The sequence below is a fragment of the Meriones unguiculatus genome, chromosome 1, assembly GCF_030254825.1.
Source record: "Meriones unguiculatus strain TT.TT164.6M chromosome 1, Bangor_MerUng_6.1, whole genome shotgun sequence".
NCBI classification, from domain to species: Eukaryota; Metazoa; Chordata; class Mammalia; order Rodentia; family Muridae; genus Meriones; species Meriones unguiculatus.
This window is the reverse complement of record NC_083349.1, coordinates 29,927,315-30,070,796: the sequence shown is the minus strand read 5'-3', so window position 1 is coordinate 30,070,796 and position 143,482 is coordinate 29,927,315. Positions and strand designations below refer to the sequence as shown.

The 143,482-nt window shown below is 42.9% G+C and overlaps 3 protein-coding genes, 2 long non-coding RNA genes, 8 other non-coding genes and 1 pseudogene across 15 annotated transcripts; 7 read left to right on the top strand and 7 right to left on the bottom strand.

The window, feature by feature from the left end:
* Positions 1-8,402: 8,402 nt before the first annotated feature.
* On the top strand, positions 8,403-9,335 carry LOC110565436 (olfactory receptor 4D11). The gene has a single exon (XM_021663126.2). The coding sequence runs from the start codon at positions 8,403-8,405 to the stop codon at positions 9,333-9,335; it is 933 nt and encodes a 310-aa protein (XP_021518801.2).
* Positions 9,336-28,618: 19,283 nt separating this feature from the next.
* On the top strand, positions 28,619-29,542 carry LOC110565437 (olfactory receptor 4D9-like; annotated as a pseudogene).
* A 5,916-nt stretch (positions 29,543-35,458) lies between these two features.
* Trnav-uac (transfer RNA valine (anticodon UAC)) lies at positions 35,459-35,531 on the bottom strand. The gene has a single exon. It is a non-coding gene; the product is annotated as a tRNA-Val (tRNA).
* Positions 35,532-35,793: 262 nt separating this feature from the next.
* Positions 35,794-35,866, bottom strand: Trnav-uac (transfer RNA valine (anticodon UAC)). Its single transcript has one exon. It is a non-coding gene; the product is annotated as a tRNA-Val (tRNA).
* A 271-nt stretch (positions 35,867-36,137) lies between these two features.
* Trnar-ucu (transfer RNA arginine (anticodon UCU)) lies at positions 36,138-36,223 on the top strand. Its single transcript is given in 2 exon segments — positions 36,138-36,174; positions 36,188-36,223. It is a non-coding gene; the product is annotated as a tRNA-Arg (tRNA).
* Positions 36,224-36,586: 363 nt separating this feature from the next.
* Trnal-uaa (transfer RNA leucine (anticodon UAA)) lies at positions 36,587-36,669 on the top strand. Its single transcript has one exon. It is a non-coding gene; the product is annotated as a tRNA-Leu (tRNA).
* Positions 36,670-36,872: 203 nt separating this feature from the next.
* Positions 36,873-36,945, top strand: Trnak-uuu (transfer RNA lysine (anticodon UUU)). Its single transcript has one exon. It is a non-coding gene; the product is annotated as a tRNA-Lys (tRNA).
* An 881-nt stretch (positions 36,946-37,826) lies between these two features.
* Trnaf-gaa (transfer RNA phenylalanine (anticodon GAA)) lies at positions 37,827-37,899 on the bottom strand. Its single transcript has one exon. It is a non-coding gene; the product is annotated as a tRNA-Phe (tRNA).
* A 1,336-nt stretch (positions 37,900-39,235) lies between these two features.
* On the bottom strand, positions 39,236-39,308 carry Trnak-uuu (transfer RNA lysine (anticodon UUU)). The gene has a single exon. It is a non-coding gene; the product is annotated as a tRNA-Lys (tRNA).
* A 4,145-nt stretch (positions 39,309-43,453) lies between these two features.
* Positions 43,454-43,526, bottom strand: Trnaf-gaa (transfer RNA phenylalanine (anticodon GAA)). Its single transcript has one exon. It is a non-coding gene; the product is annotated as a tRNA-Phe (tRNA).
* Positions 43,527-44,393: 867 nt separating this feature from the next.
* On the top strand, positions 44,394-48,465 carry LOC132657035 (uncharacterized). The gene is made up of 2 exons (XR_009594891.1): positions 44,394-44,493; positions 46,068-48,465. It is a non-coding gene; the product is annotated as an uncharacterized LOC132657035 (long non-coding RNA).
* Positions 48,466-50,664: 2,199 nt separating this feature from the next.
* On the bottom strand, positions 50,665-83,444 carry Osbp (oxysterol binding protein). The gene is made up of 14 exons (XM_021663122.2): positions 82,935-83,444; positions 78,269-78,477; positions 74,752-75,002; positions 69,876-70,074; positions 69,533-69,635; positions 69,193-69,247; positions 68,876-69,007; positions 63,247-63,492; positions 62,882-63,002; positions 57,331-57,434; positions 56,168-56,263; positions 54,807-54,985; positions 53,052-53,272; positions 50,665-52,967 (listed from the first exon to the last, which is right to left on the bottom strand). Exons 1-14 carry the CDS (start codon positions 83,291-83,293, stop codon positions 52,825-52,827), a joined length of 2,418 nt encoding a protein of 805 aa, XP_021518797.1. The 5' UTR covers positions 83,294-83,444; the 3' UTR covers positions 50,665-52,824.
* Positions 83,445-83,595: 151 nt separating this feature from the next.
* Positions 83,596-98,709, top strand: LOC110565433 (uncharacterized). The gene is made up of 4 exons (XR_002477399.2): positions 83,596-83,842; positions 96,680-96,798; positions 97,328-97,404; positions 97,879-98,709. It is a non-coding gene; the product is annotated as an uncharacterized LOC110565433 (long non-coding RNA).
* A 6,450-nt stretch (positions 98,710-105,159) lies between these two features.
* Patl1 (PAT1 homolog 1, processing body mRNA decay factor) lies at positions 105,160-136,008 on the bottom strand. Of its 3 annotated transcripts, XM_021663123.2 has the most exons (19): positions 135,771-136,007; positions 133,421-133,532; positions 128,470-128,687; positions 127,813-127,893; positions 127,125-127,319; positions 126,132-126,233; positions 125,283-125,372; positions 124,728-124,945; positions 123,498-123,587; positions 119,380-119,560; positions 117,033-117,156; positions 116,412-116,509; positions 115,566-115,625; positions 113,403-113,551; positions 111,810-111,969; positions 109,786-109,941; positions 107,313-107,404; positions 107,057-107,206; positions 105,160-106,765 (listed from the first exon to the last, which is right to left on the bottom strand). In XM_021663123.2, exons 1-19 carry the CDS (start codon positions 135,783-135,785, stop codon positions 106,744-106,746), a joined length of 2,313 nt encoding a protein of 770 aa, XP_021518798.1. In that variant the 5' UTR covers positions 135,786-136,007; the 3' UTR covers positions 105,160-106,743. The 3 variants fall into 3 exon arrangements, with proteins under 3 accessions (XP_021518798.1, XP_021518799.1, XP_060242868.1); XM_021663124.2 differs by lacking the exon at positions 125,283-125,372 and having other exon boundaries at positions 135,771-136,008; XM_060386885.1 differs by lacking the exon at positions 128,470-128,687 and having other exon boundaries at positions 135,771-136,005.
* Positions 136,009-143,482: the final 7,474 nt, after the last annotated feature.

Below are 143,482 nucleotides of genomic sequence, written 5' to 3'. Positions count from 1 at the left end.
GAAATGCAGTCCCAACCTCGCTGTGAACATCATAAGCTATGCAGCAAAAGACTGAAGAACCTGTAGAATGTATGCATTCCCGCTTCCTAATAAACATGGCGTTAGGAATGTAACTGAACCTGACTTCAGGGAACATCAGCTTCTTCTGGAGTGTTCCTGGGGGACTACCAGCGAGTGAGAAAATGGGATGGTCTTGTGCTGCTTCTGAATTTATCTGGAACACTGTGGCTTTTTAAACAAATAGTACATCTTGGACTGTTTTCTGCCGGCTCTTACTGTAAACTTGGGAAGTAGATCTCCAGCTGGCTCCTAGCTTTAGACAGAAGCTAAAACTGGGACACCCGCATTAAGACCCAGGAAGCTGCACCTTCCTGCCCTACTACTCCCTTATGAGCGCCTCCTACCCTACACAGCTCTCTCCTACTCCTTGATTGATATCTTCAGGATCACAGTCAGTGAGAGCCTCCATCATTCTAAGAGTTGAGGGCAGAATAGAGAAGAATTAAAAAAAAAAAAAACAACTGTGCTCCAATGTTTCCTACAGAGGTCTGCGCATAAACTTAGAATTGTGTGCAGACTTAGATTTCTCCCTTTAATGAAAATAAATCATCTTCCAGAGAAGCTGCAGAATCTCCAATGTGTTCTTTTCCAAGTGCCTTCCTGAACAATGCAGAAAGCAACTGAAAATAACTATAACAAATAAAGGACGGTTAGCCTGAAGAGGGTCCTTTCCCTTCAAGCTGTTAAAGAAGCCAGAACTTTGACCCTGAAAATAGTGTAACCGAGAGCTTAAAAAGACATGGCTACTAAATGCAATCTGGCATCCTGGATGTGATCCCGAGGTAGAAAGGACTAAGGAACCTAAAGAAAGTATGGACTTTACTTAATGGTAATGTTTCAGAATCTGGCCCGTGGGTCCTGACAAAGGTAGTGTGGTGACACTAATGGTGAGGTTTTGTGTGAGACGTACAAGAACGTTCTGTAACTTTCTTGCATCCGTGATGAAGCTACTCTAAAATTCAGAAGTTTATTCTCTTAGAAGAACTTGGCACACTAGGAATCTCAATGAAGACTGCTCTTATTTCTGTATCTCGATGTTTCTCAAAACATCCCATTTCTATACCTAAGGCTTTTAACCGTGGGAAGAAGGTGATGTCAGAGGCCATAATGATGCTGAAAATCAACGTTCTGCCAACTGACATTAGGAGTGCCGCCTCTATGTGTTCCGTTTAAGTTGGCTGGAGAGTTTGTCATCTAGGAAGAGACACCTTTAATGAGTTATAGGTAAAAAGTTAATCCTTGTGTTATTTCAGGCGTGGTAATCCTGAATCAGAACTCTTCTCCAACAAGTAGTCCTGCAAAGGTGAACTGCTGCATCTACTGAAGTTAGTTCTAGTTGTAACTGGGAAGGGAGAGCTGGATCTGGACTCTGACTTAAATTCAGGGAGATTTCCAGCCTAGAAGGAAATTGAGCCATGCTGCCTGGAGGCTGGCTGGGGCCAAAAGAAGAAAAAGTGTGTGTTTGTTTGCTTATTTGTTTGTTTTATTAAGTTTATTTATTCACTTTATAACCCAACTGCATCACCCCCTTCTCTTCTACTGGACCCACCCTCCAGCCCTTTTTCCCCTTTCACCCTCCTCTTTTCAGAAAAGGGGCATTCCCTGTGATTCTACTCCAGAAAATCAAGTCTCCTCAGGACTGAGCAAATCCTCTTCCACTGAGGTCAGGCAAGGCAATCCAGCTAAGAGGAAGTGATCCAATAGCAGGCGACAGAGACTATGTAAGAAACAGCCTCCTCTCCACTTTCTGGGGAACCCCCATGAAAACCAAGCTGCCCATCGGTTACATATATGTAGGGGGCCTAGGTCCAAATCATGCATGTTCCTTGGTTGGTGCTTTGGTCTCTGTAGGCCTTCATAGGCCTAGGCTAATTGACTCTGTTGATCTTGTGGAGTTTTTGTCCTTTCCATGTCCTTCTGTCCTTCCCAAACACTTACATAAGGCTCCTTGAACTCTGACCCATGTTTGGCTTCGAGTCTCAGCATATTTCAATCTGCTGTTAGGGGGAGACTCTCAGAGGAGAGCTATCCTAGGCTCCTATCTGCCAGCATAGGAGAGTATGTTTAATAGTGTCAGGGGCTGGCTCTCTACCTTGGGGTAGGTCTCAGGTTGGACCAGTCATTGGTTAGACATTCCCTCAATCTCTATTTCCTCTTTATCCCTGCACTTCTTGTAGACAAGGTAAATTTTGGGTTGAAGGCTTTTTGGGTGAGTTGGTGTAGCCCTCCCTCCACTAGAACTGCCTGGCTAGAAGGTGGGCACTTCAGTCTCCAAGTCTCCTGCTGTTAGGAGTCTCAGCTAGAGTCAAGCCCATATCCTCCCAGGAGCTTACCCTGTCAGAGGTCTCCAGCTTTTCACAGAGATGGCCCTCCTTACTTCTCAGTGTCCCTTCTCTCTCCCAGCCCTCTCACCTTCCTCCCTCCCCACATCTGATTCCCACCTTTGTTTTCCTCTCCACACCTTCTCCTATCCAGTTCCCTCTCTTCATCCACTTCCTCTTTCTATTCAATTTTCCCTTCTGAGTGAGATTCAAGCAACCTCCTTTAGGCCAGGAAGGAGGTCTTCGCCAGAAAGTAGTTCTGTACTTTCAATTGGACTATTATTGTAAATTAGGGTAAAGGGCCTTAAAACTACAAATCCTGCTGAGCATGGAGGTGCACAACTTAAATTCCAGCACTCAAGAGGAAGAGGCAGGCAGATCTCCACGAGTACCAGGATACCCTGGTCTAATCAGTGAGTTCTAGGACATATTCAGGGCCACTATCTAAAACCTTTAGATCCTAAAGCCTACCAAACAACCAAGATAGCTGTCAAATGGAAGCATGCCTGTCATTGGGCTACCATGCTTTATTAATTTTTTTAAATGGTTGAAGCTTCAGCCTGCTTCAACCTCTCCCTCACATGGAGGATGCCTTGTGAACAAAAACTGCTGAGATATGAAGTGGAAAGGGCCTTCTTCCAAACTTTATGTCCCAAACCAAACCTCCTTTTTTATGTAGTTGGGACACAGGGAATTGACACTTTTAGATGGTGCACAAAATGTGTATTCCATACTATCCATTGCTGAATAACATCTTAATTACTCCCACTGAAACAACCTCACCATCAACAGAACTTTTCCACAGCCACATCCACCATAATCCCTCTGATACTTCTCACATTTGTTCTGGGACTTAGAAGTCAGTAAATACAATGGAACACGGTAAATAAGTGTGGAAGAGCCAAGAAAATGTCATTTGAGTCTGCCCTTTGTCACATCAATTAAATGAGAGGCCACTGAAGTCAGTGGCCTTCAGAAGGTTGCTAAGAGAATCTTCTTAAGCCGACAGTCTCAAGGCCCATGTGACCATCGTTTAAGATACTGGAGTTCTTGAAAAAAGATTGAAGATCTTAAGTAAGACTTCTACAACTTTGTGAGCCTGTGGTAGCCTGTATGTGCAAACATGTGTGAGAAGGTAAGAGTGACTTACATTAAAATCTGAATGTAATCATCCAAGTGATTTATGTAGACAGATCCTATATTTCATAGAATGCTCTGTAGTAAATAACACAGATTAGAAATATTTACAGAGAGGACACTTTGAAATGAGACATATGGAAAAGAGATCAGTTTGTCTCTTGGGAGGAAGTATTCTTGGTTACAAGAAACTACTTGAGCCACAATTGAGACTTTTCTCAGACATTCTTGTTTATGTTGGTGGATCTCCTCTGACTGAAATCTACACAAGTGATTCTTATACTAAATTTTAGCCTAAAAAGAAAAATAATATATTCCAAACCTTCAGGAAGTTTGAAAGACTAATACAAGGAGCCGGAGAGATGACTCAGCAGATAAAGATGCTACCCATGCAAGCCTGATGACCTGAGCTCAATGCCCAGAACCCAAAAAAAGTGGAAAGAGAGAACTGACTCTACAAAGTTGTCCCCTGACACTCACACACACATACTCACACATAACAATAATAATAAGTAAATAAATAGTTAAAAATAAAAATAAATCTTAAAAGACTAATAAAAATAATATCTACAACCCTTTTTTAGATCTACAAAAAGAAATTGTTATAGCAATGATTTCCTTCCCTATATCTCCCAATACCTTTGTGTTCAAACCATTTCTTCCCTGATGAAACTCCAGTTCACAAGCAACTCTGAGTGACCCCTTGCCCAACTTCTTCCCATCCCCATCACCCCAGTACAGTCCTCATCTCCTCTGTGCAGCTTTTCTGAGCCTATTAGTAAAAAAAAAAAAAAAAAAAAAAAAAATCCTCCTTTTCTTACACTTAGCACATCTATTTTTTATCATCCCTTCATTCCCAAATAGCTGTTAGATTTTAATGAATTCCCACTGTGTATAGATTATATTCCTTTTCTCAAATAAATTAGAACTCTGTCAAGACTCAGTCAATATATGCCAAATTATTAAGTGGATTAAAAATCACAGGATCAAGCAGAAGTAGGGAGACATTTTAAAAAAAATGGTTTTGAACATAAAACTAACTCCTTAATCTGAATGATGGCCTGCCTTCTTTCCCCCCACAGAGCTTGGTGTGCTGTGTACATGAGGGCCAGAATGGAAGGTTCTGGTGGCTAAGTCATCTCCTTAGCATCTCTGGTAACTAGAGAAAGTTGGTGTGTGTGTGACCATCTAGTGCCCATTTCTCTGAAGCCAAGCATTTATAGCTCAGTGACCATTTAGCTGATCTAAATTAATCAACATAGTTTTTATTATATAACTATCCTGTATGTTAAGACCTTTACATATTAATCTAAACCCTACAACTTCCCTTCACCATTACCTCCATTCCACAGAAATGGAGACTCAGTGAGGCCACATTGACTCTTGAAAAGACAAAATCAAGTCTTTTTTTTTTCCTCTTTTTAAAAATTTTTTCTTCACAATTTATTCATTATACACGCCAATTGAAGTCCCCTCCCTCAACTCCCCTAGTCCTACCCTCCCTCCCTCTTTCCCTCATCCATTCCCCTAGTCCACTGAAATAGAGGAGTTCTCCACCTATGCCATCTGCCCATAGCTTGTTAAGTCTCATCAGGACTGCTTGCATCCTCTTCCCCTGTGGCCTGGCAAGGCTGCATCGTCAAGGGCAAGTGATCAGAAACCTGTCAACTGAGTTCATGATAGAGGCAGCCCCTGTTCCCCTTACTCAGAGATCCACATGGAGACTGAGCTGCTAATCGGCCACATCTGAGCAGGGGGTCTAGGTCCTCTTCATGCATCATCCTCCCACCACTCAATAAGGACATTTGCTCAACCATGTTCACAGCAGCTTTATTTGTAATAGCCAGAATCTTGAAACAATCTAGATGTCCCTCAACAGAGGAATGGATAGAGAAATTGTGGTACATCTACACAATGGAATACTACTCAGTTATTAAAAACAAGGAAATCATGAAATTTGTAGGCAAATGGATAGAACTAGAAGAGATCATCCTGAGTGAAGTAACCCAGAAACAGAAATACAGGCATGGTATACATTCATTAATAAGCAGATATTAGCCATATAATGTAGGACTGCCATCTACAGACCTAAAGAAGCTAAACGCTAAGGAGGACCCTAGGGAGGATGCTTAAATCTCATTAGAATATCAAACAGGATAGACAGCAGAAGCAGTGGAAGAGAGGAAACAGGATGGGAGTCTACTATAGAGGGTCCTCTGAAAGGATTCACCCAAGAGGGGAACAAAGCAGATGCTGAGACTCAGGGTCAAACTTTGGGCAGAGCGCAAGGAGTCTTATGAATGAGAGAGGGGTGGGATTAGAGGGACATGGAGGGGACAGGAGCCCCACAAGGAGACCAACAAAACTAAAAGATCTGAGCCCAGGGGGTCCTGCAGAGACTGATGCACCAACAAAATGAAGTCTTAAACCATAGTGGCTCTCTCTCCAGAGGCTGAACAACTTCCAGTCTCCTTAGGTGATGCCAAACAAGCCAAACTAAGCATGTGTTCTTTTGACACACAACGCCCACCACGTTCTGCAACGTTCATTGTCTTAACTTCCCTAGGAGTGTATTTTCTGAAGTTGTTTCAGGATGCATATCCTGAGACATACACAGTTCCTCTCAGATGTTGATGTGTTTGAAGAAGCTGTGTGCGTGATTAAGGCAGTTTTTCTTTAACATGCACATAATCGCATTTTCTATTAATTAAGGATGCTTTAAATACCGATGTCTTATGTGAATTGATTCCTTCAATCCTCAGGAGAATGATACAAAGAGGGTGTCATTGTCAGTATGTGGCACTCACAGAGACTGGGGTTAGGTGGTTAAAGTAACTTTGTTGTGTTAGGACAGTGAGTGGCCCATTTTGGCCAGTCAGTGTGCCTTGGTGGGGGAGGGTACCATCTCTCAGTTAGGAAGCTTTGAGGAATTTGGTTTTAGTCTTCCAAATTAAAGTGGCCTTACAGAAGTCTGCATAAAGAAGAAAAAACTTGAAAGGAAAGTGAGTTACATGGAAACAAAAATTGTCATTGGAACTGAAAAACATACTCCAAAAATGGAAGGAAAGGGGTGATATTTATTTATTTATTTTCTTTCTTCCTTTTTTCTCTTTTAATACTAGAAAAGTGGAGATAAACTCAGAGGAAAGAAATTAAGAACCATAACAAGATTTCTTCAAATAAAAAAGTAACTAAAAAAATAACACAGTTCTATGGTAGGCACATATTTCATATCTCAACTGCTTTCAAACGTAGCTTTACCACTCCAGCCTGTTCTTGATACGTCAGTCTTTTCTACAATAGCTACTCTACTGGATGTGTACTGACTGCATTTTACTTGTACGGTAACTTCAGTCACACTGTGGTTTTAACTGGCTTTTTATTTTAGACAGTATCTCACTCTGTATTCCTAGGTAACCTGGACATCCTATGTAGACCAAACTGGCTCCTACTCACTGAGATCTTCCTGCCTTTGCCTCTGCCACAGTTTCCCAAGCACTGGAATTAAAGGCACGTACCAGCACACTCACCTCATTTGTCCGACGGTTTTAATTGGGTTGGCTGTTTTGCTACTCGTGAAATTTAAGAGCTACAGCCATTCCATTCCTAGCTACCTCCCTGAGAGAACTGGAAGCATATTTTCCTAAGGCCACGCAGCTCATAGCAGCTGTATGTGTAACAGTCAAAAAACTAGACCAGAAATGTTCATCAAGTAAATGCTTAAATATACTGTGGTCTCTCCATACCATAAAATGAAAAAAAAAAAAAAAAAGCCAGCAGTGTGTACAAATCATAGCTGAGTCTCATGAGTAAAAGAAGCCAGAAAATAAATGGATATAAATTTGAAGACTCAATTTGAAGAAAATTCTAGACAATGCAGACAACTGCAGAACAACAGAACACAGTTGTTGCTTGAAACAGAAGAAATAAAGCCCTGTTACAGAAAGGTCATATGCTAGATAGGCCACTATCCTAACTGTAGTGATCATGACACGGCCATATGCAGAGTCAAAACTTACCAAGATGTACACTTTAAATATGTGTGGGCCACTGTGCAGCAACTGACAGATCAAAAATAGATAGATAGATAGATAGATAGATAGATAGATAGATAGATAGATAGATAGAACGGATTGTAAGAAAGAAGCTAAGACAATGAACAAAAGATTAACTGAGGGGCCACTCTCCCACCTACTGTAATTGAAAGCAAAGGTGTATAATGATTTGCTCCTAAGGATAAGAGTATTAAAGGAGAATGATGATCTCAAATTTTTCTAATTCTTCATGGAATGAAATCCTTGATTAATTCCTGTAGAAGTCAACTCAAGGTGCATTGTTTAGTAAATAGAGCTTCTTAGAACTATTGAATTGGAGTATCCAATCTAGAAAAAACTAATCCTCCCAAAATATAAAATGTTTTTCTAAATACAAAAAACTAAATAAATGTAATAAAATGTTCTACCTGTACAAAACAGTTATTGCTTTACTAAACACACACACACACACACAAACACACACACACTCACAAATCGACTCTGTATCTGTAACACTACCAATATTTGAATACTTGTCTTTCATCTGTTTGCCTTGAATATTTACAGCTTATATAATTAGAATATTGCTTCTACACATCCTAAAAATGTTTGTGATTTACAGATGCAAATAATTAAACACATGCTTGCATAATAAAATGTCAGTCAGGACATATTGCCATGACAGTTACAATAATCTTGAAGTAGCAATCCATGTGGTAACAGTACCTTGTTATATTTCAATTCTGATACTTGCCTCTAAGAACCTGAGTTTAATAAGAAAAAGTTAACACTTGCTAAAATAATATTGTTAATTTTTCCGAGATGTACAAGAAAGAAAAATCGTGATTCCATGGAGTTGAAAAACTACACCAGAGTAAAAGAATTTATATTTCTGGGTCTTACTCAGTCTCAACCCTTGAGCCTGGTCTTATTTCTTCTCTTATGTTTTGTGTACATGACAACTCTGCTGGGTAATCTCCTCATCATGGTCACTGTGACCTGGGAGTCCCGTCTGCACACCCCCATGTACTTCCTGCTTCGCAACCTCGCCATCCTGGACATCTGCTTCTCCTCCATCACAGCCCCTAAGGTCTTGGTGGACCTTCTGGCGAAGAAAAAGACCATTTCTTACACAAAGTGCATGTCACAGATATTTTTCTTTCATCTGCTTGGGGGGGCAGACATTTTTTCCCTCTCCGTGATGGCATTTGATCGGTACATGGCCATTTCGAAGCCCCTGCACTATGTGACGATCATGAGCAGTAGGCGATGCACGGCTCTCATCGTGGCCTCCTGGGTGGGGGGCTTCATCCACTCCATTGTGCAGATCTCTCTCATGCTCCCACTCCCCTTCTGTGGACCCAACATTCTTGATACTTTCTACTGCGATGTCCCACAGGTCCTCAAGCTCGCCTGCACTGACACATTTGTCCTTGAGCTCCTGATGATCTCAAACAATGGCCTGGTCACTACCCTGTGGTTTATCTTCCTGCTGGTGTCCTACATGGTCATCTTGACAATGCTGAGGTCACAGGCAGGAGAGGACAGGCGGAAAGCCATCTCCACCTGCACCTCCCACATCACTGTGGTCACCCTGCACTTTGTGCCCTGCATCTATGTCTATGCCCGGCCCTTCACTGCCCTCCCCACAGATAAAGCCATTGGTGTCACCTTCACAGTCATCTCCCCTCTGCTCAACCCCTTGATCTACACCCTGAGGAACCAGGAGATGAAGTCAGCCATGAAGAGACTAAAGAGAAAACTCACACCTCTTGAAAAGTAATAGAAAAAGAAACCCCAATTCTTGTCACTAAGAACACTTCTCATTATATTTTCTGCGCATTTATATATACAAGCTCACATAATTGTCAATTAACCAACTACAGGAAACCATTTGCTTTTCTACTTATATTAGTAGCAATTAGTAGCCCAAATTTCTATATGGCACAAAGTAAATAGTCTTACAGGGTCGAGCTGATTACTTTATTTGTTGTTTAGTTGATTAGTTTTGAAACAAGGTCTCTCTGTGTAGCCCTGGCTGACCTTGCACTCATTGAGATTCACATGTTTCTGCCTCCCAAGTCCTGGAATTAGAGGCATGAACCAAGCTTGGCCTATGTCCTCTTCCTTCCTTCCTTCCTTCCTTCCTTCCTTCCTTTCTTCCTTCCTTTCTTTCTTTCTTTCTTCCTTCCTTTTTCTCCTTTTTCTTCTTCTTCTTTGAATAATTTGTTTTATTGTTATATGTATAGATGATTTGTCAGAATGTGTGTGTGCGCACCGTGTGCATGCCTGACACCTGTGGAGACTAGAAGATGGCATTTGGATACCCTGGAAATAGAGTTACAGGTAGTTGTAAGCTGTTGTATGAGTGCTAGAAACCAAACCTGAAAAGGCAAGTAGGTACTCTTACCACTGAGCCATCTCTCCAGCCCCTGATTAATATGCTTTCAATCAAAAGCCAAGGTTATGATATGTCAATCAAAAAAAAAAAAAAAAAAAAACTATGTCATTAGCCTGGACTCCTTTTTCAAAAGGCAAAGAGCTAAAGCTGGTAGTTTTGCTGGTAATGCAATACTTGGAAGGTGGTAACAGGGGATCAGGAACTCAAGGCCCCAACCTAAGCTACATGGGAACCTATCTCAAAATACCAATCAATAAAAGAAGGAAGAGGAGACAATCCAGAGATGAAGTTATTTGCTCAAGGTCTTTAGCCAAGCTAGGCACAGAAATGTCTTTGATAGCCAACTTGTTGGTTTTTTGTCACATGATTTAAGTTCTTACATTGTTGGCTCTGCTACACAACGCCGTATTCCTGTTCTAGAAGGCTTGTGTGCTTGGTGCCTCTGAAGTCCACATTTATGGGTGTGACTGTCTTAGCAGAGGTTGGGAAATTTGATTGTATTTATTTAAACTCTTAGTGAACTTGAGCTTGTGAGGTCGTTCCCAGATCATAATGCTCACCCTCCTGGATTCCTGCCATGAACCAAGTGTGGTAAGTGCTTCATTTTCACCATGAACTAAAGGCATTGATGAGCATACAGAATAGGACTCATTCTAGTGATGAGTTTAGAGAGGAGCAGAACCTTGAGGATCCCATACAGGGACCAATCCATCCCCAGCATCCAAGGAACTTTTTGGTTGCGGACTTACTAGGTCAATCTCAGGTTGGTTTCACTATTCACATTGCTGCTCCTTCAGGGGTGAGGGGCAGAAGGAGGGAGAGAAAATAAAAAGATAAAACTCTTAGCTTCCTAATTTTTAAAAAGATTTTATTTATTTATTATTTATACATTACTCTGCCTGCATGCCAGAAGAGGCCACAGGATCGCATTATAGACGGTTGTGAGCCATCATGTGGTTGCTGGAAATTGAACTCAGAGCCTTTGGAAGAACAGCCAGTACTCTTAACCTCTGAGCCATCTCTTCAGCCCCCTCTATTTTTTAATCTGTTAGTATTTGTGGAAAGGCCATATAGACTAGTGTTACTGTCTCAGAATGCTATTGTCTGGGAAGGCATTAAAGCCAGGCAGCTGAAAGTGTTACCTTCAAAGTCACATGGACATAGATACCAGGTCATTCATCTGCCACCTGAGCATATTTTTTCTCCAAACGTCATTCACTGCTCATTTACATGAAACTAATTATAATACCTATCTCACAGAGGGTTTTGGGGTTTTTTTTAATTTTTTATTGGTTCTTTGTGAATTTCACATCATGCACCCCAATCCTACTCATCTCCCCATTCCCTCATGCCAGCCCTCCACCTTTACAGCCTCCCCGCCAAAGGGGGAAAAAGTCTCATTGTGGAAGCTATAGTATGCCACAGTGTATCCCATAGTATACCCTTTTGTCCACAATTCTTCGAGTGCAAATGTTCATTGTAATGAGTCATTGGTTTGATTTGAGGCCTCTGGCTCTGCCATGCTATCAGTACTGGATACTCTGGGACTCCTCTCGGATATCCTGTTGTTGCCCTGTGTCATGGAGATCCTGTAGCTTTGGACCTGTAGGACTGGCACCTTCACGTGCTCCAGCAATTCATCAATGAGGTAGATGTTGGGGTGAGCCAACTCAAAGCCCTGGACCAGGTCTGAGAGGTATCTGAGGTGGTCAGCCTACCAGCTCTCCCTCACCCACGCAACCTGAGTGAACTCTTCAGCCCTGTTCCTGCTGTATCGTTCAATGCCACAGCCACAGCAAGGGGCTGGCTTCTCCTCTTCTCATGCCCTCGGGACTGGCTCATGCATGTCCATGCCATCAGGGCCAGCTCTACTGTGCTTCCCAGGTAAGGCATAGGAGTGCCTCTGGAGTGCTGCAGCCAGTAAGGGACACGGCCTATTTTCCCACTCTCGTAACCCTGAGGCCAGTTCTCCTGCCTGTCATAAGTAGTGAGGGACAGGCTGGGGAGGAGGGCATCTCTCCTTCCTTGTCTGTTGCAGGGTTTTTAAGGGTTTTTGGTGGTGGTGGTCATGGCAGTCATGGTGGTCATGCTGGTTGTGGGATTTTATTTGAGACAAGTTTCTCTAGCTGTCCTGAAACTCACTCTGTAGACCAGGCTGGACACCTACACATGGAAATCTGCCTACCTCTACCTTCTAAGTGCTGGGATTAAAGGTCTGCACCACCGCCCTATTCAGAGTCTTAAGGTTCAAATGAGATTGTATTTATGAAACATAACAACTCTCACATAGGTAATCCTTATTAATAAGCAAATGTCACTATTGTATCATCTCTATTTCTCTACCTAACAAGCTTTCTGCTCCTGCCCACATGCACACACTAATTTGTAACTCTTTTATATGTAATTCTTTCACATTACTAAAGACAGACAGAATAGAAGAAATTCAGAAGCATACTGAATTCAAAACGTCTAGAGCATCTTAAAATCACCAGCTGTCTCTCATGAGAACATGACAATAGACTTGCTTGTCATTAATAAAGCTCAAGAGGCATTGTCTTGGGCTATAGAAATGGCTTAGTGATTAAGATCCCTTGTTGCTCTTGCAGAAAACCAAGTTCAGTTCCCAACAGCCATGTGATGCTCACAAGCATCTGTAATTCTGAATCCATTACAGACGGATTCTTCTCCATTAGAAGGCATTAGCAACATGAGCACCATGAGCACCAAACATTTATGTGGTACATATGCATATATGCAAACAAGTGAAAGGTAAATTAAGTATATGTTTATATCCTTTTGTATACATGAAAAGTAAAATAAATATATCTTTAAATAGAGGTACCCTAAAGTTGATGAAAGATACATCACAGAAGAATTTTATCTTTAAAAAAAAAACAACTATGAATTATGAATTACAAATAAACCCTCAGGGATGGTAGGGCCTTCAATAAATAAACTGCTTACCTTGCAAGAGCAAGGATTCTTTTTTTTTAATTACTTTATTTTTTTTTATTTTTTTTATCAGTTACATTTTATTAACTCTGTATCCCAGCCGTGTTCCGATCCCTCATTCCCTCCCAGTCTCTCCCTCCCTCCCTCATCTCCACCGTGCCCCTTTCCAAGTCCACTGATGGGGGGGACCTCCTCCCCATTCATCTGATCCTGTTTTATCAGGTATCTTCAGGACTGGCTGCAAAGCCCTCCTCTGTGGCCTAACAGGACTGCTCCTCCCTTGGGGGGTGGGGAGGCCAAAGAGCCAGTCATTGAGTTCCTGTTAGAAATAGTCCTTGTTCCCCTCACTTTGGGAAACCAATTGGTTACTGAGCTACCACAGGCTACATCTGAGTGGAGGTTCTAGGTTATATCCATACATGGTCCTTGGTTGAATGTCAGTCTCAGAAAAGACCCTGTGCCCAGATATATTTGGTCCTTGTGGAGCTCCTATCCTTTCCCCATCAGACTAACTCCCCTTCTTTCTTATGATTCCCTGTACTCTGCCAAAGGTTTGGTCATGAGTCTTTGCTTTGAAAACACTGCTAGTTAGAGTCTTTCAGATACGCTCAGTAGACTCCTGTCATACGTTCAATGCACATCCCATCTGTCTTTCTAAACGAGGATTGATCATCTCACCCCATGTCCACTCAATTGATTATCGTTTTTAGGTGTATAGATTTCATTATGTTTATCATATCTTATAGGTCTATATAAGTGAGTATATCCCATGTTTGTCTTTCTCCTTCTGGGATATTTCACTCAGAATGATCTTTTCTAGATCCCACCATTTGCCTGCAAATTTCATGATTTCTTCCTTTTTGATTGCTGAGTAGTATTCCATTGTATAAAAATACCACAATTTCTGTACCCATTCCACCGTTGATGGACATCTGGGTTGTTTCCAGGTTCTGGCTATTACAAATAGAGCTGCTATAAACATGGTTGAGCAAGTGTCCTTTTTGTGTACTTGAACAAACTTTGGGTATATACCTAGCAGTGGTATAGCTGGGTCTGGAGGAAGCACTATTCCTATTTGTCTTAGAAAGCGCCAGATAGCTTTCCAGAGTGGTTGTACCAGTTTACATTCCCACCAGCAGTGGAGGAGGGTTCCCCTTTCTCCACAACCTCTCCAGCATGTGTTGTCACTTGAGTTTTTCATCTTGGCCATTCTGATGGGTGTAAGGTGATATCTCAGGGTCGTTTTGATTTGCATTTCCCTGATGGCTAATGAGGATGAGCATTTCTTTAAGTGTTTTTCTGCCATTCGATATTCCTCTGTCGAGAATTCTCTGTTTAGCTCTGTTCCCCATTTTTTAATTGGATTACTTGGATTGCTGCTTTTCAGCTTCTTTAGTTCTTTGTATATACTGGATATTAGTCCTCTGTCAGATAAAGGGTTAGTGAAGATTCTTTCCCAATCTGTAGAAGAGCAAGGATTCTTAATCCCAGAACTGGGGAGACAGAAACAGGAACGTGTCTAGAGATCACTGGATGGCCAATCTGGCCTAATTGGTGAGCTACAGCCCAGTGAGAAACCTGTGTTAAAGGAGAGGATGGAGTCCCTGAGGGTGTCACCTGAGAACGCATGGGAGAGAGCCAAACCCAAGGAAGGCTCTCCAAAGCATGGAGAGTGTGGAAGGCAAACTTGATGTGTCTCCCTTCTGACTTTCTCTTGGTCCCATAAATATTTAAGATGTTTGGGAATGAGTCTCAAATGTCTGCTGGTCCCCATCACCTGATTGACACCATCTAAATTTTTCCACTATTATATTTCTTCCTTAAGCATAGAAATTCTAGGAACAATTCACTCTTCCCAAATCACTGATCTTAGGATCCTGCTGCTATTGCCCTGGTATCTTTGGTCTCTAGAGCAGCCCTACCTGGACTGGAACTCGTAGACTAGGCTGGCTTTGAACTCATAGACCTCCACCTGCCTCTGCCTCCTGAGTGCTAGTATTCAACACGTGTGCTGCCATGTCTGGCCCTGGGACTTTTCTTTAGGAAATTGCCTAAGAAGAGTGCACACCCTACAAGCCTGAGGGCCCACACCACACCAGTGTACGTATGAAGTTGTCACACACACACTCTGGCTCTTGCAATCCACTCAAATCGTGCCTTCATCTCTATTTTAGAATCTGACAGCACAAAAATCTGAACATCTGAGTCATTCTATCTCAGACGATAGTCCCAACAGGTCAGGAATCCTGAAACCTCGCCATAAGTTCATCTCTGGCGACTCCCAGGAACCATGTCAAAGCACACAACATGGCCTGAGTGAGTGCCCTAGGAAACAGTGATTCCGTCTGACAGTACAAACATTTATTTGGATAATGTAAATCTCAAGTCGAACTGCATTTTTTTCATGTAAAAAAAAAAAAAAAAGTGTGTGTGTTTACCTGTTCCATTGAGCTATATCCATCAAACAAAATTATTCACATTTTCAGTGCACAATGTTGAGTGTGTCGCAGTATGTTTTGATGGGTTTTATGCTCTGTCAAGTGAAGTGGTGCAAACCTCACGTTTAAAATCTACTTTGGTCACTTCGTTCTCTCGCTCAAACGTTGTAATGATCAGCACCTCTGAGGACCCACAAAAAAAAAGAAAAATTATTTATTTATACAGTAAGTAACTTGATGAACATCAAACCCTGTCACCCTGCTGCCCCCCTAGATTCTTCGTGAATTTTGAATCTCAGCTATGTCAGCTAAAATAGCTGCACAGGGACTGTGCACATATTACTTTAAAAAAAATAAATTGGGTGTATGAATCTACATAATCCAGCCCAGGCAACTGCAGCCAGAGAGCTCTCATGGTTTCCATCAATGCGCTTCCTGCTTATTCCATTCCCCAGCTGATTTCAGGCACAGTAACTTTTGACCAAGAGGAAGATCTCAGCGTTTCCTTCCTGAAGCAAAGAGAACTGTCTCCCTGGCTTCCTGGGAAGGAAAGGCCACTTCCCAAAGGAGCGCTGACAGGCCTGGGTGAAGCGGAGGAGCCGCTGGCATTTTAAAGACTCCCATGGGAGTGTCACTATGTTGGTCACAATGCATCCACATTGATCCCCCAGAACATTCACTTTGCTGCTTCCTACAAAGGGCTTGTGGTTGGGGGAGCAGTATGAGCAACCCAAACCTGCAGAGCAGAACAGGAGGACCAGAGCATTGTTATTCCTGAGTTTGCTCACCGACCCCATGCCATTCCCCAGCCCCCTCTACCCCTACACCCCACATCCGCATTGCCTCCTACCCCCAAGCCCCACAACCATGTCTCTCCAGTCTAAAAGAAGATAAGATCAGTAGCCTTGAGGCAGGCAGGCTCTGTGTTACATGTAGAATTTCTAGCAAGCATGCTTCCAAGATTCTAAAACATTGTTGGCCCTTCCTGAAACAATAAGGTGCAGTTAAACCAACAATGAACTTCCGAAACTATTGTCTACTGATTGACTCTTCAGAAATGCCACGAGTGTACAGAATGCTCCAAACAAAGCCAGGGTCCAAACGAAACAAGGGTGTGTGGTAGTTTCCCCCCGGAGGAGGAAGCGGAAGCATAACTTAGCCCTCAGGAGGACAGCTAGGACAGCAGGCTGTCTCCACAGCTCACTCGGCAAGACTTTGAGGCGGTGGCTCCTGGGCTTCATATGTGGAGTCTCAGCAGTGTTACTCCTTGGTCAGGAATGAAATTCAGAAGCTTTGCGTGAGAAGGTTTTATTGTACTGGGGATGAAACCAGTTGCACGAGCTGGACAAGAACTTCACCACCGAGCCAGATCCTTAGTCCCAGTAACGGGTTTTAGTGATTCATTTTTCTGTATGATCATGTGCTACCGATGATGAGTTATGCTCCTAAACTTTAGGGTTCGATGAAGAGGAAGGTGCTTGTTGGGACAGTGAAGTAGCGCAGTAGGTAAAGGCGCTTGACACCAAACCTGCCAACCTGAGTTCAGTCCCGAGACCCACATGATGGAACGTGCAACTGACTTCTGCAAGCTGTCCTCTGACCTCCACATGTGAGCTGAGGCACATGGACACGAATAAATACACACAATAAGCAAATAAATAGATAGATAGATAGATAGATAGATAGATAGATAGATAGATAGATGTAAATTTTTAAAAAGTAAAATCCTTTCAAAATTAAGAACTAGAAGAACCTCGGCATAAAGGACATTTCAGAACATGAGCTCACCGCAGAGAGCAAGGTGCCCTTTGCTCAGTGGGACGCTGGGGTAGAGGGGGGTGCTTAGCTTCAGATTCATATCTAGGGTATGTGCTGGATTGTTTCCAACAGATGCTCTGCCATGGGCCACGGGGTGGTTTTTGTTTTTGTGTTTGTGTTTGTTTTTGTGACAGGCTTTCTCAGTATAGCTCTAGCTGTCCTAGAACTCTCTGTAGATGAGGCTTGCCTCGAACTCACAGAGATCCACCAGCCTCTGCCGCCAAACAGCCCGGCTCCACTGGGTGGTATTTAATATAGTTTCAAGAGCCCAGTTTTAGAAGAATCAGGAAATTATAGTCTTTATCCATTCTTGTCCTAGTTAGGTTTACTATTACTATGATAAAACACCATGACCAAAAGCAACTTAGAAAGGAAAGGGTTTATTCAGCTTACACTTCCACAGCATGGTTCATTGTTGAAGATAGTCAGGGACAGAAACTCAGCAGGGCAGGGACCAGGAGGCAGGAGCTGATGCAGAGACCATGGAGGAGTGCTGCCTGCTGGCTTGCTCTTCATGGCTTGTTCAGTCCGCTTTCTTAAAAACTCCAGGACCACCAGTCCAGGGATAGCACCACCCACCATGGTCTGCAGCCTTCCATCAATCGCCAATTTTTAAAATGCCTTACAGGCTTGTGGCGAGATGATCCTATCAAGGCACTTTCTCAATGGAGGACCCCTTCTCTCTCATGACTGTAGCTTGTGTCAAGTTGACATAAAACTAGCCAGCACAGTTCCCTTGTTCCCTTTCTGGTTTGCTTGTTTTTCATTGCAATGTGTAAAATCCTATGCTTTGAAGGTATCTTTCCCAGGCTGTAAAACACCATATTTTAACAGCCCTAGCTAGATCAATTATTTGCAAAAGGAGCTCAGGATTGAAGCAGAGTCTCTCAGAACCCATTTCTGTGTTTTGCCTTTGGAAAGGCATGTGGCTGCTGCCGGTTCGTTGTGAAAAAAGTGTGTATAGACTCCAGAGTCTGATTTTTTGACACTGCTCACCCACCCCCAATGCCATCACTTCTGACTTCCTCTCCTGCTAAATCACTGGCAGCCTTGCCTCTCACCACACGCAGGCTTCCAGCACCATGTTCTTACATAGCATACTACTTTGATTTTGATGCACAAATAATCTTCCTGAACCTTTCTTTCACAGCAGTTCTGGTGTGGGGGGGAGGAGCAAACAGTGAGAAGAGTTCTGGTTGCAGTTAAGTAGCATTTGGTTTTGAAATTAGACAGATCTTTTTTTAATTTTCTTCTATTTGCTTTACATCCTGATTGTTGCCCCATCCCTCCTCCCCTCCCAGCCCTATCCCCTCTCCCTCCTTTCCTCCTTCCACTGCCTCCTAGCACATTCCTCAGAAAAGGGGAGCTCCCTTTCTCATCCATCCTAGCTCATCAAGCTGCATAAGGACTGAACTCGTCCTCTTCCCCTGTGGCCTGGCAAGGCAGTCCCGCCAGGCGGAAGCCATCAAAAAGCTGGCAAGTGAGTCCGTGTCTGATGTAGTCTCCACCTCCCTTAGTAGAGGACCCACAGGAAGCGTAGTTGCCATCTGCTACATCTTTGTAGGAGGCTTAGGTCCAGTTCATGCATGGTCCTTGGTTGAATTTGCACAGATCTTGACTGGAGACAAGCTCTTTGGGGCTTTGAGACATTGGTCAACTGGTTAATCTTTTCATGATTGCTTTCTCTGTACATATTATGTATGTAATAAACCCGGGGTAGAAATATCAGGGTGTGCTCACACGAACAGTGCAGGTTTGGGGAGAGATAAAGCGGCGCAGCGTTGGAGAGAAGAATCGGCAGCTTAGAGCGCTTGTTGCTCATGCGGAGGATCCAGGTTCCATTGCAGCACCCGTGGGGTGCTCACAACCATCTCTAAGTGCAGTTCCTGGAGATCTGAAGCCCTCTTCTGACCTCCTTAGACAAGCTTCTAGTGTGGTACACATGCATGTGTACGCACAATCAAGACACTCACGCCTGTAAATAAATAAACCTAAACCATTTTTTCACATCCTAAATGTTTGCTAAAAGAAAGAAAAAAATTCAGGAGAGCAAGATTCCTCCCACCATTTTGTCACACTGAAACCTTGCTAAGTGCACTTAGAGCTTATTTCTTATTAAGTAAGAAATAAGATGGCAAAATGTCTTATTAAAAAGGACAGTTTGATCTTTTTCTGCAAAAGCTTACAAGTACCTCTATTTACAGAAATTACCTCCTTACAAAAAAGAACCTAAGTTTGCTTATAGCAAGTGTGCATGTACTCTGATATTTTGGGGTATTTACCTTTGCTTGATCTTTGAGGGGGGGAAAACGCTGAGGGAAGAAACGGCCATTTCCATTATATCCTTAGCTCCCCTGGCGGAGTGCTTGACAGGCATGCACGACCTTGAGTGTGATCTGTGGCATCACAGAGACCAGACGTAATGGTGCACGTCTATAACCCCAGCACCTGGGAGGTTGAAACAGCAGGAGCAAGTCAAGGTCACCCTCATCATCTCACTTACACAGCCAGCCTGAGGCCAGCCAGGGCTAGGAGTCCTGCCTTCAAAACTTGAATTAAGTGAGTTAAGAGATGGCATTTCCTTACTCTCTTCTAGCCTCCAAGGGCACTGCACGCCTGTGGTACACATATATACAAGCAAAGCAATGACCCACATACACGAAGGATAAATAAACGTTTAATGTATAAATTAATGAATTAATACAGCTCACAAAATAAAACTTATGTCTACATTCCAGATTAACCAGGGATGACTTAGAGTATTTTATTCACTTCCCAGCCGTGCTAAAGACAACGTAAAGAATTCCGATTTTGCTGGGATTACTGTGACCGTCCCATCTGACATTCATTCTCGAATCATGTTAAGGATGCAAACATCCAAACGGGATGGACAAGATGGATGCAGTGATGCACACCTTTAACCTCAGCACTCAGGAGGCAGAAGCTGGCGGATCTCTGAGTTCGAGGCCAGCCTGGTCTACAGAGCAAGTTCTAGGACAGCCAGGGCTACATAGAGAATCTGTCTGCTGGTGTGGGAGGGTGAGAGTTAGAAGAATAAAGATGTCCTGAACTAAGACCAGTGGAGAGAGGCACGGAGATCTTTGTTTTCCATGCGAGTGGATGAATAAGAGGGTGCTTCGTGGAAAAGTATCATCTTTTAATGGTTCTTCCCCAAAGACTAGAAGAACAAAATGAAATTAAATCAGAGAAATTAAAACTAGATTCAGGAGGAAAAAAAAATCTATGTGTGTATAGTGAGGTTAGCCAAATAATAAAAGGGCCTGAGAAGACCTGAAATCCATCTGGAATCTAAAACTGCAGCTGGTGAAGACTGTCGTTGACACATCAGGAAAATCAACCTGTAAGAGTGGATGGTCCATTACATCTGTGTACAGGTACTGCAAACGCACCTGAACTTTGGTCTCTGAGGCAAGATCTCTGATCCCAGAGTGTTCTAATTAGACCGGTATAGCTAACCATCTTGGCCCAGGGATTCCCCCAGTCTCTGCTTCCTGGTGGCTGGGATTACCGGAAGTCTACCATACCAGCTCTTCCTGGGTTCTAGGACACCAAGCTCTGAGCCTTTCTTACTCTTACATGACAAATCCTGAGTCATCTCTCCAGACCCCCCAAAGTCATTCTTTAGACATGCCACTAGGTGTTACAGAGGAAATAGTTATAGATTTACTAATTTTTTTTTGAGACAGGGTCTCACTGAGTGGTCCTGGTTGATCCAGAACTTGCCCAGAAAGTACACGTCTCTGCTTCCTCGCGGCTGCGTCACCGGAAGGCCACCGTACCTTCCCAGCTCTTGCTGGGTTCTAGCACTTCAAGCTTTCTTACTCTTGCGTGACAAACCCTGTATCCACTGAGTCAGCCATCCAGACCCCCAAAAATCACTCTTGAGACATGCCATTAGGTGTTACAGAGGAAATAGTTACACATTTGTTTTGTTTTTTTGTTTTTTGTTTTTTTTTTGTTTTTTTTTTTTTTTGAGACAGAGTCTCAATATGTAGTCTTCTTTGATCTGGAATTCGAAGAGATCCTACTACCTCTGCCTCCTAAGTGTCACATGTTTCTTAATTTAACTTTTTCCTTACGTATAGAATCCACTTACATATACAAAAATGCACGTGCATCTACAGCTCAATAAATTTTTAAACAAATTAAAAATGCCTTTGTGACAAGCACCAGGTAAAGACACATTATCAGCTCCTTAGGATCCTCCTTCAAGGTGCCTTCAATTGCATCGACATTAAAAAGAAAAGAAAAAAAACAACAAAAGAATCTTTACTCTTTGGTACATAGGTTATTTAGGAAAATAGTGTCTGGGAAAGTCACTCTTACAGTTAGAAATAACGTTCATCAGTCTTGTTGCTGTAGTGTATTGTGTAAGCTTAGCAATCTTATTCTCAGTGGGGGGTTATGTGTCCTTTGCTGGTTTCAGGAGATTTTGAAGGGTGCTGATGTGAACACTCTTGCAGATCTCTTTTGGCAAATGTAAGTGTATATTTCCTGGGAGTATAAATATATATCCTTGGAGGAAATACATGGTCACAGATCCCTAGGGAACATAAAACGTAAATATGCACACATATATGTGCAGACTTATAAATGGCTACACCAATCTCACATGCCACATGCCTTGTATAAGGGTTCCAGTGGTCCCAAACTTTCATCCTCACTTGGTATTTTTATTTGCTTTATTATTGTTACATTTTCTAATAATTTTTTTATCTTTTTTATTCTAGACTTTGTGTGTGTGTGATCATTTGTTGTTGTAATTTTCATCTATAACTTCACACTAATAAAGTTGAACTGATATTTAGATAGCCTCTCTTGTGCAGAGGTAGTCCCTAGCTGCTCCACTGCTTTGAGTTAGCAGCAGAATCGACCTGCTTAATGACTTACGTATACAAAAATGCACTCGCACATGTCAGTTCAATAGATACAGGTCAAAATTCTGGGTAATCTTTCAAGTAATAGCTGCATCCTAAATTGCAATCACAGAACCTGCATTTTATAGGTAGGTAGGTAGGTAGATAGATAGATAGATAGATAGATAGATAGATAGATAGATAGATATTGGCCAGGCAGAATGGCATACACCTATCAGCTCAGCACTCAGGAGACTGAGACATGAGGGTGTCTGAGTTGAAGGCCAGCCTGCCAAGTCTACAAAACAAGTTCCAGGACAGCCAGAGCTATACAGAGGAATCCAGTATGGAGAGAGAGAGAATTTTCCCTCCGTAAGTCCAAACCACGTTCCACTAAATAGACAACACTAGAATTTAGACCATGTAATACTGTTATTCATCCAGAAATGCACTTGAAAAGGGATATATGACCTGAAGGATCAGGGAAATTATACCACAGTGAAAGAATGTGTGTATGTTCCTGGAGGTTACTCAGTCCCAGGAGCTGAGCTGCATCTTATCTAAGTGACAGCTCTGACAGGAAACCTCAACACAGTCACCATGAATCTCTCACATCCCCAAGAGCTTCCTGCTCCACAGTCTGTTTGTGACATCTGCCTTCCTTCCAGCACACTTCATGATCAGTCTGTCAGGGAGAGAGCCATCTCCTGAAAAGGCTGTCACCAGATGCTTTTCCATTTTCTTTCAGCTTCCTCAAAAGAACTCCTTAGCTGGAGATCTAGAGCTGGTCACCTAGCCCACCTCTATTAAATTGTCCCTTTGTTTATTTGGTTACATATTATGTAATCACCCTTCCTGATACCAAAAGAACTCACAAGTTCTAGAAGAAGAATGTTACAAATTATTGCAAAGTATGAAAGAAATCTGAAAGCAATTTAATAGGGAAGATTTACAAAGAAAAAAGAAGTGGAAGTGATGGAGAGTGTCAGCAACACATGGGAAAGTGTTTACTTGTTGGCCATAAAGATCATATCAACTCAAGAGTCTTAGGTTGGACATGAGCAATCTGTCAGGTGAGAGATACTATCTCAAAAAGTAAGATGGAGAGCAATCTAGGAGGACACCCAGTTGCAACCTCTGGCCTCCACACCCATTAGCATGTGCACATGCACATACATGCACATACATGCACATGCATATATCTACACAGGAACACTCTCTCTCTCTCTCTCTCTCTCTCACAGGAAATATAAAAACAAATAAATAATAGTTTACATGGTAACCTTAAGAACAAAGAAAAAAGTGTTTTTCAGTCTCTATGATACTTCTGAATAAGAAAAAATATATATGATAAAATGCCCAATATAAGGAATTGTATTCTCTTTTTCTAAGTTCCTATCTCTTTTTTTTTTGGGGGGGGGAGGAGGGGAGATTGCATTTTTATTTATTTACTTTTTATAATTTTTATTTTTTATATTAATCACAGGTTATTTACTTTAGTTCCTGTCTCTTATGCCCATGGACTTGTTAGCTCCCTCTGAGCCTATTAAGCAAAGATACCTGGGCTCTGGGTACAAGATCTATGAGGATTCATCCCCTCCCCTGCCTACAGCAGGAGACTATCAAAGCCAAACTGTTTGTTTGCCTACATCTTCTGATGTTCCTCTTGTAATAACTCCCAACAGAATTTTCTCCCAAGAGGAAAAGTCTGGCCACTGAACTTCAATAATTATGCCCAACAACATTGTCTTTGGTGATTCTTTTGTGGCTGAAGTGGAGGGAGCAGCACTCAGAGCAGGCTTGCCATGGAGAAGCGTGTTACAGTCAGGCAGAAGAGACATTAAGAGAGAAGACACTGAGCTGCCAACCCTCAGGTGTGTGTGTTCCTTAAGGAGAGGTAATCCTTGACAAATCACCTATCTCCAAGGTCAGTTCACACCACCAAATAGCCACCTCTGCTTCTTGGGTAGGAATTAGAGGTTGGGGTTTTTTAATGAGGCGTCTGTACTAAGCTAAGGCTTTGCAGTGAAGTTTATATGTCTGCGTATGTGTGTCCATGCACAACCAACTCTGAAATATTACTATGGTTTAACAAGAAATGGCTGGTATGTCAGTGACACTTTCAGTGGGTATGGAGAATGTTGCAGAGAAGAATAACTTAACGTTCAAGACAAAAAAGCCTATTTCCTTAGTGTGTGTTTTCTCAAACATATTGGTAATAAAGTACCAATAGGGATTTTGACTTGTTCTCTCTAAAAACAAACAAAGGAAAACTTCTCATAACTAGTTTCTTTATTCTGCTCCAATGTGGTCATACATCCTCAGAAGTTCTCATTAATTACTCTGGTTTCTATTTGTTGTATCTACCATTGAACTTTGAAGGCTATCGGTTGAATTGGTGATTTGATCACTTTCAAGACTGATTCCTTTACAGAGCCTCAGGCTACTGTCCCTGTGCAGTTCTTAAGATAAAAAGCAAATGGCATGCTTTTAAAATCATCCCCTCATTCTCTTTCATGTGCAGTTATTCAACTACACACATCCCACCAAACAAGTTTTCACTACTTCCCAGGTCACTGATCTTCCACAGATAGGGCTCAAGGCTCAGCAAAGGCTTCTCATTTGCAATTCCTTCTAGTGCAATTCAACCACCTGAACTGCCCCAAACGCACAGCAAATATATTGCAAGGAAGCATCTATTCTGAAGACTCCTTACCAAACCCAACTGGAACTCTGAGTAATCCAAATCCACAGGATGCATAGCTTGGAGTGGGGGATAGGGGTGGAGGACAAAAGTCCTCCTAACCTCCATTTCTTCATCTGCAAAACAGTATCTAGGCTTACTTCCCGTGCTTCCTCCTTTGCCTTTGGATGGCCCTGGCTGTTAATGGTAACCTACCCCTCCCTCAGCCCTGTAAGATGCTCTCACTATGACATAATGTTAGCCTTAGAATTGCCTTTCCTAAGACCTTATATCTCTGTATTCCTATTATGTCTGTATTGATCTCTTCAGTAACAGCTTACAAGCAAGAATAAGAGGCATAATAGAAATCATAAAAATAAGCTAGTTTCTTTTTTAAGTATAACTCTGTGGTAGTTTAGATACTGCATAATAAATAGATATAGAAAGCTAGACAGGGGCTGGGAACTTAGCTCAATGGTACAGCATTTGCCTAGCATGCTGAAGTCCTGGTACAGGGGTAAGAGTCTCTTGATAACTACATTCCTGTGTTTTACTTAATCCTTAAGCAACAACCATCAGTTGAAAGGGCAAAAACAATGGACAATAGCTTTTAATTTTTTATTATTTTTTCTGATCATGTTTCTATATATGAATATATTCAAACAACATTGTTACATATATAATTGTTAGATAAGCAAACAACAGATATATACACAATATGGAAATGTTCTTAAATACTGATTCATTTCTAAGAGATTCATTTCTTGTCAGCCTTGAGAATTTTTATAAACAATTAATTCATCCAAGTACTGGGATTGAAGGTGTCACCATGTGCCACTATGCCCTGCCACTGATTTTTTTTTAAGAGGAAGTAGTGTGAAGAAACAGTTATAAATACATGTGATCCCTTCACTTCTCTTTATACTTAATAATGGAACATGGGGGACCTCTTAGGGGTGGAGGTTCACTATCTGTTGTGGTATTAGTTTCACAATTTTATTAGTTCTCGTTGTCTCTGCACACCAAGAAATAGAATGTATAAGGCCAGAAGCAGGAACTTAGCTCCCATGACAAGAAATCCATGGGATTTATTGTTAGTATTTATTTTTAAATGATGCACACAATAGATATTATATGAAAGAGTTTATTTGGGGGAAGGGAAGCAGAAGAGAGTTAGGATCTCATGAGGGCAGATAGACAGAGAGACAGAGATGGGGGTAGGGGACACCCCGACAGAGAAAGGGGAGAGAGCAAGAGAGGAGAAAGAGAGAGAGAAGAGGTAAAAGACAGGGGTCCTTTTATCCCAGGCTCCTGGCATTGGCGACCACTGATGAAATTGTTATGCCCAGTTGGTGAGACCCCCAAAAACCACCAGGAATTGACTCTGCTGAAAAACATATGAGGATCTTTTTATTACAAGCTCAAGCCTGGGTCACAAAACTTCCTGTAGAAGTAGGAGAGGAATGCAGTGGGATGGCCTAAAGGAACAAGGTTTTTAAAGGGAAGAAATGCAAGCAGGGAGTTACATGATTGGGTAAGGGAAATTGACTTTTGAAATGATTGGTTTACTTTAGGCGTCAAGACTGTAAAGGTTCTGGCCTGGCCATCTAGGCCAGTTTCCTTGCAACTGTATCTCTAGTGGGCAGGAAAAGAATGCAGTAAAGCTAGTTCCTTTCCCCAGGTGGCTGGACATGTCTTCACCTGGCTGGCCTTCACCCAGGCCTATGCTCCAAACCCCAAACTAATAACCCCCCCAAAAAAAGTGGTTTTTTTCAATTCTTTGTTCTCTCAACATCACAGGTGACTAAGCTAGTGCACTAACATTTATAGGGATTTATTTATAGGATGAGTTCATTGTTTATAAAAATTCTCAAGGCTGATGACAAATGAATCTCTTAGAAATGAATTAATATCAAAGAATATTTCAACATTATATATATATATCCATTGTTTGATTATCTAACAATTACATATGTAACAATATTGTTTGACTATATAAAAAAGCACTATCAGAAACCTCTGGGCCTGAGGAATATTCCCAAGAGGGATTTCACAGTCTCAGAAATTCTCCTCAATGAATATGGCTGCTCCTGAAACCCAGGCGAGGCTGGCAAGAGACAAGACTCTAACTTCAATGCTAACAGCCCTTGACCTTATAAAGTCCCAAAAGCTAATTTGTGGTCCGGGACAAGAATCTCTTGAGTAGTCACCTAGCCCACTTCTATTAAACCATTCATTGTGTTTGTTTATGAATGTTTTGGTTGTCTCTCCTTATACCAACACTTCTGTGATAGATAACTGCAATGTTTCATGATAATTGTTCTTCGATTTGTCTAGATGGTATTGAAGAGACGGGCTCAGCAATAGAATATATTTATGTCTGAATTCAGTCTACAGTAATAATTAGATAGCAACTACTGGAAAACATTCAATATAATAAATTATTACATTTAACAGCACTTTATTTTTATTTCCTCTATTTTCAGATAGAGAAACATAGAAACACTGAATGACTGGGAAACAATTAAACATCTAAAAGCAGCTTATAGTTTCATAGGATTCATTCAGTCCATGGTCACACAGCCCCATCCCTGCAGTAACTTCTCTGAACATAATTTTACAGTGGGAATGTAACCAAAGAGGGGCAGCTCACCTCAGGGGTACTAGGAAATAGCAAGAGAGGCTTGGGCCAAGGTCTCAATAACAACTCAATTCTACCTCCTGAAGGCCCCATTACTATAGAAAGCAGCCACTGCACTTATAAAGGCCTTTCTCCTACAACTATAAACTGTTCCTGGAAATTCTTGATCTCAGTATCTTTTCTTACTAACACCGATCAACCTCAGGTTCACCATCAGCAGCAAAGCCTGACCAGCTGAAGTCTATGACCAATTAAGGGCTAAGTGCTAGCCCAGTAAGTCATGCCCAGAATACAGTGTTGCCACCTCCCCAAGTAACTGAGGACAACCCAATTGAAAACGATTTAACAGTAAAGCCCTTAAGCTTAGAAACAAGTTATCTAATGTTGTTCTTGAATTTCAGTGATGAGAGGCTAAGCCTCCAGTTCCTGTGCCTTTAAACATTGCACCATTGCTCCATCAGTCCCTGAGGAAGGCATCAAAGCTCATGGCTCCCAAACAATTGTCTTTTCTCTTTACCTTGTTATTTTCTATCACAGTTCGAAATTTAAATTTAAAAAAAGAAAGAGCATTATCTAAATGGCTTCATGGGATCTAGTTTACAATAAGTCTTGAAAAGTATTTACACCAAAGAAAATAAATGGCCATCTCATAGACTACAAATGTTTGTAAGCAATAAAATTTTCTGAACTATTGAAAGATTAACAAATAATTAGGAATGAAACTAGAGAATTAGATTTGCATGGCCTCAGCCTCAAAGGAGGCTAAAATGGGAAAATTAGCCAAAGAGAAGTTCAGTGTTAATGGTAATGGTAAAAAAAATCTGGTAAAATCCAGAGCGTTCAGTGGTTAGAGTAGGGTCAGAAGTCATCCTCAAGAACGGACTATGGAGTGGTGGGAGATGAACAATGAAAGTAACCAAATATTAATTAGAAAGGAGTAGTTTGTTCCACCCAGGGCCCGCAAGGTGACTCAGTGAGTAAAGACACCACTAAACTTGATCATCTGAATTCAATCCCCAGGACCCACGTGGTGGAAGGAGAGAACTGACTCCCACAGGCGGTCCTCTGACCTCCAGGAGTGTGCTATGGCATGCAAGGACACACACATACACACACTCTAAATAAATATAATACAATTTTTGAGAGCAAAGTAATACCTGAAGCACAATCCTCATTCCTTTTCTTTTTGATGACGTACTTTTCCACGACAAAAGTATTTCCTCCCCAGGCGACAGAAGTAGAGGGAACATGAGCCAATGGAACAGAGAAATCACAGCAGGGTGAAAGAATTTGTTTTCGAAGGACTGACTCAGTCCCAAGAGTTGAGTTTGGTCTTGTTTCTTTTCCTGTTCTTGGTGTACACAGCAACTGTGCTGGGCAACCTTCTCATCATGGTCACTGTGACCTGGGAGTCCCGCCTCCACACCCCCATGTACTTCCTGCTTCTCAACCTCTCTGTCTTGGACATCTTGGACATCTCCAAAAGTTCTAGTGGACCTACTCGCAAGAAGAAAGACCATCTCTTTCAATGGCTGCTTCACTCAGATCTTTTTCTTCCACCTGCTTGGGGGGGCAGACATTTTTTCCCTCTCCGTGATGGCATTTGATCGGTACATGGCCATCTCAAGCCCCTGCACTATGTGACGATCATGAGTAGGGGGCGGTGTGTAGCCCTCATCGTGGCCTCCTGGGTGGGGGGCTTTGTCCACTCCATTGTGCAGATCTCTCTCTTGCTCCCACTCCCCTTCTGTGGACCCAACGTTGTTGATGGTTTCTACTGCGATGTCCCACAGGTCCTCAAGCTCGCCTGCACCGAAACCTTTGCTCTTGAGGTCTTAATGATCTCAAACAATGGCTTGATCTCTACCCTGTGGTTTATCTTCCTGCTGGTGTCCTACACAGTCATCTTGACAATGCTGAGGTCGCACCACAGGAGAAGGCAGGAGGAAAGCCATCTCCACCTGCACCTCCCACATCACTGTGGTCACCCTGCACTTTGTGCCCTGCATCTATGTCTATGCCCGGCCCTTCACTGCCCTCCCCATGGACAGAGCTGTCTCAATCACCTTTACTGTCATCATCCCTGTCCTCAACCCAATGATCTACACCCTGAGAACCAGGAAATGAAGTCAGCCATGAAGAGACTCAGAAAAAGACTTGGTCCTTCTGAAAAGGAGTAGATGCTATAAGTCTCCAAATAGAAAAATCAGAGAAACTGACATGAACTCAATGGCTGGCTCTTTGATCGTCTTCCCCTGAGGGTGGGGCAGTCTTACCAGGCCACAGAGGAAGACAATGCAGCCATTCCTGATGGGACCTGATAGGGAGGGAGGATAGGATTGGGAGGGTATGAGGGAGGGGGCTACAGCTGGAATACAAAGTGAATAAATTGTAATAAATAAAAAATAAATTTTAAAAAAAGATTAAAAGAAGAAAAATCAGAGAAAGCACCCAGCTGACCTTCCTACTCAGCTCACATCCCAGAAGGAAAAAGCAAAAGCTCAAAGCTAAAACTCAGCTGATGGCCCAGGAGGAAAAAGGATGCCAGCTCACCTAACAGCCCAGGAGGAAAACATCAAAAGGCTAAAAACCAAAGAGCCAAAGACTTGAAATCCCAAAAGAGCCAAAGGCCAGGAGCTGAAGAGCTCAAGAGTTAGAGCTAAAGCGCCCTTCTTCCTCTTCCTCTTCCTCTTCCTCTTCCTCTTCTTCTTCCTCTTCTTCTTCCTCTTCTTCTTCTTCTTCTTCTTCTTCTTCTTCTTCTTCTTCTTCTTCTTCTTCTTCTTCTTCTTCTTCTTCTTCTCCATGCCATCTTAAATAACTTTCAACCCAAAGTCCCTCCTTTCTGTTAATCCCTGTCAGCTAGTTACTTGCTCTGCCTCTTGACCTAGGGTTAACTTTATTAAATCCTGTGTACAGAAAGCTCTCTTGTATTAAAGGTGTGTGCTAGGGGGCTGGAGAGATGGCTCTTCTGCTGCTCTTTCAGAGGTTCTGAATTTGATTCCCAACAACCACACAGTGGCTATTGTTCCTTTCCCAACACCATTTAAAAATTTTAAGGTTGATAAATCGCTGTATAATCTATCTTTGGGGGTCTTTATTACCCCTTTCTGTTTATTAACCATAGCTTTTACAGTGTGATTAGCTCTTTCTATAGCTGCTTGTCCTGTAGGATTGTGCGGTATGGTATGCCTGCGATATCCTTTATGTTGTAATGTAATGGAAAAAAAAAAAGAACTGTTTAATTTTACTAGGAACATATGCAGGAGAATTATCAGTCCTAATTTATACAGGTATCCCCATTACAGCCATAACTTCTAATAAATGTGTGATGACAGAATCAGCCTTTTCAGAACTTAAAACAGTTGCCCACGGACACCCTGAATATGTATCTATGGTATGATGTGCATCCTTCAATTCTCCAAACTCTGCAAAATGAAAAACATCCATTTGCCAAATTTAATTTATTTGGGTACTTTTTTTGGTTACTTTGTGCAGGTAATGAAGTTTGGTTATTAAAAAAAAACAAAAACAAAAACAAAAACAAGTGGGACCTTTCATTATGATTTCCTTAGCTTGTTGCCAAGAAATAGAAAAATCTTTCTTCAATCCTTTGCTGTTAACATGGTGTCTCTAACAAGATTCTGTGCCTTTTAGCACATTTCCAATGAAGAGCTAATCAGTTTCATCCTTGCCTTGTGCTAGAAGGCCTGGCAGCACTTCACGGGATCTGAAATGTGTTCTATGCACTGGATGGTTTCTATTTCTAATTACTTGTGGTAACTGAATAAATAGTGAAGTTAATTCCGAATCACCTGGAATACGTTCAGCAGTTTCAATATGTAAAACAATCCTGCTGCATTTTGTGAGTAAGTAACTACATTAAGAGATTCAGGAAAATTGCATAAGAATGGCAAACACCTCTGATTTTTCTGAACTGAATCGCCTAAGGGACAAACCTCTGGAATGTCTGTGAAGAGGTTTCTAGATGGAAAGCGTGAGTGTCACACTTCAGAGTCCACGGGCGGAGACCCAGATGGAATAAAAGGAGAAAAGAAGCAGAGCACACATTCATTGTCCCCCGTTTTTGACGGGGGTGCAGTGAGACAAACAACTTCACCCTCCCGTCACCATGATAGCCCATCGTGATGCACACTCAAAGTGGGCCAGCCCTTCCCTCTCTAAGCTGCCGCTGTCGGGAGTTTCCCCACAGCAACAAAACAAGTAACTGATGCGGTGGCTTACCAGGCTTCCCGCTGAAGGCAGGCCAAGATGTTCGGATATAAAAGTGGATACACTGGGGTGGGACAGAAGGCTCGGTGACTGAGAACACTTGCTGCTCATTCAGAGGTTCCTGGCATCCATACCAAGGAACTCACAACCACCTGTAATCCCAGCTCCGGGGGAATCTGACACCCTCTGCCGGCCTCCATGGGTACCGCATGCAAACGGGGCACATTCTCACAGAGACATATAAATGTTGTTAAGGTGTGGGAGTATTGCACATGAACCAAATTTACAAGATTCTTGACAGAAATGTGCCATTTGTTTAGAGGCTTAGGGCAGAGGGAAGGCTGTGTGTCTCTGTCACTTTTCTATTACTGTGAAAAGACACCACGACCAGGGAAACTTACAAAAGAAAGTGTTTAACTTGGGGCTCATGGTTCCAGTGAGTTAGAGCCTATGACCATCATGGCAGGGAGGGTGACAGTAAGCAGGCATGGTGCTCCTCATAGCCCACGCCCAGTGACGTAGCCCCTCCAACAAGGCCATGACTCCGAAGACGACCCAAACCGTTCCACCAATTGAGGACCAAGCATTCAAAAACAGCCTGTGGAGCTGTTCTCGGTCAAACCACCACACTATGCCTGCTGTGTGAGGGAGGCCCAGAGCATGTGAGAGTCTCTCAGTCCCCTCAGCCTCTGAAGGCCCTGGGTACCGCTTGGGTTGTCAGTGAATGTCTGTTTTTCTTCCCTTCCTTCCCTTTCCTTCACCGTGCCCTCACGGGCATGACAGACTTTTTTACTTTTCATATACACAAAGCAGAGGCTTTTTCAGTACATAGGTCATTTCTCTGTGTACTGTTTAATAATTCCTTTGCCTGACCGCTAACCACCAAGATTGTTCTCCTGCACCTTCTAGGGGCAGTGCCTGCTAGCTTCCAGTTTCACATCTTTCTCTATGATTAGTCCTGCTTCTTTGAAGTTTAATCAGAATTCTCTGTCAAGGCTCCCACGAGCAAATGTGCGCGTTGTTGGAAAACCTTCAAAGACGAGATCCCAGAAGCCCTTTCTTTGTTTGATGAATGAAACTGAATTACAAAGGCACTTGAATGAAGGTTACTTCATAAGAATATCAGACTTTTGAAATAACACTATTTAAACACATTCAAGGACATGAGTGGTGGCCCTCCTCTAGACTGGGGGATTGTTAGACTGTCTCTTTGTCTGAATTTTAGTCAGGCTTCTCAAAGCCACTTCTCCAAGCAGCCTCGAGCCTTAATGACACAAAACTGAATGTGAGGTGAGAGGAAGGAGAAGCAGCCCAGTGACCCAAGGATGGAAGTCAAGAACGCATTCAAGGGAAGTCAAGGCACCATGTCCTGAGTGGGGGGTAGGAGGACTTGAAGAATGACCACGGGGTGGAGGCGGCACTCATGAGACAGCTCAGTGGTTAAAAGTTTTTACGTAGGACCCAGATTCAGGTTCCAGCACCCACACGGAGGCTCACAATCATTCATAACTCCAGCCTTCAGAGGATCCAATGACCTCTGCTGACCTCCAAAGGCACCAGACTTGCAAGTGGTTCAGACACATACATGCAGTCAAAACATTCATACACATAAAAGTAAATTAATAAATTATTTTAAAAAAATAATGACGGTGGTGGCTGTAGAGATGGCTCGGCAGTTTAAAAAAAAAAAAAAAAGACTGGAATTCAGATTTCAGCACCCTTACTCCAACTCCAGGGGATCAGACGCCCTCTGCTGGCCTCTGTGGGCAGCTGCCCACGTGTGTGCCTGTACCACACACATACACACACACACACACACACACACCTACACAGAGTGAAAACACAAAATGAAAATAAATCTTTTCATAAGTTGAAAGAAAAAGAGAAGGAGGAGGAAGAATGACTGACTTACTAAAGATTGTAGGGCCAGGCACCGTAGTTTCTGTATTCGTTACTTTATGACTGAAAAAGAGAACCTGAGGAAGGAATGGTTTGCTTTGGCTCCTGGTGCCAGAGCGCAGTCCATCAGGCAGGGGTGGAACCGCGGCAGGAGCTTGAGGCAGCAGTCAGGATGCAGACAGTGACTGATGCTGGCGCTCAGCTGACTTCCCCCTTCTCTATTCAAGAAGACAAACACAACGGTGGCTCATTTTGGACAGTTTGTGCTGTGATTTGGATTACGTACACCCAAAGATCATATGTTTGAAAGCTTAACTCCTGGATCCCAACATTGTTAGTTTATTGGAAAAGAGGGTCTTTAGAAAGATGTCAAAGTTAAAACGTGAAATGGGGCACTGACACATGATGATTGGTACCCTTACCAAAAAAAAAAAAAATGGTAATTGGGACACAGAGACACACATAAAGGAAAGAGTGTTGGCTGATATTGTCAATTTGGCTCTTAGGCTGGCAGCCATGTTGTTGGGGTATCATGGCTTTCCCATCCTCTCTTCCCTCAGACACAATCCCCCAGCAGACTTCTTGGTCCTTTGACGATTACAAATTTTCTATACCCTCTTCTTTGCTGTTCCTTCAACGTCCAGCAATAGCTGGACCCACTGGGCCTGACTCGGTTACTCACTGCGTTTGACCAGTTGTGGTTTTCCCTAAGGGTCTCCGTTGGCCGCAAAGAGAAGCATCTTTGACGAGGGGTGAAATCTGTGATTATCAGGATAGGTATTTAGAATGTGGTTAGGAATTATGCCGGTAACGTGGCACTAGTCATTTCTCCTCTAAAACCCGTGCCCTCCCTAGCCCTGGGTAGGGGAAAAAAATCTCATGGGGTTCTACCCTTACACAGAAAGCTACAGGTAACTAATGACTACCGAGAAAGGGAGAAATCGCCTCCCTGTATTTGCTTATCCAGTACAAAGTGGTCACCCCTGAAATTATATAACCAACTAAACACACCCAGCAGATTGTATTTATATGTTTATATGCAAATGTGTATCTCTGTGTGTGCGTCTAATAAGTGCAGAAAAAGAGGCCATCGATCCCAGAGAGTGTGAGGAGCAGAGACATGGGAGGACTTGAGAGTGAAAAGGGAAAGAGGAGAGTGATGGCAGAGCTTTATTCAAATTTCACGAAAGGGAGAGGTGCTGGCACACACCCTTAATCCCAGCAGAGGAGGCAGAGGCGGAGGAATCTCTGAATTTGAGACCTGCCTAGTCTACAGAGTGAGTGCTAGAACAGCCAGGGGTTATACAGAGACACCTTATATGGAAAACCTTATATAGAGAAAAAGTTCACAAAGAGAAAGGAAAGACAGTGTGAGGATGCAGCGGAAAGACACGCCAAAGAAATCAGACCACCACACCCAAGATCTGACACGTTCGGCAGTTAGCAGGTTCCAAGATGTCTGTAAGGAGGAAGGACCCAGTGCTGTTCTCAAACCCTGCGCCAGCCCCACCGCGGAGCCCCTCCCCACCTGCACCCCAGGAGGGTGGATCACAAAATAAACTCCTGACAGCTGAAAGGGAGAGGGAGGCTTGTGCATTGCTGTCCTCCGCGACATTAATTTCCCAGTGAGCACTCCTATCCGTAACATCCGCATGAGGCCAGCGGGCTTGCAACTCATCAGAGCTGATGGCGGCAACTTCTTAATCCTTGCCAAGCAAAGACACGCAACGAAATCAACTTTTAGAAGGGGTGCAAGGAAGGCGGGGGGAGCCTGACACCCAAAACCTACCTACAGCGGCGCTAAAAGCACTTTACAGACAAGGCCACGAGGGGGCAGTGTCACCTATAAACACGCAAAGACTCCCGCACGGAGAGCAAATCCCGGGAGCAGGAAGGAGGGGGTGGGGTCGAGTCCACTGACAAGGAATGAAAAATGAAGAAGTGAAAAAAAAAAAGAAAACAATCAGTGGTTCCACTGGGGCTCGAACCCAGGACCTTCTGCGTGTAAAGCAGACGTGATAACCGCTACACTATGGAACCACGTGCTGGGGGCTGCTTCTGAGAAGAGATAATAAAAAACAGAGGATTTTGGTAAAGTTAGACGGCGGCGAGCCCTGAAAGTTCGGAGACTGCAATTAAAGAAGGAAGGTTTCAGGGCTAAAACAAGATCCCCCAACGGTGGAAGGAAACCGGGGCCTTTCCAAGTCACCCTTCAGGGGAGACCCAGGCAGAACCGAGCTGGCCGGAGAAGTCAGTGCGCGGAAATCAAAAAACAAAAAGAAAAGGAGAGTTGCGCACAACGTGGTTCCACTGGGGCTCGAACCCAGGACCTTCTGCGTGTAAAGCAGACGTGATAACCGCTACACTATGGAACCGGGCGGTGGCGGGCTGCGTCGGATGGACTGACTAGATGCGCCGACGCCGTGACGCGAGCGCCTGGGGTGGAAATGCCTGCGTCCCGCGCAGAACCGTCCCACCAGGACCCCGGATGCCGCGGCGCCGCCGCCCTGCTCGGTCCCCGCCGCCGCCTGCGCTGTGGACGGAGAGAGCGAGCGAGAGAGCGAGAGCGAGAGCGAGAGAGCGAGCTCCGCCCGCCACACGCCGCTGCTGCTCTGATGTAGACAGCGCGGGGACGCGGAGATACCTGGCTCTGTGGCGCAATGGATAGCGCATTGGACTTCTAGACCGATGGAGGCATTCAAAGGTTGTGGGTTCGAGTCCCACCAGAGTCGCTTTTGTTTTAGGGTAAGAGGGGGAGGGAGGAGGAAAGGAGGAAGCTTAGGGAGGAACGAGGCGCGACCGGAAAGCCTCCGCCTCGACGCCGCCGCCCCGAGCGCCGGGTAACGGGGAAGCCGACGGCTCGGCCCCCGCGTCCGGCCCCGCGTCGCTCTCCCCGCTGCCGCCGGGCGTTGGCGCGGTCGCTCCCGGCGCCTGCGGAAGCGCAGAAGCGGGCGAGGCCCACGCAGGCCGCCCGCCCTCCCGCCTGACCTCGGCTCTTCCGTTACCGCTTTGTCCGTGGTTTCGGGTCCTCGGCGCGTCCGAGCCTCGCGGTAACGGCCCCAGATGCCGACCGGTAGAGCGTGGTCCCCTCAGGTACCAGAATGGCCGAGTGGTTAAGGCGTTGGACTTAAGATCCAATGGATTCATATCCGCGTGGGTTCGAACCCCACTTCTGGTAAACGCGCTTTTCCTTTTCCCCCGGGGGCCGCCAGCCCTGGCCACCTCCGTCGTTTTAGTCCCCGCGGTCCCCGTGTGAGCACGGAGGAGGAGGCCTGACGTGGGGCCGCCGCGAGCCTGAGGATCGTCGACGGCTTCCAAGGAAGGGCGGCGCGGGGCCTAATTTTGACTGTGGATAGTCCAGGGAAACGAGCCTCGCCAAGAGCCCGGATAGCTCAGTCGGTAGAGCATCAGACTTTTAATCTGAGGGTCCAGGGTTCAAGTCCCTGTTCGGGCGGAAGTTGTTTTAAGGTCCTGCGTGCTGGTGTTACTGGACTAAAGAGAATTAAGAAAACTAATAAGCGCTTGAACCTTAAATGCAGAATTTACTAATAAACGAGAGCTACTCCAGTGTATCCTCCTATTGCTTCATAGTAGCTGTTAGGGGACTTTTCTGTGTGATTTTTTCTTTTTTTAATTCCAAACATCGGTACGTATCCAACTGAAAACACCGCACACCTGCCGTCCCGAAGACTGACACTCAGTAAAGGCGAAGCCTGGAAGTCAGGGCGCTGAGATGAGACTGTGTTTCGGATGGAGACACGGCTAGGAACTCTAGCCTGGTTGCCGCGCTCCGAAGGGCCCTGACTGACTTGGGCGGAGGCTTGGCTGTGGAGGCGAGCACTCCCGGGCCGTCCTCAAGCCTGTCGTTGAAGCGTGCAGACTCAGCAGAGGTTCGGCGTGAGGAGGGCGACAGCTGGGGGCAGATCCACCCGAGGCGTTAGCTGGCGCCTCAGGCGGGCGCCTCAGGCGGGGCCCACACGCCGGGCCACCGGGACCCTGCGCCCGCCCACAACAACCGAGGTGACTCCTCCGACGTCGTCGATTTGGGGTTTGTCATGTGAACCTCACGGGGAGAGGAGGAGAAGCGGACCTTGACTGGCCAAGTTCACCGGGGCAAACACTCGACAACCTGTCGGCTTCCGCCGTCTAAGGTCACTGCCGGGACCCCTGTCATCTAGGACCTTATCGTCTAGTGACCAAAAGGAAGCGATAGCAACGACATTGCTGCCTCGCATCCCCAAACACAACGATCTTTGCCTCCTCCCAATACTGGCTTACTTTACTTAATGTACTTAACATCCCAGAGACAGACACACCAACAACAAAACTCAACCCTGCTGAAACCCGGGATCGAACCAGGGACCTTTAGATCTTCAGTCTAACGCTCTCCCAACTGAGCTATTTCAGCGACGATGCAGGGCCTCCGGGCCCTATCCAAGGGAAATTTAAAGGAGAAAGGAAGTCGGCTCACCTCACCTCCAATTTTTGAAGTTCTAATTTCATTCTTAGAGGTGTGTGTTATTTTCAGCCCTACCGTTTTTAGAACAGCGAGAAAATTAACTCCGGTCACGTTAGGACCTTCTGCCGCCTCCCCGGTTGCCATCGCCTTTAGTTCCTAGGCTTTCTCTACCCCTATCCAGGGCCCCAAAGAAATAGGAGTACCGATGTCTATAGCCTGGCCTGAGGGCCCCAGTCAGCCCTCACGACTGCTGGAAGGTCGACGTGATCGTAATTCTCAGACCAGTTTGCCCTCAGTCTCCCAGATCTGCCCGAGGCCTGTCTCGAAGGGCGAACGATGGCTGGAGGGAGGCGTGAGGAGGGCTCCGACGGCAGCAGTCGGGGTTCTGCGCCAGCCTGGCCCGCAAACGATGGGAGCAAAGAGCGGCCACGATGACTCTGTAAAACTGTGACGGTGAACATGTGTCTATGAAGTGCGCTCTAGCCGCTGTCGCCCCCTTACCCTGTCTGGTCCCCCTCCCGGCCGCACTAGTTCATTTCTCTCCCACACTCATGGATTGGCAGTTTGTTTGCTTGTCGTCTTGTGTTTGGGTTTGGTTTCGGGGGCTGAGGCCTGCCGGGGCCGTCTGTGTGAGCACGGATGGCGGCGCTGCCTGTGTAAAAAGGTGTAAAAAGGTGTAAACTTGGCGGGCGTCTCAGTGGATACGCGACTGAACACAGACAATGCTCCTTCCCCTAGAATCCGATCTCACCCTGAGGTCCTCCTCTTTGGATGAGTGGCCGGTGCTGTCCCTTTAATAAACACCAACCAGCCAAGCAAGCCTCGTGGCCGTGGGCCTGTGGTTTTGAGGCCCACAATTGTGGCACTGTGCATGTCCTTCTTCAGAACGGTTCCTTACCCGTTTCGACATATGTCTTCTTAGTTCTGTTTTTATTTCATCATTGGAGTAAAAGCTCTTGGTAATTATCATCTGCACCTGCTTGCCGGTGGACGCTGCTAGGCCTGTGAGTGAATTCTGGTCTCCTTTAATCGCTCGAGTTCCCCCTCCATCTTCGCCCTTCCTTGCTCACCAGGACACTGTAGGGACCAGAGCGGTGGGTTTATGGAGGGCGCCTGGCTTATTCTGAAGGTTTGTGGCCAAAGCGGGGCGGTTGCTGGCTTGTCTGAGACGCTTTCATTGGGCTTGTGGTGTTCTCACTAGGATTTGACATTCTTTCTCTACACGAGCCGGTGTCTAGCCCGCTAAAACTAGTTGTCCTAACAACTTTTTAAGGCAAAAGTTCACCGCCCGAACAGGGACTTGAACCCTGGACCCTCAGATTAAAAGTCTGATGCTCTACCGACTGAGCTATCCGGGCTCACAGGAAGCCACCTCAGTTCAGTATGTGAAGACTCCTATGGGTTTTTCTGACTCGCTATCAAGCAGAGAACGATTACGTTTTTCTTTTGTGTCTAATGCAATTTCCAGGGACATACCACGTGAAAGTGGGAGGGAAACAGAGTGGATTATGGAGTGGTAGTGATGTGTTTGCCTCCCATCTGGATGAACACTTCTTAAACCACACATGCCCCCCTCTTACTGAGAGCTTTGTTCCTTTAACCCTGAACCCCGAGTTCTGCAGGAGTGCATGGCCGCAGAGGCCGCCTGCTAACAATTGCCACGCAACTCGTCTCTTCCCCTAAACCCAAAGCTGTCTGCCCTTTCTTGCAACACACGACTTCCAATCCCTCCCCCCTATCCCGGGCGCCCAGCTCAAAAAATACAAGCAGGAAGCACAACAGCCGAAAGGAGCCGACCTGGCATCGCAGCGGTCAGAGCCTAACCCTCCCAACCTGCCCCATCCCAGGGCCAGCCGCACCCGGCGCACGCGCAGCTCCAACGCCAAGTTTTTCCTGCATCCCAGCCCCCTCCTCTCTGATACCCCAGTGTTTTATTTTTAGAGCAAATCTTGCCGCAGCCTCTCAGTCCGCCTGGCTTTTGCTAGTGGGTGATCTTCCCTTGTCAAATGGATTGTCACCCCCCTTTTCTGCTCCTCCCTCATTCCCAAGGGCCTGGGAAGGAGGACCGGCTAGCCCCTGTTTTGCTACATTCTCCGAGGACGGGTCTTTTAACAAAGGGAAAAAAAAGAGGAAAACAAGCAAATGTATTGACACATGCATTTCACAGAGACACGGGGGAGATCGATCCTTAGGGAATAGCTGATTCTTCAAGAACCGGCCCAAAGTCCAATTTACATAGCACCTTCAACAAGAGAAAAATGAAATTAAAATAGAGTAATTTCGGGTGAGCGACAAGATAAAAGGAGAGGACCTTGAGTCACCAGAACGACAAATGGTGGAAAAGTAAACATATAGAAAATCAACCGTGGAAAAAGGTAGTTAAGGAAGTCTGTTGTGTAGATTCCTCTGGTGCAATCTGTAAGCTGATAAGGGTTTAAAAATATCTTTAGTTGACCAACCTTTGTCCTCAAGATAGAGACAGGAGGAGGGAAACCTTTGTACAGTATATGTCCGGCTTGCATGCGATTCGGAAAAAAAGGTAGAAAGTTATTAGTTGTATTGGCTTCTTAATTTCCTATGGCTCAAAATAACCTTTATGCCAAAGCCGCATGTTTGGGCGTGGCGCGGTCTCCTCCCTACCACACACTGGAGAATAGAGCTGAAGCGCCGTCTTCTCTGGGGTGCTCCCTGTGACCACCCTGCAGAGTGGGTGGATAAGGGCAACCGAACTATGCTTTACAAGCTGAGGGAGGTTATTCAGCTGTCATCTCTATGCTCCTTGCTTGGGTCACTAGTGCTTCTCACGGGTGTCCCCTCTCCACTTCCGGCTGAAACCTGGACAGGGGAAGGGGTAAGGGGGGAGTGACCCCCACTTTTGTTAAAGATCCCAACCTTCCTCCTACCTGTGTGCAAGAGATACTGAAGCAAGCTGTCAGGTTGCCCCAGAGGAACGGAACTGATTGGACTGCAGTTAGAGACAGAGATGAAAATAGAATTGGACACAGAGATATTTTAAGAACTTAGTTCAAACGGTTGCGGGAACTTTAAATTCAAAACCTGGAGGGCCCCAAACTTCCTCCGTGCCCCTAGCTCCTGTTGCTGACATCCACCATGGTCAGAGCAGCTTCTTTCCTCAGAGGACAGCAGCCAATGAGGAGATGCATAACTGGTCACAGGGCTGAGACCAGGAGAGTGTGACTGCTCAGATCAACAGGTCATCTCCAGCAACCCCACCACCACCGAATGCTTAGAGGACACTGAGGAAGAGGAGACAGAATGTTGCAAGAGTTGGGGGATGAGGAGGTGTGCTTTTGAGCATGACCTGGCTATCATGTCCGTGAACTCACTGCAGCTGTGGTTGCCCAGGAAAGGCGTGCACGGATCACGCCAGCCCCAAATTCCATACGAGATAGGTAGATGCTTTCCAGCTCCCGTACCATACTGAAGCTATCTATCAGCAGGGGACAGTTGCTGAAGGAGGGAGAACCAATCTTCATTGAGAATGTGGCCACAGGGAGGGTTCCCGTGCTCCAATGCATGCCCCCCACACCCATGCACATAACCTCCTGGCTTTACTGGGAGAGAGACAGACAGACAGACAGACAGACACTGAGAGGTTAAAACTTGCCAGGGGTGTGTTGGAGGGATATGAACGGAGCTGGAAGGGGGAAATGTGGGATGGATATGATCGTATTCCATTGTATGCATATATGAGAGCCTCAAAAATTAAAAACCTCTAGGGCAGACTGACAGCCTAAACACATGCAGGCACCATGATATGGTGAAGCAGTCTCCGTTCCAAACGAAGGAGCAGGGCAGTCAGTCAGATACTCAGGCAGGTATTCCCGAACTCCAGGCTTTTAGAATTCTTTTCTCCTAAGAGATTCGTCTTTGCTCTTTAGGGTTTCAAATGATTGCACAGAGCAAACTAAATGACAGAGACTAATTGACCTTGCTCAAAGTAGACTGATTTGAATATTATTTACGGCTTTTACTTTTTTTAAAAGTTACAGCTATTTTATGTATTGTGGGAGGACGTGAAGGTCAGATTTTCAGCAATCAGTTTTCTCCTTCCACCAAGAGGATCCTGGGAAATAAGCTCAGATCCTCAGACTTGGCTGCAAAGCACCATCTCGCTGGCCCTGATAATATCTTTTTAAAGCACATGCGCGTGCACACACACACACACACACACACACACACTCCACAATAACATCTAGGCTGGTGTTTAACCAGATAAACTAAATAAGCAAGCACTATCTATCGCCCAGCTAACTTGACGCATTAAATTACTCACAGATATGAGTAATTTATGTGACATCCATAATTCAAGGTTCAAACTGTCCAGATTATTGGATGACCATTTTGATTTGTTCTGGTCATCACTGCCATGTCAAGAGTCTCTGACCAGAAAACACCTCTTTCCACCCAAGAACCTAATGATTTGGTGAATGAAGCCCTTGTCATCTAGCCTCTTGGCAGACTAACGGGACAGGTAGAGTAAGAGTAGGTTTACAGAAAGCTGCGGGGGGCTTGTTGTTGTCTTTGTGGCGTCGTGTGCATTCTTAGAATGTGAGTCTTGGATCTTCTTCTTCTCTGCCCATGTTTTATTTTAGCCTGGCACCTGGCTACCAGAAGGCTCTGCTTACCTCACTAAGCACCGAGTCATTGGTTGGGACATTTTGGCTTTTGTTTGTTCAGCCTCTGGAGGCCGGGTACATGTGTAGGACTGAAGGAACTGGGGGGGGGGGGGGGGGGTTGGAGGTGTGAGCCAATCAGCTCAAAGATGCAGGTGTACTTGTAAACCGTGAGGCAATGAACTCAGTTCTCCCTCCTAAATTCAGTTTATCTTGAGTGTTTGGTGTCTGGGTACCTTTACTGGGACCCAAGGTGAATGAGCATCCAAGTGTGTGTGTGTGTGTGTGTGGTGGATGGGGGGGTGTCCGGTGGGCAGGAGGCTTTACACAGTGTTTTTCAATGTAGCAAATGAATACACAGGGCACCAGTTACACCGGGATTCCATGGTGGTGGGGGGAGGGGGAGACGGACTGGTGTTTGCTTTATATGTTCCTCGCAAAATTTGCCTATTCTCAAGGATTACGTCTGAAATTCACATTTAATCTGGCCTGCTGAATCTGGCTAGTGCAGACCTAAACCAGAAAAAGACTTCTTTATTCCCGGTGCTCCATCCACAAGCTGCCTGCTAGTCCTGGTTCTTGCTCCCTCAGATGAACAAAGCCTGTGCGCCAAAAGGGGCCAGGCTGACAGCTGGGCTTCAGAACCTTCCGGGCTGTAGGGCCCAGCTCCATCACACCCCACGCCCAGCCTGAGCCGTAATTCTCGTAGCTGGCAAGCAGGCACTGTACAGGAAGCCCAAAAGTAGGGCGAGATCATCAAGAAATGAGCTGCGCTCAGTTGAATGCAAATGAGAGGACTGATGACCTCAGAGAGGGCAGGAGACACAACACATTACAGAAGGATCTGCTAAGCACAGTAAAACCACTGCTGAAACCCGGGATCGAACCAGGGACCTTTAGATCTTCAGTCTAACGCTCTCCCAACTGAGCTATTTCAGCTGTGCTCAGAAGCTGTTTTTTTTTTAACCTGTGTAATTATAATGAGGAAATATCGTTGTGTGGTATTAAGTCAGGTAAGTTCAGCCAGATATTAGGTACTCACAGATGTTAGTTACAAAAAAGATGACACAAAGCCCTTGTTTACTACCTGGGATCTACCACTTCTCAAGTGATTTTTTTTTTTTTTGTCCTGCAATTTGCTTTTCTTCGTTAAAAATACTTAATGATTTTCTTTTTAAAATTTATTAATTTAAAAAGGGTTTTAATTAATTACAGTTTATTCACTTTGTATCCCAGCTGTAGCCCTTTCCCTCATCCGCTCCCAATCCTACCCTCCCTCCCTCCCTCAACTCCTTCCATACCCCTCCCCAAGTCCACGGATAGGCGAGGTCCTCCTCCCCTTCCATCTGACCCTAGCTTATCAGTTCTCATCAGGACTGGCTGTAATGTCCTCCTCTGTGGCCTGGCAAGGCTGCTCCCCCGTCAGGAGGGGGTGACTTAATGATTTTCTTAAACTAAATTCAAAGAATATTTTAAAGTAGTGGATTGCCTAGGGCCTCAGGCCCGCTAGGAGGTGCTCTAACACTGAGCTACAGCCCCATTCCATTTCATGAAATTTTGAAATTGTAATTCACCATAGTTACAGTTACATGCTTATTAATTCACGCACAGCATTGGCTGCATGGGTATGACGCAAGCTAATTAGACACACACAGGGAAGTCGTGGTGTAAAGCAACATTGCGATGATTATATACACGTATACTAGTATTTTGAGGAAAGCAAATTTTATAAGACCAAGGTGTGACTTTCATTTTATTGTAGTTTTGTTTTTCTTGTTGAGTTTTTGCTTTGCTTTTACAGATGTCATCGATGTGAATGTCAGAAATATTTACACAATGTCTGGAAAAGTTTGGGAAAGGCTCAGAATGGAATGTGAGCTACCCTGAGTTTGATTCCCAGCAAAAGGTATGCACACGACCGCACACCGCACGTTTGCACACATGCGCACACTTGAGAACGCACACTCATGCACACACGCCCTTGCCATTTGCAAACTCTTCACGTGATGGAGACTTTCCGTGTTAGCTCCGTAGACATGATAGGCACTTGAGAAGTTGACTTGGCGTGTGACGTCCCTAAGGTGCTGGTGCTATCCCACTGGTCTCCAATTCACAGAAGTACGTTCCTTGCATTCACTTACTCTGAGGTGTCATAGATTCCATAAAGCTAGTTAAAATAACCCAGTGTTTTATACTAATCGGCTCATAAAAAGGGAGACCAGGAGCTCATTGTGAGGTGGAGTGAACAGAAGAGCTCGGTCTAGAACTCACAAAGACCACGTGGGGAGTGATTGCAAATTGCCCTTTTTTACGAGAGTGAGGGAGGAGCATATCCCCTGTAAGTATTACGAAGGGCTGAGGTGCCTATTTAACACATCAAAGCAGATGCTGGCCTGCAAGTTCTCCCAGCATCCCTGGGTCCCTTCCTGTTACCAGGCCCTCCAGGCTGGCACACCTACCCCCACACACACCTTCTACCCTAAACTTCTCCAGCCCAGGTACTGGGGCTGGGCGCCCCTTCCCCCCAGCTGCCCTTCCCTGTATCAGCCAGCCATTTTGGCTACCCCTCCTCTTTCGGGCTGCCTGGCTGCTGCACCTGACTCCCCTCCCTCCCTCTCCTCACATGGCCCAGGGTCTTGTCCGCTCTGGGAGTCTCCCAGATGTCCCCTGCCTCTGGCTATGTCTCCCTTTTGTCTACAATAAAATTTCTCTTCCACTATACCTAGAAACAGTCATGTTTTTCCTCTCCCCAACCCCCATTCAGAATAGAGCTGCCATGCCTCAATTAAATGCCATCAAGGTTTTTGCAGACACAGCAGCCTTGTCTAAACATCACCAGTTTGCTTTATCTAGGTAGTTGTAGTAGGGAGAATCCTCAAGTAATGCTTGCCTTCCCAGTCCTCCAGACATCACTATCAACCCCAGGAAAGAAAACTACATGATCCATGGGACCACTGATACAACAGGGTTTCCCTTTTAGGGTTAGGTTAGCCTATAAAGCCAGCACACTGACTCTAAAAGAGCCAATTATCTATTAGTCATAGAGGGTTTTGTGGTGATTAATCTTGGTCACCTTGATCCCACTTAAAGATGCCCAAAGGGTTGTAAGCACATTTCTGAGTGAGTCTATGAGGCCGTTTCTAGAGGAGATTAAATCATGAGGGCTATGACCGAATCACTGGTTTAAGCAACTGAAAGACTACAGATTTAAATAGGTAACACGGTGGTGGTAAATTATGGAAGCTGTGCCTTCGGAAGACGTGGGTTACTCAGGGGAGGGGATGAAGGAGCTTTTCTTAGCTCTGGTCCTTCCTGTTACTCCCCTGCACTTCCTGGTTACCTTGTTCCAGCATATCTTTTTGGTAGTGATGTTCTGCCTAGCCCCTGGCCCAAAGCCAAGGAGCCAGCTAACCATGAACTGAAGCCACAAACCAAAATAAAAACCTTTCTTCCCCTGTTTCTCTCTGGAATTTGTCACAGCAACAGAATGTCTGGCCAGCAGCGGATCCTCCGGTTGCTTACAGAAGAAACTCAAGTTAAACACGTAAGTAGGCTCTAAAGCTTCTTCCCTGGGCCAGAAGCTGGAGTCTGCATGATAAGGAATGCAGAGTGGCTCCTAGCTGACAATTAACAAGGAAACTGGTTCTTTACCACAAAAAGGAAAGCTAAGAACCCAACCACATCTTCCTTTCCTCTCTCTAGCCATGTGATGTGAGACTTCGCACCTCCAGGACTGAGCTCGCAAACAGGCCTTACTTTAAGCCATCGGGTGTATGGTAATTAGGTGTGCAGCAATGGGGAGCCATTGCAAGCTGTAGAGAATAGGTGTATCCATGACATAGGGTGACTTAAGTCTAGCCCGACCAGGTGCTTGCCTGGGAGTCAGGGCAAGTCAATTCCTTCATAGCCATGTTTTAGATATAATGGCACTAACTGTACAGTGCAATTATTACATAAGTAATACACTAGCCTAACCTCAGTTCCTCGGCTGAATCAGGATCTCTACAGATAAGATCTATTTGCACATATATAATCTAGATTTGTTTTTTTTTTTTTTTTAGGGGTTGGCCAAATGACTTAATCTGTGGTTTCTCAGTCTCCCATTCTCAGTTCTCAGAAGAAACATGTTTAAAATGTTTTCTTAAAGCAGGTCACCAGGACACATGCCTACATGCCTGTAATCCCAGCATTGGAAGGCAGAGAAGGAAGGATCAGAGCTCATGGTCATCCTTGGCTATATAGTGAATGCGAAGGCAGCCTGAGCTACACAGAAGATTGGAGGCTAGTGCAGGCCATAATAAATGTTTTTTGATATCACCACAGGAACCTTCAACAAAGCATACCTAAAAATTAATCGTTTTTCTTTCAAAGTTTTTCCTCTCTCTTTTCCTTTTTTATTTTTTATTTTTTTGGAGTCCAGGATCTCACTCAATATGGGCCAGGCTGGCCTTAAACTCACCACGTAGACAAGGATGACCCTGAACTCTGATCCTTCTGCTTCCCATCTTTCCTCTCCAGTCTCTTAACTGGTCTTACTCGTTCATTGTTTTCTAGCTGAAATCCTGTTTTTCACTGCTTAAAAACAAGCCTTCTTCCACTAGCTCATGAAGCCTTCCTCCAGCACCTTGCTCAGTGGTTTTTTATTTGGTTGGCTGGTTTTGTTTTGTTTTTAAGCTTAAGGACAATTTTACTGTTGTTGAAGAGAAAAAGAGCACAGGTTAGGTAAGAATACTAGGTAGAGAGAAAAATCATGCATGTTAAGTCAGGCATGGACGGCTGGGTGTAGTGGCACACACCATCAGTCCCAGCACTCCTTGAGACAGAGGCAGAAGGATCTCTGGGAATTTGAGGCCATCTTGGTCTACAAAGAGAGCTCCTAGATAGTCAGGGCTACGCAGAGAGACCCTTCCTCTAAAAATAACAAAATAAAATCTATAAACGGTATAGATTTTATAGAACCCCAGAAATGGAGTGAGCCAAGCAAAGAGCCCCAAAAGCTGCTGAATGTCTTGACTTTCAATACATGCAGTCACTTTCAGGATGTGTTTGGACCTTGCTCTTGGTCTTTGTAACACATTTGCCTCAGCCTTCCCCTAATGCCTATTTAGCCTTGGAACTCACAGCTCAAGTTCTTCTAGAGCAAACCCACTCTGATATGCCCTTGTCCACTTTCTTCCAACTCTCTACAAGCAACAGTACCTCACAACACTTGCAAAACTTGATTGCAATTGGCTGTTTACCTAATCTCTTTTTTTGCTATTTGTATTCCCAGTCAGTTAGATATTAGGCTGAAGTAAATGCGTAGTGAATGAGGCTGATTGGATGAATAAAAGAGAACATTCCTAGCCATATCCTAAAGCAAACTTGTCTTTAGTATCCCTAAAATCACCTGGTCAAGCTGTGACCTCTACAGGCTATTTATGGAAGACTCTAGGAATTGATCAAGGTGCTGGGGATCCAACCCCAGGCCTTGCATGTACTCAGTGGCACTCTACAGTTACTCCCACAGCCCTTAAGCTCTTTAGGGTCTCCCCTTGAAAGACCCCCTCTTGTGACCACTCAGCTCCTTTCCTGAAGGAACAACAATAAACCAAAGCAGCAGAGACTTGGGACCAGGGTTTATGACAGGAGCTTCAGAATGCTTCCAATGGGGAAGAAAGGGTGTGGACAAACATTGTGTGCTTCATAACCTTGACAGGGTCTCATGAGACCCAAACTGGCCTCAAATTCACTGCTGCCAAGAATGACCTTGAACTATCCTCTCACTTCCGTGTCCCAATGGCTAGGATTCACAGGTGTTTCCCACCATACCTGGAAGTCTTAAATTTTGTTTAAAATCGACATCTATAATGAACAAAATCTGAAAATTTTTAATCTTCTTGAGACTTTATTTTACTGACCGTACAGAGTAAATCCTTGAAGTGTATGGGCTGAACAAGTTTGTGGGACTTGTGTATGTGTGAATGTGATTGCTTTTTATAAACCAGGGAGGGGCACCACCTAGGTCATCATGTTCTCTATGCAACTGGCTATGGAAACATGCCTCCTTCAAGATCTGGTTATCGTGGGAGTAAGGACCTTGTCCTTGGCACACTGCGTTCCTCGTGGAGGAACCCTGGGATACTGGAGTAAAGGTCAGCAGCGTTCTGGTGTAAGCGGTTCTGTGGTACTCTCTCTTATTGGGTTATTTATGGATGCTGCTGTGGTTCTCTTCATTATCACTGCCTGACATTCCTCTTCAAATGTGGGGTACAGTGGTTGTCTTTCTTTTCTTTTCCCACGGGATGAAGAACTCCTTTGCTGCTTTTCAACTGTGTGGAAATGAAGGCTGCGTAATGCAAACAGAATGATAAACACCAAACTCATTCTTACTTGCCTATGACAGCATGTGACAAAAGCCTACATTCTCCTAGGTTTGTGGGACTTTAATGGGCTCTGAATATGATGATTTGAAATTTTGCTGAGGCATAATGTTGAATCATGTTGAACCATGACTCTCAGGATCCACGTCCCAACTCATATCAAAGAGGGATCATTACACATTGTGGCTGTTTGATCGGCCCTAATGTAGGAATTAAATTCTGTGATGGTGCGTGATATCCAACACAGCTATTACGAATGCCTTATACCTGCTGCAGTGGTTTTCACCTTGCCAGAAAAAAAAATAACAAAACTTTATAGCAAGGTAACATCCAATCTTGTAATAATCAGGCAAATTGAACAGATAAGTGGTTTCCCCAAGAACCTGATACAAAAACAATCCCCAATAATAGTTTAACTCGAGATCTGAAAAATCCAGTGTCTTGGAGGCTGAATTTCTAGGATGTTCCTTGGGGCAGAGCCTTAAAAAAAGAAGGCACTAGCCATATGAGCCTGTACAGACAGCCAAGCACGTTAGCAGCAGGATGTGACACAACCAGAGAAAGTCACATGAGAAAGCTCAGCACCACTTCCAAGCAAGTGTTTCTTCCTAGGCCCAGAGACCAGAGGCCAGAAACTCAGGTTAGCCACACCCAGTTCTGACTTCCAGCACTAAGCAATCAGCTGTGTAACCCTGACAAATCTGTTTCTGAGCATTAGGTTTTTTGTTTGTTTTTCCCCAGTCAGAATGATCCTAACATTTTTTTCTCTTAAAGTTACATGCCCAGAACATGCTGGCTCCTCACAGGCAGGATCCTTTGCTGCATTCTCTGACCAGAAGGCTCTCTGGGCCAATACCCTACACTGTGCCCATCTTCTTTCTGGACTTCGCAGAAAAAAAGCAAAATGGTGTCATGCCTTGTAAAAGGTCTTTTTGCCTTTGAGAAAGGATCTGCGTGTTTCAGATTGGTCTGGAGCCTGTCATCTTCCCACCTCCCCTGGGATTGCCTGAGCTACCACTCCTGGCTTTTTATTTGTTTGGAGGTAGACTCTCCCCAAGTTGCCCAGGCTTGAGCTCCTGGGCATGGGAAATTTGCTCCAGCCTCCAGTGCTGAGATAATAGGTGTGCCCCTTTATTTTGAATATCTTTAAAACAAAGTTCAATTGCTTATGGTTCCAAAAGCTGGATTTTAACCCATATGGCAAACAGCGAGGAATTTTGAGAATTTAACTTTTACTAGTATTTTACTTTTCAGGGCTGGAGACTGAACTTGGGCCAGGCAGGCACACGTTAGGTAAGCCCTCTACCCCCAAGCTATAGACTCCATCCCTACATTTTTCTTTGAAGTGAAGCACGTTTCTCTACGCTAAGACAGGACAGTGACAAATGTCACACTGAAAGGTGTTGGTTGTTAAGGCTAGTCTTCTCATGAGCCTAAACTGAATTGAGATAGGCCCCTGAGATATGGCTCAGCCCTTAAGAGCCCTTGCTGGTTTTTCAAGAGGCTCTCACTTTGGTTCCTAGATCCACGTGGTAGTTCATACATTCTTCTGGCCTCTGTGGCCACCAGGCATGCATGTAGTACACATGTGTATTCACAGGCAAAACACTCATGCACATAAAATTCCCAAACAGAACAAATCACCACTGGCCAAGTCACCCTCTGTCTACCACTATCTCCTGCCTACTAGATGTAGAAGCAAAAATCAGACAATATAGCTTTTTAAAAATTATTTAATTTAGTAGTTTTTTTTTTTTTTTTTTTTGAAAAAAAGCAATAAGGCAAAAAAAAAACTGAAAATATATATAGTCTTGTTTTGCGTTCATGTGACTTTATTCCATCTTCAGGACTTCTAAGCTTCTTCCGTTAGCAGGGATCTGGGAATCAAGCTAGAAATGTAGTGCAGATATAAAGGGAAAGGGGCTAAAGCAAGGAGGTTCCTTGGGAAATTTCCATTCTATCCAAAGCTTCCAGAGATGGTACCCATTTTATGGGTTTCCCTGGAGTAACCCCTTGTGCTGGGGAAAGCCTTCTTAGGAGGAAATTCCCTAGTGCTCAATCTTTGATCATGTTTGATCGAGGGAAGGAGAGCCGGTGGGGGAAGGACCAAAAGTACTAATTTACCCAGTAAAATCCAATTTCCCTGGAGGGATAGCTTCCTCTGGAATGGTATTTTCCCCAAGGACCCACACTGGCTGAGGCTCAAGAGTTAAGGAACAAAAACAACAACAACAAAAAACACGAACAAAAAGTACATAAGGAAGGCACCTCAATTTATGACCCTCAACCAAGGGTGGGTTGCACAAGGATTATGTTTCTGGACAGGAAACTAAAACTAATACAGAAAAAAAGTAAGAAGGAAGTCAGGGCCCAGCAGGAACAGTCCCCAAAGGGTACGAGGGCTCTTAGCTCACATCCTTGGAAGAAAACTCTTGGGATTTAGCCTGAGCTGGCTGGGACATACGGAAGCTAGAAATTACCCTCCTGACTTTCTACCCGTACTCCTCCTAAGGAAGGAAACTGAGGCAGGAAAAAGAGACTAGGACTTCCTTTCCAAGAGCCAGGTGATCAGGAAAGCTGAGCTGGGCAGCAGCGGGCCACCATGACAAAACCCTCCTCATTCCTGTTCAGCAACTGCCACACATGACCCTTTTAGGTTGCAATGCCCCTAAAAGATGGAAAGCAGAGGAGCGCCAACCCACATTAACGTGCATCCGAGAGTCCCAGGGAGACAGGTGATATAAAAAAATAAAACAAAACAAAACAAAAACAAAAAGAACCCCAAGATTCTTCATGGGAAAGAGGAAAACCAACAAAATAATTAGATTTTCTCTACATATATATATACATATGTATGTATATATATAATATACAAATGATTTAACACATTATTCCAGAGGTGGCTCCATTCCATTGGGACTTTCAAGATGAAAACATCTGTTGCAGAGAAACTTCTCTCAGATTCTGAAGTATACAGAATGGGTTAGGCAATGTTTGCTTCAGACTGAGGCACAAACCCAAACTAGTACTGTACCAGGAGAGAGAAGCCAGAAAGGCAATGAAGGATGGGATGAGGAAGGACTGGGAAAGTACAAGTGGCTAGCAGTCTTCTTCCACGCTACCTGTGTCCTCAGAGGTTCCTCGCCTGAGGGAGTCCATAAACCCCCTTTTTGAGGAAACATGACCCTTTTATCAATAACCAAGGAGTCCTCTGGTTGCTGTCAAAAGTAGACAGAACAGCAGAGGGTTGTATGCAAGTGAAGATAAAATCTTCAAGAATGTAACTCAAAATTCCAGCCCTAGAGAACAATCTCTCCTGCGGACGCTCCAAAACCTTAGTTATCCACACACGATGCTCTGTTAAACCAACTCATGTGAGCACATTTCATAACATCGAGACCTATGAGTGATGCCTCTGCTGGTTAAATCTTATGTGTTTCTTTTCAAAGGAACTTTAAAATCAGTTCTTGCTCTGAACAGCACCAAAATGCTCATGAATCACAATCTTACGCAGATCTTGGCTGAGCAGGACATTACAAGGGGAGGGTGAATGGCATCATCTTACATGAGGCAGAGGGAGAAGACCACAAACACTTACTTGCCTTTGCAGATGTGGAGTAACACTAACTTTCAGCCACTAGACCGCTCCCTTACAAACATGGGTGTCTACTACGTCGATTTCAGCGTCAATCAGCTAAGGCAACCAGCCAATCACCACCATGGGTGTCTGCTTCTGGTGATTGATTTGGAAAAAGTGATTGGTTAAGACAGACAAATTTGAGGAAAGCACTTGGTAAAAGTCCCAACTGCCAGCCTTTCCACACATCCTCTGCTGTCTTCTCCGATCAGCCCTCTTCCTTTGAGCTACAGCCACTTCAGAAAATGTCTGGGCAAGAGCCCCAGTCCTGCTTTTCCTTACATTCCCAGTACTCGCCCCTATAAACATGGGTTAGCTCCTTGGTGACAGGGTCCTTCTTCCGCTCAAACCACAGTGCTTTATAGGGGTCATATGGTGTGCCTAAAAGGAAAGAGAATGAAAAGTAAGATTAGAGCTGGCACTCACCATGCCATCAAGAAACAGAGTAGGGGACAGGTTTGTTACCATCTTCCGTGGCTTTCATAGCTTCTGCTTCTCTCTTCTTCCTGGAAAGTCTCTGTTTCTCCTCTAGGCGCTGCTTCTCAGCATTTGCTTCATCCCAGCGCCCGTTTTCCATCAGTCTCTGGTCAGGCCGCAACCTGCTGTCTGTGGGGGCAGTGCCACCTTCCCAGGCATTGAGAGTGAGGGCTAGCTCTGAGAAGTAGTACATGTTTTCTGCATTCTTCCTACAAACAGGATAAAGCAGAAGCAGCTCTACAGCCTCGATCCAGTCCAAGGTGCAACAGCTCAGAACAATGGCTGGCACCTCAGTGTCCCACAAGTGGAAAAACTCTAAAAAGCCCTCAAGATCTGGTAACTGCCCTATCCTTGTTGTATAAACCTGACTAAGACATTATTCCTGGTTGGCTAATAAAAAAAAAGGCCTGTACCTGGGCAGCGTGGAAGGAGGTAGGCGAGGCTAAGGTTCCTGGGTGTTGGGAAGGGCTTTGGGAACAGAAAAGAGGACAGGAAAAGAGGAGGAAAAAAGATGCCCCGATGGGTTAGCTTGGAGAAAAAATTACGTGGACCAGGAGAAGGGACTCAAAGAATGATATAAAAAGAAACATTGAGATGAAAAATATAAGCAAGTGTTTATAAGATTATGGATGGAAGGCAGCCAGCATAGTAATGGTTAAGGCAGATGGCATGGGATTCAGGCTGGGAGGTTATTGAGATAGAGTAAGTGGAAATATCTGCCCAGCCCAAGGTGTTTTAAGGCAATTATAAAATCTAACAAGTGTGTGTGTCTTATTGATTGTGATAGCAGGTAAGGTAATACCACCAATTATAGGACTAATAATAATAAACATTATTTAGCCCCATACCCATTTATTTACAACAATGACCAGAGACAAAAGACCTGCACTTATTTCCAAAGTTCTGTGCTTCATCTCCTGGGCCAGTAGAGGAAACTATTAGCAGGTAGAAAGCACCTTTCTCCCCAGCTGATTCTGAAATGTTCTCTGAATTGCAGTGAGAATGCAGGGCATAGTAGTGCTTGCCTGTAACCCAGCTCTTGGGAGGTACAAATGGAAACTCAGATCAGGACTTCAAAGAAAGCCTCAGCTACGCAGTGAGACCAACCTGGACTACACAAGACCCTGCCTCAAAAACAGAACAATAGCCGGGCTGGGTGGTGCATGCCTGTAATCCCAGCACTTGGGGAGGCACAGGCTAGCAGATCTCTGTGAGTCTGAGGCTAGTCTGGTCTACAAAGCGAGTCCAGGACAGCCAAGGCTACACAGAAAAACCCTGTCTCAAAAAAAAAACAAAAAAAAAAACAAAACAACAACAACAAAAAAGACAAAAGTATAGCGATTCTTCTGAGTCATGCATGATTCAATAGACCTTTAGAAAAGAGAAATACAGGAGGGGCTGGAGAGATGGCTCAGTGGTAAAGAGCACTGTCTGCTCCTCCAAAGGACCCAGGTTCAATTCCCAGCACCCACATGGCAGCTCACAACTGTCTATAACACCAATTCCAAGGGATCTCACACCTTTACACTAGGATTAAAAAAAAAAGAGAAATACAACATGGCATATGTTTGCTGAGGTAAGAGTCTTGGAACAAAGCACACATCAACTTCAACCATGTGTATAGATAATCTCTGCAAAGGTTCTGATCTCCCTGGTTAGCCCCACAGATATCCAGCAAGCATAGTAATCCAGAGTTAAGGGCAAAACCGTCAGGAAGCTTCCATGGTTCCATGCAATACTCACGGTAAGGGATTCCTCTTCCACAGCATGACCCTACTTTCTTCTTCATGGCCTCTCTGCCGAGCATCACCCCCATTTTCCCCAGAGGCTGGTTGAACTTTGAAACAATCCATTTTCTCATCCCATGTCCCCAGGAGGGCAAAGTGAACTTTTCCTGATGGGTCTGTCACTTCCCCAGTCACCTACAAGGATGGAGACATAACTTTCGAGTAGAGCGACCACTGTGGGGTGGCTTACCTACACTAATCTAGAAAAGGTCCTAGGGTAAGTACTGGCTAAATCTCACTTATCATAAACATTATGGAGTTAGCTAAGTTTCTTGTTGCTGATTTTGAAATACTACTTGAAATAACAGCCAGGGACTGGAGAGATGGTTCAGAGAATAAGAGCACTGGCTGCTCTTCCATAGGTCCTGAGTTCAATTCTCAGCAACCACATGATGGCTCCCAACCATCTATATCAAGATCTCGTGCACTCTTCTGGAATGCAAGCTGAACATTTTCTACATTTAAAAAAAAAAAAAAAAGGCCATGAATTGATGGCTTTATGATCAAAGCTTCTTATTGCACAGGAATTTCTGATGCAAGGATGTAAAAGCAGGAAAAGGACCTTGACAGATAAAACTAATCTAGAAATTACACAGATCCACAAACACATTTGAATTTCCAATTAGCCTTTACTTTTTTTTTTTTTTTATTTCTGTTTTTCAAGACAGGGTTTTCTCTACATAGCCTGGCTGTCCTGGAACTCACTCTGTAGACCAGGCTGGTCTCAAACTAAGAGATCTGCCTTCTCTGACTCCTGAGTGCTGGGATCAAAGGGGAGTGCCATCATGCCTGGCTAGTCTTCATTCCTACATGAAAATCTGTGGCACAACCCCCTTGGTTGGTAAGAGACATCTCTCCTTTGCATGTCACAGTGGTTCTACTATCTGCAACTTCTTTCTTTCCTCCGTGTTCCCATGTTCACTCTCCCACTGTGCTTGTCTTAATTTTTAAAATAAATTTATGTGTGGAAGCCACATGTATACATCCTTTGGAGGACAGAAGCAGATATTAAATCCCCTGGAGCTAGAGTTATAAGCATTTGTAAACTACCTGATATGGGTGCTGGGAATGCAACCCAGGTCCTCTGGAAGAACAAGTGCTCGTAACCACTGAGCCATCTCTCCAGTTCCTTTTACTTCCTCAGGAGAGGAAAGAGGTTCAGTTATGCATTTGGTTCCTTTTCTGGTCTTTTTTACATCTACTTTTTGGATCTGCATATTTAGGATACTTGTCTTTCTACCTCTCTACATATATACATATACCAGCTCTTCTAAAGGATGCACACTAAATAAAAATATTTACATTTCAACCTCTTACCTTTCTTGCTACATCTCGAGAGAAGTAGCTGTAAGGAACAAATTTAAGATTACACTTGTCTCCTGTCTTGTGATTTATGATGTCAATCTCACCAGACTGTAAAGTGAAAAGAATCATGGGTTAGTTTTATGAAGACTGACATGAAATTTTTTGTTTTGTTTTTGTTTTTTAAGACAAGGTTTCTCTGTCCTGGACTCACTTTACAGACCAGGCTAGCCTTGAACTCACAGAGATCCACTTGCCTCTGCTCCCAGAGTGCCAGGATTACAGGTGTGCATCACTGCATCTGCTGACTGATGTGAATTTTATATGTGAGCGTTTCCCTGTTTAAGATCAGGTCCTAAGCAGACCCAGAACACTCTGGAAGCCTTGTGTAATCACTGTATTTCAGGTTGGAGTTAAGCTTGAACAATGTTTTCTGTGTGTCCCAAGCTGGCAGCATGGCTTCACCTTCAGCACACCTACTGAAATGCACATGTATAACCTACTCTCCGGAACAAGTCCCTTACTAGGACCCTTCCAGAATTCCTTTTCTTAACACAAATTATAGTTCCAAAGTTCTACATGACAGATCTTTTTGCAGACCTCATTTGTTTCATTTTTCTCTACTTTTCAAAGACTACTTTTAATTCTACATCTAGTATGAAAATGCCCAGAAGACAGTATTCCCTCTTTTCTGACTGTAGTTACCAGTCTTACCATAAAACTAACACTTAATTAGAAAATCTCTTAGCACATCTCCTGTACTGCGGTATTTTATTACATACTTTTCAACCTAAACATGTCATATTTCGTCAATGTCAAAATAACTCCTGGAGAGCCTTCTCTGAGTTTGTAACCCTAGTACCTAGGACACTGCTTGGCAATAAACATTCCATGAATAGCAAAAGCATTAAGAGCTGGGGCCATGTAACTATGTCTTATATCCTTCATATTGCCCAACAGAGTCCTATCTCATTGGTCAAAGTTATAATTTGGTCATTCATAAACAATAATTTGTAGATAGAACCTTATGGAGGTTGGACTACTGCCTGAGAAAACCTTAGGAGAAACTAGTGACCCAGAAAAAGCAGTCTGGGACGAGTCACTGCTTCCCAATTACATCAAAGTTTACATGAAGAGGTGTGCTGAACTTCAGAGGCACTTTGGGTACCAGTGCTCACCTGATCTATCCACAACTTGCCCACGATAATGTTGTGTACTGTTGTGGTAACTTTTTTCCAAGTGTAATGGTGCCCAGTTGCATGAAAAATGCAGTGGATGGTACCTAGAAGCAAAGGTTACAGCCAAGTATCAGAAAAACAGCATCATGCACACCAGAAATAAGACCAATTTCCTTCCATTGCTATTTCTTACTTTAAAAAGAAAGCAAGTCAAATAAATAATAAAAATGTAACTTTCTTAAATGTTGCAAGTGTTAGTTTACTTTTGTTTAACTGATTTTAAGTATAATAAAATATAATTAGATGATGTCAGGTAATGGCAATTGATACATAGGAGTTGTAGTTCAAAATTTACAGACACAAGGCAAATGTGCCGCCATCACGAAGAAAACAACCCTACACTGTGGAAGGGACATGTACTGGCAGTCAAGACTACTAATCAACTGTGTGACCTTAAACACTTATCTACAGGTCTCACTGGTCAGAGCGGAAAAGCAGAGATAGGAGAGCTTCAGAACTAGCATCACTGGACTCAATCCTGGCTTCATTACTCACTAGATGTACAATTCTAAGTTACATATTTGTCTGGTTTTTCTGTGGTTATTGGAATCTTTTTTTATTGTTTTGTTTTTATTTTTCGAGAGAGCATTTCTCTGTGTAGCCTTGGCTGTCCTGGACTCACTTTGTAGAACAGGCTGGCCTCAAACTCACAGAGATCCGCCTGCCCATGCCTTCCTGAGTGCTGGGGTCATGAGTGTGTGCCACCATGCCTGGCTGGAAGAGAGTCTTTTGACTGCTGTAATTTCTCAAACTATCTTAGTTTGGTTTGATACTTTATGCTGCTGAGATGACTCAGTGGATCACTGATTGTTAATGTTTCTCTGTCTCTTTTTTTTTTTTTTTTTTTTTTGTTTTTGTTTTTCGAGACAGCATTTCCCTGTGTAGCCTTGGCTGTCCACCCTGTAGAGCAGGGTGGCCTGGAGCTCACAGTGCTCCATCTGACTCTGCCTCCCTAGAGCTGGGATTACAGGCGTGCACCACCATGCCCGGCTAATGTTAATGCATTAACTCAGAATGAGAGCTAGCCAGGCTAGAAAGATCTACCCTGTGGTTGGAGAGTTGGGGCTTTGAGTCGTCTATCATCAAACCTAGTAACCATCAAGAAATCTAATGGCATTCAATTAATCAAGCTCACATAATGAAACCCCTACAAAATCTTTAGAGGCCAAAATGTAAGAGTAACCTGTTCTGATTCTCTGGGGGCAGGTCATGAGCGGTGCTATATGCAAAGCCTTCCTTGTTTCAGCTTCAAAGTCTCTTCATCCAATTAACCCTGATTTCTACACTAAAAGATGACACTGTTGTATGCACACAACTTTCCTGAGTTCCAGTCATTCCAGCAAGTTTTCAAAACTAATGGGCCTGAAGAGATGGCTCAGTGCTTAAGAGCACTTTTTATTTTTGCAGAGGACCTAGTTTGAATTCCAGAAGCTACACAGTGGCTCACAACTACCTGTAACTCAAGGAGTGTACAACCATCTATAACTCTAATTACAATCTGACATTCTCTTCTGATCTCTGAGGGCACCAAGTACACCCATGGCACACATACATACATGCAGGCAAAACACACACATACAAAATAAGATAAACAAATATGAAAAAAAAATTTTTTTTCAAATTTCAAGCTTGAGGGAACTTGAGGATCCCTGGAATTTATAGCCTGTTAGTCCAAAGTGTAAGAAGCCTAGGGCCCCAAAACTTGTGCTTATAAACACGAGGCAATCTTGTTGGGGACTATGCCCCTATCTTATGGAATCTGTAAACACTAAGCATCATTAGTGTCAGGATTACATTTACTATATACACTGAATATTTTAATTTCCTTTGGCCAGCTTTATCATCTATAGACTTGGGAAACCACATCCTGGTCAGCAGTAAAAACTGTTTATTTGCTCATTAAGGTGCCTGCAATGTAACAAGTACTTATTAGGCATAGCTTCCCAGATGAACACTAAATAAAAATTCAGTAGAAGCAGTGGTGCCTGAGGACTCAAAATCCGTGTGTGTGTGTGTGTGTGTGTGTGTGTGTGTGTGTGTGTGTTGGACTTGAGTTCTGTTCCAGCACTTGTCAGGTTCTCACAACTGCCTGCAGCTCCAGCTCCAGGGGACCCAATGCCTTCTTCTGGTCCCCAGAGGCATCTGTACACTCTAGGCATACACATACCCAGATATACAAAATAAAATGCAATTTTAAAGAAGGAAAAATTTACATTGAATTCTAAGGGAACTCTAACTAAAATTTTTTAAAATGAACAAGGCTGGATGATTCACACTTCCTGATTTCAAACTTATTACAGAACCACACTAAGCAAAAACAATGTAGTACTGGGATAAAAACAGAAGGTTATGGAGCAAACCAGAAAGCCCAGAAACAAGACCTTACATACACACTAAAATGATTTTGATGAGGGTGCCAGGACCATTCAATAGAAAAAGGAATCTTTTATGTACATGCAAAATGAAGCAGGATCACACACAAACATCAATCCCAAATGTCACACCTCAAACTAAATAAAACTCAAAAGAAGCCCAACAGTGCTGGTGCATGCCTTTCAGCCCAGCACTTAGAAGGCAAAGGCAGGTGAATCTCAGAAACCAGGACAGTCTGTCTACAGAGTCAGTTCCAGGATAGTGAGGACTACAAAGAGAAACCCTACAGGCAAAAGCTTCAAGACATTACATTAGTAACGACACCACAAGTATAAGCAACAATAAAAACCACCAAAAAACGGACAAAATGGTTCTTTTGAAATTAAAAATTTTGTACGTCAAAGGACAATACTATGAAGTAAAAAGGCAACTCACAGAATGGAAGAAAATATTTGTAAATCCTATTTTTGATAAAGAAATGATAGCCAGATCACATATAAAACTCTCAGAACTCAACAAAACAACTCAATTTAAAAACTGGCAAAGGTAGCTAGGTATGGTTGCACATAATTTTAGTCCCAGCACTCAGGCAACAGAGGCAGGCAGGTCTCTGAGTTCTATGCCAATCAGAGACACACAGTGAGACTGTCTCAAATAAACAAAACAACAAAAACTGTCAAAGGGCCCAGACATGGCGGTGTACCTTTGTTTTGCTCTTAGCACTCCAGAAGCAGTGCATCTCGTAAAGTCAAGGCTAGCCTGGCTGACATTTTTGTACCCAGCGCTACAAAATCTCAAAACAACAACAATCTTAAAGATAAGTGGCAAATGATTTACATAGACCTCTCTAAAGCAAATACATAAGCCACTAAAAAGTACACAAAAACATGTTTTACACCATTGTTAAATTGAAAGCACATGAGATAGACTTCACAACAATTAGGGGTGGCTACTATTGATGGATGGATGGATGGATGGATGGATGAATGATTGGAATGAACAACAAGAACATGGGATACCTACAGCTTTGGCACATTGCTGGGAGGGATATAAAATGGTAGAGTCACACTGTGGAAATCAGTGTGGAATTTCTCAAAACTTCAATGAGAATTATCATGAGATCCCGCAATTCCACTACTGGCATATACTCAAAAGAAAAGAAAGCAAGTACTCTTAAGATTTATACTCAGCTTCACAGAAGATTTCATATGCAACCGTTAAAACATGGAAGCAACCTATAATCACCAACAGGTGGACTCATAAAAAAAAAAAGCTGGTAGATGGGTTTATACAATGTAATAGTCAGCTTAAAGAGAGAAATTCCAACACTGAACACAGAACAAAAAGACCCTGAAATGACAAGTACTTTAAAGTCACAGATCTGTCAAAATTATACAGACAAAAATTAGAGCAGTGGTTTTCTGAGTCTGGAGGAAAGGCAAAATGTGCAGTTACTATTTAATGGGTAGAGTTTCAGCTGTACAAAATAAGTATCTTGGAGTTACGTGGTTCATGGTGTTCATATATCATTGTGAATGTAGTAAACAGCACTGAACTACACACTTAACATGTCTGAAATGCTTGTGTGGACATGTGTGTATGTACAATAAAATATTTGAGGAAGAAACATACAGAAGGCCAGAAGACAGCAGAGTAACATATTCAAAATGTTGAAAAGGCTATCAAAGGAAGAATTCTGTATCCAGTAAAACTATTCTGCATAAGCAGGGAGAATTCAAGACTCATTCCCAGATCAATAAAATTGAAATAATCCATCTTCTAAGACACTCTGAAAGGACACAAATGAATAACTTCAATCCACATTAAGAAATTAAGAGACCAGTAAAGCCAACTATGCATTAAAGATAGCATGTAACTTTTTTCTCTTATAAAATTTGTAAAGTATCTGCAAAGGTAAACAACACAGCTACATGATGAGAATTTTCAGGGGCTGGAGAACGGTTCGGAGGTTAAACACTCTCTCAGAGGACCCACATTTGACTGCCAGCATTCACCTCTGTTGGCTCAGACGGTCTATAACACCAGCTCCAGGGGATCTGACACCTTGGGCTTCTGTGGGAACTGCACTGAACACACATGTACACAATCACATGCAAACACACACACATTAAAAATAATAAAGATATATCTTGACATGATAGTCCACACATGTGATCCCAGCACTGTGGGAGGCAGAGGCAGGCGGATCTCTATGAGTTCATGGCCAGTCCTGTCTACAAAGTGAGTCCAGGACAGCCAAGGCTACACAGAGAAACACTCTCTCAGAAAAAAACAAAAACAAATAAAAACAAACAAACAAACAAACAAAATCTAGATAGGATTTATCTGTGTAACAGACCTGGCTGTCCTGGAACTCACTTTGTAGACCAGGCTGACCTCAAACTCACAGAGATCCACTGACCTTTGGCTCCTTTAGTGCTGGGATTAAATGCATGCACTACCACGTTCAGCAAAAATAAACCTTAAAAGACTTGATACACACACACACACACACACAACACAAATTCGCAAGAAAATCAGTGCAGAGTAAGGAATGGCAGCAGCTGCAAAGTTCTGATGTACTTCCAACTCTACAAATCAGGGTTCCTACTTCCAGGCTTCATCTTTTTTATCCTGACACAAAAATAACTTGTAATCCAATAAAATAAAGTTTCATCTTACCCAGGATTCAGTCATTACATAAATGACACATAATCCATTGAGCAGAAGAGAGAGGACCACAGGAGAGAGACTAGCCAGGAAACCTAATCTTGTAATCCTAAATATTCTATGTACAGATGGAACCTGACCGCTAAAGTAATGTGTGAACACCATTACAGGAATTTTTTAAAGGCATGCTAGAATCTACATTCTGAGGTAGTACTTACTTAGTGTATTTACACAAAAAAGTAAATACACTAAAGAGACAAGATATTTATGTAGGATGTTAGCGAGCACCTGGCCTCCTTCCTCATCTTGATGGCGAGGGTTAAACAATTGCCCAGTGCTACCTAGTGATGCTGCTGCCTGACTCAGAGTTCTCATCTGAGGCCTCAACCAGGGGCCTCCTCCATTAGGGCCACAACACCTTTCACTGGAACAAACACGGTGGCCTTACCGAGGGGCATAATGGAGAGGTATTTGCCTCGAAACTTGCTGGTGATTTTGATTTCCTGACGCAATGTCCAGCCATTTTTGGATTCAGCATGGTGCGCAGCAGCAGGGGGATGATGACTCACCTTGAAGAAATCAGGTTTGAATTAAGAAAGAAGACTAGAGAAGAGAAAGCTATGGCCTATTTATTAGCAATAAACACCCAAGAGCCTCCCTTGATAATTTTACATCCACAACAGCAGGTGAGTAACAGGCCTGGTGTGTTGAACCCTGATGGAAAGGAAAACAGATTGGACTGACAAGAGACTGGCTTCTCAATAACTACCCCATCATAAGAAAGGAAAAGTGTCACAGGCCTGGGCTCCTTACCTGCTCACAGAGGGATCGATACCCATTCTCCTCCAGTCGGTCCAGTTCGAAGGTCTCCCCAAGAAGAGGGTTGAATGGCTTGCTGGTTCGGAAGACAGTGGTAGAATAGGAGGAAACGGTGAAGGCTGCAACATAGCAGAGCTGTTCCAGAGAGCTCTCACATTTTGCAGCTCTGTCTAACAGCTCATGGTATTCCAGATCTTCAGTAAGGCGCTGAAGCATGGACAAGGGCTCATTAAAGTTTACCTGTAAGGAAGAGAACAGATATAAAAACCTTTTCCCAGATGCTGACAGGAGATGGCTGAACCTCTTTCAAGTTGGAGAAAGATGCTGAGACGTTGAGGCAATGAAGCAAGTAACCAGGAAGAAAAATAAGTTGCAGCTCTTGATTAGACCTCAGGTGACCCACTCTCCTTTGTTAACGTTCATGTCAGTGGCGGAAATAACCTTTCTGTCATGTCAGTAACTATAAATCCTTTGAAATGGAAACCATGACTTTCTATGCTGCACTGCAGACCCAACAACAGCCAGAAGTGACCTCATCAGACAAGAACTGAGTGAATGAATTATAAAAGGAATCAAAGTTTCAGAGGAGTATCTAGTGAGGAAGTTAGATACTGAACACTCTGGGGGCAGAGACAGAGGAGTGACAAATTATAAATACAAATGTGCCCTGACCTCTGGAAAGACAACATTGCCCAAGTTAGCTTCTAGCCTGGACTCATGGCTTGCTAAGTCTTGGCTCAGTCTTTTTAGGTCAGGAGCTGACTTCTGGGGCCAGACAATGTTGTTAGGCTGCTGATGGGGCTAAGAGGAAGCAGGCCATGTTCTCACTTTCCAGGTTTTACAGCCCATTTACAGCATTAGATGACAATCACCAGATGACACAAGTGTGTGGAGACGTGCAGGGGAAGAGGAAGCATTTATGCTAGGGGAGATGTGCGTGTATTCTTCACACAAATATCTGAGTGCCGCGTGTGCCAGAGCCCACACAGCCCAATTAGTGGAGAAGAGAACGACGGACTGCTCACACTGCTCCTTCCTTGGGAAGATAAAGTCAGTGTCTAAGGTAACTTAGAACATTTAAATAAGTTTGCTAATTTAAAATCTGTAGCCAGGTAGTGATGCATGCCTTTAATCGCAGCACTTGGGAGGCAGACACAGGCCAATTCCTGTGAGTTTAAGGTTTAAGGCCAGCCTGGTCTATAGAGGAAGTTCCAGGACATCCAGGACTATCTTGAAAAACCAGTTCAAAAAAAAAAAAAAGTTCTAAGGCCAGGCTACCTGGTACTCAGGGAAGTAGAGGAAGATGGGCATCTGTGAATCTGAGGCCAACCTGGTCTAATATAGTAAGTTCCAGAACAGCCAAAGCTACCTAATAAAGACCCTGTATCAAAAACAAACAAAAATTGCTCTAGGGGCTGGGGAGATGGCTCAGTGGGTAGGAACTCTTAATATGCAAGCATGAGGATCTGAGTTTGAATCCCCATTACTTATTACCTATTAAAAAAAAAAAAAAACGCTAGGTATGGCTGCATATACTTGTAACCCTAGCACTGTGGGGAAGGGAGGGAGAAGCAGAGGTAGAGACTGGCACTTCCCAAGAGCTTAGCCTAGCTGAAACGGAGCACTTCAAGCCTAGTGAGAGACCCTGTCTCAAGAGAATATATAACCAAGTGCTAGGAGAGGTCCTCTTCTGGTCTCCCTATGCACAGCCCCACACCTCACAAAAACAGAGAGAGAGAAAGAGAAGCGTACTAGAGAGATGGCTCAGTGGTTAATAGCACTGGCTGTTCTTCCAGAGGACCTGAGTTCCATTTGTAGCATTCAAATAACTTCCATTCTGCAGAATTAGGTATCTCTGGCCTCTATGCACTTGAGCTCACATGCACATACCCACCACACATATATGTAATTAAAATAAATAAATATTAGAAGTAGAGAGAATAAATTTTGCTTTAGAAGGAAGTTAGGTTCCCAAGCAAATGAACAGCATTTATTTAATCAGTAATAGATCTTTATGAGCTTGGATATTACAGGCCTGAGTTCTTTTCCAGACAAAGTAAGAAAAACAGTCTTCTTTCTCTTGAACAGTACTTAAGCAATGTTTCAGTAAACAAAGAACATTTTCTTTCTTATTTCACCTTGCTGTCTCCTACCCTTCCTCTGACACTTTTGCCTCAGCCTCCAGAGAAGCCTACACTACAGAAGATGCTTGAATGTGGCACAGGAATGGTAAAGCCTGCATCCTTAGGACCCTTTCTAAATCACTGCAGCAGAATCTCTTAGAGGCAACACTTGGGGCAGAATGAAGCAAAATTTTCACATGTTCAGAGGAAAATCCTAACAAACCATCTTACCGGTGGCTACCACACACATGAACAGAACCTCGACTAGAACCTGCACATCACTAGTCTGTCCCTGCTCTTCATTTACATATAACCCACTTTTTTTTTCTTTTGAGACAGGGTTTCTTTGTGTAGCCTTGGCTGTCCTGGACTCTTTATAGAGCAGGCTGGCCTCAAACTCAGAGATCTACCTGCCTCTGCCTCCCACCGTGCTGGGACTACAGGCATGCACCTCCACACCCAGCGACATTATTTATTTATTTATTTATTTAAAATTCCTTTTTTTGTGGGGGGGGTGTTGTTTTTTACTGTTGTTGTATTTGTTTTTTTGAGACAGGGTTTCTCTGTGTAACAACCCTGGCTGTCCTGAAACTCACCCTGTACACCAGGCTGGCCTCAAATTCACAGAGATCCACTTGTCTCTGCCTCCCAAGTGCTGGGATTAAAGGCATGCACCACCACCACCTGGCTATACTCTACCTTTTAATAAATGTTCCAAGAACCTCAGTTTCGTTGAAAGTGCCAAGCTTTGTATAAATGTCATTTTACCACTCAGAGGTCAAACAGAAAAAGCTAGCCACAAGAGAACCCAGAGATTAGCAACATCAGGCAGCCATGAGTGGAGGACAAAGAGAAGCAGGGACATCACTGCACCTCAGAGGCTGACGGGATCTGGCAGAAACTTAACACCCTGAGAAGCTCAAGGAGGCCGATGCAAATCAGAGTCACACAGATTCTGAGAACACTGCCTAAAGGGAGCCATGATCTCCTACTGGTGTCTTATACTTGCAGTGACCAGCTAAATGACAGCAGGAATTGAAGTCTAAAACCCACAGCCTACACCAGCTTCCCTGTGATGGAAGATGATTTGATTTGGATGGAGGCAGGTAGAGGACTACACATTCCCAATGACGATGTCAATAAGAAATGTGCAGTGAAAGAAGACACAAGAGGTCACCTAGACCCAGAAGCTGTTTCTAAGTAGGATGTATATTCTGAGACAGTGATGGCCTGCCTTTCCAGCCCATCTGCTTTCTATAAGGCACCCAATGCTTAAGCAAGTGGGTTCTCTATTTAGGTTTCCCAAACACCAGTTATTTGGGGGTTTCTCCCAAATATGCTCACTCAATTCCCTTTCCTGTCTGTATGTCAACATTCACTTTATTTTAATTAATTAGTTACTACTACTACTACAATTACTATCCCATCATCATCATCATCATCATCATCATCATCATCATTTTGCAGTACTGGAGATGGAATGCAGGGTCTTAAAAATGCTCTGCAAATCTGAAAGACATTTCACTCTTGGGAATCATTCCTTTTAAAAACCTAATCTTATACATGTGTATAAAAGCAACCTATTTGTTTTCCAAGGCTCAATTAATTAATTAATCAATCACTCCAACATTTGCTGAATGACTGTCTGTGCCAGGCAGTATGGTGAACATCAAGGACATACACAGCAACAGTACCTATGAGAAACAGTCTATGAAATGGTGTCTTTGTGCCATGAGGCTGAGAAGGGCATTTATTTCTCCTTCCAAGTACCTGGCTTTGGAGAGAATATGCATCTCCCATACCCCAATGTTGTATTTGTTTGTTTCTAGCCCTTTCTCTAGGTACTTATGGCCACATAAGTAAGCTGTGGCCACAGAGATTCAAGAGATTAATGGATTATGCAATTTCTAGGAAGCTCCATTAAAAGGCACAGCCTGTTCATAATTGTCTTTCTTCCAGCTGACTGCAAAGTGTCCCTCCGATGGCTTAAGGAGCCATTCCAGACCTATGAATTAAGGCACCTAATCATAAGTAGAGAGCCACAAAACAGAAAGAAACTTAGTCCTGACATTTTAGGTATCAACCCTGGAAAACCTACTTCTGGATTTCAAAATAAGAATATATATTAAACCAACATTTGTTTAAGGTGCGGGCCCACTGTTTTGTTTGTTTGTGCTTTTGTTTTTCTATAAAGAAGCTACACAGTAAATATTTAAGCCTTCAGGACTAGGTAGTCTCTGTCACATCATTTAATACTGCTGCTACAAAACAGCAGGTATGAACAGAAATAAATAAAAGAGAATCTCTGTCCCCACCAAGTTTATTTGTGGACATTAGCCTTATGAATTATTACATTCCTTTAGATTTTTTTTTTCTCCAACCACTTAATAAAAAAATACATTCTTGGCTTATGGATGCTTAGATGGCAGCCAGATTTGACTTAAGGGCCTTAGTTTGCTGACCTTTGGTTCAAGTTAATATAGCTTGGAATTTCTTTCTATAAACTGAACATCTACCTAAGATGCATACTGGCACCACCCTGGGCAAACTACAAACACTCAGTAAATACTTTTAGAATGACTACACAAGCAGAACACTGCCAGACACAAACAGTGGAGCTTCCTGGAGCACAGGGGACCCACATCTCACCCTGATTACATATGCTCCACCAAAATCTCTGAACCCCCAATCTTCTTGCTTCTATGTCCCAAGTGTTGGGATCATAGGTGTGCACTGCCATGTCCAGCTCCAATATGCATCTTTACCACGGTCCTTATCTTGTAGGTTGAATGAATTGCTTTTGTATCTGTTTCATTTGTATAGGGCTTCTCACAGCACTAAAAGAGGAAATATATCATCCGCTTGTTTCCTTTACTATCTTATTAATCTATGTGTATTTTGTTTTGAGGTGTGTGTGTGTGTGTGTATGTTGAGACAAGGTCTCACTCTCTGACACAGGTTGGCATAGAACTATGTAGCCTAGGCAAATCTCAAACTCTGTCATTCCCATTCCTCCCAGCGCTGGTGTTAACAGGCATGATTACCATACCCAGCTGCCATATTCTTTTTTAATTGGAGAGAGGACAGCTGTGTATCTATGTGGTGAGCGCATGTGTATACCAAAGCAGACACTGATGCCACCACGGATGCCTGTTTTTTTATGTGGGTTCTTGTGCTTACACAGCAGTACCGTTACAGACTGAGCCATCTCCTCAGGCCCACTATACGCTTCATAAGAAAAGAATTCATACTGTATTATCTGTGCATCATGCCTGCCTGCCTGCCTGCCTGCCTGCCACAGGAATTGGTCATAAATGTTACCAAACATAAGCAGATGACCCTAGATGATCTGGGAACATACCAGATTCATAGCCAGAAGTAAACAAGTTGACTTACAGGGATGGTTTATGACTAATAAGTCCATGCTTGAAGATGCTACAGGGTGACAATAGTGCCACAGAGGTAGAGAGGACCCCAGTCTGGGTATTTGAGGACCTCACCGGCATTGGGATCTTAGAGAGCTCTTTTCCAATGCAGTTCTTCATGATGCTCCACAAGTTGAGGCTGTAGTTTGGCTTATATGGTATTCTGGTTCTCTTTTCCTTCTTGGTCTCCTCCAGCTGATGCTTGTACTAGAAGCAAAAACAAAGCCATTCAATCAGCCACAAAGAACAAAAAACCTGCTATCTATAACCTTCCCTTCCCCCATGCTTAATAAAACACCAGGAGTTTCTATATCCCTTAGCACTTCACAGACAAGTCCTTGGGAATCCAAACTAAAGTCCCTCGACTTTGACAACTTCTGAACAACAGTTACCTGCTCATCAAGGCTGATGTCACTGCTGGCTCCACTGATATTGCTACCAGTACGTCTTCATGGATGAAAAACAGAGGAGAATTAGAACAAAGACCAGAACTGAAGTTTGGTCCTCACCCATTCTTTATGAAGCACAATAATAAATATACTGTACACACTTAGGATGGATATGAGTTTGGGATCTCTGGAAAATTCAATGTGTAAGTGCTAATAGTTTTCCATTTAGTTAACATAAAGAGCCCACATCTTAGCAACCATCACCAGCTCAGATTCTAATGGGAAAGCTTCTCATCAAATAAACAGATATGTTCATTTTCTTCAGCAGTCAAGGACAACTTACTTATGGCCCAAGTTTTCAGGCATGGTGATAATCTCTGGTGCATCAAAAAATTCATTCTCATCATCTTCATCGCTCATGTCTCCTTTGCCAGAACAGCACTGATCTACAGGGAGAAAAGCCTCATTTGTTTTCTGTGGTAATATTTACCAATGCCTGGCACAGTGGGTTCTTTTAAATACTGACCACAAACACAGCAACAATGGTAGAAAGCAGTGAAAAAGCCAAAAGAAATCAACAGCTCCAAATGCATCTCACATGAGCCACCAATTATGAATTTCTTCTGTCAATTGCAGAAATGGCATGGATCATATCGGAAGAGCTACGTAAGAGCGAAGTGTCCCACCTTTAGCAGCACCAGCACTGCCCGGAGTGTTTGCTGGCAGCACTGTGGCTCCCCGGAAGGCTCTCTCCAGGTGATTGTGCTGCTTCGCCAGCTGCTCAAGAGTCTCTTCCAGTCGGATCCGCTGGTCTCTTTCATACTGTAGTGACTTCTGCCACTTTTTACTATGAGTCTGGGCTAACATGAGGAAATCTCTGCAGGCCTGTACAGAGAGAGTGTTGGTTATGTCACTTCAACTAGTCAGACTGCCCATGAAGTCACCTTATTCTGGGAATGTGAGAAGGCATATGACAATTAAAAACTTCCTGCTGTGCCACAGTATCAGGGACAGCCAACTCTGTGCTGCAATCAAGGTCAGACTTGGGAAAGAGTGAACACGCTGTCATAGTGCTCCTATTTTCCTGGTCACGAGGACCAAGCAAATACCAAGCGAGCAGCAAACCCAGACAAGGCATTTGTGGCAGCAGCACAAAGGGTGGGCATGTAAACTGTACCCAGAGATCTACTGGCCAAAAGAGAAGGGGCATGCATGACAACCACTCTCAAAAAACCAGCTCAACTCACATAACCCAAAGCTGAGGACTAAAAACAGAATCTGCACTCACTCAGATTAGAAATGGGGTAACAGCTTTGCTTTTATTTTAGTCATTTAGGAAAAGCTGATCTTAAAAATTAGAATACTACTTGATAAATCAAAGATGGAATATAGAGAAAAACACCCCCCCCACACACACACACACAAATCTGATTATCTCAGTCCCTTTACTGGCTTCCTCATGGTTAGGATCAAACCCTAATTACTAGTTACAACACAAAGGGCCCTCCCAAGTATGGCCACCAAACCCCCAATCCTTTCCCGGTAGGTGTTATCTGTGCACCCTACGGCACAGCCACGCTGTTTTCACAGGCACACAGCTTTCTCCCAGCCCTATGCTACTCACTCTGCCTGCACTGCTCTTCCCTATCCCCCTTCTCTAAGAAAGAAGAGGACCTAGGACTCGTGCTTCTGTGACACCCACTCTCCTAGGCAGCCAGCTGCTTCTTCCATCTCCTTACCAGCTGCAGCATACTTCTACCTAACACACGACAGCAGTACCATGACTGAGTTTGTGTTGCTTCTTCTATCCCCTTACCAGTTTCAGCATACTTCTACCTAACACATGCACAGCAGTATCATGACTGAGTTTCTATCTCTCCAGAGGGGTCACGAGCAACTTTAAAACACATTTTACAGCTTATTCATATATAGGTCTCCCGCTCCTAACATATAGCAGGAGCCTCATAAAGTTTGCTTAATAAATAAATGAAGGAAGGAACCAATGTAAGCTTAAAAGTGTATTCCCCGTTACAGAGAAACTAAAAGGTTCTATTAGAATGTCTGTTCCCATGGTTTCAACAATTGCCTACAGGTCCACCAATGGCTACTAAATCAGTGATTCCAAATTGGACTCTCTGAGTTTCAGACCAGAATATCCAAGTGCCTATTCAATGGCTCTAAGGAACATCAAAATCAGTGGGTCTCACGCTTGAGTCACCTCATTCTCTCGCTGCCTCTTGTTTCTTCCTTTGAATGTCTCCATCCCAAAGCAGTTCCAGAGCCTTTCAAGCTGCCCAAGCCTATGGGGCGTCTTTCTTTCAGTTTTGCTTCCTTCTTCACATCCAAATATCAAGTCCTAGTGACTCTCCTTTAATATTCTGGAGTCTGTAATCTCTTTCCATTCCTCCAAGGTGGAAGCAGCGAAGCACACATCTGGAATTGGGCTGGATGGCCTCAAATCACAGCTCTTTCCTGCTATCTAGTTAGTTACTGAACTCTGTGCTTCATTCATTGTCTGTAAATGGACAAAGGCTAACAACAGAGACTACCTCAGAGCTGTCACTCTTCCACAGAGCACTTGGTAAGGAATTCACCACATTCAGTAAGGCAGGAATCATACAGCTTGCTTTCCTGAGACTGGCCTCAGCCTCTCCCATCACCAAGCCGACTCATCTGCATCTGCACCGCCTCAACCTCCATTCAAGCCTCACCTCTGGTTACTTCCTTGCTCTAGCAGTCACCAGCAGTTTCCAGACTCTGAGGAGAAAGAGTCCATACATGCCACATGACTATCCCACCAATTCCTCTCTTCCACTCTCTTTTAATAATACTGATAATGACTAAAATGTAGCAAGAACCACTGGGCACAGTGGTGAATATCTTTGATCTCAGCACTAGGGAGGCAGAGGCAAGTAGAAGTCTGTGATTTTGAGGCCAGCCTGGTCTACACTGCAATTTCCAGGACAGCTGGAGCTACACAGAAAAACCCTTCTCAAAAATTAAAATAAAATAAAAATTTATTAGGAGTCAGTTGTACAGCCAGGCACTTCGCTGAGCATTTCAAATATATTACCTGAAGTCTTTTAATACCAGCATGAAAGATCTACCTAGTATCAAAGCATTTACAGATAAGAAATAGTGGTCACAGAATGGGTAGGGTTTCACTGGGTTATGCAAACGGTGAAGGACACAGTTGGCGTCTAAGTAAGTCCCAAGTCTATATTGTCTTCTTTCTAGGAAGACTTCAATCTTCCTCAGCATTTAGTTGAAGCGTTAGCGTCTTTAACCTTCCTAGTGCACACTGAACACCGCCACTGTGCTGCCCATGTCTATTCTGTCATGCATGCAGCTGCTCAGACTGGCTTTGAACTCTTGTTGCTCTTGCCTATGCCTACAGGGTACTGAGATTAACTGACATGTGTCACCATACCTGGCTTATTTTCACTGCATTAAAAGTCTTGCTAGTGTAACAACAGAAGGATAAAAAGTGCACTTCAGGCAACAACAAGATGATGACAGTGGACAAGAAAGCAAAGTGGAAGAGAACAGGTTACTTCTATCAAGTTAGATGTCTCAGTGTGTGTTGTACTGGAGATTGAACCCAGGGCCTGGTGCACTCTAGGCCTATCACTCTACCAGAGAGCTACAGTCCCCTCCTGAAAGCTTGTCTCTGACTTCCAAGAGAGCACTTCTGACATAACCTAGAACTTGGGAATGAATAATTTCCCAAAGAAAAAGATGAGCAATTTCCAAGAGAAAAAGCTAAGGAAGGCTTTGGTTTTATAAAGCATGAGTGTTTTATTTAGTTAAAAAAAATCATATTAGGACTGGAGAGATGGCTCAGAGGTTAAGAGCTCTGGCTGTTCTTCCAAAGGTCCTGAGTTCAATTCCCAGCAACCACATGGTGGCTCACAACCATCTATAATGAGATCTGGTGCCCTCTTCTGGCATGTTGGCATACATACAGGTAGAACACTATACATAATCAATAAATAAATCTTAAAAAATGTTTTTTTAAAAAAATCATATTAGAACAAGAAAAAAAAAAGACTGTCAGCTGGGCAAGATAGTGCATACCTGTAATCCCAGCACTCAGGGAGGCAGAGGCAGGCAGATCTCTGTGAGTTTAAGGCCAGCTGGATCTACAAAGAGAGTCCAGGACAGCCAAGGCTATACAGAGAAACCCTGTCTTGAAAAAACGAAAAGACTGTCAGAGAGTTGAGTGTTCACCCGACGCTGATAACAATAAGCGGAACTGGGTTCCTTTCCCAGAATCTACAGGGTAGCTCATGGCCATCAGTAACTCCAATCCCAGCAATCTGATGCCTGTTTATGGCCTCCACAGGCACACAAGAGGTACACAAAATACATGTAGTCAAAATACCCATATATATAAAACACAAAATGTAAAGTCTACATATTTAACATGGGTCATTCATTGGTTTGTAGAATTACCAGGTTTCCTGGTCACTGAACCCCCGAATCAGCACTGACCTGCTGGTGTCAGTGAGTAACAATAGGAGGGGCTCACCTTCCTGAAATCCCTAAGACGAAAAACTAATTTGTCTTCTTTCCGGCTGAGGTAAATCAGAGCCTTGAAGGTGTTCAACACTTAAAATAAAGGTTAAAATATTAAAACAAAAGTTAACACAACTGCCACCAAGTAACAAAGAAACAAAATGAGAAAAATTTCATCACAGGAGAAGGTCTTTGATATTCAAGCATCACAGGACTAAAGTAGGTCTTCTCATGATCACTCCCTAAACAAGGAAAATCTGGCTCTCAAGAGGTAACTTTACCCATTTAATTAGAAGGGGGTAGAAGCTCTGCAAAACCGTTTCTCACAGAATACTCATCTCACTTACAGAATATCCTTCGGTGTTTTTACGTGCAAAGGAGCAAAAACAACTGGTCGGGTGAGAACCGGCTAGAAGGAAAACAGCATTGTAAAACCCCGTGTTCCTTTCATAGGCAGCAATATATTATAGGGCTGGCGATGCTTTGTATTTACCCACTCTCCTAGTGCCCACATGGAGTATTATGGAATCAAAGGCTAAGTAACACTGAACTAACTAGTATTGCAAGTTCTTGGCAGTGCTTGAGCCAGGCCCTGCATGCAGGATGCCTTAGCCATGCAGGGTCTACCTCAAGGAGGAAGGAAGAGAAAGAATACAACAGTGCGAAGGATTCAAGAGGATCTTTCAGCTCTGACAGATTAGGTTAGAAAAAAAAGAGCAAAGAAGCAAAACCACAAATGAAGGAAGTCCAGGCACCCAAATAATAGCACCTCAGATGCCCTACAGCTCAGACAAAGAAGGCTGCACCATTGGACTTCTTACTACCTCCTGGCTGATGCAATGTCCTCTGATCTCTTGAGCAGAGCACCTTCCACCTGGGCAGCCAGTCCTGTTTCATGCAACAGAAAATGTAACTTAAAGCACCTGCTCATGGAAGCCAGACCAGGTATATTGAGTGCTTTACCAGTTAGTTCAAGGGCTTGGGAAAGCACTACATTTCAGAGAGGAAGTGTCGAAATGCCAGATGGGCACCATCTTTACTCACATTGATCATGGCATTGGATGTTATCCTAAAGAGCGTGGCTCGTTCATTGACCTGTTTGATTTTCTCGTTGCTCTCAGCAGGCAGCTTCAGGGACTCCAGCTCACTGAGGGAACGCTGTAGGGCGGTGCCATGCTTAGCTATCAAGTCATTGCACGTGCTCAGGTCCTCCACTTTGCTGGAGAGTGTTCGGAGGGTATTCTGGAGCTCAGTCTTGTCAGTTTGTGAAACAGATTCCTCATCTCCTGATTCATCTGTAGAGATGCCAAAGTTAAATTCTGCCTCCAGGATCAGGACTGAAAGTTGGAGACCTATCTACTCTGCTCCAACAGAACCATGCTTTGACATGTGCATTCAAGCAACTAAGCAACTGAGAGCTGGCCATTCCAGTGGATTCCTCTACTGCAGCAGTTTGTCACATATTGGATATTTATACTATGATTCATAACAGGAGCAAAATTACAGGTATGAAGTAGCAACGAAAGGAATTTTATGGTTGGGGGTCAACACAACATGAAGAACTGTATTAAAGGGTCACAGTATTAGGAAGGTTGAGAATCACTGCTCTAGAGGGTGACCCATAGCATATACTATACAGATTTGAGGTACATCTTAAAGGTACATAGTCTCAGGTCCCACTCCTAGACATTGAGATTCAGATGCTGAGGCAAGGCTGGGAACCTGCATTTCTCTTTTTAAATGACATGTATTTATAATTAGGTATGTGGGGCAGGGTTAGGGTATGTGAGCTAGGGTGCACATGTGCATGCCAGAGAACAAACTTTGCAATCAGGTCTCTCCTTCCACTATGTGGATCTCAGAAATGGAAGTCAGGCTGTCATGCTGGGCAGCAAATGCCTTCACCAGCTAAGCCATCTTCTCATTGGACCAAGATCTGTGTTTCTAATTGTGGCCAAAGTAGTCCTAACTCACACTGAAGTTTAAGATCCACCGATGGAGAGGATACTATGGCAAACTGGATGGTTCTTAGAAACAGAAAGATATAACTTATGTTATATGTACATATAACATATAAAACTTCCAAGTCTTTTTTGAGGCAGCTTCTCATGTAGCTCAGATGAGGTTTGACTTCACTGCATAGCCCAAGATGACCTTGAAGTCTTGATCCTCTTACTTCCACTTCCTGAGAGGTACGAACACCACCCCTAGTTTATGCAGTTCTGGGGAATCAAAGGCTTCATGCATAATAGGCAAGCACTCTTAGCAACTGAACTGCAACGGGCCTTTAAACATTAGCTTGAAGATTCCAATCAAATCCAAACTAATTATTATTGCAAATCCACCATTATCTTTAGGGTGGCTTGTAAGCCCTCTGCAAAATGGGTTGAGAATGCTCGAGATGGGTAACTTTACCGATTTAACTGGATGAGGTGAGAAGATCTGCAAAACTGTTTCTCACAGAATACTCGTCTTACTTTCGGAATGTCCTTCAGCATTTTTATATGCAAGAGAGCTAAAACAACCTTTATCCACCAAATCCACCATTATCTTCAGGGTGGCTTGCAGGCCCTCTGCAAAATGGGTTGTGAATTGCAGAGTAGCTTTTTTTCTCTCAAAGCCCTATTAATTTTTCTTCTCCAAGGGAGAGCTAAACTTATGATGAACTTATTTGACCCTAAAACCACTCCAAAAGGAAAACAAGATAGCTCTCAAATCATAAATTAAGTAGGAGTCTGTGCTGTACCTCTCACCATCAGCTTTGTCACTGCAAGCTGTTTTCCCAGCAGTGTCTCTCCTTTGTGCAGCTAACATCAGCCCTCAAATTAAACAAGAGGAACAAGAAAAGACCTGTCCTCTCTGCTGGACAGAGGAAGGGGCCAAGGTCAAAACATAACCTAGCACAACAAAACTGATAAAGCAATGAAGTTTCCTATCACGGTTTAATAGCTATTAAGCACAGCATGGAAAATGATGGAAGATAAAGCTAAACAACTGGTAAACAACAGCAGAGCTGACCATCTCAGTTCTCTGACAGTGAGCAAGCTCAGTATGATTATCACAATATCTTGAGGGCAAATCCTATCATTTTCTTTAGGGGGAGAAAAAGCTAATTAGAGGGGTTGCTCATTAGTGGAGAGCACTGACTGTTCTTCCAGAGGACCCAGGTTCAATTTCCAGAACCCACATGGCAGCTCACAACTGTCTGTAACTCCAAGATCCGACACCCAGATACATATGCAGGCAAAAGACCAATTGACATAAAATAAAACAAATTAAAAAAAAAGCTAATCAGAAAAAAAAAATATTTTTACTGTTTTAAACTGTGTTTGTATATATGCCCTTATCAGCCAGAGGCAGCTGATCCTCGTGGAGCTGGACTCACAGAGCTTCCTGACATGAGTCCTGAGAACTGAAATCCCATACTCCCCAAGAACAAGATGCACTCCTAACCACTGAGCCATCTCTCCAGCCCTGATAAGACTGTTTTTGGGTCATCTCTCAAGACTGTTACAACTTTAACAAATAAGAAGCTATCAGAAGCTGGGCCTAAAATTCCAGCACTTGAGAGGTGGAGGCAAAAGGATCAGGAGTTCAAGGTCATCTTAAACTATAGACAGAGTGAGTTTGAGGCCAGCCTCGGCCATAAGATTGTCAGGGGGGAAAAATCAAGAGAAGAAAAATATGCATATGTCCAAATTATGAATTATAAGATTCCTAATATTGAGCTAGTACTAAAGTAATTATGTCTCAAATATTTAAGAAAGTCAACTGACTTTAAAACCAAAAGCATACCGTGACTGGAGAGATTGCACAGTGGTTAAGAACATTGGTTGCTCTTCCAGAGGGCCAAGGTTCAATTCCCAGCACCCACATGACTACTCACTGTACATGAGTACTCACTGGAACTGTCTGTTCCAGGTATTCTGACACCCTCACACAAACACACCTGCAGACAAGACACCAATGCATGTAAAATAAAAAGATAATAAAAATTTAAACAAACGACATTTTGTTTGTTTAAAAACAAACAACAAAAGCACAGGCCAGGTACCAAGCATAGTGGAGAATGTCTTTCATCCTAGCACTCAAGAGGCAGAGGCAGGAGGACGAGGTTTTAGGTCATCCAAGGCTATCAGTAAGACCCTGAGTCAAAAAAAATTTAAAAAAATATTTTTAAGCATAAGAGGTATGCCCTATCTTTAGGACCAAGGTTTTTCAACCTCGGCTAGCTGATTCTTTGTTGAAGGGTAGGGGTGCTACTCTGAGTAGTATCTTTGGCTTCTAGTCTCTATGTGCTAGTAACACCCCAGATTTCATTATCTTAACTAAAAATATCTCCAGACATTCCCAAATGTCGTGTGTGTGTGTGTGTGTGTGTGTGTGTGTGTGTGTGTGTATGTGTGTGTATGGAGGACTGAATTCAGTTTAGAACCACTACTCATGAGAAATAACATACAATGAGAAGCTTGGGATATCTAAGGCAAGGTACATAAAAGATACACTGCAGTCAGAGTTGTAAAAGCTGTGATTCCCAGGCCAGTGTTCCTTTGCTCCATACCTGACTCAGCCAACATCTTCACAGCCTTGGCCTTGGCCAGTTCCAAGGCTGTCACCCAGCGCTGCCGCTCTACTTCTGAGCTGGCCTTCAAGTGGTAAGTCTGAGCACCGCCATTGGAAATGATGAAGTTGCAAGAGTCCTCCACAGTGATGTTGGCTGTGGCGAGGTTGATGGTACCACGGCAGGTATGTCTCATTTCTGCCTTGGACCTGCCATACAAGAAGAAAAGGCTAAAGGGAGGGGTAGCAGACATCTGCCTGCTCTGCTGTTACTGTCTTTTCATAACTCTGAGTGCTCTGAAAATTAAGTAGTCTTAGGAACCAACGAACTCTTGTTATATTTCCTTCAAACAATTTCCTTGGAAATTTAAGCAGTGGGACATTGCTTTCAGAGCCTATAAGCATTGTATGAGTTAGATTTTATTGCCCCACTGTTCCTCTTAAAAGTAGCTTTTAAAAATAAAGTCTTCACTGAGTTAGAATTGCATGAAATATTAATTCAGCAGTTAATTAAGTACAACTGAATGAGTTTTGACAAGTGGATAAAATTGTGCAACCACTACCACAATCCAAGTGCAGAACAGCCCCTCCCCTCACAAAGCTCCTCATGTCCACATGCAATCAGAAACTACTTTTTACTTAGCAAGTTATAAAACACTTTATAACCTTGTGCAACAAAAAAAAAATTTGACACTTTCATTCTCTAAGAATAGCTCCATTTTTATACACTGAGCCACCCACTCACGGTAAATCAGCCCAAATGAGAACTGTCATGCCACACTTAGGATTATATTGCAGAAGTTTATAAAACTTAAGTGATTCAACTATTAAATATTGGTTATGGTTCAAATGATAGCAAATAAGAATACCTACCTGTCTGAGATAATAAAGACTAACCAAGAAAGAATCACTAGGCATTTTAATCTTTCTGGAAAGTTTAGGTTCCTAAGTTCCAGACTTTTACTGGTGGGGACTCCTAAGCCACCCTATTAATAGCCAGGAAGGACTCAGCAGGTCTGCACTCAAGAGGACTGGGCGTAAAAATTTCCCCAATCTCTCCTGACAGTTCTATTAATAGACTGACTTCTGAACTTTACAACACTACTTGGTGACAAGGTACGAAGCCCTTGACGTAAAATATCAAGATTCACATTAAACATCTAACTCCCAGCACTACTGAGCATACAGAGAAAAGCTCATTTCTTCACTATCGCTGGCTATGCCCAGAGACGACCTAGTTGAAACTGCAGTTTTCCCTGTCCAACTCTGAACACAAAGAGGTCAAAGTCCTTTGCCACAGTACAAAGCAGTAGAGCCAAGCAGCCAAACACACCTGGCATATCCAGAATTCCTACATGCCAGAAATGGCACACACCCTTCCCCAGACACTAAGGTTTAGTATGTTTAAGAAAGTCTGTTTACTGCCCTTAAGAGGACAAATTCGTTGTTGCTCACTTCGTCATGTGTAACTTTTTTCTTTTTCAAAGGTACTAACGAGCAATAAGGGATCCAGGGTGGGGTGAGGGTCTCAAAGGACTGGCCATTTTCCATGCCCTGCACCTGCCGTACTGTAATGTGAACCCCTGCTTTTTCTATTCTTACCTCCCACCCCCAAGCTTCAGTTACATTATGAATAATGCAGACTGAATTACAGACCCACAGCTGAAGGCCAGCTTATCCTTACTACTTGGGCCTTTGATCACAGGCCTCCTTATTGGCACTTTCCACTAACTACCTCCTAGGATCTGTTCTGCCTCCATCATCTTCACCATCTCCAAAGTTTCTCAAATAATATACAGTCTATAGCTGTTTAACAGGCACGAAGAGACACTGGGAGGAGGCAGGCTTGACCACAGAGCTCTTAGGCTCAGGCAAACACATCTCTGGCTATAAACATTTAGAATAGAGGCAGCAAAGATTCGGAGTCGAAGTTCTTCAGTCATTACACCATTACATGCTTATTTTCTGGCTAGAAAGTTCTTGCCTGAAAAGGCCAGAAGAAATAGTAATTTAATCTCTAGAAGCTAGAAGGAAAACTTAATATAGCCTGCCGTGAGTGTTTCTGAGAGAGCTGGGATTCTGTATAAGAAAGTAAATTATGGGACATCTATGTAAAGGACAAGAAAGGTAAAAGGAAGGCTTGCTCATGCCTGTTCTCTGTCACCAGAGGAGGGAATCTATGAAGGAAAAAGGTATTTTGAAAATGGCATACCTAAGAGACTTTAGGTTTTGGACATGTGACAACAGAGGAGGAATGCTAACATAGCTGAGTAATTCTAGAAAGGAGATGGGGATCACAGGCACCCTACTAGGAAGAATAAACTGCCACTGCAGTTGGAAGGAGGTACTTCACTCAAATTCTAGGTGTGTGGGGCAATGCATAGATTGATAAACTGGACCCTGTTGATTGGTTTGTGACTGGGACCATCCTATTTGGCAAGAACAGACTAATGGCATATTTTGGTATTTTTTGGAAGGAGTTTTATGTGGAGTCAGCGATTGTGAGAAAGAAAGTAAAAGTAGCAACAAATATGAAGAGATGCAACAGGTAAGTTATTAATGTCCAAGGGCAACACTGATCAAGACTTATTCTAAACAGTCAAGTAGCCTACAAAGTAGACAATGTAAGAACTTGGCTGTATTAAAAAGATCAGGGAAATTTTAGATTTACTTTATGTGTCTTTTGCCTTCATTTATGTATGTGCAGTTAAGTGTTCTTCTCCAGTCCAAGACCACACAATATTAAAGCCCTTGGTTAATGCACTTCTTTTTCTTCTTCTTTTTTTTTTTTTTTTTTTTTTTTGAGACAGGGTTTCACTGCATAGCTCTGGCTATCCTGTAACTTGCTGTGTAGACTCCTTGCCTTTGCTTGCCTTTTGCTGGGATTACAGGGTTGTTATCACCACACTTAGCCCTTAACGTACAAGTTTTGAAAATGCAGAATCAGTGTTATCAGAGATTTATGAACCAAGTAAGGATATAAATTAACTGAGCATTAGAATAATAGTCAACTAAAACAAGACATGAGCTTGAATAGATGGCGGGGGGAGGACAACCTCTGGGTCAAACTAAAACTTATACTATAATCCTAGATGTTGTAGATGAGCAGGAGAAAGGGCTACATGCAAATTAATTCAGAATACAATAATGCAAATGCTACACCTATTCACAACTAAATGTTGCTTAAGCATCAGGGAAAAGCTACCTAAGGCATCTTCTATGGTTGGGGAGTGACAAGAATGTTCCCACCAACAACCGCCAACTCATCTTCAAGCTTTCCTTAAAATTCTCTAACAGACAAGCCAACACTGTTCATGAGAAGTTATCTGTTCACCTGACCCTTTTGTTAGCAGAGTGACTACTGGTAAAATTGAAAAAAACAAAAAAAAAAAAAAAAAAAAAAAACACAGGCTGAGCCACTCTTCTATACCAGTGTCTTGAGTTCCCAAACTGGATGGCCTTTGGGAAGAGGTTTCAATCAGAAATGGCATTACTCTAAAAAAATTCCTCTTAAAATATAATTCAGTTCTTTTTCCATGAAACACACTGTAAACCATACTCTATAAACTGTGTTTGAGGCCATTATCTCTGAATTTAATTGGTTCCTGTGACACTAACCTAGGTTTTAGGTTTTGTTGGTATGAAAGGTAGATTCAAATCCTGATTTCTCCAAGACCCTGGGAGAGCCGCCCATGCTAAGTCTGCTTCCTCGTCAGGAACATGTCCTAACTCCCAGGGAGATGAGAGATCCAGGAGAACTGAATGAGATGCTGTATGTAAGCCACAATGCACAGCCATTGGGAATGCTTATATGAGCCATCCTCAAATCACCTCTCAACACCTCTGTCTAGTAATATAAACCCCAAAGTGTGACATGCTGTGACCGTGTTATGAGTCATAAGTATACACTAACCATACCAAAATAAGCACTGTAAAACGTTACTAACCATTTCAAAGACACGCATTCTTCCTTTAATAAAACTTAATCTTAAGTAAAACTAAAAAGAGCAAGGAACTGCCAGATAACACAACCATTCCTGTGCGAGGAGGTGGTGCACGCAAAAGTAGAAGCTGTGATAAAGTCCACATCTCCATGCTGGGCTGGCCAGACCAAGAAAGTAAGTGCTCGCTTAGAGAGGTTAAGACATACAGTGGACACAATCCTGTAGTCTCCCTGTGAACGGTGTTTTGATGTCTGAATGTGTGGAGTGAGCAAGAAAGGGCAGATACATCAGAAAGCTTGAATTTTAAAGACTGGAGCACAAAAAGTTACGAGTTAGAACTTCCACTGTGAGTTCCTGAGGGACAGCACCCGGGCTCTGCCTGTGCCCCTCCAGCCTCACAACAGTGCCTTACTTGCAGAATTAGCGATTGCACCCACGTGGTAGTGGAAATACAATGGCAGAGCAGATGCTCTCCAAACAATTGCTGACAGGAAAGACCCAGAGATGGAGGCAGGGGAGGCACCAGGGCCGGGTGACGGCGGGGACAGGAGCGGCGTGTCAAATCTGGAGGTTCTGACTTTTGCAAGCTGTCAACCTGTACAGGTGACAGGCAGCGACCCAGAGCGACCTTGGCTGCGAAGCCGCCCAGCGGAGAGTGACAGCGCGGGTCCGTGGGCTGCACTAGGGGAGGCCAGGTGAGCGCGGCGCCCCGGAAGCAGTTACCTGTAGTAGCTCAGGAGCCCGTTGCTCAGCACGAACCACCGCCGCTGGTAGCCTTTGATGTAATTGGTCCATTTGAAGAGCCAGCCCTCTCTAGCCGAGCCCGAGCTCCCGGCGCCCGAACCGCCCGAGCCCGCGGCTGGCGGTGCAGAGCCCGGGCCGCCTGCCGCCACTCCCCCGGCCCCGGGGCCCGGGCCGCCCGCAGCCGCCGCCGCCGCCGCCGCCGCCACCCCGGAGCCGGGCCCCGCGTCCCCGCGTCCGCCGCCTCCTCCCACCACGGGCGGACCCGCGCCGCCGCCGCCCGGAGCCGCGATGGCTGCCGGGCCCGGCCCCACCACTCCTCTCAGCTCGGTCGCCGCCATGAGCCGCCGCCGCCCGGAGAGACACGACCGGAACCGCCTACGAGCTCCGCCGCCGCCGCCCGGAGCGCCCAACACGGCTAGCGCTTCAGCTGCCGCCGCGCAGCGTCCCCGCCCCGCCAGCCCCGCCGCGGGAAGGAGGGCTCGGCCGCCGGGAAGGAGGGCGGCGATTGGTGCCGCCAAGTGTCACTTGCGGAAGACCCCGCGGACATTGGCATTTCTCTCGGGCTTGTCATGCTACTCCGCCCAGTGAGAATCTCGGGGCGCGACGCGTCCGCCAGGCCTGCTCCCGATTGGCGCAAAGAAAAGCCAATCAGGCGGGTCTGCAAAACCATTGGTGCATTCCTGAGGTCCGAGGACCGTAGAATGCAGAGCGCCCGGCCGGTGTGGCCTTCGATTGGCTAGTACTCCCGTCAGTCATTTCAGTTTATGCTTCTGTCATTGCCACGTCACCCCCGCCCATCGCTCTGCCCTTCATCCTTTTCCGCCCTTACGGATTGGTGGTCGGTATCAGCTGCTCAAGCCTTTCTACCAATTACTGAACGCGCCGAGGTAAATGGAGAAGAGTCGTTCCTTCACATCCTCATTCTTATTTTTTATTAGCTGACATCTATGTCTTTCACAGGTCGATAGAGAGGCGGGGCTACGACTGGAGAGGATTGGTTCTAAAAATTGTCAGTGAAAGCTGGGGCAGGGCGAGATAGCAAATAAACTCCTGGATGTACGAGTGGGCCGTACCCGCCTGTTGGCAGCTTTCAAGAGGCGGTGGACCTCTCTAAATACTCTTTGATGTGGGAGTATTGTGGAATTCCCTTCTGAATTAAGACGTGCAGATGGTTTTGATAGAGATGGATGGTTCCTGGGCCCTCCCAGGGATTCCCTTCTTGTGTCCTGCTTCTTGAAGAACCACGGGAGAGCTTCCTCGGCCTCATCCTGGACCCACAACGCCCCCAACCACCACCCCACTCCCCTTCCTGCTTTACCCCCTGTTCTTCATTCTAGATTGTCATACGTTTCTACTAATTCTGACCATCTAGTTGCCGACCAAGTTTCCGGGGAGAATAGATTGGCAAAGACCTACCTACCTTTCTATCTCCTTTCCAGATGTAAAGGCCCTTGTTAGGTTTAGTGTGGTGGAAACACAAATAATTCGCTTGTTTGTTGTTGGGTTGTTGTTTTGTACTGGGTGTTGAATGGTTAGATTTGGTCAGTTTAATTACAGCTTGTGTAGGGGATCACAAATTCACTAACTAGTGCAGCAACGGGCTGTTGTAAACTATTATTACTAAAATAGCCAAAACCTGTACTTTGGGAATCCAACACCTATTATAGTTTAGCAGTTTGAGCTGGCAGTAGGAATAGGATATAACTTTTATTTATTAATATCTTCTAATTGTGTGTGTGTGTGTGTGTGTGTGTGTGTGTGTGTGTGCACCTGTTTGCAGGTACTTGTGGATGCCAGAAGAGGGCAGGAGAGCCTCTGGAGTTAGTTTTCATCAGTGAGACAGAATATATGCGAAACTTTTTTTTTTTCCAAGACAGGGTTTCTCTGTGTAGCATTGGCTGTCCCGGACTCACTCTGTAGACCAGGCTGGCCTTCAGCTCACAGATATCTGCCTGCCTCCGCCTCCCCAAGTGCTTGGGATTACAGGTGTGGGCCACCATACTCGGCCCTGAGAAATTATTTAAGCTAAGAAGAACCATAGCTGTTGCCATCTCCCTTTGTTGCACTAGTTTTTAAACTCTATTTTATTTGGGGTATTTAAGCTTCCACCTCCCTTCCACCAACCCTTAAACTCTAGGTAATAGAGAGGAGGTTAGTGGGGAGAAGGAGATCCCCCCCTTTTTACTTCTCCTGGATGTTAAGGATTAATGGGTTCCTTGGAGGCTATTCCAGTCTCCAGCAATAGCAAGCACAGTAAGCAGTCTCCGCCATCTATCTCCTCCAAGCTGCTGCACTGCGAAGTGTCTATCCCATGTCTCTCCAAACCGGCAACCATCCTTCTCTGGTCTCTCCAAACTGCCACTCCTCTTTTGGGCTCTTGTATTTACATCCCTCAGAGTCCTAGATAACTCTCCTCTCTGTGCTGCTGAGGCAGGCTGTGACCAGCTGGCAAAGACCACACCCCACAGGAGACAGTTATCAGCTGTGGACAAACTAAAGCCCAAACTAAAATCCCACACTTGGGATTAAACAAAAACATGTTTACATAACATAACTGAGTTTTTAAAGAAACCAAAACTTCCATTACATCCCTTCTTCAGGACACAGACTTTCCCTATGATATTGTCTTGGGTGTCAGTCAAGTACCAGAGAAAAACAACTTGAAGAAGAGGACATTAATTTGGAGGATCATAGTTTTAGAACTCTCAGGTGTCATGGCAATGCGGGAGGGGCAGCTCAGCTAGTGGTCACAAGGGAGGAAGGGGAGAAAGTAGGCCTATAGCATGAGGGCTTTCTTTCCTTTTCTCTTCCTTCAGTCTCTGCAGTCTGTGGAATGCTGCCATCCACACTGAAGAAGAGGTTGCCTTCACCCCTTAGTTATCCCTCTCTGCAGATGCCCTCATAGACACACCCAAAAGGTGTGCTTCACTGATCTATTTGTCTATCAATCCAATCGAGTTGACAATCTAGATTAACCTGGTGACTCAGGGGTTAAGAGGGTAAGATCACATACTGTTCTTTAAAAAAAAAAAATTAAGGACTTAATTACTTATTATATATACAATGCTCTGTCTGCATATATACCTACACTCTAGAAGAGGGCACCGGATCTCACTATAGATGGTTGTGAGCCACCATGTGTTGTTGACTGGAAATTGAACTCAGGTACTCTGGAAGAGCAGCCTTTGCTTTTTTGTTTTTTTAGATTCATTTATTATTAATACAGCATTCTGCCTGCACACCAGAAAAGGACACCAGATCTCACTACTCTCTATCACTACAGATGGTTGTGAGCCACCACATGGTTGCTGGAAGACCTCTGGAAGAACAGTGAGTGTTCTTAACCTCAGAGGCATCTCTCCAGCCTTCATGTACTGTTCTTACAGAGGACCAGAGTTCTATTCCTTGCTCTTGCATCAAGCAGCTCACAACTGCCTATAACTCCACTTTCATAGGTATCCAAGCCCTCTGGCCTCCAAGGGAACTCATATATTAATATTAACGTGTACAAACAGACACAATTCAAAATAAATTTAAAAAATATTTTGAGACTGGATTTCTTTGTAGAGCTTCCACTGTCCTGGAACTCACTCCGAGGACCAGGCTGGTCTCAAATTTGTAGAGACCCACCTGCCTCCTGCCTCCTGAGTGCTGGGACTAAAGGCATGCACCACCACCATTTCTTAAAATATTTTTTAAACATATAACCATTCCATCTTGTCTTATAAAAATCTATGTTTTAGACATTATAGGGTACTTCCCACTAAGGTACCATTCATTCCTACATTATCCTTGATTTCCTCACAATACTACTATGTTAACCCACTGAACAATATTAATTGTGCATATGTTATCAACTTGAAGCATCAGCCATGTGCAGAGAACAGCAGAGTAAATATGCAAATAGACCAGCTTCTCATGAAGGGTGAAAGATCTGAGGATCAAATGCATACTCAATATGGAACACACACGAATGAACATACACAGTATTTGTACAGAGAAAAGATTTATAATAATTATACACATACACAAACCTATGGAGGGCAACTGAGTTATTATGAAAGGGAGTATAGTGTGACTAAAGATAGTAAAAGGTGCAACTTATTTCAAAGAAGAATAAAAGTTTTTAAACTATACTTGACTGTTGAAGAGGAGTTAGGAAATAACGGAGACAGTCATTTATGTGAAAGTGTCTAGGGAAGAAAAAAAGACAGCAGCCAAGATGGAGACAGAACCTGGAGCAAAGAGATCTGAAGGACTTCTCGTGACCTTTGGATTTCATTCTTAGTGCATGGGGGATCAATTGAAGCGAGTGGCCTCCACTTTTGTTTAAAAATTACCATCGGCTAGGCTGAAGATGTAGCACACTTGAAAGAGGGACCACCTAGCATGTACAAAGTCCTGGGCTCAGTCCCCAGTAATCCATAAACTGAGCAGGGCGGCACACATCTGTAATTCCAGAAGACAGCACTTGAGAGGAGGAGACAGGAGGTTCAAAAGTTTAAGATAGCCAGGCTCAGTGGCAAACACCTGTAATCCCAGGGAGGCAGAGGCAAGCAGATCTCTGTGAGTTCGAGGTCAGCCTGATCTACATAACAAGTCCAGGACAGCCAGGGCTACACAGAGAAATCCTGTCTCTGAAAAAGAGAGAGAATTTAAGGTAATCTCCAGGTCATCTTGTGCTTCACCATACCCTGCCTGAAAACAAAACAAAATAAAAACAAAAAACAGAAACTGGTGACTTCACTGAATATTATGGCAACAGATATAGGAAGACATTGACGATTCCTAAGCATTTTGGAGTTAGGATTGGTGCATCTCAGTCAATGTGTGTGAATACAAATATTTGAAATTACTGTTTAGTGTTCCTATGGAGTCCTGAGCTCATCTGTGTAGTCAGTCAGTCACCAAACCCTTTGTGATCTGTGCAGCCCTTTTCTTTATGGGTCTAGGACACTTGAGCTCTATGCCTACCTTCAATGAGTCTGTTTGCCTTCAGCCCTTCTCCTAGGATGCATTGCACAAAATCTTCCACGGGAGGTTTTCCTAATGTAGTCTCTTCATCCAGAATTATTCTCTTCTTTCTATCTTTCTTTCTTTCTTTCTTTCTTTCTTTCTTTCTTTCTTTCTTTCTTTCTTTCTTTCTTTCTTCATCTTCTTCTCCTTCTCCTTCTCCTTCTCCTTCCTTCCTTCCTTCCTTTCTTTCTTTTCTTTTTTTTTGAGACAAGTTCTCACTATGCAAGACCAGGTTAGCCTCAAACTAATAGAGATCAGAATTCCTTTGCCTCCTGAGTACTGCAATTAAAGATATGTGCCATCACACCTGGCCTCCATCCAGGATTCTCAAAGGCCTCCTTGGTCTGGAGGTTTAAAATCCAACAATTTTGCTAGGTTTTAACCTTTCTTTAGGATCTCAGTTCTCACCATTCAGCCTGTTTCAGTTTACCTACCAAATGCCAGTACTTTGGACATTTATATACACATGACTTTTTTTTTTTAAGCGAACGTTCCTTTTACATACACATCTGGTTTTTTGTTTTGTTTGTTTGTTTGAGACAAGGTTTTTCTATGTAACCTTGGTTGTCCTGGAACTCACTCTGTAGACCAGGCAAGCCTTAAGTGCACAGAGATACACTTGCCTCTGCCTCCTGAGTCCTGGGATTACAGGTCCGCACCACCATGCCTGGCTGGAAAAGTGTACATGTTTTAGCAATTAGGAATAAAATGGATACAAAGAAAGATCTGTGTGCATATTTTTTTCTTTCTTTTTAAGTTTGTTTTCTGTTAATATATAAAGAAGTAGGTTTCATTAAGACACTTTCATTTGTGTGTGTGAGAGAGAATGTGCACATGTGTATATGTGGGTGTAGGTATGGATGCATGTACATCCGTGCTCATGGAAGCCAGAGGCCAACCTTGGGTGGTGTTTCTCCAGAGCTCTGCGCCTTGTTTTCAGTTACATGGCCTCTCATTGTGCCGATCCGGCTACCCGGGTGGCCAGTGAGTCCTGTGGATCCATTTATCTCTGCCTCCCCAGCACTGAGATGAAAATGTGCACCGCCAAATCCAACTTTCTTTATAAGGGTTCTGGGCTGTTGTTTTTCTTTGTTTTTTGTTTTTCTCAAAGCAAAGCCCTTTACTGATTATCACTCCAGTTCTCATTATAGAATTTCCCCTCAAATACTTTGTTCCTAATTATTCCCTCCTCCTCTCTGGCTGGTCCCTTCCTCCCCTCCAAATAGTTCCTGATTCTGCTCTCCTATAATGTATATTCCACTGCTTTCTACTCTTTTTCCTTTATTCTGAGCATACAAGTTTTTATATAAACATTCTTCCTGCTTACCAGATTAAACTTTTAAACTTGTTTTTCATTATGCATGTTGGCAATGGCTCTATGAGCCAGCTTTTACCATGTGATATTTTGCTAATGGTACAGATGTTTGTGGTGGTGTAAACCTTATTAGTGTAATGCATTGTGGGAATTGGGTATCTTAATTTTACCCTTACTTTATTTGCATAGTCATACAACACATGTATATTGGGGAAGGTAATATGTTTTTTATTTCAGTCATTAATTGATTGATTTTGTGTATATGTTTTCAGTCAAAGTATTCAATTATATGTATAGCTCTGGATACTGGCTTTGAACTGACAGAGAGCCACCTGCCTGCCATTATAGGCTTGTGCTACCATGCCCCAACAACCTGATTTTGAGGGACAGCAGGAGTCTCTTTGTAAAAACAAATGTAAAGTAATTTGAGTTTGTCTTAGACTGAATTCCCCCAAGGCTTTACTGGGGAGCACTCCCTTCTGGGTAGAAATTAAAGCAGAGGGAAGGTCAGAGGCAAAAGAGCCATAATGCAATGGCAACAGAGGCCCTCAAGCACATTAATATCTGGGATGGAGTCAGTTTACTGAGGTGTTCTGTCTTGAGAGTAGATAGGGCTCAGCCTTTTCCCTACAGATTGTCAAGGGAATGGTGTAAAATAATGGTAGAGTTTTTCATTTATCCATTCCAGCTCCCAAATAATGACAGCAAAGACCTATTAGATTTATTAATAAGCTTTAAAGCACCACAGCTGGGCAGATACTGATCTGTTCTGACCTATCTACACTAGCCTGGCTACTTCCCAGCCACATGCCCTATGTTACTTGCCATCTTAGTCTCATCATGGCAATTCCTGCTCCATCTGCCTGTCCTCATGGTGAATTCCTCCTGGTGACCTTCTTCTTACTCTCCTTTTCTCTCCCTGGTCCCTAATTGAGACTCCCCACCCCCAACTGGGATTAGAAGTCCTGCCTCCTGTCCTCTCTTGCCCAGCTACAGGCTGATCAGCTTCTTTATTAACCAATCAGAGATGATGGAGATCAATTTTTACACAACATTGAGATAGGAGATTCTTTATAGAAATGACAATGCCCACACCTGGACTGCAACCAGAACTCAGGACACAGAAATCAGCATGTGAATACACTGTGCACAAGACCCTCTCCCAACAGATGGGCAGTCCTGAGAGGCATAGTCAGCTGTGAGCCATCGGCCACCAACACTTACAGCTGAGGACAGTGCTGAGTCATAAGGTGGGCACCTAGGAGGCCTCTCCAGAGTATCCCATATTTCATAAGTATGTGCCCTCTCAGGTCAAGACTTTTTTAGTTCATATAACCTACATAAAAGACCCTGGTAGAAGCTGCACTTGGTGTTATGGTATATAGTGATGATTCTGCAGGGGTGGGGGGAACTTCATGGCGGGCCCATGCCAAGGTGTGGCCCCTAAGGAATTATACCACACAACAGATCCGGAATAAAGGAAGTGTAGTGAGGGGAAAGGGAGGGAAAGGACCATGAGGGCAGAGAGAGTGCAGGGAGGGAGAGAAAGGGGCCCCACCCAGGTTGGGGGATGGGAGGGAAAGAACGTGGGGACGGAGGGAAGCTGAAACATACCACACACATACACACACACACACAGAGAGAGAGAGACAGAGAAGGAAGCTAAAACAGAGAGAGCTGGGGATGGCTGGCAGTCCTTTTATGGCTGCGTACACCCGTCACACCTGGGGGTGGCAGCGGCAGATAATAACTTAAGTTGTTGCGAGGGCCCTGAGGGCAGGCCAGCAGACTGGCCTGTACCTCACACTATGTTTCTTGCCAGAGGGACACTACCCATTCTTGCTTTCCCTTTGCGATTCCTAAAGTCTACCACTTCCAGGTACTGTACTCAGAGTGTGAAAGAGCTCGGAGAACGAGTTCTATTTTCGTGATCTCTGGGGACAGGTCTAATTTGCTTTGCTTGCTGTCTAACTTTTCCTGGAGCAAGTCTTGGAGCCTTCTAACCTTCCTCTTTCACTCAAGTCTGGGCAACAGAATGATGTAATTCACTGAAACTAGGGAGACACAGAATGAATGTGTCAGAACAGATCCTTTGACAGAGTCCCAAGGGAAGTAACAGGCCTTCTGCTTTTGAATCATTAGGTGCAAGATCTACATTTGGTGTGTTTTGTGTCTAGCCACGTGGGGAATTATTATTGTGTGTTTTTTAAATAAGGAAAGTTTTACACGTCCCTCACGGGAGGCACTATTCACCTGCTTACTCATTTAGTCACAGTGTCCCAGGGCCTTGATCACCTGGCCTCAAGTCCTGTTTTTGCTAAGTAAATTCAATCTTCAGCTGTTTATATATAATGGCTCAACAATTTTCTGACCACCATCTTAATAACTGTTTCTTAAGGATTTGGGAAAAGATTAAATGAAAGCACAGGAAATATGCCTGAATATACGGTACTAAATGCTAACTGTAATTATTAATTATGCAAGAAAGTCATTTGAGTCCAACACATCTAACCCAAGCTGTGGTTTGGATTTAAAGTGTTTCTCCCACAGGCTCTTATGCTGAAGGATTGGTCCCTTGCTAGTGGCCATGTTAAGAGGTGATAGGATGACAGGACGTTAGCCGCCTCAAAGATTCATCCATTTATAAAGTCAAAGCTGAATGGGCTATCAGGAGATGGGGCCTGGTTAGAAGAAGTGGGTTTATGGCCTGGAGGCCAGCTCTGTAGGGCTGTCTCTGCTCCTGGACTCTCTCTCTGTAACTCTGCTGCCTACTATGAAGGAAAATGCTCCATCCATCACATGCTCCTTGCCCTGATGCTCTGTCTCATCACTCTTGGGCCCAGAAGCAATGGAGCCAAGTGAGCATGGACTAAACCCTGAGACCAAAATCAGCCCTTCATCCTTAAGTTGTTGTTGTTTAAAATTTTTATTTATTCTTATTTATGTGCATGGACATGCTTGCCTGCTGCCCTGTATGCACCACATACAAGCTGTGTCTGTGGAGGCCAGTAAGAGTGTCAGATCCCCTGTAACTTGAGTTACAGGGAGTTGTGAGTTACATGGTTAGGGTGCTGGGAAACACATTCCATCTTTTGAAAGAGCAGCAAGTTATCCTATCACTGAGCCTTCTTTCCACAACCCCCTCCCCACAAGTTGTTTTATTATATATATTCTATCTCAGCAACTAAAAGCTTAGTTTTCATTGAGAGCATCAGACATGCTGCAGGGAAGCTTAGAAACACTTGAAATTTTTTGTTTGTTTGTCGAGACAGTGTTTCTCTGTGTGGAGTCTTGGCTGTCCTGGACTCGCTTTTGTAGACTAGGCTGGCCTCAAACTCACAGCAATCCACCTGCCTTCCAAGTGCTAGGACTAAAGGGCATGCACCACCACTAAAAGTTGATTATTATTCTGTGTAAAATATCTTTATGTATTGTGCCTTTGTGTTTCCACACTGCCCTTACTGCTCTACCTACATTTTTTGAAGAAGAAGAAGAAGACACCTGAGACTCAAACAAGTAAAGTGCCTTGCAAAGGCAGAGCCTGTGTTCAAACTCAGGTGTGACTAGGCATGTCACATATGACCTATGCTTTGTAATCTTTTTTAATTTTTGCCCTTTTTAACTTACAATTTAGTTTCAGAATTTTCTTTTTAAAATTTGTTTTGTTGCATTTATTTATTTATGTGTGTGCATATTCCACAGTTCTTGTAAGAAAGTGAGAAGACAACTTTTGGGAACTGGTTCTTTCTCTCTACCATTTGGGTCCTGGGGTTTGAACTTCAGCCATCAGGCTTAGTGGCAGGAACCTTTATCTGCTTAGCCACCCAACTCACCCTCATTTAAAGAGGGGGGAAGAAAAAAATCCATTCAAACGAGGCCTCATAGGGGCCGGGAATGTGGCTCAGTAGGTAAGGTGCACACCTAGCATGAACAAAGCCCTGGGTTCATCCCCCATTACCATATTAAAAATGGGTGTGATGGCCAGGCACAGTGGTGCACTCCTGTAATTACTGTGCTCTGGGAGGCTGAGACAGGTGGATCTCTGTGTATTCAAGGCCAACCTGGTCTACAAAGCAAGTCCAGGACAGTCTAGGCTACACAGAGAAACCCTGTCTCGAAAAACCTCCCAAAAAGTTTCTCTTAATAGCACTTAAAAAATTCTAACCCAAAAATGCCAGTGGAGGTCCTTTGCAGTGATTGCCTAGGCTTATTTGCAAGTAACAGAAGCCCATTTTACACTGGATCAAATACAACACTTTCACATGCAAAGAAAGAGAAAGGAAAGCAGCTCTGGGTTGTACAGAGACGTACTTTTGTATTTATGGTGGAGGCTCTCTGACATCTTCAGGCACAGCTTCCTCCATCCTGTATTCATTCTGTTAGTAAGATTACCCTTTGCCTAAGGTGGTTACCAGAACTTCAGTTGTTTCTAACTGTGTCATAGGCAGCATGAAAAAAAGGAGTTCAAAAGGCAAAAGCCCCTCTTTCTGCCTCATAGTTGTCTCAACATATAAGTTCCCAGCAACTGACTCAGTTCCATGCCTTCCTGCCTGCTATCAGGCTCTCAGTCATGATGGTCATGGACTCAACCCTCTAGAATTAGAACCAAGACTCCCAAGGCTCAAGGGTCTAAGCGACATCTGAAAAGAACTCAGCACAGTTACAAGAAGTATCATAGTACTTTGGCTTCCATTAAGTCAAATGAACAGGATCCCTTGAAGTCAAGTTGATTGGATACAGCACAATGACCGAAAGTATTTGAACAGTCTTGTGCACACAAGAATCAAGGATGTCATGCAAGGCTTTATCACTGACACTGAAAAGAGACATAATATGCTATGTAAATCTGTTTGTTTGTTTTTGAGACAGGGCTCCTTTGTGTGACAGCCAGTCTGACCTGGAATTTGATTCATAGACTAGGCTGGCCTTGAACTCTCTGAGATCCTCCTGCCTCTGCCTCCTACATCCTGGAATTAAAGATATGCACCATTATGCTTCGCTCAATTTACATAAACTTTTAAAATCAGGAGAAAATTAGTATTTTTGAAGTGCAATTGAAAGAAGAAACTATTGAAGAGAAAAGAGATAGAATAAGAGAGAAAACCAAGTCATTAAGTGTGGGGAAAAAAAAGAAAAGAAAAAGAGAGGCAGGACTTTTGTGGCTGAAAAATTAGACCAGCATTTAACACTGTGATGGGCTCCATACTAAATTTGTTTGTGTCCATGAGAAAAGATGGATGAGGAATGGAAAGCACAGATAGCATTCAGCAAGGAGCTGATGAGGCAAAAGCTGGTAGAGGAGCAGATGTTCACAAGGTTCTTCTGGGAGGAAGACAGATTAAACAAGGAAAAGTGAGAAGCCCAAGAAGTGAGGAGACAGAAAGAGCTGGTGGAAAATACATGCTGAAAGCCCAAGTCATCAGAATCCAGGAGCAAAGGCAGGCTGCACAGTGGATGAAGGAAGAGGAGGCCTGCCTCCTGTAGCACAGTGCACAGCTCAAACCAGAGAACCAACAAGAGAAGCTCCAGAAACAGAAGACAAAATCAGGAAACTCAGAGAATTTTTGCAGCAAGCCTTCAAAGGAAGGCAGAGGCTATGCAGCAGGAGCACAGAGAAGAGGGGGCTGGAAAATGAGACTTGTGGGATGGGCCCTTCAAGGCTTAGAAAAGGAGGCAGATAAAAATAAGCAAACGAGAGGAGGCATGGCAAGAAAACAGAAGATATACCATGAATATCTAATGTAGTGATGAAAGGATGAAACAACTCAGGAGAAAATGAGACAGAATGCTAGAGGATGTGAAGGCAAAGAAGTTGGCTGAGGAGGGTCGGGAGCTAGCATTTAAAGGGGAGTAAGGACGGAACTCATGAATGAGGATGTATGTATAAGGAAACTCAAGTTTAAGAAAAGTGTAAGGAACTGGATTACATCTATTTTATCACTTTACTTTTTAAAAGCTAATTGTTTAGTTTGCATTCAGAATGATGGATTTCACGATGACATTTTAATACATACATATCATTATACTTTGCTCTCATTCACCCTTCCTCCACTGTCTTCCTTTCCTTTGCTCTTCTTCCCTCATGCTTATGCTTTTTTTTTTTTTTTTTTTTTTTTTTTTTTTTTTTTTTTTTTTCCAAAACAGGGTTTCTCTGTATCTCTGTGTAGCCTTGGCTGTCCTGGATTCACTTTGTAGACCAGGCTGGCCTCGAACTCACAGAGATCCACCTGCCTCTGCCTCCCTGAATGCTCGGGTTACGGGCATGTACCACCATGCCTGGCTCTCATGCTTATACTTTAACGACCCAAATGTTTAAGTATGTATTTGTGAAATGCCGTATTAATGGCGAGAGAGGAGGGCTGCCCTTTCAAGGAACACTTTGAGAAGTTTGGGCAGATGTGTTGGACAGTGGTTGTAGCTATAATTGAGTGTTCCTTTCTCTGCTATTCACTGCAGTGATGAACAAGTGATGCCCATCTTTCTTCTCCTTTAAGCACAAACCTACTATCTGTCCATTAGAGAAGTCTAAAACTGCTCAGAAATGTAAATACAAAATATGAAAGTTTATTATAATCACACTTTGTAATCACTGTTTACAGTTTGTATGAATTCTTTCATTGCCTTATTTATTTTTTACAAATATTCTAAAAATTGTTAATGACCAACAACTTGACACCTATGCAATTAGTTTGGTAGGGTTGTTGTAACAAACCATGGGTTTACTGAAATGGAATTTCCCCACTTCACAGTTCAAGAGGCTAGAATCCTAAGATCAAGGTGTCAGCATAGCTGATGTATTCTGAAGTTTCTCTCTTTGGCATTTATATGGTTGCCTGTGTTATTTCTTCCTCTACCCAGTTGACACCAGACCTTGGATTATAGCCCACTCTAATAACCTCCTTTTAATTAATTCCTCTTTGAATACAGCAATATTCTGAAGTACGGGAGGCTAGGACTGGAGATTGTTAGGACTTTAAGTTTGGAGGATATAACTTGGCCAAATCATGAATTCAGTGCACAGGTTGTATGAAAGCTATGAAGCACAATAGCAAAGCCAGCACTAGTCAGTCTGCCACTCAACATAAAAAATCCAGGCAACCAGCTCCCTACAACCTTCTCTCAACCTCACTCACCCGAGCACTGCAAAAACAACCACTGTCCAAATAATTTTCAAAAATTATGCTCTCAAGGATTCAGGGAAAAGGGAAGGCTCATTCGCTGTTGGTGGGATTGTAAACAGATACAGCCACCATGGAAATCTGTGGAGAATTTCCCCAAAGTTAAACAAACATAAATATACCATAAAACCCAGCTATGTCACTCCTTGGCATATGCCCAAAGGATACAACTCTACTCCACAGATCCTTATTTATCATTGTTCTATGCCCAACAGCTAGAGATGGAGACAACCTAGATGCCTACAACTGGACAAATGGATAATGGAAATGCAGTACATATGTGCAGCGGAATACTATTCATCTCTAAAGAAAGATGAAATCATGACTTTTGCAGGTAAATCGATGGGATTAGAAAATATATTGTATGAGGTAACCCAGACCGGGAAAGACAAATGTTGCATGTTCTCTGTTATTGGAGGCTCCTACTCCAAATCTTCAGGTGTGAATACCTGCCTATGGTTAACTATAGAAACTAGGAAAGGGAAATGGGACCATTTCCATGTTAGGGGGTTGGGAGGGCAATAGAGAGGGCAATAGCAGGGTACAAGTGATCTGATAGGGGCAGTGGGAAAAGGGGGGCTCCTTAGGGAAGGAAAAAGGAGGTAAATACAGCAGAAGGGAAATGGGTAAAGTCAGTGTGGTTATCTGACAAGGCCACAAAGCGTACTATTAACTGTTTACCTAAAAAGACCCTATAATACATCTAATTCTGTGTATACATATTCATATATAATTTTTATGAACTTTTCTCATTTGGTCTAATGATACTTTTTTCAAGAGCCAAAGACCACCTAACAAAAAACTCCAGTACCAAACATGAGATGCTTTCTTTTGATTTTTTTTTTTTTTTTTTTTTTGCCAAGGCTGTCCAAGAGACCCAAAAATATTACAAACTATTTCTATTGCCACTGGTTATCTCCTGGAGGGGGAAAGTAAGTAGGTAAGTCCCTGCTGAAGACATCATACACTTCAGACACAGGGCCCAGAAACCTCTGAGCTGGAACTGATATGAATTCCCCTCCCTGTGAACTATCTTTCATGGTACTAGAAGGTGCCATTCAACCTTCCAAGGGAGGCCAGCAACCAACAGTCCTACCCAGATATGATGTCCAGAACCACATCAACAAACAGCAAAGCACAATAGCCTGGCTGGTGCAGTAGTGGCACACATACCCCAGCAGACACCAGCAGCTAACTGGTTTTAAAACCTGCTCAACAAGAGGGGCACCAAAGCTGGCACTAGAAACCTAGCTGACTATTTAGTGCTAGCAAAGTCCATGGTTATTAGAAGAGGATCTACAACTAATTTACTAAACCAGCATATTCCCCAACAACAATCTATAAACATTTGTCCTAATACTCACCGATAAGTGTAGCCTTCGCCCCTCATCAAGGAAACTTCTCTTTGCAACAGATGGAGACCACTACAGGAAACTACAATGGAAGTAAAGAGTTGTGGAGCCCCATACCAATGAATGCAACTACAAAACACTCCCACACTTGAGGCTCGGGGAAATTGTGGAAGAGGGGACAGAGAGAATGTAAAAGCTAACAGAGTTTGCTGTGGAATTGTTTATTATACCCATAAAGTCTCACCAACACGACTGCCCAAATGTGAGCTGAACAAGGATGATACCAATGAACATGGCAAAGTAGATGCAGAAAACCCCACAAGGAATCAACCCTACACAAGAACTATAGGCAACTGAGGAAAGCTGGGAGTGAAAGAGGTGGTCCTCTCCAGGGAAGAGCACACCAATTGATTTTTTCCAGTGCTAAATGGTCATCCCTGAAAGCATATATACAAGTAACATTTTATGGAGAAATACAATAGGTTGTATTAGAAATATATACATATATGAAAATATACATATGGATGTAATAACAGTGAAAATAGGATTTTAAGGAGTATGGGTAGGGGTATATGGGAGGGCTTGGAGGGAGGAAAGGGAAAGAAGAGATCTTGTTATTAAATTGTAATCTCAGAAATAAACAACAAAAATTATTCCCTTGGGACCCAGTGGTTAAGAGTTTTTGCTGCTCTTCCCGAGAACCCACATTCAGTTCCAGCACCCACTTAGTCAGCTCACAACCACCCATAACTCCAGCTCCAGGGGTTCTAATGCCCTGTTTTTGTCTCCAGGGGCGCCAACACTTAGGTAGACACATGTGCACATTTATATGCACACACATACACACAGTAAATCTTAATAAAGCAATTTCCTCAATGATTTTACCTTTTTGTTTGTTTGTTTGTTTTGTCTTGTTTTGAGACAGGGTCTCATGTAGCCAAGGCTGGCCTTGAACTCCTGACCCCTTGCCTCTACCTCTCAAGTGCTGAGATTATAGGGAAACATCTTCACAACTGCCTAGTCATTTTGCCTTTTAAAGGTGCAGATTCTGCATCTAGCAGAAGAGGGAAAACAGTGTGAGATTTTTATAAGGGACTCTGTTGTTATGGGTGTGACTGCCCCAATAAAACTTATGTTCAAGTTCAGCCACCCATGTGAGGTGATTAAGAGGCTGTGTGTGGGATCTTTAAGAGGTAATTAGGTTATAGGGTCTCCACTCTCATGAAGAAATTAATAAAGTGCCATAAAAGTGGGTTAGTTATCAGGAGAGCTTGTTGTACAGTGGGTCAGTTGCTCTGTTCCTCAGTTCTGCACACTCAGCTTCCTCTAACTCTTCCACCACGCACGGAGCAGCACATGGCCCTCAGCCAGAACTGAGCAGATTCTGGGGCCATGCTCTTGGACTCCCAGCAAAATGGACCAAAATAAATCTCTTTTCATTAGAATTTTGTTATAGTAACAAAAAAGAGCCAAGACAGTTGTCTTCTCTGGTCTAGTTCTACTCCTGTGCAGTGGTGATTTCTAAAGATGGATATCAGGTATTTTTATTTTATTTTGTTCTTAGAAACACTGTCTTTCTAATGCAGTGAGACTGGATTCCTCCCCAGCTTTTGTCATCTATTCTGCTCACTTTCTAATGCTTGTCATATGGGCCCACTCCCCTTACTCCGATGATGTTGACCTTCAGTGGTTTCTTTCTTCCTTTTGGATTTATCTTATGTGTATGACTGTTTAGCCTGCACTATTTACATGCCTGGTGCCTGCAGGTCTCAGAAGAAGCCACTGGATCCCCTGGAACTGTAGTTATGGGTGGTTGTAAGCCAGCATGTGGACACTGGTAACCGACTCCTGGACCTCTTCAAGAACAGTCAGTGCTCTTAACCACTGAGCTATGTCCCCAGCTCTTCCTAGTGGTTTTTCAAACCTTATTATTATTATTTTTTAAATGTTCTCTCATATTGCATTCCTAATGCAGTTTCCCTTCCTTTCTCCCCTTCCAATCCCTCCTGTCAGCCCCCACCCCCATCCACTCCTCCTGTTACTCTTCAGAGAATGGCAGGCGTCCCATGGATATCAACCGAACATGACGTATCAACCCAGTAGGAGAAAAAGGGTCCCAGAAGCAGTCAGAAGAGCTAGAGATAGCCCCATGCCCCCATTTCCGCTCCTACTGTTTGGAGTCACACAAGAAGATCAAGGTACACAACCAAAACATTCATGCAGAGGGCCTAGGTCAGACCCATGCAGGCTCCCTGATTGTCGGTTCAGTCTCTGTGAGGCCCTGTGAGTCCTGGTTAGTTGATTCTGTGGGTTTTCTTTGGCGTTTTTGTTTTTTAACAGAGGGCCTCATTCTGTAGCCAGGCTACCCTTCAGCCTCCTGGGATTATAGGCTCGCACCACCACATCTTCTAGTTCCTTGAAGTTCTCATGGTGCTTCTTTTGTGTAGCTGTTCTCTTTTCATTCATATATAGCTTGGAATTCACCCATTTAACACCCCTCCTCCCAGCCACCATGTAAAAACTCTTTCCTCATTTAAAGCCATTACTCTAGCTGCTTCTTTCTAGTACTTATTACTACAAGTATCCACTAGGACTAGAAGCTGTACCAGAACAATAAGGTCTGATTTACATTATCAGATTGTTGCTGACTTGCTGATTAAGTGAGTGACAATGTATTTAGAATCAGGCTTCAGAAAACAGACTTCACATTTTTTTGTATGTTTAAAGGGGTTCTTGGAATACCACTTTTAATCTTGGTTTCATCATAGTACAATCATTTCACAGCCAGAGGTTTTTGATTGTGTGCTATAGGTCAGCCCTGCGCTGGGTTCGGGGGTGAACAAGACAGTTTCTACATTTGTGTAGCTCACATGAGAATACAGTAAGCTACAGAAGGAACAAGCCACTTGTGACCTGAATATTTCACAACATCAATAAAATGGAGGTAAGGAATGCCATTTGCTTCTACTTCCCAGGGTCCAGATCTATAGCACTACACCCATTCTTGTGATTCTAATCTTTATCACAAACCCAGTTCCTTTTTTGGACATTTCTAAGAGGCAACTGCTTAATTTGCCTACTGAAAAGTAAAGATGTAAAAACCCAGTCAGGAAGGCTGTAAATGTTGCCTTCCAGCCTTGCAAACTTCCAGCTGCTTCTACACAAATTTAAATAGCTTTAAGATCTTTCAGCCAGGACACAAATTCCAGTTTTAGCCCTTACCAGCCTGATGGTCTAGAATCCAGACTCTATAGACGGTCATTTTGGTGCAGTACGATTACTGCCATTCTGTTTCAAAAGGCCAGAGAATCAAAATAGAAAAGGGTTGGGGCTAGAGATATGGCTCATATACATGCAGGCAAAACAATCATACAGCATACAAACAAATCTTTTTAACAGGTGTCTTCTTTCTGCATTATAAAATGGCTACAAAAATGTAAAGTAATGTAGGTTTATCCTTGTTTATTCTTCATGGAAAATGATGACAGACAAGAAATATTTGAAGATTAACTTGCAAAAGTTAAATTTTGTACAGTGGACACAAAACCAAAAACAGGCGGCTCTCTGCACTGGTAAAGATGGCCCTGGTATATTAAAGGTAAATGCAAAATGTGTCTAATTTTTATCTTTTGTGCATATTCACGGTGTTATCACTTCAAGAGCAACAAAAGAGTTTCACTTTTTTTTTCTTTTTCTGGAGAATGGGACTTCGGATACTTTTTTCAAAACGTTTCATTTATTTACATTATTTTATTTTTGGACTTTGTCTCTCTGCATAGTTCTGCTCTCCTGGAACTCACTGTGTAGACCAAGCTGGCCTTGAACTCACACAGCTCTTTCCGCCTCTGCCTCCCTAATGCTGGGATTAAAGGTATGCTCCACCACATGTGGCTCAAGTTTATTATTTTTTTTGGGGGGGGGTAGGGGTAGGACTGTTATCAGCATATATTCCACACAGTGGTTGCATTTTCATACATGTGCATCATCTATTTGGATCACACTCCCCCCTTCTACTAATTTCTCTCCTCTTCCCAACTTGACCCCTTTATTGTCATCTGTGTGTGTGTGACTCCATGAATTTCATTAGGGTTCCTTATAAGAGTATGGGTAGGGTTTGTTACGGAAGTACAGACACTTTAGCATTGACTACACCACTGAAATAAGTGTACCCCCCATCAACCACTAACTGCACATAAAACCTCAGGGGGTGTGGACCCCCATGATCCGCACCCTTCCGTAACAAGGGTGTTGATCTGTCTAACGTGGCACAGGTAATCAGAGATGCCGTGAGTTTAAGAGTATAATAGCGATATAATTCCTGAAAGTCAGTATTTTAACCTTTTTCCTCCCACTTATCTTTTACATTCTTCCCACCCCTTCTTCCAATAGAGCCCTGATTGATGGACGGCATTAATGGACATTCAACAGTCATTTACTCTCAGTACTTTGACTTATCTCTGGTCACCAATGACCACTGCTAAACACAAGTTTCTCTGACCAAAGATGACAGCAGTACTTACTTATGGGTATAGACACATAGTTAGAAGGCAACTTGATGGACACATCAGACCTATTAGCAAGACAACAGTAGTAGTTTCCTGACTTAGGCTTATGACCTCTCTCGTCATGAACCTTTGAGTGGGTTTTCAATATCAGATGTGAATGCTCAACTGTGGTGAGATCAATTCCAAGCAAAAAAAAAAAAAAAAAAAAAAAAAAAAAAAAAAAGGTTGGTTAACTCCGTAACACACTTGCCAGGATTGTACCAATGGATTCAGCTTGCCTAGCTGGTCTGTATTGTAGCTAGGGGTTCACAGCTGAGTAAGACTACTGATGACAGTTTTCAGCAGCTTACACAAACAACATCTCCCAGCACTGTGAGATCTAACCAACACAGGAAAATTCCAGGTTGATTTCTTTATGTCTTGAGACCTAATCACCTTCAGAAAAAGGGTCTTATTACCTAGTTCTGGTTGGCAACCAACAACAGTGGCAAGAGATTTTGGGGGGGGGACTCTCAAAAACTCCCTTACCAGCGGCTAATGAGGGAGCCCACTCTTGGTACTGGGATTTTCATTTAGTAACCTATAACTTTTAGATGTGATTGGCTTAGCAAGTATCAGATGCTTTTGTTATTTTTCCCTTTTGAGACAGGGTCTAATGTATCCCAGGCTGGCCATGAACTCATTCTGCTACTGAGAATGACACTGAACTCCTGACCTTCTTGCCACACATGCCATGTGCTGGGTGTGCCCAGTTCTATGCAGTTCTAGGGATCAACCCCAGGGATTTGTGTGGGTTAGGCTAAGAGCATCTCCAGCTCTTGTTCTACAGACTGATACAATCTAAGCAATTTTAAAGATGTTACATTTGCAATTGAAAAAAAAAAAAAAGAAAAAAGAAAAATCAGCCACACACTGCTCATCACTTAATTCTCTTCTCCACACTTTGGAGACCTCAAGTCCAATTTGGTTAGTATCACTTTGGAGAACAAACTCAGCTAAATTGGGAGCTTGGAGTCACGGTGAATAATGAGCAAACTCCTCTGAACAGCCTTCCATATGACACTGCAAACCAAAAAGGTAGAGGCAATCATGACACCTGCAAGCTATTCATAACTGACTCTAATGCAAGAGGGAAAAAGAGTCAAAATAATGCTATTAGATCATTTTAAAATGCTGAATTGTCAGATTAAAGCCTTGCTTGCTGAAATCCTACACACTCGTTTCTCAGAGATCACAATGCCAATCTAGCCAAGCATAGCTAGGAGAGGAAAAGCATAGATCTTTTACCTTCCCACACAGTAGACCTCACAATCCTCCTAAAGTAGAAGACTATAAAATTCATAAGCCATGTCTTGGTCTTCCTAATGTTTGAGAAGGCTATTTTAGTGATTCAATAGCTATAGTTTTGGCTAAAAAAAAAAATATAAAAAAAAATTAGGTAGATATGGAAGCTTACTATGTACCTCTAGCTTGGGCTTATTAAGGTGGGCCTTTAGTCTTTCAGGTGTCCTTTTCCCATATAGCAATTTTTTCTGGGGCTGAAGAGATGGCCCAGACTTAGCAGTACTTTCTCATTCAGGACTTCGATTCAGTTCATAGCACCCAAATTGGTGGCTCACAATCATCTCAACTCCATTTCCAGGGTATATGTCACTTATATGTGGGCCTGTTTCCTGCAGAGGCCTATTAGATCTAACAGCAGGCCTCTGCAGGCCCACATATGGTTGTACACACTTGCAGGTAAAACTCATCATTATCTTGATGTCAGTTTTTAGCTTAAAATAATTTCCTACATTCATTACTTCTAGGTTTAAAAAACACTTTTAAGGTACCTAGAACATTTTCTGGGTTTTTACCATTAGCCAACTTAGGGCCTCAAGCAAGACCTGGTTCCTCCTAGAGCTTATTTTCAGGTCTCTAAATTATGAAGTGTTGCACAGTATGTTCTTTTGGGTCCTCTAAACGGATGTGGATCTTTCCCAACATCAGCCAACTAACAACAGGGTTTATGCTTAGGTTTAGAAAACATCTCTCATTGTATACTCACTCCTCTTAACAGTAACATCTCATACTAGTACTCTGCTCTTGCATCCAACTTTCCACTGTTCTTTTTTTAAAAAAAAAAAAAAGTGTATGTATGAATGCTTTGTATGTATAAATGCACCATACCTTTTTGTCCACAAAAACCAGAAAGGACATCAGATCCTGTGGAACTGGGAATTGAACTTGGGTCCCCTCAAAAAACAAAAACAAAGCAGTAACTGCTCTTAACCATTAAACCATCTCTCCACTCCTTGTCCTCCTCTCATTTTCTGTACTAGTTTGCTGAATCTTCATCTTGTTCACTTCAAGAGTAAAAATAAGTAATCCTCCTGCTTCATATTCCTGCTATAATTACAGGTATGTACTTAGCAAGATGGTTGTGTATTTATTTATTATGTATACAGTGTTCTGCCTGTGTGCATGCCTGTGTATCAGAAGAGGACACCAGATCTCATTATAGATGGTCATGAACCACCATGTGGTTGCTGGGAATTGAACTCAAGACCTCCGGAAGAGCACCCAATGCTCTTAACCTCTGAGCCATCTCTCCAGCTCAAGATGGGCTACAAGGCTAGAGCTAAGAGAAATACAAACCATGAAGGCAGCTAAATGCTTAAGGGAGTTACCTAAGTCTCTTTAAAGCAAGGAGAAATGGGCTTCTGTTTAGAAACAAGTGAATTTATTCAGGGCAAGGTGTCATTTCCCCCAAATCAAGTCTGGCTAATGAATCCAAGTATGATGGAAAACTCATTAAAAACAAAATCAGAAACAAAAGGGTATAAATGCAAGCACACATTTTCAAGTATACAATTTGTTTTTATTTACAATACCCTATAAAAATGTAAATTTAGAAACTTTTATTTTTATTAATTAGAACTGAACAAAAAGCACAATAAGGAAGAAAAAATAATCAAGTGTTTACTTGATCAGGTGTGAAGGGAAGGTAGGAAAGGCTCAGTGGAGACAGTCAGTAGATGGCAGAGGGAAGCTAGGGACTGTCACTGGGGAAGCAGACGGTGGAGCCTGAGGTCACAGAATGAGAAAGAAATGGAGATGAGAACAAAGACAGGTGGTTGTAACGGAGGGCTTTACATGTATGTGCAAAACATTTATTCTCTTTAGATATCATAGCCTGTCCCCGACTACATTCAAAAGGGTGAGAACAGCAGAAAGTAGGATCAGGATGGGGATATAAAATAAATTCAATTTAGTTTTTTCCAGAACTGCAACCACTAGGGAGCAGAGTCCTTTATCCTGGTGATTGCTTAAGGGAAGAAAGCTGAGTGAAAGCCAGGCCCCAGCTGCCCATGGATGGGACTCGGGTGAGACTCAGCAGCCAGGACAGCAGGTCTGCTCCAGGGCAAAGGAGACTGAGGAGCAGCACAGCCCAAGCCTAACAGCCATGGCTACATTTGTAGGTTTCAACCCAAGACACTAAAGAAAAATGGGGAAGAGAAGCAGAGGCATGGCTTACAGAAGTCACGTCAGGAAGACAGTGCAGGTGCGCAAAAGCTACGCTGCAGAAGCAGGCTCTACATGAGGCTCATCTTGGGTACTCTTGAATGCACTTGAGGGGACAGACTCAAGCACGCTGTAGTCATCACAGGAAAGGCTTAACCGTGTGTGTGCTGTTTCCATTATGGTGGTCAGGAACAAAGGAAATACAGGTAGGGAGAAAGAAAGTCCTTTCATCCTAGAGCTGGGCATTAGCCAATTAACATGTTTGATTTAATGTAATGTGCTGTGTACCCTGTATTTATATATTAAAAAAGTAGAATCCACGAAATTACAAGATGGAACAGAAACAGACTAAAAATTTATCAGCTGGTTTATTTTTAGAGGTATATGTCAATTAAATATTTTTCAAACTAAAACTCATTATTTAAGGACCCTCTGGAGACCACATGAATGTATGTGTAGGTGTGTATATTTACCTATTATCTTGACTTCTATTTAATTTTGGCTCTCCTATAGTCATATTAATAAGGGAAGATGAAAAAAAGACTCAAAGGGGGGAGGAGCCCTTTGGTCAACTACAACCTACTTTGAATTGTAATAGTGGTGATGGGATAAAGGGACATTATATTTGTGTCTCTAGGGCAAATAAAATGCAAAATTGAGAGGAATTGAGTAAAAGTAGGACATGCAAAAGTGTAACACAGAAGATAAAAGAAACCAGCAGAAGTATCACCCAGCAGAAATATCAGAGCAGCGGGAAAATACCTGGCATTCAGAGCTAACCTCTAAAAACAGGAATCACTCCCACAGGACTTGCTTTGGGCCATAAGCTACCTCCCTCCCTCATTAAAAACACTCCATTGGTGATGGCAGCAGTGCAGGTGGCAGCCAAAAGGAGGTACAGGACACACTGGAGATCTTTTATCGTATCCCCTGAACCAGCCTAAGGATATGAAGAGAAAGATGACTTATTTGTATAAATAAGTTAAAACAGGATTAATCTTTTGTATTCAACTTATATCTTTATAAGAATTTTCATAATTCAAGAGCCTAGATGCTTCTGTCCTCTCAGCTTTTAAGGTTTTCTGAGATACTGCTGCACAATGCAGTGATTTGTTTTAGCACACACACAAATACTTAATGGATGTCTCAATCTCTTACTCCCATTCAGCGTCATCCTCCCCACAGTGTGGTGTCTGAAATTACAAGGTAGTGAAATGTGTTTGGAACTTACTGCAGTTTTGTCTCCAGCAAGTTCAGTTTCTGCCGGTCAACATAGCGAGAGAAAAGGGACACTAAATTTGTGGGTATAGAGATTGGCTTGGCCAGGGCTGCTTGGGGGATCCGTAGCAGTTCTCGGGTTGCCATGAACATCACCTCTGTCCTGACAGAGAAAACCCAAAACAATATGAGAAGTAGAAGGGAAGGAAAAAGGACAGCAAAGATTATTTTTAAAAAATTAAAATTAGAGATAAATAATCAATACTGACCATTGGTTATTTTGCGTTGATTCTATAGCAGGGTCTGAACTCTGTAGGTCTTCCCCACGGCTTAGGAGGATTAGGAGTAGTGACAAGCCAAACTATAAGAGAAACCAGATGGACTCAAACTTAACAATGCATCTAAGGGGCTGGAGAAATGGATCAGTGGTTAAGAGCACTTGTTCTTGAAGAGGATTTCGGTTCAGTTCCCAGAAACTACATGATGGCTCACAACCACCCATTGGCATGTACAGGTGCACATGTAGGCAAAACACTCACACACATAAAGCAACAACAGCAAAACCCAAAACAGTGCATCTAAGCTTCTTATAGCTCAGTTGATGCTTCCCTGGCCCTGAAAGGGAAGGCTCTATACAAAAGTCTTTGTGTAGTCAGATGGAGGGATTAGACAAGTCTGGCTTCTGGCACAGCAGATGCCAAGCATAGAAAGTCATCTTTATAACCTATTCTGTTCTGAAAATATTTTTTTTTCCAGTCATGGATAATCTGTGATTTGTCCTTCTTTTTTAAAGAATCAAAATAGTTTAAAAAAGGAAAGCTAAAGTTCATGAAAAATTTGAAGAAAAAAATTAAGTAAAGTTATTTTGTAAAGAAAAAAAGACATTAGGGTGTCCTGAAGATATAGCTCATTTGGGAACATTCTTTCCTAGCACGCACAGGGCTTCTGGTTTGAGTCCCAGCACCAATACACCTGGTGTGATGGTGCATACCTACAATTTCTGCATCCAGGAGGACCGAAAGTTCAGATACACAGGGAGTTAGGCACTAGCCTGGAATATACGACAGTGGCTCAAAAAGCAAAATAAAACAAATTAACAAAAATAAAGAGAAATATACGAAGGGTTAAAAAAAAAAATTCAAAGCCCAGAGTAGGGGTGGGGGGGATTTATACTCATAGGGTAGGTAGTTGAGCTGGGAAAGTATCCGCTGTGCCAGAGTGAGGACCTAAACCTAGGTCCAAGAAATCACAAAAACTGAGCATGGCGGTACTGTGCCTGTGATTCCAGCTCCGGGAGACAGAAGTATAATGGCCAGCCAGCCTAGCCAAATCAGGGAGCTTCACATTTAGCTAGAGAACTTATCTCAAAAAGCAAAGGTAGAAAATAATCAAGAGAAGACACCTGATGTCAGCTTCTGATCATATGGTCCATGCGTGCACACTGGCCAAAAGTACACGTGTGTGCACAGTGTTCTTATACGAAATATAAAAACTTCCTAAGAGTGTTAATAGGAATCTAGAAATTAGCACCATGAACACTTAAGGGGCATCAAATGAAAACAACAGCACTAGGTTAAATGTGTAAATCATATCTATAATGGATCAAAAACAGAGGCTGGCAGTATTTTGGGATTTCATTCTACTTTCCTGGGTTTATATTACAGAGGATAACCTTTCTTGTCCAGAAATTTTCCCTTCATTCTATTTGCAGGAAAATTTTCATGAGGCTCATGATCTCGTATGACTTCCTGGTTTTCTACTGCTCATACCAAAATTAAAACAGAGACTAAGTGACAGGAAGGCCATAGCTGGTCACTTGAGAACCTATCTATATGCCCCGAGGGATACAGGTATCCTCCTCTGCCTCAGATGCCCTGCTATTGTTGGCAGGACAAAGGAGAAAAGGTTCCGAGACTTCACCTCTGTAGTGTAAGTGGCCCTAAACAGGTGCCTACCACACAGTAGGTATCATCTAAATACATCTAAAAACTGTATAAAGCCTGCACCATCCCTTTTACAGCACAGATCAGAAAACCAGCTGAGCAAACACTAGATCATAAGAATTCAAGAGGGCAGGCAAGGACTGAAACCATGATCTTCTTTCCTTGTTAGGTTTTCTATAAGGGGTTTTGAATTAAAAAAAAAAAAAAAAAAAAAAAGGTTTTTATTTGTATGGTTTGTTTAAGGCAGGGTTTATATTGTGGAGCTGGGTCTGCAGACGAGGCTAGCCTCAAACTTACAGACTCCTGCTGACCTGCTTGCCTCCTGAATGGTGATAGTAAACACAAGTGCACCAAGCTGTGCCTTAATCTTGGGATCTTTCACATGACATAACTGAAAGTCATATGTAGCTTCTCTGCAGCTGGGTATGCCATGTGACTAAGTGCTGGCCACTGCTACTCAGTGGAAGCTTGTTAAAACTCATGGGAAAAGTCTTAACAAAAGAGCACAGGCAGCTAATCCATACCCAGTTTTGTTCCTCATGCCATGCTAGTTTTAAGTTTCAGAATTGTCCTGTAACAGGAATCTCATGAGTATGGGGATCTACTACTAAAGATGACAGAAATAACTGTAGAAGACTGGACACTTGGTGCCAGAAATTTCATAAAAACCTATTTCCTCCAAACCATGGTTTGTTTTTTAGCCTTTACTATTGTAATGTAAATCCTGAGTAGAAAAAAGCTACAGTAGTCTTAATTTTCCTAAGTCACACACGTTTAGCAACACAAAGTACAAAAGCACCTTGTTCTGGAGCACAGCAGTGAGGTGAGGATTGGAGGGTGCTGGTGCAGTTGCACTTTGAGGTAGGTTCATTAGCTGTTGCAGAAGGCTGGTGACAGTCACTGAAGGAAGATGATAGAGGAGGAGAGAGAAGGGACTCAGTAAGCATGGCAGCACCTACAAAACAAACAGGAGTTACATCCTACAAACTGTTCCTTCTCTTACCTCCCACCAGCAGGTGTGAGCAGCAGGGTGCTCATCATATACAAAATCATTGTTTTACTGTGTGTAAGGACATCTGGTTGTAAAGGAAAGGTAGGATAAATACTTGACTCTTTTTCAGTTTCTCTTGTTGTTTTGTTTTTGTTTTTCAAGACAGTTTCTCTGTGTAGCTTTGGCTGTCCTGGACTCACTCTGTAAACCAGCTGGCCTCAAACTCACAGAGAGCCGCCTGCCTCTGCCTCCCTGAGTGTTGGGATTACAGGCGTATGCTACCGTGTTTGGCCTTTTCTTTTTCAGTTTCAAGATAGGTAACCAGAGTTACCTACTAGTCTTAGCACTCAATACAAATGACTCATATATTTTTGATATAATTATGAACTTATTAAATTAATTCTAGTATACAGCTATAATTTTTCTCTCTGAAGTTAAATGTATCACTTCCAGCAAACAGGAGGCCCCTTCAAATTGGTTTATGCATCCCTAGTAACCTATTAGTTCTCTTGCCTCGAATATAAGGCCAGGATTGTCTGTGTTCCCATGTCTCACACCTGGAACCAGCTATTATTTCAAGAAAATGAATTCTACAAACATGGCTGATTATTTTTTAAATTCACATAGTTTAACTCAGCATATGCCTGCACACATTCATATGTATAATTACACACAGAGACAAAGAGGGGGAGGGGAGAGAATGAACGACAGCTCCACACACACATTTTTCGGATGGCCTCAAACTTACAGAAATTCTCCTGCCTTCGTGGCCCTACTGTGAAGAAATCACCACACACAACTTTTGTATATAGTTAACTAAGTGATCTTCACTAGAAAGAAAGCCCCATGAAGGTATTTTTTTGTATTCCTAGCTTTATTTTATTGATTTATTTCTATGATAGAAAATGGTGCCTTGAAAGTAGAAGTATTGGGTGAGTACCCACCAAATGAATTAGGTTCTCCCAAACTTGCTTCCATTGTTGAGTGTCTGTAAGCTAATGACTGACCGCTCCATTCACTGCTTCTTTGGCATTTATGCTCTAAAATAGATACACCTTTTATTTTGGCCTTTTATTCTCTAAGATAAAGCTCAAATCTGTAAATTTTTGCTTAAACCCATTTTTTTTTTTTTTTACTCTTGGAGTCTCCTAAAAACATACTGGTTTCAGGGCTGGAGAGATGGGTCAGCTCATTAGAGCACTTGCTGCCTTTACAGAGGACCCTGATTCAATTCCCAACATACACGTGAAGGTTCACAAACCGTAATTGCAGTTGAAGGGGATCCAATGCCCTGTTCTGACCTCCATGGGCACCAACCACACACATGCACATACAGGCAAACTATTGATAAGTAAAACTAAAAAAAAAAAATCTAGTTCTGTTGCTTTTTTTCTGATGAGATGTAAACTTTTCATTCTTTTCAGTAAATACTAAAATCTCAAAGCCTACAGTAGTAATTTTCAGGTCTTCAGTGTTTTGAAGTACACAGGAATGTCTTCTGCATCACTCAGGTGATCACTACTCAATTTTTAATCAACTACAATAAGTTTCTTCATAAGCATCTCATTATTATGAATCCCATACTAATACTGTTCCTTTATCAATTTCTTGTTTTGAAAAAGCACAAGAAATTTTGCTAATCTTTGAAGAGCTATTACAAAGAGAAAGATCTTTTCATTAAGATTATCTGTGGGACACCATTCAACTAAACCTTGAGGCTAAGATGAAGCTACTGACAAGGTAAGGGGGAATAATTTACATCCACAAAAGGAACCAAGAGGCAAAGTTTTCCAACTTGATAACATAGGAAAGTTGTCCTCCATGGTGGGTACCTCATCTTGTGCGTCCTTCTTGATAAGGAAAGGGAGGTTCCTAGCAGTTGCCATGAGAATGTCAGCTGCTTGCTCTGTGGAGAGGAAAGGGAGAATACGGGCAACCATTCTCTTCCCTTTTCGGATACACATGATCTGTACAAAGTGGTCATCACTTGGCCTGCAAAAAGAATGCCACCTAATGTTAACACAGGAAAAACAAATCCACATTTTTAAAATTACACAACCCACATTTTTTTATCATCTTCACAATCCTCTGTACTACCAAAATTGAGGATTACTCTCCAATTCCAACCAAATAATAAAAAGTAAAATTAAATTTTACAAATATGAAAGCTGGGTGTGGCAATGTACACCTGTACTCCCAGCACTCTGGGAGGCGAGGCAGGTGGATATCTATGAGTTCAAGGCCAGCCTTGTCTACAAAGTGAGTCCAAGATAGCCAAAGCTACACAGAGACACCTGGTCTCAAAAAAATTTTTTTTTTCTTTTTACAAATGTGAAAACTCATTTCCTATAACATATATAAAATTATGATCAAATTTAATTAAAAATTAAATATTGTGTTCAAATTTGATTTAACTAAAAACTAAATGTCTCAGAGTTAACTGCTAAGTATTAACAGGGCACACAATTTATACGGCTTTTTATTTGACTTTTTTCACTCCTCCAACCCCACTCCTCAGAATGGGGAATTGAGTTCCAAGTCTCCTGTATGCCAGGTAAGTGCTATACCACTGAGCTACTGTCATCTCCAGCTTCAGTTAGCTTCTTCAACACATAGAGTCAATATTCAACTAAACACAGTTAATGGTTACATACCATGCCCATCTATGGATAAACTGCATTTATCAAACCAAAACTACAAAAAGTGTGTTGAAAAAAAGTCTCTTCTTTGTTTGGGTGTTCTGGCCCAGAAGAATCTGAGCAAAGGGAAAGGAGCTGTCAGCAGATGTGGCGCTCTTGCAGTGTGTGGGATTTACAGCACATTTTTACAATTGGTTTCCCTCACACATGGGCAGGGGAAAGATGACACAGAAAGAACTGACATTCTTCATTGGAAGACTTACTGGCTTCCACACACCCAGGAAAGTGCAAATGTTGATAACTGTCACCTTATCAGGAGAGTAATTAACATTACAAAGCTGAAACACTAGTACTCATAAGACAGATAGAATCTGTCACCGCAAAACCAGGATCCAGTAATGGTCCCTGCTTTCTCTCCAGCACCTAGCAAAATCCTAATAGACAACGAGTGCATATTGTTGAATAAATGAATCAAAGAGAGGACTCAGAAAAAATATAGAATGTTTTATATGAAGTAGCACCCAAATCTGGACAAAAGATAGATATAGTGTATGTTGGCCCACACCTTTAAAGCCAACCTTTGGAAGGCAATTGGATCTTCGTGAATTTAAAGTCTGCCAGGGCCACACAGTGTGACTGTGTCTTAAGACAAAAGCAACAAAATCCAAGAAAGATGGATGCTAAGCTTACAGAAATGGCAGGACGGAGTACACCACAATCCCAAGTATGTGGAGTTTGGTTTGGCAATGGAAGGAGTCTACTATTTCCTAAGTTTATAATGCTTACCTCTCTTGTCCAGGCATTTTGCCCCTCAGGTTGTCATACATGCTACAGATTTTGTGCTTTCTCTCATCCATCAGGGCAGGCCGCTCTTCTTCTAGACTTAGGAGATAGCGTCTTTCATAATCCTCCACATCAAGGAGTAAACTATAGGTCTAGGGGAGAGACAGAACAGGCCACAGCATGCTGGGTTAGGACCACAGAGAACTAAATAAACATCCTCACAATTTAGGACAAACTAGTAAAAATGGAAGAGTACAATTCAAATAAAATGAGTTTTTTCTTTTTTTTAAAGGTGCTCATTTAAATGTAGGGAAATATGGTAAAATAATCCTCTAAGTATCATTTTTTTTTCATCTCTCATGAGTCCACTAGTCAAGTAGTAAAATGGTGAAGTAATTGTTTTCCAAATTTTCTAGTAGCAATGTTAGGCTGAAATATCCACCTTTCTGAAATAATGCCACCAATGTTACCTGTCAGTGATAAAGGTGTGTGAGTACATGTAGAGGCTAGAGCTTGACTGTCAAGTGTTTCCTTCCATCTTTCAGCACTTTCTACATTTAGGTAGTATCTCCTATGTGAATCCAGAGGTGGTCAATAAGGCTTAACTAAACTAGCCAGGTTCCTCCAAGGATTCCATCTCTGCCTTGTGAGTACTGGGAGGGTTGTCATACCTGCCTGGGATTTATGTGGATGCTAAGGATGCCAACTCTGTTCCTCAAACTTACACAGCAAATAATTTGCCATCTTCTCCAGTCATGATAATCTTTGAGACAGGGTCTCACTTTGTAGTCCTTCTGGAATTCACTATGTAGTCCTTACATTCAGAAACTGACTTTGGGATTAAAATCCCTATGATGTGATGGAACTACCCTTGTGATTAAAATCCACTACACTGGATTTTTGATAAATATTTTGCTAACCAGGCAATTTTTTGTTTGTTTGTAATTTATTACCAGTGTCAGCCAGTGGTCTAAGTACTTCGTGCGTATTCAACTCATTGCAAACTCAACTTCAAATAAAACTACTATACTCATCTCCACAAAAAAACTGAGGACAAGATAAAAGGTTATTTAAACTCGGCCTCTGTTACAGATTCAGAAAAGGGACAGTTTGCAGCTTGTGCTCCACAGTCTTCCAGTGTGGACTGTGTCTAGATGTATCATCTCGTTTTCCTTTGTACACAAAAAAATGCTCAATAAATGCTGTAAAACTAAATCAGTTCATGTAAAACGAAACTTTCACTCCTATTTTTATTAGGTTCAAAGATGACCCAGGTTGATGAGATTGCTCAGTTGGTGAAGATGCTTGCTGTCAAGTCTAACAGCCTGAGTTCAATCACTGAGACCTGTGTTGGAAGGAGCCACATGCTATCTCCCTCAGGTTAATATCTGACTTGCACATACAAGCTGTAGTATACACTAATACCCAAATACAAGATAAATTTATATATCAAAACAAAGTGACCTGTTCAAAGACAATTATCTATTAGTTGAATAACTGTAAACAAAACCCCAGTGCAGTGTTCTTCCCAGGATTCCATAGGTAAAGTAGAGCACAATCATTTCCGAATGCTCTTGTTAACAAGCGCCTAACACAAATCAAATCTTAGGTAATATAAAAGAACAGGGGCCAGGGACGTGACTTGGCAGGAAAAGGCACTTCCCCACCCCCAGCCTGACAACGGTGAGTCTGAGACCCAGAACTCACACAGTGGAAGGCAAGAACCTAGCCCTACAAGTTGTCCTCTGACCTGCATGCACAACGCCACCCCTCAAACATAAACTATAATTAAAAACAACAACAACAACACTGATTTACTGACCACTCTTCTATTTGAGAACACATATTTGATAGTTTTTAAATTTTTTTATTATTAATTACACTTTATTCACTTTGTATCCCCCCATAAGCCCCTCCCTCCTTCCCTCCCGACCCCACCCCCCTCCCCCTTCTCCATCATGCCCCTCCCCAAGTCCACTGAGAGGGGAGGTCCTCTTCTCCTTCCTTCTGATCTTAGTCTATCAGATCACATCAGGAGTGGCTGCATTGTCAAATTCTGTGGCCTGGTAATGCTGCTCCCCCCTCAGGGGGAGGTGATCAAAAAGCAGGCCAATCAGATAGTTCTTTAAATTGAAACTAAATAGAGAAATAAATGCTAAAACTTACTTTCTCAATTATGACAAGGGTTTTTCTTCTCTTGTCCCGAACTTGTTTTTCTTTTGTTTCCTAAAAAAGAAAGAAAAAAAAAAAAAAAAGGTAAGACCATTCATTATCAATTCTTTTTACCTCTATTAAGATCATTTTACCAAGAATACACCTTTACGTTCACTGGTAAAACTACAAGAGAATCTAGACTGTTTAAGAGTTAACAATTGATCTGGGCATGGTGGCACACACCTTTAATCTCAGCACTCCGGAGGCAGAGGCAGGCAGATCTCTTTTGTGGGGCCAGCTTGGTCTACAAAGACAGTTCCAGAACGGCCAGCACAGAGAAACCCTGTCTTGAAATACCAAAAAGTTAACAATCCAAAATGACAACAGTATGAAACAAAGGTCATTCACCAAATCAGTTCACAAATTACACTAAATTAATAAATCTGAAAACACACAGAAATGTTGTTTTAAGCAACACAGACACTGCCTGCAGTGAGAGGTATCAGATCCATTAGTTCTGGCTGTCTTATAAAGGCTTTAGGGCCAGCAAGATGGCTCAATTGGTAAAAGTGCTTGCTACACGGGCCTGACTGACCACCTGAGTTTGATCCTTGGAGCACCTGGTGCAAGAAGAATTTCACTCTAAGAAGTTGTTCTCTGACTTCTACAAGTATATTATGGCTTGTGTGACAGAAACACATATCACACACTTTTTTTTTTTTAAATGAAGGTACATTTCAGCATTTCAGTGGAAAACTAAAATTCAGGACATATCCAGTCAGCTTATGCTACAATTTCACCATGGTTCATCTCTTTGCAATGACCACCAAAATGAACACCCCATTCACTGGCACTTACATCATCCTCACTCCGAGATGTCACAACAGCATCGATCATCTTTCGAGGATTATTCACACTAGAGACAGTAAGCTTCCCCAAAGAGCCCTCAAACTGCACTGCAAGGACAAAAAAGACTCCGATAAAGACTACGAATATGGCAGACATCATTCAAAAAGCTTTTCTGTTCTTCACTCATGGTTTAGTAACACAGGACTGTATGTAGCAAAGCAACCCTCTCTTCCTTTCTTGTTTTTATTTTAAGGCAAGGCCTCACTATCTTAGGCTGGCTTTGAACTCATAATCCTTCTGCCTCTGCCTTCTCAGTACTGAGATTATAAATGTGACCCAGCACAGGCAGCTAAAGCAACTCCTTTACAAAATCTATTCTCCAAGTCTTCATTAAAATCATTACCTAAAAGAATCATTACCAAAAGAAAACCTACTTCCTCTTTATCTACTTTTAGGAGTACTAAAAACCAAACCAAAACAAGACAAAACAGTAAATTTTTATGGAATCTTAAAGAGCAAAGAATCTATGAATTTGTATGTCAAGCTACTCATGCTCTCCACATATAATTATGTCTAGTTTACCAAAACAGCAGGTTCTCAAATTATCTTAATAATGGGTTAGAACGTTACCAGGCTTATACGCGTGCTCCAGTTTGGCCACCTGGGGGGTGATGAGCTTGGTACGCTCCTTCTTAGGGCCATCACCTTGTATTTCTTCAGCAGCTGACAATTTCTCCAGTTTTTCAAAGTAATTCTACCACAAGAGAAGATGGTTTTTATTGCAAACAAAACACAGACTACCATTGTTACTCACAGTAATCACACCATTGTTGTGACAGACCTAGAACTTTAGAAATACACTCGTGCCTAATTTGTTACTTTGTTACAATCTAATTATATATCTATATATGAATGCACATACATAAAAATATGTTTTGATTTTTCAATATGCCCTGGCTATTCTAGAACTAACTCACTCTGTAGACCAGGCTGGCCTCAAACTCAAGAGATCTGCCCGCTTCCGCCTCCAGAATGCTGGGATTAAGGGCAGGCACACCTACTCTTGGCTTTTTTTTTTTTTTTAAATTCACTTTACATCCTTGTTGTCGCCTCATCCCTCCTCCCTTCCTAGTCCCACTCTCCCTCTCCCCTCCCCTTTTCCTCAGAAAAGAGGAGCTCCCTTTCCCATCCATCCCAGCTCATCAAGCTGCATCAGGACCAAGTATGTCCTCTTCTCCCATGGTCTGTCAAGGCAATCTCTCCAGGCAAAAGTGATCAAAAAGCTGGCAATCAAGTCCTTGTCTGATGCAGTCCCCACTTCCTTTACTAGAGGACCCACATGAAGCTGAAGCTGCCATCTGCTACATCTCTGTAGGGGGCCTAGGTCCAGTTCCTGCTTGGTCCTTGGTTGATGCTTCATTCTCAACAAGCCCCTCTGGACCCTGGTTAGGTTAGTTGGCTCTGTTGGTCTTCTTGTGGAGCCCTGTCACCTACAGGTCCTTTTCTCTTTCCTCATACTTTCCCACAAGACTCCCTATACAATACCTGTTTGTTTGGCTGTGAATCTCAACTTCTGATTTGAGGCACTGTTAGGTAGAACCTCTTAGAGGACAACTCTCTTAGGCTCCTGTCTGCAAGGAGAGCATCTTTCATAATGTCAGGAGCTGGCACACTCCAATAGGGCAGGTCTTTGGAAGGGCCAGGCATTGGCCGGGCATTTCCTCAATCTCTACCTTTATCCCTGCACTTCTTGTAGGCAGTGTAAATTGTGGGTCGAAGTTTTTTGTGGGTGGGTTGGTGTTCTCCTCCCTCTGCTAGGAGACTAGTCTAGTTAGAGCATCTATGGCCTCTGCTACTAGGAGTCTCTGCTTGAGTGCCCTCATATCCTTCCAGGAATCTACCTTTACTTAGGTCTCCAGACTGTCAGAGATATCCCCAAGCTCAGTTTCTCTTTTCTCTTCTGTTCTCTTGCTTTCCCTAGATCTGATCTCCACTCTCTTAACCCTCTGTGACCTTTCTCCTACCTTGTTCCCTTCTCTTCAGCCACTACCTGTCTATTCTGTTTCGCCTTCCAAGTGAGATTTATGTATCCTCCGTTGGACTCTCTCTGTTACCCATCTTCTTTGGGTCTGTGCCTTGTAGTATGCTTATCTTGTAACATATGGCTAACATCCACTTATAACTGAGTCCACACCATGTATGCTTTTCTGGGCCTGGGTTACCTCACTCAGGATGATCTTTTCTAGCTCCATCCACTTGCCTGCAAATTTCACATAGTACTCTTGGCTTTTATAAAAAGCCAATTGTGAACTATGGGTGTACCGCAATAACAGAGTAAGTTTATAGCATGTTCAAGGCCCAGTGTTCAATGCCTAGCACCGCAAATGTCTGATACCCACACACTTTCCATTCCCTCAACCTTCAGAAACATTAACTGGCTTGGTAAGATGGCTCTGAACAAAGACACTTGTCACTAAGCATCATGACCTGAGTCCAATCTTTGGGATTCACACTGTGAAAGCAAAAAACACTTAACTCCTCCTGACACCCCCTTGTGGACCTCAGTAACACTGCCCTACTGCCCACGAAATAAATGGCTTTTTAAAGAAGTATTTTTAAAATGTGACTTAATGTAGATGTCTTTAAAAGTCAGACTGCCAATATCCCTTCCTTTCTTTTTTTGGTGTGTATGGGGGTACTAGGGATTGAAGCCTACTAATCCCACCGAGCTAATCCCCAGCCCCACAGCAGCAATATTCTTAATCGGAAGAATCGGATTATTAATGCCAAAATGAAAACATCAATCTGAACACACAAGGCTTGACAATATCTAGTATTTAAAAATGGAGAGAATACTTATCAATTTGCATTCACTAGACAGTATCTCAATAGAAAATCTTATCATTTTAAACTGATTATTACTATCATAAGCAGACAAACTGTTTTTGAAAACTAGCCCTGGTAATAGAATATTTACCTGGTAATAGAAATCATCCAGGTAGGGATCAGTGCTCTGCAGCTGCATCATCTGGATTTTAGAGACCCAATCCTTTTCCCGCTGCAACATGAGATTAGCATATGGATCCTTCCGGAGATGATCTTGATGACTGGCCCGGTGACTTCCTCTGTCTCCGGCACCGTTGAGATTCCGATGCTGACTGAAAGGCAAAAACATGCAGCATATTAGTTATGCTTTTTGAAATACAGGAATACAACAGGCTGGTTCAAAAATATTCTTTGATTTTTGTGAAGGAAAACAAAATTGTACCCTAAAAGAATCAAAGAGAAAAGAGCTATGTGATACATAATCACAGAAATAAAACTGAAGAGTACCATCCCAATGTACTCCTGCATCACACAGTAGGGCGCCTACAGCACACAGCAGGGCTGCTACAGCACACAAAAGGCTGCTATAGCACACAGCACAGCGCCTACAGCAGGGCTGCTACAGCATACAGCTTAGGCCCCAACATCACACAGCTTGGGCTCCTACATCACATCACACAGCAGGGCTGCTGCATCACTCAGCAGGGCTCCTGTACCTTTGCACTGGCTGGTTTGGTGTCATCTTGACACAAGCTAGAGTCATCAGAGAGAAAGGAGTCTCATTTGAGGTAACGCCACCATGAGATTCATTGGTAAAGTATTTTCTAATTAGTGATCAATGAGGAGGGCCGGCCCTTTGTGTGTGGTGTTATACCTGGACTGGTGGTCCTGGGTTCTATAAGAAAGTAGGCTGAGCAAGCCAGGAGAAGCAAGCCAGTAAACAGAACCCCTCCATGGCCTCTGCATCAGCTCCTGCCTCCAGGATCCTGTCATTTGAGTTCCTATCCTGACTTCTTCCAATAATGAACAGCAATATGAAAGTGTAAGCCAAATAAACCCCTTTCTCTCCGGCTTGATTTTTTGGGTCATCATGTTTTGATGCAGCAGTAGACAACATTCATACATGGACTTTTTTGTAAACTATAACTACATACAGCAGGGAGATTTCTTCATTTAAGACAATACACTGAGGCCAGGAAAAAAAAATGAAAGCTATTTTATTTACCAGATGGCAGGGTAAGATTTGAATACAGGTCAATCAGATCCTGAAGTCTGTATAATTTTTCTTTAACTCACTGAAAATCTTAAAGCATTTCAATGTAGCTAGAAGCTCAAGCAAGTACTATAATAAATATTTACCCACCATCCAGGTTAAAAATGTATTTAGGCTAATTTGTTTCACTTACAAGTCACATGGCCATTCATAGTGACACAGACCTATATTCCCAGCACTCAAGGCTTGAGCAGTATTTTGTGTTTGAGGCCAGCCTGGCATATATAATCAGTTTCAGGCTAGTCTCAACAAAGAACCCAACAAAAAACTAATAAAGATTAGCTGAAGACTATTTTAGAATATCTTCATTTAAAAGATTATTTTAAAATGTTTTCTGTGTATTTGTGCATGCAGAGCCAGAAGAGGGTGTCAGATCTCCTGGAGCTAGGGTTATAGGTGGTTATGAGCTGAATGATGTAGATGCTGGGAAGTGGACTCTGGTCCTCTGAAAAGCAGCAGAAACTCTTAAGTGCTGAGTCATCTCTCCAGCTCTTCTTAAAGCTTCCTTTTCACAGAACCAGCATGCTGCCTTTATACTGACTCTCTTCAATATCTGCTCCTCGTATCTTTGTACTGCTTGTGCATCTGTCTTTGAATATTTTCTTTTCTTTCTTTTTTTGATACAGGGTCCCAGTATGCAGAAATGGCTAGCCTGACCTCACTATGTATATCGGGGGGTGGGGTGGGGTGTGGAATTCAGAGACCCACTGCCTTTATTTCCCTAGTGCTGGGATTAAAGACACATGAGCCACTGTGCCTGTTTTGTCTTTGAGTCTTTTTTTTTTTTTTTTTAATATTTTTGGTTGTGAGCCTAGCCTTAATAGCTAAGCCATCTCTCTAGCCCTGTCTTTTGAGTCTTAGACAGTATTATTCTGTATGCTTCTGATTACATAAATGGTAATAGGCATAATTCTACTCCTTGCTTCTTCACATCACAAATGTATTCTGTGATGCTACAAGGATGGAATCTAGCCATGACTTTAACTTTATCATCTATTGCCTAAATCCTCTCCCAAAGAGCTATATACTCAATCCTTATCCCAAATTAAGTAGTGAGACACTTCAAATTTTACTTGTCTGATGATAGTAGCCTATTATCTAACCTTTCTCTCTCTTGTTTTTATTTTTTTCAAGACAGGGTTTCTCTGTGTAGCCTTGGCTGTACTGAACTCACTTTGTAGACTAGGCTGGTCTCCAACTGACAGAAATCCGCCTGCCTCTGCTTCCCGACTGCTGGGATTCAAGACATGTGCCACCAAGCCTGGCCATTATCTAATCTTAATCTCTGATAAGTATGCTTAAACATATCTTCAATTTTAGGACCCATTTAATCAACTTTCTTCTATTGAGCACTGAATAACTGAGTATGTGTTGTTAGTGCATGCACTGCTTCCTGAAAACAATTTTTTGGTAGCTCTATTTGTTTATTACTGTTTGGCTTCTTCCTTTTTGGCCCACATGATAGAATTATAATCACATGTCATAAATACCTAATAAGTCTTTTTTTTTTTTTTAATTCACTCTACATCCTTGTTATAGCCCTATCCTTCCTCCCCTCTCTCCTTTTCTTCAGGGGAGCTCCCTTTCCCATCCATCCCAGCTCATCAAGCTGCATTAGATTAGGACTGATTCCTTTTCCCTTGTGGCCCGGCAAGGCAGTCTGGCCAGGGAAAAGTGATCAAAGAGCTGGCAAGTGAGTCCCTGTCCAATGCAGTCCCCACTTATTTTTAATACAATTAAATAGATTAATCTTTTCATATATAACGTATACTTGGTTTATAAGTCCACATTGGTTTCCTTTTTCTCCCCTGCAAAAAAATATATTCTACAATATTTTTGGAAGTGAGAAGGAATTATACAAATAGAACAAAAACAGATGTTGAAGAACCTTTACAGCTATACCTAATTTCCTTAATTTATCTAGGCAAACAATTATGGAATGACTTCATACAGATATAGAAGGCAGAGGCTTTATGGATCCTGCTGTTTTTTTTTTTTTAATAATTTCATTTAAACTTTTTTTATGTGCATTGGTATGAGTGACAGACAGTTGTGAGCTGCCCTGTGGCTACTGGGAATTGAATCCTGGTCCTTTAGGAAGGGTAGGTGGTGCTCTTAACCACTGAGCCATCTCTCCAGCCCGGATCCTGCTGTTTTTATTTTTCAAAGCCTATCATAGTTTGGTCACACAGCCAGGGCCACACATATAAAAATATATTTACGTTTGAATGGAGATGAAATGTGAGGAAACGAATAATCACTGCACTCACTGAACACCTATATTTAAAGGTAGCTCCTGTGTTTTTATTACTTTTTTCTTTTAATTTTTAAAAAACTTTTATTAATTACACTTTATTCCTTCTAAATTAGAAAACAAAATAAGAGGCTGATTATACATTTGATAAGGAATATAAATATCAGAGCTCAACTTTTAACTACAACATAAGCCCAACTTAGCTGTAACTATGAATTCACTGATAAAAACTGGACCAGCCAGATGGCTCAGTCTACACCAAGCCTGACACCTGCACTCAGGTCCTAGAATCCATGTGCTGGAAGAAGAGAACTGACTGTCATACACAATAAGTAAATAAATGTAACATAAAAACCTCATTTAGAATTAGCTTATAGAGTGTACATGTACACACACAGCATAAGTGCTACTTGAATGCCAGAACATACACACATTCTAACCCCACCCCCAAAAAGAACAAAAAGAGGGGCCAGCAATCAGGCTCAGTGGGTTAAGGCACTAGACAGTTGAGTTGAATCCCCAGAAACAAATTGGTGGAAGGTAAAAAAACAATACCTGCAAAGTTGTCTTCTGACCTCCACAGGTATGTGCACACACATGTACAGCATAAAATAAGTGTGATAAAACAAAACATAACAGCATTAAGGCCAACAAAATAAGCTCCATACTAAGTAAATGTAGCAAGAAAGGAGCCCAAGTCAGGAGCTTTCTCTTACATGTCAGGAGAGTGACAAGTACTCACTTTCTACTCTGCTGCTGCCTCTGATGCAACAGGCGCCGGTGCTGTGGGTGAAGGTGAGTTGTGTCCGGTCTAAACATTGGGGCCTGAGGTCTAAGAAAAAAAGGAGAATGTCCTTGATTATCTCATTTAATGACTTCATTTTTTAAAAAGGTTGTCAATACATGATAACTTCACATAGGTTTACTCAAGGGATGGCCAGTGTATTCTAAACAGACTCTTTTACGTGTAAGCCATATATTTTTTTCACAATGACCAATTCTTAAACCCAAGAGGATGACTATGAAACTTAGTGCAATTGTAGTAAAATACTACAATTCTTTTTATTTCTAATAGGTTTAATGTATGTATCTTTAATTGTATGTGTGTTGGGGGGGAAATGACATAGAAAGTGTATGTATGGCAGTTAATTTTACATGTCAACCTGACCAGTTTTGATACCCAAATTTAACTAAACCCTGATGTAGACACTGCTGCAAATGCATTTTATAGATATTTACATTTATAATTAGTTGACTTTAAGAAACTGCCCTCCATAATCCAGGAGGCGAAACCAGAAGTTACTCAAAGAGATCTACCAAGACAGGAAATGATGTTCTGCTTGGTCTCTAGCCTGCTAGCTGACATACTTCAAAGTCAAGACTGCAATGTGATATACTTGACCTGACATACTTCAAGGTCAAGACTGCCTGCTATGTAGGTTTCCAATTTGCCGGTCAGTTCCTTGCATTCACATTAATGTTCTTCACATATATGTGTTTTCTAGTGATGTTTCTCATGAGACTGTGAACTGACAAAATTTACATAAGACATAATTTTACCAAAGTAGAAAACAAGTCCATCTCCTTATAAAACCACAAAGTAGAAGCAAGCAACTCAGCTGGCACTGAGATTAGTTAGCTTTTTGACCTCTATCTCCATCCGTTACTTATCTGTGGTAATTCTTCAGTTTTCAGTACTGTGTGTCTAACTGCATGAGTGTTTGCAAAATGGGTATGAACAAGTAAAAGAAGCAGCTAATTTGTCATGTGCACAGGAAACACGACACCCCTGAAGGCAATGTATAGACTGAAAACTCAAGCAGTTTTCTAACCTCTTAAGAATCCAGGGACTTCTCAAACACTGTACTGAGCAAGTATCCTAAGAGTTTTACATTATAAAAGTAATTAGGAGATTATAAAACCTACTATAGAACTCCGCTGACAATGGATCAACAAAGGCATATTTATATACCTTAGGTTTTGCAGGTGAGGTCCTGGGCCAGGAGGATGCTGCTGTGGAGGTGGCGTAGCAGGGGGTGGAGCACTAAAGAAGGCACGGAAGCCTGGTGCTGGGGGAAGCATCTGCCCAACTCGCCCTTGTAGCAACTTAGGATTCATGGCAGCCAGTGGGCTACCAACAAATCCAGGGACTCGTGCAAACTGGCTGGGAGACATCCGTCCAGGCTGTAGCTGCAAAGAGGGACAAGATCTTTGACATAAAAGAATTAGCAATCCTCAATGGTTCCACCTCACTTTGGGACAGGGTCTCAGTATGCACTTCAGGCTGTTTGGGAACTCCCTATGTGGTTGGCTGGCCTCAAACACGTAAGGTTAACTCTGCATCCCAAGTGCTGGAAATATAGGCATGTATCACTAAAAGAGTAAATACTGTTTCCATTACTAACTTCACTTGAGAAAATGAAGGGGAGGAGAGAAGAAGTAGCTAATAGTGAAAGAAAAAGTTGTCAAGCAATGAATCTTAGGACAGTAGGATTATTTTTATAGGTATGGCTAACCATAGGTTTACCTGTGCTCCTCCAAGAAGCTGTGCTCTCTGCAGGGGACTGAGTACAGGAGGAACACTAGGAGGAAAGGGGTGGCCCAGGAGGGAGGAGTTCTAAGGACACAAAACAGGGAAATTATGTTCAGATTATGGAACACGCAATCAATATATTAAGGAAGCTCAGTGTAAGCTTGGTATAAAATCAGATGTAAAGACTCCCACATAGAAGAGCCTTACATCAGAAAAGAATGCTAGAAATTGTGAAATACTATACCCATGTAACACAAAAAAAGACAGCAGCAGAATGAAAGGCTCAAGCAGCAGAAACCAGAGGATAAAAATGAACTTAGAACCTTTCCATGCTTTCCCTTTTGTTGAGACAGGGTCTTACTAAGTAGCTCAAACTGGCAGCCTGAAACTCATTTGCTATGTAGACCAAGCTAGTTTGATTTAGGAATCCTTTTGCCCGAGTCTACTGAATACTAGGGTGACAGGCATGTACAGCAATGCCCAGCTGAGCTTAGAATCTTAAAAGTGGCAGGGGCTGGAAAGATGGCTCAGAGGTCAAAGAGCACTTCCAAAGGTTCTGAGTTCAACTCCCAGAAACCACATGGTGGCTCACAACCATCTGTAATGAGATCTGGTGCCCTCTTCTGGTCCGCAGGCGTACGTGCAGGCAGAACACTGTATAAATAAATCTTAAAAAAAAAAAATCTTAAAGTGGCAAGAAACAAAGTAAACTTTTGTTCTCTGACCTTGGGACAACAAATCCCAGAAAATAAAGAGAGTTACAAGGAATACATATAATCTAGGAAATGTCAGCTCTATTATATACTATTGGTGACAGTAAGTTCACATTGTAAAGTGACATACCGGGACACTGCAAAGCTGGTTTGGAGACATCCTCTCACCATAGGGAGCAGGATAACGTGGTGGCATTGGGGGCCGAACATGAACAGGCTTCGGACATAGAATCTATTAGGACAAACACAACACAACTACATTCAATAAAATCAGTCTTTTGCCTTCCTACACTCCCTCCCCCCAAGTACTGGTAGAGACACAGAACTCAGTGCAAAGCCCTACTTCTAAGCAAATTGCTCTGGCTATGGGTTTAAATACAGAACCTTAGGTCACTTCCTCTCACAAATCAGTTTTGTCTCAACTGAGGAAGATTTAGCTAATTCTCCAGTATCCCCACCCTTCCATGCTATCTGAGGGAAGTGCCAGCAGACATTCTGACTTGAAAATTTTCTCCAAGAGGACATGTTTTGGTTATAGTGAGGGAGAAGGAATGATAAGAAAGCTGGAGGATTAACTAAGTCCTATTCTGAAGCCTCAGTGATATGGCCGCCATGCTCAGCAATGCTGTGATACATTGTGACTCCACCATTTCTTAGGATATTGAGCCTAACTAGGCCATACCAACACCACCCTCCCCCCATACCTTCCAAATTGGCCTTCCTTTTCAGCTGCTGGTTTCAGGTGGAGGAAAGTCTATGGAACAGGACTGCACAGGCTCTAGGGAAAGCAGGGATATCTTAAAGGTAAAAAGGGATGTGGACAATGCTGAGTGTTCCCACTCCCCCCAGCTTTCAGTTATCTTTCTGCTAATGTACCCGGCAGCCAGCAAAACACTTAAAAAAGAATATATGTACTAATGTGGCTAACTACTCTTTTCTCTCCCAGTTAAAAGGTATCAGTAGCAGCAGCAAATGGTATTAGGGAATGTGTCTCATTTATACTAACTTCTCTAATTGGCTATTCTTTTAATGCCTACCCACAATGTCCACCCTCCTCCCAGTATCCCAAATAATTTTGCCCAGATTCCCAATATCCTGGGCTGTGTGCGTTAATGAAAGGCACCTGTTGGTTGAAGCTGGGAACAGCCATCTGCTTAGGTGGGGTGCCTATAGGAACAGCTCTAACAGGAGGACTTCCAATGACAGGTGATGTTGATCGCCTTGGTAAAGCTCGCTCAGAAGGGTCCCGATCATCTTCTGGGCCCTGGGAGGGCCTCTGAGGCAAGGCATATTCTAATACAGACACTGTAGGCATTTCCTAATTGAGGAAGTGGTTAAAAGGCATAAAGAAAAATTAGCCAGCTTGCAATGTTTTAATAATCACTACAGATGCCAAAGATACCTTGAAAAATTATCTTAATTTTAATTCATCTTTGTATACAATTTTCTGAGTTTTGATAAAAACATACACCAATTTTATCACTCCCACAAAATTCATTTGCAGTGTCCTTTCATAATCAGTCTTTGGCCTTATGTTCCACCACTGTCAAACCATCTGTTCTTGATCTGCAGTTTTGCCTAGATTTTTTCCCCCCTAGATTTTAACTAACTCAAATCATACACTGACATCTATGAGTTCTAACAACTCCCTCTCAACCTTTAACCTGAGGACTGAGGGGAACATTAGCAGTTCAGCTAACACTGGTGAATGACACATACTTGTATATGATTAAAGTAAGAGAAGGATGACAAGAGGAACCAACTTATCTGTGGATACAAGTCACTCTGCATGAAGAGAAATTATTTAATACCTGAGCAAGTAATGGTCCACGGATTCGCCTCAGAACTTCAGATCCATCCCAGATGCTAGAATTCAGACTTCCGGGTTGTGGCTGCCAAAAAGAAGAAAACACTAGAATAGAATGGTGTGGCTCTCAGACTTGAACCTCAACTACTTGGAAATAAGAAGCCACAGTGTCCCAGAATACATCATTCCTCAATTTCATCTATAACTTGCCAATGACAGGAATTATCAACCTTTGTTTGCTTTCGTTTATGAGACAGGGTCTTATTCTGTAGTGCAGACTGTCCTTGAACTTGCTAAATAGCTAGGCTAACTCTATCCCACAGTTATTTGAATGATCCAGTCTCCCCAGTGTTGGGATTACCTGATTAATTAATAATTTTCTATGGCACAGGTAATTCTTTTTTTTTTTTTCCTTAAGATTTACTTATTTACTATGTATACAGATCTCATTCTAGATGGTTGTGAGCCACCATATAGTTGCTGGGAATTAAACTCGGGACCTTTGGAAGAGCAGCCAGTGCTCTTAACCTCTGAGCCATCTCTCCACTCTCCAGTCCCCCTAATTCTTTATTAAACAGAAAATAAACGGCAAAGCTCAGCATGTTAATTATTAATCTGTTGTTATTTGAGCTACTGTTAGTTCTAAATCAGAGTCACTTACTTGTAAAACCGGCCTGGTCTGCACTGCCCTCATGATAGCAGGATCTTCTAGCTCATTTTCAATCACCATCTTACTGAGCCTTTCTGCTAAATTCTCCTCATGGTCACCCAACAAGTCCATCTCATCCCTTTCTCCATTGCCTGTTTGTTCATCGGCTGTCACAGGAAGCTTCTCTTCCAGCTCAGCCAAGCGCTCATGTGCTTCCTGCCAATCATCATCTGCAAGACAGGTCAGTTCATGTAAGAAATGTAACTTAGCTGGGCAGGGTGATGTAGGTCTTTAATCCCCTAACTTGGGAGGCAGAGGCAGGTTGATGTCTGAAACCTCTGGGTCAGCACAGCCTACAAAGCAAGTTCCAAACCAGCCAGAGTAGCACAATGAGACCCTGTCTCAAAAAACAAAACAAACAACAAAACAAATCAAAACAAAACCCTATCTATCTTACAGAAACAAAAGTGTTAGAATATTTAAGTCCTGTAGGCAGACATGGTATATATAAAGTGAACTTTTCACTATTAAAAAGAAAAAACATTATATTAAGAATGAAATGCAGATCTGGCACTCCAGCTCCAAGGGTCTGACACTGTTTCTGGCCTACACACACAAGGGTATATACCTAGACAACATGTGGGAACATGCACATACACATGCTCTTAAAAAAATCAAGCCTTTGGATCAACAGCGTAAAGTGTTAACTCAAGGTGTCCGTCTGAAACTGATTTCTGTACTGAAGACAGAACTTTATACTATGAATTAGCTTTGTGATTTTGTTTCAGAAAAAAATAAAAACCTATAGTACTAACAAAAGACTTTCTCTTAAATTTTAACTGCCATCTTCTTCTAAGCCAGCAGCTCTTTGTTTTTGTTTTATTTGGTTTTTCAAGACAGGGTTTCTGTGTGTAATAGCTCTGACTGTCCTGGACTTGCTCTGTAGACCAGGCTGGCCTCGAACTCAGAGATCCACCTGCCTCGCCTCTGCCTGGGATTGAAGTGCTGGGATTGAAGGCATGCACCACCATGCCAGACTTAAGCCAGCAGTTCTTAAACTGTGGGTCATGACACCTTTGACAAAACTCTGTCTCCAAAAATATTTACATTAAGATTTATAACAATAGCAAAGTTATAGTTATGAGGTAGCAACAAAAATAATTTTATAAATGATGGTTACCACAACACAAGGAACTGTATTTAAGGGTCACAGCATTAGGAAGGTTGAGAACCACTTAGAATCTAAGCCTCTGAATCTATTTCATTTGGTATTTGTTAAGCCTCTATTGTATGACAGAAACTGCTTTAGGAACACAGGATCCAGTTTACATGACAGGAATGCTACCCTCACAATGCCTTCATCCAAACAGAAAGACAAGTATAAAAAAATGATGAGTGAACAAAGACACTGTAGTACAAGAAAATTCTATGGGAACATGGAAAAAAGGTAGACTGAACAAGTAAATAAAAAGATGGTCAAAACCAAATCACACTGTGAAGACAGCACAAGAACCAAGATTTTAACTCTTCCTCAGTACAAAGTATCTTGGATATTTTCTTGTGTACAAATATATAACTACTGCTTTTCTCCCCTCATTCTTTTTAACCCACTACATTATGATCTCATTCTATCAACAAAGTATAATTTAGTTTATTCACTAGAAAAACATCCCAGTGATTTAAAACAACATTGTAGAGGCATGATGCATATTTCAGAATCTTAAGTATTTATGCAGGCTATCTCCTTTTAGGGCGAGGATACACATTTTAACATTTATTATTTATCAAAAAGAAATGTATCATAATACTAATGATCTGAAAGGCAAAGCAGGGAGGACTTCCAAATTCAATATTTTGGTGTCAAAGGACTCAAGGCCTGCTCTTTCAGAACTTTGTTCATTCTAATTGGATTTAGTTTCTGCACCCTTAGGTCACTATGCTTCCGTATCTGTTGAAAATGGGACAATACTGGGCTGAGATATAGCTCAGTGGTAAAGCTCTTCTCATGTTGGTTCAATCCCTAGTACAGGGGAAACAAAGACTGCTGTAAAAATTGATAATAAATGTTAACTATTAAGAACAGAGCCTATGACCACCAGGTAAGTGTAAGCATTTTCCTTCTTTCCTTTTTTTTTTCCCAGATAGGGTTTCTCTTCATAGCCATGGCTCTTCTAGAACAGCCTGCTGCTGCCTCCCAAGTGGAGGGATTAAAGTTATCTATCTTCATGCCCAACTTAACATAAACTTATTTTTAGAGAATGAGTAGGGATTACTATAACATACTCTGTTACTTTGAGATGGCATAAACTTTTTTATGCGCAAGATAAAAGGTTAAGTTTCTTATAGAAAGGTGACATGAGAACTTTTGTAGCTGGTGACCTAAAGTACCTACTTGCTAACAGGTATTATTCAAGGTGCTGACTCTACGAATTACAAATCATCAAATTAACATTTTAAACACTGATTTAAACTCTGTGTGTATATAAAATGATACACCTGTGTATATATAATGGTTTTCCAAAGAAGTTGCAGATCAACTTAGAAGTCATTTTTTTCTATAACGAAGACGTTGTAAGGAGTTAAGAATTTCAGTTTACCAGCCTGGCAGCAGTGGTACTTGGTAGGCAGAGACTGGAGGATCTTTGAGTTCCAGAACAGAGAAAGCCTGCCTCAAACAAACAAAAACAAAAACAAAAAAGAAAAGAAAGCATTTCAGTTTGGAAGTTAAGCATATCAAACTCTGAATAGAAAGAGCAGACAGACCTTCTGAAAACATTTCTCTATGGTTATCTTTGTTGGCAAAAAAGTCTCTAATCACCCTTCCACTCTCAGGTGCGAAGTAAGCAGGCCATGTTTCCTTGCTGCCTTTACAGTCAACTAACTGTTCCTCTACTATGCACCCGAAGAACCTCTACTGGATCACATAAAATGGTTCTGTATATTTTAGTATTCTTTTCAAGTCAGTGTTTCTATTTTGTGAAGACAAACAGATATGTAAGGAGTTGGAGGGGAGACACTGTCAAAACTGAATGTCTGGAAGAAGGCAAAAGTCATTCGGTCAAGGTTCAAAATTAAGAACGTATTTCTATGCTGTCTTATCTTAATAAAGTATGTTAATCATATGCATCTCAATACTGAAGAACTTGTTAAAAATGGTAACAGTATTTTAATAGAAAAACCTAGAGACGAGTATACACTGTTTGCAGCTTCAATTGCATTTTAGGGGTTACTGCTAAACTACCTTCTAATTACAATTTGCAATTTGTATCACTTCTCAGTGCTTGTAATTCTATCCTACATAACTTCCTTTGCTATCTCCATGGAGATAGACAACAGCATCTTGGATCATGTCATTCTCCTGGACAACAATCTCATCTCGTGAACTCTGGCTCTCTTCCAAAGGTTCTTTAATTCTTGTCTCTACCGAGTATTGCTTATACTGTCAGCATATTTTTTGTTACTCTCCCTCATGACCGTTTTGGTTTTCTACTGAATTTTGTAAATAGTGAACAAAAGCAAACCTTTATTCCATTTTTGCTACTTCATTCAACTCTGTATGCCTTGAAGACTTTACACTGTTTAAATTATTGCAAAGCCACTATCCATTGTAAGATTTTTTTTTTAAAGCTTTTTGCACACCTTAGGAGTACCCACTATTTGCTGTGTTTTTCCCAGCTTTCTGAATTACTTAACTTGGAAAACTGGATGTACAGACAGAACTTCAGCAATTCAAGAGAAATCACAAATATCTACATACCCCCAATCTAAACACTGTTATTGCTGCATTCTTACATCTGTATACTCTACTTGTCCTTTTATTAGAGTATAAACTGTACCTTGTTAGTCTACTTTCTCTGAACTTCTAAGTACATTTATTAATTTATAAATATGTTCTATCACCAAAATTCTTTGTATAGAAAGTGTTCTTACTGTACTAAAGAAACTTTTAGACAGTAGAATTATGCAATATATTAGTGACGGCTTAGAATTTTGTTTCCCCTTTTTTGAGACTTTTTTCCCCCATGTAGCCCAGGCTAGCCTAGAACTTGTATATTCCCTCTTTCCTCCATCTGATTGTGGTGGACCTGAATTTTAAAATGTCTTATATACTAGAATCTGAATTTTCTACAAGTTCATTAGCTCTCCTTGTCTTTCTCTACAAACATGTCCTTTATCCAGGATTATTTTCCTTTCTTCTTCTTCTTCTTTTTTTTTTTGAGACAGGGTTTCTCTGTGTGTAGATTTGACTGTCCTGGACTCCCTTTGTAGACCAGGTTGGCCTCAAACTCACAGAGATTTGCCTGCTTCTGCTTCTGCTTCCCAGAGTTCTGGGATTACAGGTGTGCGGCACCTTAACCAGCTATCCAGGGTTATTTTCAACCTCATTTAAATGTCTACTTCTTCAATTAAGTTTCTTATATTGGCAACCTAAAGCTATGGGGCATTAAGAATACCTGTTATTATAGGTGAGACAAAGAGGCCCAGGTTGGCAGAACAGATGATAAACTGCTATGACTGAGTGAACACTGTACCATTATAAAAAGAACAGAACCGGGTCAGGAAGAAGACTCAGCTCAGCAGATAAAAGCAATTTATGCACAAGTCTGACAACCCAAGTTCCAACCCCCAGAACACTGGTCGCACTGGTCAACGTCTGTAATCCCAATATTGCTACTTTGGGACAGGAGGTAGAGACACAAGAATGACCCAAATCTCTGGGCCACCTAGCCTGGAATACATAGCTCTGAGAAAGAAGCAAGAGAGAGATCCTGTCTCAACAAGGTGGAATATGAGAACCAACTCCTGAAAGTTTTCCTCTGGCTTCTACAAGACAGCCATGGCATATGCTTACCACAATCTCATGTATACACGCACAGAATAAAAACTCAAATTAGAGGTTGACCTTACCAAGATCAAAGCAATTGATAAGATCAAAAAAGACGCCATAAAAGATGTCACTTACCAACTGCACCTGACCCAAATGTATCATCATTGAATTGATCAATTTCTTCATCTTCTTCTCCTAGGCCCTGAAAAGCATCCTCATCTTCATCCAGAGGACAATCCTCCAAAGACTACAAAAAGAGAAAGGTCATTAACTTTTCCTAACCTTTATATAGTCAAGAGGCATGATGGCACACACTTATGATCCAAGCACTCAGGGAGGCAGAGGCAAGCAGATCTTTGTGAGTTCAAGGCCAGCCTAGTCTTCAAAGAGAGTCCTGGACAGCCAAGGATACACAAAGAAACCCTGTCTTGAAAAAACAAACCAAGCAAACAATAAAGTAAATCCTATTATGTCTAGGCCTTTTTAATTACTATACCATCTTAAGACTTTTTGTAGATAAGCACACAATTCCTTTATCCCACTAGCTGGAATACGGTAATTATAAATGAATACTTTTTTAAAGTTTCATATAACTTTTTTCAACAAAATTACATTTTCCTCACTACATTCATGTCAGTTTCCCAACGCCTTTGAATAAGTCCCTCTTTCTTCCTCTTTTCTATAGGACTAAACTCTAGTCAGAAAGCAGAATGTAATCATTTCCAACCACAATTTAAATTGAGCATTAAGAAAACAAATCACAGAGCCTGGCATGGTGGTACAAACCTGTAATCCCATCACCCAGGGAGGCAAGAGGTAGGTGGATCTCTGTGAGTTCAAGGCCAGCCTGGTCTACAAAGTGAGGACAGCCAAGGCTACACAGAGAAACCCTGTCTCAAACAAAACAAAACAAAACAAAACAAAACAAAAAATCAATCAAGGCTCTTGTTCTACTCTTACAAAGTTGTATAATCACAGGGTACTCATTGGTGTTCTGCCTGCCAACATGTATGTGTGTGGGTGCCAGGTCCCCTGGAACTGGAACTACAAACAGTTGTGAGTTGCCACTGAGGCACTGGGAATTGAACCTGGGGCCTCTGGAAGAGTAGCCATGTCTTCAGCCTCCTCCCCCGAACTCACTTTCTCACTTTTTAAATTCAGCAAGACCTTTTAAGGACATAGCATATCTTAGGCTCAGGGCTAGGTACTAAACCTTGGTGCCTTAAACTGTAATTTTGAGCCAAACACAACTTGATTTTAAAAAAAAATTGTGTGAAGATCAAACAAGGCGAAGACTGTAGAAAGCGGAATAAAAGAATCACCATAATATCTTGTTGGTATGTTGTTTAATTTTGTTTTAGTTACTAATTTCTCTAGTACAGGCTGGCTTAGAATGCCTGATCCTTGTGCCTCAGCTTCCAGGGAGTAAAGATCACCAGACAAACTTGGTATATTATAATTTCAATCACTTCTCCCATTTCAGTTTTATTCAGTTTACCAAGTTTTTTCCTGCTTCTGGCAAATTCTATTCAAAGGTATCTCATCATCTCTGTTCATGTTTATACAAAGTGAGTTGAGTCACACAAGTAAAATCAAGTATCCGACTCTTCTCAAAGTTCAAAGATTCCAAATTAGACTTCCACACTCTAGTGGGATGGCTTGTGATGTAACTTTCCTGGGAACTTTTAAGGGCTTTCCTACCCAAATTTCCTGTCAAACTTCCGCAGACCAGGCCTGCAACTGCCTGCATATCAGAAGCAACTTCTAGCAATCTCTATGAAATCACAATGATCTACTTGACCAAATCAGGATGACTCTGTAAGGATTTCCCTGGCTCAGTCCTTAAACTGTGAGTCCAGAATCTGTTTCTTACTTCTGGACAAGATTAGGAGTTGCTCAAGGTCAGAAAGCAGTAAGTGACGGTCAGCAAACAGCTACGTTCCCCGGACGTCAACGAGCCCACACTTTGCTCCACTCACCCAGAAGAAACTTCGGCTGGACACGCCCCCTCCCCACTCCAAGCCTTCTTTCCAAGCCGACCAAAGCAGCCCCAGGGCCAGCCCCGGCCCTCCACCTGCCAGCCGCCCGCATGCACAGGGGTGTAAGATAGGGTGAAGGGGTTCCGGGGGGAGGGCGGGAAACGCTGCCGTGGACACTCCCCGGGGATTTTGCTTCGGGAAAGGGCACGCGGTTAGAGCGAGGCTGGTCCGCACGGCAGCTCCCAGAGCGGAGGCGCAAGTGTAGGGTCATGTTACCGCACTTAACGGGCCCTCCCCGCCGCAAAGCAGCGGCCGGCTCTCGCCAGTCCCGCCCCACCACGAGGTGCGCTCCGGGCCCCACCCGAGCCCCGCGGCCCATGCGGGATCCCCAGCCGCCCGCGCCCTGCCCCCTCCTCAGCCGCACAGGACCCGCGCGGCGGGCGGCAGAGAAAAAAAAAAGGGGCGCGCGGGCGAGGGAGGGGTCACTTCCGGCCGCAGGCACTCACCTCGTAGCGGAACATTCTTGGGGAGGGGGGAAGGGAGCGGGGAGGGGAGTGGGGGGGGAGGGAGGGAAAGAAGCGCCTACTCCCCGGGCTGCTCCGCGCGCGCGGGTCTTCCACCGGCTCGCGACCCCTGGCCGCCGCCGTACGCCGGAGCGTGCGTGGGGACGTGCGCAGGCGCGCCTCGGGCTGGGCGGCCGCCCCGGCCGCGGAGGCTACGCGGGGACAGATTTGGCGTTTGGCTTCCTAGTGTGAGCGGCGGGAAGGAGGTCCCGAGGCGACACTCTGCGCACGCGCGGGCCGTCGGGACCGACGCGGACAGCCTGGGCCCCGCGGCTCCGCCTCCCCGCTCGCACTGGCAGCCTTGCGGCGAGCCTTGAGTCACGAGGTTCGCGTCACTGGTTGGGCGGAGAAAAAGCCTTGTGATTGTCACAGGATACGTCCCCAAAGCGTCTCAGCAGAGAAGAATCTGAGATTTGTCGTTGGGTGATTTTGGCTGACGTCCGGCGCCCTTCTCCCGGTTCCTAGTCAGTGTTCTGGGAAGGGAGTGGTCGCTGGTTGAATTAGCCGGAGGCCGAGGCGGTGGCTGGTAGGGGTCAGAGAGTTCACGGGGTCTGTTTTTAAGGAAAAGCCGGAGGCACGTTTGGAGGGTTATCTAAGGTGATATTTTTAGACGCCAGTCGCCTCAGGCCGGTGGGAGGCAGGAGAGCCCTAAAGGCCCGCGCAGCCTTGAGGCTGGGGTCACCGCAGCAAGGTCGGCGGCCTGGGTGCGCCCTTTACGCTTAGGATCAAGCCTCAGCCTCTAGAAGTCCGATGCTTTGGTGCTTTATTGCCTCTAGCGTTTCTGGTGCATGCCCCAGAAGCCTGTTGAGCCAGCTCACCTTTCTCCCACCCACTTCGTCTCTGGACGTCTTTTATTTTTTTTTTAAGCCAGGGCTTCTCTGTGTAACCTTAGCTGCCCTGATACTCACTCTGTAGACCCAGTTGGCCTCGAACTCAGATTCAGAGATCGACTGGCTGTGCCGCAGGAGTGTTTGGATTAAAGGGGAGCACCTACGCTGCCTGACTCTTGGTATCTTAAACTGCAACCTCGCCCGGGAATGACTGGTGCACCGTAAATTCCTTAACATGTTACTGTTGACTGTATTAATCAATTAACTTTCTATAAGCATTGGATATGAAGGTAGAAGTGAGACTGGGCATGTTTTCCTAAACACCTATCCCTAGAGATTTTATTTTGTAAAATGGGTATAATTAAATCGACCTCACCAAGTAGTAATGGAATGGGCAGTTACATTCTGCACCCTACGGATGAGGAACCTGAGGGTTAGAGAGAAGTAGATAACCTTAAGCTACCCAAGCTGCAAAGTTGGCAGCTAAGGTATTCCCAAATCTGATCACTTGATCACTGTGCCAAAAATAAGAGCAAATAGGTTTGATTCTTAAAGAGGAGGCGAGGTAAGATGATAATTGGTTTTCAAGAATTATGAAACAAACTTTCATGTGGCAGGTAGCAAGTTTTAACAATTAGGTAAGTACTGAGAGGCCATGTAGGTCAAGAGCTAACAAACTGTAGACTGTGGCCCACAGTTGAATCTGGTCAGTCTTACTTTTGTAAGCCTGCCACCACCCCTCATTTACAAAATGTGTTTTGTTGATTTGCTTCTATTTTGTGTAGTGACCAAAATACCTGAACAAACAATTAAATGGCGAAAAGTTAATTTTGACCCAGGCTTCAGAGGGTGCGGTTCATGCCTGGCACTAGCAAGTTATGGAGAGGGAGTGTGTGACAAAGGCTGTTTCTTGAATAGGAAGGGGGAAAATGAGATGTAAAAGAGTTTAAGGTACAGTTACCAAGGGCACACTCAGTTGCCCTTCTCTGACCTCCCAGTACTTCCCAGTGATGGCCTCAACGATTCCAAGCCTTCATAGATGAATCAGTTATTGTTATAGTGATTATAATTTCTCCATTAGATTAGAATGCTCATGATCTAATTTTCTTTGGAAGAGTCCTCAGACAAACCCAGAGGTATGCCTGCCTTATTGATCCAGTAGATTCTTTATCCACTCAAGTTGACAAGGATAACAGTCATATGCTGTAAAAGATCTGTGAGATTATAAAGGAGACCTTGTGTCCTTGAAGCATGAAAATATTTAGTCAAGCCATTATTTGTCTATATTTTTAGTTTCTTGATACAGGCTCTTTCTACATAGCAGCCCTGGCTGTTCTGAAATTTACTATGTAGACCAGGCTGGCCTCAAACTCACAGAGATTCTTCTGTCTCTTCCTCACAAGGACTGGGATTAAAGTTGAGTACCATCATGTCCAATTTAGTCTTCACATTTAAAGAATGAATTTGGTAATCCCAGATCAGTTAGAAATAAATAGTAAACAAATAGAAAAACATTAAGTTTAGAAACCAAATAGATCCACCCAGTTCATGGACTAATTAAGAAAACAGTGGAAAGTAAAAAAATATTTAAAACTGCATGATAAACATATTAATGCATCAGAATTTCCAGGATAGGTGTCAGGCAGATGGTGATTCATGCCTGTAATCTCAGTACTTGGGAAATGAGGGCAGGAAAATCAGAAACTTAAGGTCATCTTCAATTCCTGGACCACATAAACCAGCCCCCATTAAAAAAAAATAACCTAAGACCAAAAACTGCACCACTTTTAGGGTGCAGCTAAAGCAGTTGCAAGAAAATAGGAAATTTTGTGTACTAGAATTCTCTAGAACAGTAGTTCTCAACTTGTGGGTCATGACCTCTTTGGGGGTCAAGCAACCATTTCCCAAGGGTTGAATATCAGATATCCTGCATGTCAGATATTTACATTATGATCTACAACAGTAGCAAAATTACAGTTATGAAATAGTAATAAAATTTTATGGTTGGAGTCACCACAATACGTTAAAAGGTGTTAAAAGGTAGAAGCGTTACGAAGGATGAGAAGCACTGCTCTAGAGGAACAGAACCAACTGGGTGAATGTATATTAAAAGAGGGCTCGATAGATTGGCTTACACAATTCATTCTAGGAAGTAGACCAATAGCCAACTCACTGGGCAGCCCAAGAACTTCGTAGTTGCTCAGTCCACAAGACTGGATGTCTCAGTCTCAGTCTGGCCTTGTCATCCTGGAGGATTCTTGGAGAGCTGGTTCTCAAATCAGCAAACGGTTCAGTTTTTCACAAGAGTGAAAATGCAGTTTCCATCTCTCTCTCTCTCTCTATCTCTTTTTTTATGAGGACTGCAAGCAGAAGGTGCTGCCCAAATTTATGGTAGGCCCTTAGCACCTCAAATCCAACTACAAGAATCCCTCACTGGACTGGCCAGTGGTTCGAATTCTTCTTGGGGCTGGGATCTAGTCACATTCACAACCAAAATGTAACTGTCTTTTTCTGAATAAAAGTGAACTGTAAGATAAATTCAAAAAAAGTACATGGACAAATATAATGGAGGACAGAAATTAAAGACATAGCCGGGTGGTGGTGGCATATACTTCTAACCTGGGAACTAAGGAGGCAGAGGCAGGCGGATCACTGTGAATCTAAGACCAGCCAGGTCTACAGAGCGAGTTCCAGGACAGCCAGAGCTAAACAGAGAAACCCTGTCTTGAAAACTAAAACTAAACGAAACAGAAATTAAAGTCAGGAAAATATTTCAGGTAAGATTTTTGTTGAGCATGGTGGCACATGCAATCAATCCCAGTATTTGGGAGGCAGAGGCAGGTGTATCTCTTTAGGTTCAAGGCCAGCCTGGTTTACATTCTGAGTTCCAGGACAACTAGGGATACATATGCCTTGTCTCAAAAAGAGCTGAGAAGAGGCCAGGTATGGTGGTGGCACTTCCATAATTCAGCACTTAGTACAAGACAGAGGCAGGAGATCAGGAGTTAAAGATTTTATGAAGTTTTGGAAGTCATCTGGGCTACATAAGAGAGACCCTGCCTTAAAAAAAAACCAAAACTGAGAAAGGGTATCAGATATCACCATACTGTTACAGGCCCCCAGACCTTAGCACAACTAACGACATCATGAAAATACCATTCAGGCCTTGAAACCCAGAGTGTAAATAGGCAGCTACATCTGCCAAAACAAGAACAAAGACCTAATTCATCAAAGTCTGTCAAAAGTTCCGTAGACTAGGAAAGTCCCTACATATGCTGACCTTGCTTTTTGGCTTCTGTAATTTCGATTCTGGCTAACTGTTCATGCTAATTGAAGTGTGTCAACACAGGGTGTGGACTGTACTGGAGTGATGAACATCCACTGTAGTCACAGGCCAGCTAACAAAGACTTTCTGCTGGCTTAGCCAACCATGTCCAAGAGGTCTTCTCTGGTGGATACCTCACAACAATATCAACTTTCTTTGGATTTATGTTTTTCTCAGTTTTAAAGGTGATCTTTTGTTTACTCTATACATATATTATACATTTTTAAAACTTGCAAAACAGCTGGATGTGGTGGCATAAACCTTTAATCTCAGCACTTGAGGCTGAGGCAAGTGGATCTCTGTGAGTTTGAGGTCAGCTCTACATAATGAGTTCTAGGCCAGCCAAAGCTACGTAGTAAAGACCCTGTTTCAAAAACAATCTTGGGTGTTCAGAGAGGTGGCTCAGCATTTAAGAGCACTGGTAGCTCTTCCAGGGATTTGGGTTCAAATTTTAGTAACCCTAGGGTGGCTCACAACTGTTGCCAGTTCCAGGGGTTTGGACACCCTCTTCTGACTAGGGCACTAGGCATGTATGTGGTATACAGACGTATGTGAGGATGTGACAGCCTGCCCTAATCTGATGGCATTATGTTTTTTTTTTAATTTGATACTAGTTTATTTACTTCACGTCCCAAGGATACCCCCTCCCTCCACTACTCCCATACCTCTCTTTCCCTCTCTTTCTCTCCCTTCCCCCCAGAAAAGGGGAGCACCCCTTCCCATTAACCTTCCCCAGCACATCACGTTCCATCAGGACTGTGCATATCTTCATCCTCTGAGCCTAAGCAAGGCAGCCCTGCCTGGCGAAGTAATCTAAAAGCAGGTAATAGAGTCCATGATAGAAACAGTCCCCCCTCCATGAAGGCCGAGCCACCCATCAGCTACGTAGGTGCAGCGGACCTAGGTCTAGATCATTCATGCTCCTTAGTTGATGTCTCAGTCTCTGAAAGCAACTGGGCTAGTTGTCTCTGTTGGTCTTCTTGTGAGCTTTTTGTTTCCCCCAGGTCCTTCCATCTTTCCTCCAACACTTCTGAAGGAACCCTAGAGTTCTGCCCATGCTTGGCTGCAAGTTCCAGCATCTGTCTAACCTGCTATTGTTTGAAGCCTCCCAGACGACAGTCAAGTTAGGCTCCTGTCTGAAAGCAAAGCAGAGCAGCATTATTAGTGTCAGGGCTGGCTCTCTACTGTGGGGTGGGTCTCAGGTTGGGCCAATTATTGTTTGGACTTTTCCTTTATCTTTGTTCCCTCATCATCCCTACACTTCTTGTAGGCAGGGTACTTTTTGGTTCATAGGTTTTGTCGGTAGATGGTTGATCCCTTCCTTCCACTAGTCCTGCCTGGCTTGGAGGTGGTCACTTCAGTCTTCAAGGGCATTGTATTTTTGTCTGCCCAAAAATGACTTACCTAATTCTAGTCGTTAGGGTGCTCAAGACCCTAGTAATAATCTCCACAGGTCCCCTGTGATGACTAAAGAAACTTAATAGGGAACCTGGTATCCCTTTAGGGCCATTGACCTTTTCCTCTGGAATTCCAGGAACATCTTACTGGCCTGCACCTAAGATAAGAATAGGATAATGAGCTGTGAGATATTAACAGCTACCTTTGCTTCTGTAAAACTATCGCTATGAGAAAAGGATGAAATGGTCTTTTTATTACTATATAGTGGGAAAGTAAGAAGAAACTCTGGGAAGTAAAACAATTTTCCTGCCCAGCTGTGGATTCTATGGATAGTTTTAATACATACCTTTCTGAAGTCCACTTTAAAATCTTACCTCCATCCAATTTAGAACAGTGTGATGTATTGGCTCCTTTTGCTAGCAGTAAGAATAAATCCATTTAATCTAAATTTGAATTGAGTCTAAATCTCTGGTTTCTTCCAATGAATTCAAATGTCACAATACATACATGCACACAAAATACCCATACACATAAAGATAAATGTTTAATGAAAAAAATAAGTAAACTGTAAAGCTGGTGATGGTTGGGCTTGTCAGTGTGACTGGGTTCCGACATGCCTAAACCAGGTGTGGTGGCTGCACTTTGGAGGTAGAGATAGCTTGATACCTGAGTTCCAGGCCAGCCTGGTCAAAAGAATGAGTTTCAGGATAGCAAGGGCTACATAGAGAAACTATGTCTTGAGAAATAAAACAACAGAGACATGCCTGAAACTTGGTGGTGTGGGTGCGGGAGAGCTGAACAGCAACCCCCCAGGCTTTAAGTTGGCCTACCTCGACATCTAGCCCATCAGTGAATTGCTGACAGGGCCCATTTTGCAGGTCAAAAGCTGCAGGATCACAACTTCCTGAACAGAACACCAACAGCACAGGCTCTAAGAGCAACAATCAATAAATGGAACCTCATGAAACTGAAAAACTTCTGTAAAACAAAGGACACCGTCATCAAAACAAAACGACTGCCTACAGATTGGGAAAGAATCTTCACCAACCCTTTATCTGACAGAAGGCCAATATCCAGTATATATAAAGAACTAAAGAAGCTGAAAAGCAGCAAACCAAGTAATCCACTTAAAAAATGGGGAACAGAGCTAAACAGAATTCTCTGTAGAGAAATATCGAATGGCAGAGAAAAAGAAATGCTCAACATCATTAGCCATTAGGGAAATGCAAATCAAAACGACCCTAAGATTTCACCTTACGCCCATCAGAATGGCCAAGATGAAAAACTCAAGTAACAACACATGCTGAAGAGGTTGTGGAGAAAGGGGAACCCTCCTCTACTGCTGGTGGGAATGTAAACTTGTACAACCACTCTGGAAATCAATCTGGCGCTTTCTCAGACAACTAGGAATAGCGCTTCCTCAGGATCCAGCCATACCACTCCTAGGCATATATCCAAAAGAGGCTCAAGTACATAATAAGGACATTTGTTCAACCATGTTTGTAGCAGCTTTATTTGTAATAGCCAGAAACTGGAAACAGCCCAGATGCCCCTCAACTGAAGAATGGATGCAGAAATTGTGGTACAGCTACACAATGGAATATTACTCAGCAACAAAAAATAAGGAAATCATGAAATTTGCAGGTAAATGGTGGGATCTGGAAAGGATCATCCTGAGTGAGCTGTCCCAGAAGCAGAAAGACACATGGTATATACTCATTCATATAGACAAGTAATATAGGATAAACCTACTAAAATCTGTACATCTAAAGAAACTAATCAAGAGAGAGGACCCTGACTAAAATGCTCAATCCCCATCCCGAAAGGCAAAGAGAGAGGAATCAGAAGAAGAAAACAGGAAACAAGCTAAGAACCTGCCACAGAGGGCCTCTGAAAGGCTCTGCCCTGCGGACTATCAAAGCAGACACTGAGACTTATGGCCAACTGTTGGGCAGAGTGCCTCGAATCTTATGTAAGAAGTGGGAAATAGTAATATCTGGAGAGGACAGGAATGCCACAAGGAGAGCAACAGAACCAGAAAATTTGAACACGGGTCTTCCCAGAGACTCATACTCCAACCAAGTACCATACATGGAGATAAC

Excerpts from the sequence above, each read along its gene's own strand:
- Patl1 (XM_021663123.2), bottom strand. Across the intron at positions 116,510-117,032 it reads GGAGCACGCGTATAAGCCTG|TGCAGTTTGAGGGCTCTTTG; the intron begins GTAACGTTCTAA and ends TTGTCCTTGCAG. Across the intron at positions 115,626-116,411 it reads CATCTCGGAGTGAGGATGAT|GAAACAAAAGAAAAACAAGT; the intron begins GTAAGTGCCAGT and ends TTTCTTTTTTAG.
- LOC110565436 (XM_021663126.2), top strand. The coding sequence starts at position 8,403 with ATGGAGTTGAAAAACTACACCAGAGTAAAAGAATTTATATTTCTGGGT.
- Osbp (XM_021663122.2), bottom strand. The coding sequence starts at position 83,293 with ATGGCGGCGACCGAGCTGAGAGGAGTGGTGGGGCCGGGCCCGGCAGCC. Across the intron at positions 78,478-82,934 it reads GGGCTCCTGAGCTACTACAG|GTCCAAGGCAGAAATGAGAC; the intron begins GTAACTGCTTCC and ends CTTGTATGGCAG. Across the intron at positions 54,986-56,167 it reads CTCGAGATGTAGCAAGAAAG|GTGACTGGGGAAGTGACAGA; the intron begins GTAAGAGGTTGA and ends CCATCCTTGTAG.